This window comes from Urtica dioica, chromosome 4 (assembly GCF_054948205.1).
Source record: "Urtica dioica subsp. dioica isolate 48M chromosome 4, U.dioica_male_clone48M_v1_H2, whole genome shotgun sequence".
Lineage (NCBI taxonomy): Eukaryota > Viridiplantae > Streptophyta > Magnoliopsida > Rosales > Urticaceae > Urtica > Urtica dioica.
The window spans coordinates 25576311-25719074 of NC_142759.1; the positions used below are offsets into that span (position 1 = coordinate 25576311).

The 142764-nt window shown below is 39.0% G+C and overlaps 12 protein-coding genes and 2 pseudogenes across 18 annotated transcripts; 9 read left to right on the forward strand and 5 right to left on the reverse strand.

Annotated features, from left to right (window-relative positions):
* Positions 1 to 19479: 19479 nt before the first annotated feature.
* Positions 19480 to 23573, forward strand: SWEET2 (Nodulin MtN3 family protein). 3 transcript variants are annotated; one of them, XM_089610271.1, is made up of 7 exons: positions 19480 to 19906; positions 20754 to 20790; positions 20907 to 21123; positions 21231 to 21389; positions 21475 to 21594; positions 21683 to 21813; positions 23460 to 23557. In XM_089610271.1, the coding sequence occupies exons 1-6, from the start codon at positions 19843 to 19845 to the stop codon at positions 21800 to 21802; spliced, it is 717 nt and encodes a 238-aa protein (XP_089466397.1). In that variant the 5' UTR covers positions 19480 to 19842; the 3' UTR covers positions 21803 to 21813; positions 23460 to 23557. The 3 variants fall into 3 exon arrangements, with proteins under 3 accessions (XP_089466397.1, XP_089466396.1, XP_089466395.1); XM_089610270.1 differs by having other exon boundaries at positions 19481 to 19906; positions 23447 to 23573; XM_089610269.1 differs by lacking the exon at positions 23460 to 23557 and having other exon boundaries at positions 19482 to 19906; positions 21683 to 22065.
* LOC149401372 (uncharacterized) lies at positions 23014 to 24735 on the reverse strand. The gene is made up of 2 exons (XM_089610274.1): positions 23552 to 24735; positions 23014 to 23453 (listed from the first exon to the last, which is right to left on the reverse strand). The coding sequence occupies exons 1-2, from the start codon at positions 24062 to 24064 to the stop codon at positions 23403 to 23405; spliced, it is 564 nt and encodes a 187-aa protein (XP_089466400.1). The 5' UTR covers positions 24065 to 24735; the 3' UTR covers positions 23014 to 23402.
* Positions 24736 to 25090: 355 nt separating this feature from the next.
* On the reverse strand, positions 25091 to 27200 carry SIRB (sirohydrochlorin ferrochelatase B). Its single transcript, XM_089610272.1, has 6 exons — positions 26773 to 27200; positions 26477 to 26670; positions 26316 to 26377; positions 26111 to 26221; positions 25523 to 25615; positions 25091 to 25377 (listed from the first exon to the last, which is right to left on the reverse strand). Exons 1-6 carry the CDS (start codon positions 26817 to 26819, stop codon positions 25276 to 25278), a joined length of 609 nt encoding a protein of 202 aa, XP_089466398.1. The 5' UTR covers positions 26820 to 27200; the 3' UTR covers positions 25091 to 25275.
* A 78-nt stretch (positions 27201 to 27278) lies between these two features.
* Positions 27279 to 31513, forward strand: LOC149401374 (rRNA processing protein-like protein). Of its 4 annotated transcripts, none has more exons than XM_089610267.1 (14): positions 27279 to 27386; positions 27797 to 27900; positions 28006 to 28193; positions 28361 to 28433; positions 28559 to 28633; positions 28721 to 28831; positions 28957 to 28999; positions 29375 to 29474; positions 29872 to 29974; positions 30059 to 30154; positions 30341 to 30373; positions 30501 to 30618; positions 30824 to 30908; positions 30995 to 31513. In XM_089610267.1, the coding sequence occupies exons 2-14, from the start codon at positions 27811 to 27813 to the stop codon at positions 31125 to 31127; spliced, it is 1248 nt and encodes a 415-aa protein (XP_089466393.1). In that variant the 5' UTR covers positions 27279 to 27386; positions 27797 to 27810; the 3' UTR covers positions 31128 to 31513. The 4 variants fall into 4 exon arrangements, with proteins under 4 accessions (XP_089466393.1, XP_089466392.1, XP_089466391.1 ...); XM_089610266.1 differs by having other exon boundaries at positions 27280 to 27425; positions 27784 to 27900; XM_089610265.1 differs by having other exon boundaries at positions 27280 to 27425.
* A 4262-nt stretch (positions 31514 to 35775) lies between these two features.
* Positions 35776 to 37149, reverse strand: LOC149401375 (uncharacterized). The gene is made up of 2 exons (XM_089613376.1): positions 36072 to 37149; positions 35776 to 35902 (listed from the first exon to the last, which is right to left on the reverse strand). The coding sequence occupies exon 1, from the start codon at positions 37147 to 37149 to the stop codon at positions 36085 to 36087; it is 1065 nt and encodes a 354-aa protein (XP_089469502.1). The 3' UTR covers positions 35776 to 35902; positions 36072 to 36084.
* Positions 37150 to 38918: 1769 nt separating this feature from the next.
* Positions 38919 to 39464, reverse strand: LOC149401376 (large ribosomal subunit protein eL43 pseudogene; annotated as a pseudogene).
* A 2327-nt stretch (positions 39465 to 41791) lies between these two features.
* Positions 41792 to 47096, forward strand: LOC149401377 (structural maintenance of chromosomes domain protein). 2 transcript variants are annotated; one of them, XR_016296763.1, is made up of 7 exons: positions 41792 to 41974; positions 42200 to 42814; positions 42894 to 43063; positions 43563 to 43645; positions 43787 to 43946; positions 46217 to 46436; positions 46538 to 47096. XR_016296763.1 is itself a non-coding variant. In XM_089613480.1 (5 exons), exons 2-5 carry the CDS (start codon positions 42228 to 42230, stop codon positions 43880 to 43882), a joined length of 936 nt encoding a protein of 311 aa, XP_089469606.1. In that variant the 5' UTR covers positions 41792 to 41974; positions 42200 to 42227; the 3' UTR covers positions 43883 to 44109. The 2 variants fall into 2 exon arrangements, 1 of the variants encoding a protein (XP_089469606.1); XM_089613480.1 differs by lacking the exons at positions 46217 to 46436; positions 46538 to 47096 and having other exon boundaries at positions 43787 to 44109.
* Positions 47097 to 49741: 2645 nt separating this feature from the next.
* LOC149401378 (alkaline/neutral invertase CINV1-like) lies at positions 49742 to 52359 on the reverse strand. The gene is made up of 4 exons (XM_089611058.1): positions 52073 to 52359; positions 51146 to 51558; positions 50483 to 50775; positions 49742 to 50072 (listed from the first exon to the last, which is right to left on the reverse strand). Exons 2-3 carry the CDS (start codon positions 51530 to 51532, stop codon positions 50620 to 50622), a joined length of 543 nt encoding a protein of 180 aa, XP_089467184.1. The 5' UTR covers positions 51533 to 51558; positions 52073 to 52359; the 3' UTR covers positions 49742 to 50072; positions 50483 to 50619.
* Positions 52360 to 53668: 1309 nt separating this feature from the next.
* On the forward strand, positions 53669 to 56542 carry LOC149401379 (putative sodium/metabolite cotransporter BASS1, chloroplastic). Its single transcript, XM_089610557.1, has 7 exons — positions 53669 to 54377; positions 54736 to 54829; positions 54910 to 54943; positions 55027 to 55081; positions 55184 to 55267; positions 55360 to 55647; positions 56210 to 56542. The coding sequence occupies exons 1-7, from the start codon at positions 53886 to 53888 to the stop codon at positions 56366 to 56368; spliced, it is 1206 nt and encodes a 401-aa protein (XP_089466683.1). The 5' UTR covers positions 53669 to 53885; the 3' UTR covers positions 56369 to 56542.
* A 4072-nt stretch (positions 56543 to 60614) lies between these two features.
* LOC149401380 (RING/FYVE/PHD zinc finger superfamily protein) lies at positions 60615 to 62121 on the forward strand. The gene is made up of 2 exons (XM_089611119.1): positions 60615 to 61655; positions 61757 to 62121. Exons 1-2 carry the CDS (start codon positions 60759 to 60761, stop codon positions 61805 to 61807), a joined length of 948 nt encoding a protein of 315 aa, XP_089467245.1. The 5' UTR covers positions 60615 to 60758; the 3' UTR covers positions 61808 to 62121.
* An 8083-nt stretch (positions 62122 to 70204) lies between these two features.
* On the forward strand, positions 70205 to 70944 carry LOC149401381 (kunitz type trypsin inhibitor 111-like). The gene has a single exon (XM_089613099.1). The coding sequence runs from the start codon at positions 70252 to 70254 to the stop codon at positions 70879 to 70881; it is 630 nt and encodes a 209-aa protein (XP_089469225.1). The 5' UTR covers positions 70205 to 70251; the 3' UTR covers positions 70882 to 70944.
* Positions 70945 to 99865: 28921 nt separating this feature from the next.
* LOC149401382 (kunitz type trypsin inhibitor 104-like) lies at positions 99866 to 100668 on the forward strand. The gene has a single exon (XM_089612531.1). The coding sequence runs from the start codon at positions 99939 to 99941 to the stop codon at positions 100503 to 100505; it is 567 nt and encodes a 188-aa protein (XP_089468657.1). The 5' UTR covers positions 99866 to 99938; the 3' UTR covers positions 100506 to 100668.
* Positions 100669 to 104067: 3399 nt separating this feature from the next.
* On the forward strand, positions 104068 to 104979 carry LOC149401383 (kunitz type trypsin inhibitor 106 pseudogene; annotated as a pseudogene).
* An 18328-nt stretch (positions 104980 to 123307) lies between these two features.
* LOC149401384 (kunitz type trypsin inhibitor 106-like) lies at positions 123308 to 124296 on the forward strand. Its single transcript, XM_089612984.1, has one exon. It carries the CDS (start codon positions 123457 to 123459, stop codon positions 124018 to 124020), a length of 564 nt encoding a protein of 187 aa, XP_089469110.1. The 5' UTR covers positions 123308 to 123456; the 3' UTR covers positions 124021 to 124296.
* The last annotated feature ends 18468 nt before the right edge of the window (positions 124297 to 142764 follow it).

Consider the following 142764-nt stretch of genomic DNA (forward strand, 5'->3'; position numbering starts at 1 on the left):
AACTCAACCGATTGTTCTCGGTAATCCAGTCCCTACTTGGATTTGACATTCTTCTGAATGAGACGGGAAATTGGGAGATAAAACTGAATCGTTAGAATTCATTTTGTAAGAGTGAATTATTGACATTGAGAGGTAAAACTGAGAGTGAATATTTGAAATTCAAAGTGAATTGTTATGAAATTGAGAGTGATGAATTGTTAGGAAATTGAGAGTGACTCGTTAACATTTGAAAGATTCGAGAGCGAATTAGTGAGAGTGAAAGAGAAATTGTGAAAAATATGTATTAATTTGAAAAAATGGTTAGAATTCGTTATATTAAAAGAGTTATTATTCTACCGAAAATTCGGCAGAGTTTCCCCTAAAATATTGACTAACCAAAATCTGCAATTTAAAAAAAACACATATATAACCAACCAGGTCTATCCTATTAACATACTAAATACTAAACCGAGCCTCTGTGGCTCGGTCGCAATAAATTTTCAATAAGTTTAAATTAAATTTAACATGTTACTAATTCAACAAATTGCAATCAAATTACACTAAACATGTTACATTAAATTACACTAAACATGTTACTAATTAATTTAATATGTTAATTTTAACTTAATTAATCTAATCTAACATATTACATATTATTATAAGTAATCAACTTAATTAATCTAATCTAACATATTATATATTATTAAAAGTAATCAACTTAATTAATCTAATCTAACATATTACATATTATCAAAAGTAATCAACTTAATTAATCTAATCTAACATAGTAATCAACTTAATCAATCTAATCTAAAATATTAGATATTATTAAAATAACTAACCTTTTCCGAGGCAACGAAGAGGCAACGAGCTACGGCGGGGGGCTGCAAGTGACCAAGCTGCGGCGAGAGGGTTGATCAAGAAAATAACTAACCTTTTATTACACATATTTCATATCACAACAATAAAAGAAATATGTTAATGAAAATAACTACTTAATAAATTTAGTTAAATACCCATATCATGAAAATATTTTTTTATAACTATTTAAAAAAAAATTAGTTAAATACCCGTGTCATGAAATGTATATTTGAAATTTTTTAACCTGATTTAATGATGGGTTGATCAAGAAGGTAACATGATTTGAAAAAAAAACCCATGAGCAGTCGACATTACCTGGGCACGGCGGGAGCAGCGGGGCTGGACGCGTGGCGAGGCTGGTCACGGCGCCGGAGTGGGGGTCGCGGGCGGCGGGGCAGCGGAGCGGCGGGCTGGTCACGGCGGCGGGGCGGCACAAACTGGTCGACCATGGAGAGAGAGAGCTCATTGAGATTGAAAGAGAGATGGGGAGAGAGAGAGAGAGACGTACCTTGGAGGAGGACGGCGGGGCTGGACGCGGGCTGGTCGCGCGTGGCGGGGCTGGACGCGGGGCTGGTCACGGCGCCGGGGAATGGGGTCACGCGTGGCGGGCTGGAGGCGGGGCTGGTCGCGCGTGGCGGGGCTGGACGCGGGGCTGGTCGCGCCGGGGACGAGCGTCGGAGAGAGAGAGAGAGTTAGACAGAGAAAAGAGAGTTAGAGAGTGAGAGAGGCGGTTTGGGCGAAGAAGAAGACGCTCGGGTATTAAACATACCCTAAAACTATTAGGTGCGACACTGTCGCACCTAATAGTCATCAATGTCGCACCTAATATGACTATTAGGTGCGACACTGTCGCACCCAATGTGAAATTCCAGAACCCAAAATATTCGGGGGGAATTTCTGACCGTTTTAAATTTTTAAACCCATTAGGTGTGACACTAGTCGCATCTAATGGTATTAGGTGCGACAAATGTCGCACCCAATAGTATCAGGTGCGACAATATCATATCGGGTGCGACAAAGTCGCACCGGATATCACTAATCATCAGCGAAATTTTTAGTCGATTGGAAGACTATCTGGTGCGACATGTCGCACCTAATATGTGCTTAGGTGCGACATGTCGCACCTAATACCCTTCCACACCTAATATGTTAATTTGTAGTAGTGTGAATATTTACGCTTTTATTTGGTTTGATCATCTAGGTAAGAATATATGTATTCATCGCTTTAATAAGATTCTTAATCCGTAATTGTTATGAGTTTTAGTAAATTGAGCACATCTAAGGTTACGATTCCTGTGAGGGTTTAGGTAATTGTAGTGAAGAATAGAAATCGGAATTCATAGGATCACGCATGTTGAATCTCTATTGTTTCATTCATCTCGCTTTCAAATTATAATGTTGTTGTTAGATTTAATCTAGGGCGCGTGTTCACTAAGTTGTTCAGCAATTAAGGCTTTTTATCGGGGCAATGTCATGATTAGCCATTAGCATAAGATTGCAAAGATTATTGACTACGTGTGTCGATTTTCTGTGGATGTTGATTGCAAATTTAGACTTGAATACAATGTCAATGCTGAGATTTGAAACAATTATCATGTGCTGCGAATGATCTGTCAACTGTGCTTTTTTTCCCATTTGATATTTTTAGTTAATTATTGATTTCTCAAAACCCTCAATTCTTTGTACTATAATTATTTTTCTAAAATTATGTAGGCTTTTAATTAATCTAGGTCATTGTGGGTTCGACCCTTGCTTATCACTATTTACTAATATTTAGGAGAATTATTTTTTAGCTCGGAACGGCACGCATCAGCACTATTAGCTTGTGAAATTTCAATAGCTGGTTGTCTTACACACATTTGAACTTGAGACATGTGTTTATGATAATTAGCCTATCACTTGAACCATAAGGTTAAACTTCATGGTGATCCAACTCAAAGACTGAATCATGTTGTTTGTCACTCCCACTAATCAAGTCATCTTCTAGAAATTTTGCATTCTTTGATTCCATAATTCTAGTACTATGAGATGGACAATAGAATATATATATCCTTTGGAATTTTTAGCATATCCAATGAAATACCCATTGATTGTCCAAGGATCTAGTTTCTTTTATTGCGGATTATAAATAATGACTTTTGACAAGCATCTTCGAACGCGTATATGTCACAAATTTGGTTTCCAACCTTTAAATAACTCGAATGGCGTCTTTAAAACAGCTTTGGTTGAAACTCGGTTTAATATATATATATAACCGTCTTTAGGGCTTCAGTCCACAATTTTTTTAGAAAGTTTTTAGTTACTCATCATACTTCTCACAATGTCCATTAAAATTTGATTTCTTCTTTTTGCTACACTATTCTGGTCCACAATAACAAGCATATAGTCTTAGGCAACAATCACATGTTCTTGAAGAAACTTTGCAAATTGTTAAGGTGCTTATCTATTCTCAGTGTATCTACCATAATACTCCCCACCTCTATCTGATTTCACAATTTTAGCTCATTTACAATATTATTTTTCTACTTCAGCCTTGATATCTTTAAAGGTATCCAAAGCTTCGTCCTTGGAACGAAGTAAATATATCTATATATATATATATATATATATATATATATATGTGTGTGTGTGTGTGTGTGTGTGTGTGTGTGTGTGTGTGTGTGTGATCGTCTATAAAGGTGATAAAGTATTTTGGGCTAGTTGTGTCCATGTCAGAACAACAAATATATGTATGTATGATTTCTAACAACTTAATATTTTTCTTCGCACCTTTTTTAGACTCAGTAAAACAAAGTCAGTTAAATTAAGAGCACTAATTACTCCTTTAATCACTAATCTTTTTATTATCAAAATAGATATATGTCCCAATCTCCGATGTCACAATATAATAGAGTTTTCATTCATAACACAGTGTTTCAACCCAACGTAACATTCATGAAGTTATAAGTAGCGTTATTTTGCAATATACTTGAATAAAGACTATCAAACAATGTACCATATCCAACAACTTCATATATATATATATATATATATATATATATATATATATATAATGTAAAACCATTATCCGAAAAGTTAAAGCCAAAATCAAAGGGCACAAGTCTTGAAACTGATATTCAACTTCTAGAAAAACTAGGAACATAAAGTCTTTTTCAAATGCAAAATAAAGCCATTACTTAATGTCAAACTGCAAAAACCAATTGTTGTCAATGGTGCCTACAAGAAGAGTAGTATTCTTTATTTATGTACATTTGATGTAATAAAGTCTCACGAAAACTCTTGCTTGTAACTGCTGAATTATTAATAAAAGTTGAAACGTTCATTCATTATTCCTTGTCTTTTTTAAGCTTTATGATAAACTATAGCCATTAATCCTTAAACAAACCTAACAACAAATGAAGAGTCAAATATAGATTTGCATGAACAAACTCTTCATGGTTTGCTTAAAACAGTATATTCACAATCTAAGGATCAAAGGGCTACTGATCTCAGTATGATTGTTAGGAGAATCTATGATGTCTGGTTATGGGACATTAAGAGTTGGAGACTCTATAGTTCTTTATCGATATCTTCTAAAGGTACTGAATTAACCAGTGCACTTCTAGAGATAGAATAAGAACAAACTATTTAACCTCTTATGTCTCGAAGTCACTACGTATGAATTGCATCGTACTTACCTTAATCCCGAAATGAGACATGTCATTTCATAGCTTACGTATTCTCATTTGAGAAAGTCAGAGTTCTAGATTCACTATGTGATATAGACAAGACCTATTGGTGAAGTACTAAGTTATGAAGATGTCATGAGTAACTTTGTGAAGATCTCATAGATATGAAATTCATGTACAAGATTGCTGTAATGCAATGTATATCACATCATGCTTTGTTCCTTGGAATGTAAATAAATGAACTGGCAAGTGTCCAAATTGAGTCATGACTCTTTTGGATGAATCAATGTGACTTGTTAGCTCCTCTTCAATACATTGTTTCTAACTTATTCTCAAGCGACAAAGGAGTTGAGGAAATAATAGCTAGAAGGGTAAAATGGTAATTTTGTAAATCCCATCTAGTTGATGATATTCATGAAGGGTAAACATAGATAATATTCAATGGATCCACTCATTACAATTAAGTAGAATTCTTGAGTAGAAAATATATTCATTTGAGCCGAGAGATTTCAGTGTCAACTCTTTAGTGGAGTCAGTTGACATTAAGCTGGAACTTGGAAAATGTTTGTGAACTTTTGAGTCCAAGTATGCTAGTTCAAGCTTTGTTCATTTGGATCCATGAGGTCACCACCACAAGTCATTAGAGTAGGATTAGTTAAACTTGAAGCTAAGTAAAAAAAAAGTTCAAATGTTGAACTAGACAAGTTTTACGAAAATTGTCTAAAGGGTAATTTTATCTTTTTGGACATGGCATGGTATGAATAAAGTCCTCTCGATACACAAGTATGGGGAGGATACGAATACTTTGTTACCTTCACCGATGATTACTCAAGATACGGTTTTGTCTATTTGCTCAAACACAAATCCGAGACCTTTAACGTATTTAAGGTCTTTAGGAACGATGGACTGGCCGTAAAGTAAATCTAGGCCACATCCGAATTTGGGGCACGTGCTAAGGCAAAAGACTACCAAGTTGGCTAGTAGGTCAGAATTGTGTCTGTTCGTTGGATATCCAAAGGAAACCAAAGGTTTCACATTCTATAGTCTCGAGGACAAAAAGACTTTCGTTAGCATGAACGCTCGTTTCCGTGAGGAGGACTTTATGAAAGATGTAAAACCTAGAAGTAAAATTATGCTTGAAGAAAAGTTGGGTGAGAATGCTTCTACCTCATCTGTAAGAACTGTTCTTACCCTAACTGAAACACAACCTAACTCATCAGAACCTCGTCAAGTAGTACTTCGACGTAGTGGGAGGGCTACTCAAAAGCCTGACAGGTACATGCCTTACGGAGATACTCTCTAGCCGTCTCTGACATGGATGACCCTGCTTCCTATAGCAATGCAATGGCTGGTTCCGAATCAAACATTTGGCTTGACACCATGAAAGTTGAAATGCACTTGATATATCTCAACAAAGTCTGGAAACTTGTAGACCTTCCTGAAGGGATTAAACCCGTAGGGTGTAAGTGGATATACAAGAAGAAAAAAGGTCCGGATGGGAACGTCGAGACATTCAAAGCACGACTAGTGGCTAAGGGTTATACCCAAAAAGAAGGGATTGACTCATTTCCTTGAGGAGGACTTTATGAAAGATGTAATACCTAGACAAAATTACCATCCCATGTCCAACATTTTCATACCATCCCATGTCCAAAAAGATAAAATTACCCTTTAGACAATTTTCGTAAAACTTGTCTAGTTCAACATTTGAACTTGTTTTGACTTAGCTTCTAGTTTAACTAATCCTACTCTAATGACTTGTGGTGGTGACCTCATGGATCCAAATGAACAAAGCTTGAACTAGCATACTTGGACTCAAAAGTTCACAAACCTTTTCCAAGTTCTAGCTTACTGTCAACTGACTTCACTAAAGAGTTGATAATGAAATCTCTCGGCTCAAATGAATATTTTATACTCAAGAATTCTACTTAATTGTAATGAGTGGATCCATTGAATATTATCTATGTTTACCCTTCATGAATATCATCAACTAGATGGGATTTACAAAATTACCATTTTACCCTTCTAGCTGTTATTTCCTCAACTCCTTTGTCGCTTGTGAATAAGTTAGAAACAATGTATTAAAGAGGAGCTAACAAGTCACATTGATTCACCAAAAGAGTCATGACTCAATTTGGACACTGGCCAATTCATTTATTTACATTCCAAGGAACAAAGCATGAGGTGATAGCATTTCGGCAATCTTGTACATGAATTCCATATCTATGAGATCTTCACAAAGTTACTCATGACATCTTCATAACTTAGTACTTCACCAATAGGTCTTGTCTATATCACATAGTGAATCTAGAACTCTGACTTTCTAAAATGATAATACGTTAGCTATGAAATGACATGTCTCATTTCAGGATTGAGGTAAGCACGATGCAATTCATACGTAGTGACTTCGAGACATAAGAGGTTAAATAGTTTGTTCTTATTCTGTCTCTAGAAGTGCACTGGTCAATTCAGTATCTTCAGAAAATACCTAGGAAGAACTATAGAGTCTTCAACTCTCAATGTCTTATAATCAGACATCATAGATTCTCCTAACAATCATACTGAGATCAATAGCCCTTTGATCCTTAGATTGTGAATATGTTGTTTTAAGCAAACCATGAAGAGTTTTTTTCATGCAAATCTATATTTGACTCTTCATTTGTTGTTGGGTTTGTTTAAGGGCTAAAGGCTAAGGTTTATCATAAACCTTCAAACAAACAAGGAAGGATGAATGAAAGTTTCAACTCTTTATTAATTATTCAGCAGTTACAAGCAAGAGTCTTCGTAAGACTTTATTACGTCAAATGTATATAAGTTATGACTACTACTCTTCTTGTGGGCACCAATGCCAACATCATGTACATGATATGATCACGCACACCTCATATCGTTGTAAGCTTTATGGATGAGTCCAACATGATAAGGGTACTTGTCAAAGCCTTATCTAAAGTGACAAATTGTTCATCTATTGCTTTCAATAACAGAGGAACCTTGTCATATTGTTCAATAAAACCCCTAATACCAGTAGATACTTTGGTCTTTATGAACATATCGCAGAAGCGATTAGATTGCTCTCACTTTTCATAACGATCAACCTGAGTTGAGAATATGGCATTTATAGTTTTAGAGTTCTTAATGGCTTTTTTTGTGATGATCATCAGTCCACTTGTTATGATCCAAATCAGAAACAACACATTTCTTATCTATAGCTTTTGGAGTAGTACATCCCTTCTCAACAGCCAACCAAGCCTTATCATTAACAGCTTTGAGGAAAGAAAGCTTTTATCCTTGTCTTCCAATAGCTATAATTGTGTCCTTCCAACAATACGGATCGAAAAATACTATGTCATTCCTTCAAGTTCGTCTTAAAAACATGTTAGTAGACAAATCGGATCACACTTTGTGAATTAAGTGACCCGCTCTTATACCAATTGAAATTACTTAACGTGATTAAGAAGGTTGTTCAACTAGTGAGTGAAACAACTTGTTGAACAACTGATTGTTTTTAGTAGCTTTAATTAAAGTGATAATCAAACAAGCAATCAAACAGAAAGCAGTAAAGAACACAACAATATGGCAACCCTGTTTGGCGATAAACCACCTGCTCAGGGGGACTGATACGTCCAAGTGAAAACAATCCATTATATCAATCAGTCAAAGGAATTGGAATATTAAGTTTGAAGACTCACTCACAAACACCTCCGTCTTTGACTTCTCCAATGGATGTAAATCTGAACTCTCCTCAGATTAGAGACTCCCTGTCTCTGTTTCACTCAATCTTTTTCCGAAGATTATCAAGCACGTCAATGCAAACACACACACTTACAAACTCTGATCAAACAATAATCCATAAATAACAAGTACCAAGAACTAGTTGTCGATAATGATCTCCAAGACCAAAGAGACTAGTTCAAAGTTTAAGGTGGTGTGAATTTTCCTAAAACGAGTGATTAATCTAATTCGACCCACAATGAGTTTTATTAGGTTAACACCAAAATCTCTCACGAATCCATTATTCTCGGAAATCAAATATCCGATAATATATCACCATAAAGATGGTGATAGGAAACATAATATTTTCTATTCTGTTCGCGTGAGAGGAAAAGTTACATGATTAATCCGGGTCTTGAACAACTTTTTGCAGCTTCACTCGAACATTGGTTATCAAGTTGTAATCCAATAAATTATTTATAATAATAAATCAGAAAGTATATAAAGTATTCCTTTGTAATCTATTTACTTACCATAAAAGAGCCAATGCCTCTTTGTAAAAAAAAAAAAAAAACTTTCGTCAAAAAAAAAAAACGAAATGACATTAGCGACTTATCTTCCCTATTTTTTACTTTAAAAAAATAAATCAATTTTCCTCTTTATCCGAAACGTACCCTATCTTTCCTATAAGCGGGGCCCTACTAACTTCCATAGTCTCACTAACTCACTGTCTCTCTCCTGAAAGTGCTAACAAAGTAACAATTACAAAGGGATCTGCATTTTCAGTAAGAAGTTTTGGGTTGTGTTTGGTAGTTAACTCAGACTCTTACCTACGAATATTCTTTTAGTTATGATTTATATATCCATATTTCTATATATTTTTTATTTAATAATGTGTGAAATATTTCGTCATAAACTATTATTAGCAATAAGCCTATTAAAAATTATTAACTGTAATTTAATTGTTTTAATCTTTATCATTTATTAATTATTTCATATTGATGCTTAACAAAAAAAAAAAAATTATTGCCTCATATATTAAAATCTATAATTTTTCTTTTATTTTTCAAAATACTTATTTTATTTTATAATATTTATCATCATTATTAAAAAAAACATTTACAGATCATACCTTAAATGTGTTTCCTTTTTATATAGATAGAAAATATTCCCTTTTAAATTTTGATGTCTTGGGTACTGTGTGAACCATGATATGATTTTAGTTTATTTTTATTATTTTAAAATAATATTTCAGTTTCATGATTTTTCAAAAAAAAAATATTAAGTGTACAAGTATTGATTTATATAACATCAACAATTGATTTATATATATATATATATATATATATATATATGTATATCTATATAATATAATAAGTCACAATGAGTAGTTACTATTCATATACTATTTCTAATCGTTTTTAACCCATACCATGACAACACGTCAGCTTTAATAAACCATGTCAGTTTCAGTTACTTCTAATTTCCTTTGATACTCAATCGTCCTTCTTCTTTTAAATGCTAATTATAAGTCAGAATCTGAATTTACTGTTCACAAGATTTTTAACCAATACCACGACGACCCGTCAGTTTCAGTTTCTTCCAATTTCCTTCGATTCTCAATCGTCTTCTTCTTTTAAACTGCTATTAAGATTCGAGCAAAAAAAACTGTTATTAAGAACTTGCGTATGGGGTTTTTCTGAGTGATTGAGCCCTAGCCCCTAAAAAACTGCCACCGCGCCATCTCACTCCACCGCCACCAAGGATAAGAAGGACCGCGCCGGTGGTGGTTCATCTCCTTCTTACTCTGTCGGTTCCCCCGCCAAGAAGTCTCAGCTCGCCACGCTTGGTACTTCTTTCCATTTTTGCCGAATAATTTCTTATAGATTCTTAATTGATTTCTCGTTCCTCATTGTGGTTTGTCGTTTTCGAAAGCGAATTTCGTTTTCGTTGTGTAAAATTTCTCGTTTCATGTGACTGGTTGTGTTCTTTAGGATTTGATTCATGTAGGTAGGTTTATATAGAAGAGTAGAAGGAATACACACAGTTTCAGAAATCATGGAAAGAAGCAACTAAATTTTTTGAATTAATAACAGTAGATGAATCCAAGAAAGATTTTGAGAAGGCAAATTGTTCGGAGATTTTGGTGCAGAATGAAGAGATTCACGAGCATAAACACAAGGCTAAGAGAGTCATGAGATCAGTTGAGGCGAAGTCATGGAATGATATGAAAGTTAAAATGGGCAAAGAAGAAGATGGAGTGAAAGAATTTGGCAAGAAAAAGAAAGCATAATTTTTTAGGCATAAGGAACACAATGTAAGATCAAAAGAGGCATCTGAGATGAAGGTTCATTGAAAGAATTTACAACCAAGCCATGAAGTTCGTGACAAGGTTGAAAAGAAGGATTTTCCAACAGTCACGAAGCTTTCAGCACCTGACAAGCAAATTCCTGAAACTGATAAGTCAGTAGCCGAAAAAGAAACTATCACACAACCTATCCCAATAACTTGCAACTATGAAAGCAGTAAAGAACTTACAGAAGAGATTTGGTCTCACGAAGTCGCTGAAACTTCGAATTATGAAGTGCTTTTAGGAGCAGTTGGGATGGAAAATGAGGTGCGTGATAAAAACTTTGAAGCCTCTGCTACATTCGAGAGCCTGAGCGGAGTCATCGATGATGAAAAAATCTGAGGAAGTGGTGTCGAGCTTGCGAGAAGATGCACCGGTCAGAGTCGTCAGCACGACATCCGCATTCTTAATCACGTCGGTCACGGCCAGCTGTTGTCTTTTGCGCTCTTCTTTGGAAAGCGTCCTAAGCTCTTTCTGGATCTCCCTTCTACTATTTTTGTCTTTGTTTTTTAACAACTTCCCATTTAAAGCCTGAAAGAATGCAAGGATGCGATTACCAGCAGAGTTTGTGTCTAGATTAAGAAGATAGAACATGGCTTCTTTTAGATTTTACTCTGATGTGTGTTTTTTTTATTTTATTTTTTTAAAATTCTGGTGATAGGAGGCATTTACTTTCTCCAACATCATAGTTAGAAGTTCAGGCTTCTGAACTAACAAATCTTGAACTTGGATTCTTTTTCTTGGGTTTTATTCAGGAGGTGGGTGGTGTGGCTTCTTACACACTATTTTTTGTTCTTGGGGTCTTTGCATTAGAGAAACAAGACACAGTTATCAAGGGTGAAGCTTTGTTGTGGTAATAAATCTTCTTCAGTTGTGGTATTAATCATATTAGTGCTTTCGTTCAATGCAAATACAAGGTAAGATAGTAATTTATTTGTTTTCATAGTTTGTATACATCATCTCTAATCAAAGGTGAGAAAGGGAATCTACCGTCGTTTGTTAGTCTGGTAAGTTGTTACTTAGTTAATGTCATTGTTTGTCGATTACGGTTGAGTTGTGAATCTTTGCCGTTCTCTGTGGGGTGAATTTGGTCCATCTTCCTCAGAGCTTTGCCGCCATTGTTTCAGCGCGTCGCCACCTCCTCGCTCACCACTCATGCATTGCAGATTTGCAGTCCCTCTCCCATTTCTCGGCTTCCATTGTAGGTACTATACATGTAAATAATAGCAGCAACCTTAATATATACCAGTTGAAATATCCATGGATATATGCTAAAGTACATAAATACTATAAACCATATGTAACCAGTTTGGAAAAAAAAAGATTCATATGTATTTGTTCTCAAGCTTCAGTCTCGAACCTTGAACACATGATTAATCCCATGAAATTGTCAATCTCAATTAAGTTTTCTTCTTCAATATTTTTGAGCTCATTGACCTCAGCCAATAATTCCATGAGGATTTTTGGGAGAATAAATTAGTGTCGATAATAGTTGTCGTTTCCTTCTTCTTGAGCTTGTTTCCATGGTTCTGGTATGATTTTTGTTTTATGAGCTTGGATTGTTAGAACTTGGAATTATATCGGATTAGGATCAGAAATTCATTGTTTTCCCGTGTAAAGGCCTCATCGATAAGATTATTCGTTGGAATTCGATGCGTTACTGATTCTTTTATTTTTGTAATTATATTTTGAAAGCGTGATTCATAAAGTATTAGAGTAAAACATGTCTTCTGAAGTTACTTTTAAACTTTTTGGTTTGTTAATTTTTCATTCCTTCTATTTGTCTGTCTTTTGGCTTTTTATTTAGTTATGTCAATTTTTTTCATTGACTATATATTTCTTTGAAATGTTTGCACTTAGTATGAGAGTCTCTCAAAAATTAAACTCCCTAAGTATTATCTATGGTTGAAATATTTGATATCTTTATATTCATTTATAACCTCATGACTTGAATAAAAACTTTGTAAATTAAATCATACATATTTTAATTATTTACTGATTACAACTACAAACACCACGTGCGAAACACGTGCTTCAGACTAGTATATATATAACTAAGGATAAACAGCCGTACGTAGTGCAATCAATTGGACGACCCGGGCATCCCTTTTTTTTCAAGCCTAATAAAAGTCCGAACCTGATCCAAACTCTTTTATCGAATGGCCGCGCCAAGCTTAAAAAACAGGAACTTATGCTTAACTCATGACCAAGTCCTCGACTCTCTGGGTCGAGGGTCAGGCCTGATCTAAAAAAGGGCCTCTTCAAAACCTCAAACTAGAATAATTAAAAAAAATTAATAAAAAAATAATTATTAATCAGAAAATACACTTTTTGATCGAAATAACAAAACTTTTGGGAAAAAAATTATAACTCGAATAATAAAATTTAATTTATGTGTCAAAAATATTTTTTATATATAAAAACATCAGTTTTAAACAAAAATGAAATGTTTTTAAATATAACAATTATTGTGTCCGAACCGGGCCTAATTAGAACCAAGGATCGAAATACCGTTACCGTTACTGTTCCGAGCTTTCGAATTTACTGGTAACCCCCGGTACCGTAAAGGAATATCGGGGAAAGCAGGAAAAAAAAGGAAACCGGTACCGTTGAACTTACCGTTACCGTAGAGGAATACCGTCAAATACCGTATTGACCGAGGGGAATTCAGAAAATAAATATACAAAAAAACATACAAAATACGTAGAATAAAATTCATAAAATTAAAAATAGTGTAGAATGTTTCAACACAATACCAAATTACAAACACAACAAAAAGTAAGTTCAATAGTACAAACCAAAATGATAAAGTTCAACACAATCCACCAAATACTATAGTTCAACAAATTCAACATAGGAGGAATACAAATGACTACTCAAAGCGACCGTATGCAGCGGTCATACAGTAATCATACCAAGTCATATAATGAGCACATGCACGAAAGTACCTATCCAAGTGATAGTCGTACTCATACTGAGATGAAGCAACAAACATGGAGTGGAGGGGATAACCTGGAAATGGTCGCACCGTTTCGAGAGCGTGACTTGATGGATAGTAGTTCTGGTTGTAACTGGAAGATCCATCATCATAAGAGGACTCTGTGCATTGAGGACCAATTGATACCGATCCGAAGTTGTAGGACAAGTCATCAACGTCATTGCTAGACGTAAATGACATGGCATCATTCATACCTCCGCCCTGACCTCCGCGCCCGTATCCTGAATCAAAAAAGGCAGGGTGATGAAGACTATCAAAATCTTCTTGCGATGGTGCGTATCCAACTTGAGCACCGCCGACATCACCAAATGAAGTGCCTCCAGTAGTAAAGGAACCCCCAGCCCGATATGAACCTCCATCACCTCCCCCTGATCCACCGTCACCTTCACCTCCACCTGCTACGCTTGATCTACGGCTTGAACATCCGCCATCTGAATCCGAACTGTCTCCGGATCCGCGTTGAGCTTGGACGTCCTCGTTCAACACTCGCTCCGGATCAACTCCATGCTCTCGAGCCGCTTCAGCTACTTTCGGATCCAGGTTCTGGTTGACGTCGTCCATGTGAACTTCGTCAATCCAGCGAAGCATTTCGTCGTCTCCCTCATTGTCATTCCCCGAGCGTTCGAAAGCTTGTTCGATGATCTACGGCTTGAAAATCCGCCATCTGAATCCGAACTGTCTCCGGATCCGCGTTGAGGTTGTACATCCTCGTTCAGCACTCGCTCCGGATCAACTCCATGCTCTAGAGCCGCTTCAGCTACTGTCGGATCCGGGTTCTGGTTGACGTCGTCCGTGTAAACTTCGTCAATCCAGCGAAGCATTTCGTCATCTCCCTCATTGTCATTCCCCGAGCGTTCGAAAGCTCGTTCGATGATATCCAAAGAATCCATCGGGTTGAGGTTGTTGTCGTGAATCCGAGTTGCTTCACGGAGCTGCAACTTCATGTTGTATAAGCAGAAAACAAGCCTCTCGAGTCTGCTGTTTGCTAGACGGTTCCTTTGTTTTGTGTGGACGAGGGCAAATGTACTCCAATTCCTCTCACAAGCTGAGGCGGATGAAGTTTGTGACAAAATTTGAATGGCTAACGTCTGTAAAGTCGGGGTCCAATTTCCGTAAAGCTCCCACCACTCACCTGCAATCATGTGACATAAATCATATCATGTCATTTCTTACCATTCCATGGCATAGTTAATGCATACAATTCATCTCACAAGCTTACTTGCACAAAGGGTGCCTCGTGCCGAAACAGCACTTCTTTGTGAGAAGTCCCCTCGAGCATCTCGAAATGCGATTAACTGTAATTAAAAAATCAAATAAGACTCGTATATTCATAATGTGAAATAGCTTGTAACAATTTATAGTTTTATACCTCTCTCCCAAGAGTTGACCCATCAAGATCCGGATGCAAGAAGTCGAACACCTTTGTGACAGCGGCCATGTGAGTATTGTTCATGGTTATATCCGAGTTAAACAACAACTTTGGATTTAGGAAGAAAGTTGCAATGTGTAGTGGATGTTCCATTTGAGTAATCCATCTGTGGTTCACGATGTCGACGACCCATTTCTTCCCACTCATCGCTTCCAAATTCTTTTTCATCTCGTGGAAGACGTAGTATAGTAATCCCATCGTGGGATGCACCTCAGTGTCCACTAATCGAAGAGTGGTGTACATCGGCTCGAATATGGCACATACTTCGTCCACCGAATGCCAGAATCTGGGATTTAAACAAGTTTCGGATATGGATCTACCTGTAGGAGTTGCACTCAATTTGGAATCATCCCACCATTGACTACTGAACATCGTCCTTAACACAGCTCTCTTCTCTCGGAGACTTCTGAGAGCTAGATAGTTCGTGGCAAATCTTGTTGCGCCGGGACGGATGATTTCACCTGGGGATGTCTCCCGTAACTTGGACAACACAGTGCTGTGGTTGTAGATGAACTTAGTCGCATCCCTCGCAGCTTTGATAGTATGCTTAACACTATCTCTCTTCCCAATATCTTCAAACATCAGATCTAGACAATGTGCGGCGCAAGGTGTCCAGTACACATGGTACTTGCGTTGTAATTTCAACCTGGCACTCCTGTAGTTCGAACCGTTGTCGGTCACAACTTGGACGACATTGTGTTTTCCGATTTCTTTGACCACTGATCTCAATATTCCGTAGATGTACTCCCCTGTATTCGTATGCTTGGATGCATCAACGGACTTTACGAACACCGTTGCACCAGCACAATAAACCATAATGTTGATGATACTCAGTCTGGTCGGCCCCGTCCAACCATCAGTGAGTATGGTGCATCCGTATTTTACCCATCGCTTCTTTTGTTCTTCAATGTAGTTCTCCGCGTCTGCAAGCTCCATATCGAGGTACTTGTTATGAATTTCATACGGAGTTGGTATAGGAACGCCTGGACCTGCAATATGTCAATATACATCATGTTAACGTTTCAAGAACACATGCAATTCGACAATATGAAAATACAATTACTTATCACGAATTGAGGATTACCTAGATCTTGAGCAGACGCTATCATGCTTTTTAACTCATGCGAGGCTGTCTTACTCGCCGACACATGTTGGTGAACAAAAAATTTTGTTATGTTTCTTCTGAGCCACGTTCTCTTCTTCGGCTCCACCATCTCATCAATTTTTGTTTGCTTCGCACTCGCTGACTTATATAATGACGGAGCAGCTGGTGGAGATTTTGCCGTAGAACCACTGCCGGGCCCCGACATCATCCGAGCCTCCTATTCCGTCTAAGCCGCCTCTTGCCTTGACCTCTTCATCATTGCTCATAATTGCGCTTCGTAGTCTTCTTCGTCTGATTCTTCCACGCCAACATTTTTAGTCAATGTCTTGCGAAGCGTAGAATCCAACGACTGTTTCTTCTTCTTTTTTACGACATTGCCTTGAAGTAAAGCTTGCATCTCTGTTTTCACTTCAGGAGGGACTTTTTCACAGAATTTGACACTCTTCGTTGGGTCTACATGGGCTAGGTGGTTTTTCACTCTCGTGATGCCGCCACCTCCCATAATGTGCTCGTAAAATATACACTGGTGTGCGCTACTTTTTCCCGGAACGGGTGTACAATACCTCCAGGCTGGGTCGAGGGGCGACATTCTTGCAAGTTGTAATCTACAAATTAACAAATCACCTTAGTAAATTAAATTACAATAACAATCATGAATCGTATTCACAAACTCTAAAGGGTTCCCGGATCTAAATAAAAATTTAAAATAATTCATAACAAAGTTTAACATAACCATAATCATTACAAAAAAAATCATAAACATGAACACAAACTCTAAAATTAAAAACAATTCATAACAAATTCTTCATAAATCAATAAACAAGTTCAACATAACCTTAATCATCACTAACTAATCACAAAATTACAAAATAATTCGGATTAATTACAAAAAAAAAATAGAATCATGAACACAAACTCTAAAATTAAAATCAAGTCATAACAATTTCTTCATAAATCAATAAACAAGTTCAACATAACCTTAATTATCACTAACTAATCACAAAATTACAACATAATTCGGATTAATTACAACAAGAATTAGAATCATGAACACAAACTCTAAAATTAAAAACAAGTCATAACAATTTCTTCTTAATTCAATAAACAAGTTCAATATAACCTTAATTATCACTAACTAATAAAAAAATTACAACATAATTTGAATTAATTACAAAAAAAATAGAATCATGAACACAAACTCTAAATAAACACTATATTCATGTTCACAACTATCAATTTATACTTAATCTTCAAGAATTATCAACAAATTTCAAAAATTAAACTCAAAATCATTAAAAAAAAAATATACGGGTCGAGAAGCTCACCGGAAAGGTTTGAAACCGGGGGGATCTGGGAAGAAATCAATAGCGTCGCGTCGGGAAGTTGGAGGCACGGCGGGATCCGGAAACTTCCGGTTTTGGTGGTTCCGGTGCCGGGGACTTCAAAAAAAGGGGAACCGGACCGGTTCCCGTCCAGTTCCCCCGGAATTTAAAACCTTGATTAGGACAAGGGTTGGGCTTTTGAGGGCCCGGGCTTAACGGTCTATACCCTAGGCTCAACCCACACCCTTTAGCGGGCCTGGTTGGACCTTGCCTTTTTCAAAAACGGTCGGGTCGGCCAAAAACCTCTAATAAAGAGGGTCGAGTCGGTTAGCCCACTAACGACTCGGCCTAATTGACAACACTAGCCCTACGATTCAGGCAAGTTATTTTGACAAACTATTTGGCTTAGTATCGAATTCATAACATTTTCAAAATAGGACAAGAAGGGGAAAAAAAACAACATTTGGCAAGAACGACAACTATGCCAGAACTTTGCCAAATGACATAAGGACCAAATTACATGTCGTTTTTGGTCGCCTTCAACCTCCAGATAAGTTAAAATAACCCGGTTGAAACCCAATTAGTGACCCAGCTCGTTATCGCTCAGTATAGAATTGAATTAAGTGATTCAAAAGCCAAAGTTCGGAAACCAAAGTTCATGAGGATTCGTTCTGGATTTTTATGAAGTATTCTCATGGTTTGAGAGGAGTTTTGGAGGATGTCTATGGTTTTCGTGGATCTCGTTTTGGGGTTTTTGTTTCTTATCGGAGCAGTCAGCGGGTTTAGAGTTTTTGCGTCTCTAGGAAGTTCTTCTCAGATAGGCTCATAGGTGTTTCAGTGTTTAAGTCGAGAAATGTCCATTTGTGTCTTTTACTTTTTTGGGGTTTTTATCGGGTTTTTCCCGAACAACCACTCTTGTAATTGGCATTTGCTAGATCTTAATATAAAGATGTTCTTGTTTCAAAAAAAAAAAATACAACAGTTGCAAGCACCAAGAACTAGTGATCGATGAAGATCTCCAAGGCAGATAAACTAGTTCAAGGTTTAAGGCAGTGTGAATTTATCTAACAGAAAAGTGATTAACCTAATTCGACTCACAAGGAGCTATATTAGGTTAACATCAAATCTCTCGTAAATTTGTTTTTCTCGGATAAGAAATATCCGAGAATATCTCACCATAATATTCATAACTTGAAATATGATATTTCCAGTTATATGCGCAAGGGAGGAAAGTGACTTTGAGTAACCCAAGTCTTGAACAACTTCTTGTAGTTTGTCTTGGAACAATTTAAACAAAATTATTTTGTCAAACTAAACCATGTCACATAAAATCCAACACACTTGCGTAAATACATCAATTACATCTACTTGTTGTCATAAACCTAACATTATTTGTCGAGACGCAGATTTATACGAGTTGTTTTTGTATTTTATTTTGTTTGACCTTATTGCTCGTTTGCATCTCTGATGAAGGAATAAACATCTTGCATAATTTCATTTGAAATTCTTATTAAATATAAGTTTATGCAAATATGCCTCTTACGAGGTTTCTTCATCTTCTTGATTGACCGAATAATGTTTATATTAGTCCTTGATATTTTGTGTGCACTATTGATATTTCTTTTGTAGAATCTAACACACCTTTGAATTCGAAGAATGTTGTCGATTCATCTTGAGATCATGTGAATTTTGGTATTTTGAGATTTTTTTGAATTGGGACTTTCAAATTTATATTGATCATTGTACACCATTGAAATTTCAGAAATGCCACGTTCAAATGTACCCAATATCGCACTTTTACCAAACATCCAAATCTAATACTGAAAAAAAAAAGTGATTTCCAACTACATTTAAATCTAATACAAATAAATTAGTGGTTATTTAACCAGCAAGTTTGCCTTAAAAAAAAGTTAGCAAAAAAATAAAAGTTACCTAGAAAAATAAAATGAATTCAGCACATTGGAGTTTAGTAAGACACACTCACCACAATAAAAGAAGCAACTAACGCCACAAAACTTGATGACAATACGAATGTGATATAATTTGCCAGGTCATCTTGGCCTGACTGAAAGCTATGCTTAAGGATGTGAGAAATACATAAGCAATAGAATACAATAACAACACAGTACAATAATGTCAATTAATATATTGTTTTCATTTTTTGCATTAATATTTTTCCAGTTGCATTAGTCTTCGCTCAATCCCCGAATTCCTCTCCGTTCTTCGCAGAGCTGTCTCGAACCATTCAGAGATTTACAAGCTCCCTCAAACACATAATTACTTCTATTTCCTACTATTACTATAAAGCCCGAGTCTTTCGCTCTCTTTCATTATATCATATAAATTGGCTTTTTCTTTCAATTTTATTTATCGTTATTATTTTGGGGTTTGGTTGAATTGAAGTAACAACAGAGGCTTGATGAATCTATCAGTGATCGCCAACAGTATCTTCTCAGTTTGTAGAGATGCAGCTGGAATCGCCGGTATTTTCCTCTTTTATTTTTCAATTTTGACGATCGTAATTATGGTGATTATGAATATTCTTAGTTTCGTCATTTGAGTGATTAAAGAAACCATCTTTTTTTTTTTTTTTTTGGAATTATTGAGAATGCCCGTGATATCATCAATAATTGAGAAATGTGTTTGATTTGCTCATTGTTAAATCCTTAATTTTTGTTTTTTTTTGGGGTGGATTTGTAGCCTAGTTTTTGGGATTGACTAGTGCTTGGTGAAGAGTTTTCGAGGCTTTCTGTTAAAAGATGAATAGTATAAATGGTTTCTAATCTCTTTTCAGCTGTGGATTGATGGGAAAGTCTTTGATGATTTTTTTTTTTTTTTTTATAAAGCGTGTTTATGGTGCTTAGCATGTCAATTTTCAAAAATAGTAATCCGGTTTTGCTTTGACTAATTTTCCATCTGCGAATAGATTGTTACGTTTGTAATTCTAAATGGAAAGAAATAAAGGGTCACTCACGTATGAGGAAATTTATTGTAAGAAAGAAGGTTTCTTTGATCAATAGTCATTTTGCAGAAGCTGTTATGAATGCTAATATTGACTTGCCTTTGCTTTTTTGGATAACATAACGGAAAAGCCTTTCTATCGAAAACCTACGGAAGTTAGGCTCTTCTGAAATCAACACTAGCATGTTTTCGCGTATTTTTTTTTCCATAAAAATACCTACAAAATGGCTTACTTACATGTTAATATTCGACAATTGGTGACTCTCATCAGATCTGAGTTTCGAGATATTTGATTCAGTTATTCGATGTGCACATTCCGTGACTTGTGATTGCTTAAGATACAAATAACTTCTTGTCTTCTGGTTGCAGGGAATGTCTTTGCTTTTGGCTTGTTTGTATCGCCCGTGTAAGTTTTCATTCCCTCTTCGTCTAAAACTCATTTTACCTTCATAAACGACTTATTCCCAATCCTCGATTTGATATCCTCACACAGGTCGTGCTCTTCTTCTTGTCAATTTTCAGACCTACATTTCGGAGAATTTTTCGAAACCGTTCGACCGAGCAATTCTCGGGGCTGCCCTACATTTACACCTTATTAAACTGCTTGATCACAATGTGGTACGGAACGCCCCTCGTGTCGCCCGACAATATAATGATTATGACAGTCAATTCAATCGGCGCGGTTTTCCAATTAATATACATTGTCTTCTTCATAGTTCACGCCGAGAAGTCAACAAAGGTTAATTCCTTCATTACACGATTTACGTAACACGTTTTGAGACACCTGAAAGACAAAAACAAATAAAACAAAAAAAACCTAATTTATGTGTATTTTTTGTTACACAGATGAGGATGCTCGGATTCCTCGTCGGGGTTTTTGTGGTATGTGGACTAGTAATTTCCGGGAGTTTACAAATAGCTAACCATACAACGAGGCAACTGGTCGTCGGAATATTGAGTTGTGCTTCTCTCATATCCATGTTCGCTTCTCCGTTATTTATCATAGTGAGTTTTGTCATTACAATATCATTATTTTGATTTTCGTTTTTGTTTTTTTGTTAACATGTTTTGACTTGACATGTTTGCTCAGAATTTGGTGATCCGAACAAAGAGTGTTGAATATATGCCGTTTTATCTCTCCCTCTCTACCTTCCTGATGAGCACATCTTTTTTCCTCTATGGATTCTTCAATTTTGATCCGTTCGTTTATGTATGTTTCCTTTATAGATTTCAGAATTACATTCTGATACATGTTAATTTTTTATTTTATTTTAATAATCTCTCTGTCAAACTTTCAGGTTCCAAATGGGATCGGAACCATTCTGGGGATTGTTCAGTTGTCGCTGTTCTGGTACTTTAAAAACTCATCGAGAGAAGAGTCGAAAGAACCTTTGATAGTTTCATACGAACAAGGATAGTTTCCTACAAGGTAAATTTAATGCATATATATATATAATTTTTTTTTTCTTCGAGTTTCAATTATTTTTATGAGGTGTATCACATGCATGTTCATAGACTGAATTCAGGAGAAAGAAACTGCCTTATTTGTTCATTCTGTACTCAATCTTGTATTATTTGTGTTTTCGATGTGTAGACATAAAATCATAATTCTTATTGTCTCTTGAAGTTTGAGACTGTTGAAGGCATTGTCATTCTTTAGAAGACTCTGATTCTTTGTGTATCTCACTCAGTCCACAAATAAAATTATTGTTTAAGTTTGATTTTCTTGTATATTATATGGATTACTTGTAACAACGATAAAATTGATCTGGTTTTGTCATATTTCAGTACCCCTAACGTTCTTTGGAGCAACAAGGATTTACTTTTATTTTTAATTTTATTGGAATCCGTTCAAGAAGTTGAATAATGGTTTAGTTTAGTTAGCTCTTTTATCAAAGTGAAAGTATACAGAGTTTTCTTATTGCCCTTTATAGATATACAACGTAAGTCATCCTAAACTACCAAAATAGGAAAAGGTAGGCAGTTATATTGCCCTTGTTGGTAGGCAAGTCATATTGCACATTTTTATTTTTAAGTTTTTTCCACTCTCTATCCAAACTCACTGTTTGTGGATGGGGATATTCACTGATTCCAATCTTAATGAGTGGGAGAATAGAAGAAGGTGATTTCTCAAGAAAAGTAGCATGATCAGTGTAAAACAGCCCAACGAAAGAAAATTATATATAAGGGCTATTATTGGGTCTTTTAGCTATATAGCATATGAGTTATAGCTTTTTTAATAATTGTCAACCTTTTGTTAATTTTCTGTAAATAGTCATCTCAACTTATTTACGGCACTAAAAAAAAAAAAAAACCAAAACAGGCGAGAATGTTTTTGGGTATTTTTGTTTTTTTTAGTACCGTAAGCAAGTTGATGTGACTACTTACAAAAAATTTACAAAAAATTGGCTATCTAACAATTCGTAGACTTTCGGTGGCTTATTTGACTAATTTTTTGTAATTTAATTGAAAATAGCCATTTGACTAATTACAACAGTTTTTTTCTAATTAATCTAATATATATACACATAAATTTATAGAACGAAAGTTATATAACAATTCAGTGCTACAAATATGACAGAAAAGCTAAACTGTTTTACAGGTTTCCCTTTGATTAGTTCATCTTTTTATTACTTGCCTCCTAAAGTGCAGAGAATAGAGCATATGAATAAGCCAAGGTTCAGTTTAGTCATTCTCTGAAGGATCTAATGCGTAGTTTTATAAGACAATTATGTTAAAATCTCCGAAACAGGAAACGAGTAAGGAACCGACAAACCCGGGCTTTAATTCTGTGTTAAAAAAAAAAAAAAAAAAAAAGTGTCACTGTTATTTGTTTGTTCAAAGTATCCTGGTCCAGTTGCACCTACCTAACCACTGCATTTTCAATTTCCATCATAAATGAAACTGCAACTTCAATTTCCATCGTACAAGTACTAGGTCAAAAAAAGAAGGGAAAAAAAACACTTGGGTTGCGTTTAATGCGAGAATAAAACAAGCGAATCAAGAGTAAAAATTCCATCACAGCAAATCCCTCAGTGTCGTTCTCACGACTTTAGCTGTAGTTTTTTCCTGCAGGCAAACCAATCATATCACCCATCATTACTCTTGCTCTGAACATGATTCCCGTATCTGAGACACCACCCAAAAAAAAAAAAAAAAACACGAACCTGGTGGCTAGTTTCGGTAGGAGAGACGTCGCAGAGCAAGTGTCCGTTCTCGTCGTAGAGAATGAGGCCGCTGAATCTCGGGAGCTCGCACTTCTCTCCCATCAGTATGGGCCTCTGCCACACGGGCGAGTCTGAGCTCCGGCTCGGCCACGAAGACAGCCTCTTCTCCAGCAGAGGCAGCGGCGTCTCTCTCCTCGCCGTGGGGCCCGCCCCGGCCGCCCACTTGCTGGGCCGGCTCCACCGCACCGACCCCATCAGGGCCGTCTTTATCCCGCCCCACCCGCACGATCCCTTGCTCCTCTTCTCGTCCTCTTCTTCATCTTCTTGTTGTTGTTTGTCTTCCATCGCAATCATGGATTTGTGGGACCGAGCCCATCTGCGCACCAATGCGGTCTTCGTGGCGGCGGCGGCGATGCAGATCGCAGCGACTCCCGAGGCGGCGAAGAGGAGAAAGAACAGAGCTTGTTTGGTTGAGAGCTTCCATTTGTCTTCCAACTTCCACACTGCTTCCATGCTCTCTTGTTTTCGCTTTAGTTTTCGTTTTAGAGCTCTTTTCTCTGTCTCTCAACTCAAGTAGAGCTTTAACTGGTCTGAAACGGTTTGGAAAAAAACAAGGGAAAAAGAAAGTGAAAATTATAAATGGGTGTGGGGATTTTGGGCTTTATTGCTTCACGTGTGGGCAACCGCTAGCTGGGTTTGGGCCAATTATTCATGTTTTGTTTCTTCTTCTAGCCGTTGAGAAATTCTCTCTCACCGATTAATAAAAGCTGGTCACTCACAGGGCGTCCGCGCTGGCTATAATTCCATTCCATGCATGCATTATATATATGGCTTGATGGCTTGGAGTTTTTAATAGCATTTATATCAGTTGTTACCATGAACGTTGTGCCTGAATAAACCCTGTGCAGTGAAGCACCAGGTTATGTGCCATCAATTATATTTAATTAGAAAAGAAAAGTGGTTCAATTCAGGTTAAAATGCTTTTGATTTGGGGATCCATACAACTTGCCCTCGATGTGGGCAAGAAAACTTATAAGCAAAAAAGGAAAGAAAAAAAGAAGGGGAAAAACTTTGCCCACCAACTAAATTCTCTTTTTTTTTTTTTTTTTTTTTTTGAAAATACCAACTAAATTCTCTTGAAAAGGAAAAAATCCTTTTGATTATTTAGGTCCATAGTCCTCAAGTTGGGAAGCACAAATTCCTTGTGATTCAGATGCTTTTACCACAATAAATGATGAAAGAATTTCTACCTGGTTGCTTTGCTGGGATGTGGGTTAAATTTAGCTCAAAAAGTGGAAAATCAGAGATAAGAGTACAAAAAGTACCACCTACATACTATAAGCTATAAAATTTGAGTCTACAGAAAGTAATGAAAGCTTGGGTATTTCGTTGTATATATCAGCCACATCTTGGCCTCCTAGTATAAAGACTTCTAGCTAAAACGGCCTAGAGAGATCCCATGTCTATCATGCGTTATTTCATCTTTTTTTAGTTCAAGACACGGCTTAGAAAAGACTGCCTACAACCAAGAGGAAGATATTGAGCACAGAAAGTGAAACATATGGCCATAAACAGCGAGACTACAAGCCTCAAGAGTATTTATAACACTATCTTCCGATGAAGATGAAACTTCCGAACACAGTGTGAAATACAGAGCTCGAGTGGATTTCAGGACTGTGGGCGATAAGACTAAAACTCACTTGCTTTTGCCTCCTTTTGTAGTATCAGTACAGCTTGCACTTGCCGGTTCCAACACAAGCAGCGCATTCCTTGGCGTCCCCTTCAACACGGCTCAAGCAGTATTTAATCCTCTCATTCACTACTTCCTGAAAGCAGAAACCAGAGATTCTTTTGTCATTGTTGTTATAGACACTAGATTGTCATATCATTCAGGGCCATCGAAATCATATTACTTAGTCTACAGGGTAAACTACGGACTGAAACCAAGATGAAAAGAAACAAACACCATACCACGAGTAGCTCATGGAGACCAAGTGGCGCGGTAACAAGATATGATACGCCTGGGTGATTTTTCGCAGCTTCTGCTGTTAATGCTGGAATATCCTGTTGTAAAGAACAATTCATTATGTATACATATACATGCATACATACTATACAATTCATTATGTATACATAATTACATATACATGCATACATACTGCGTTTTAATATGCACGTTTTTCGCTGGAATTCCGGAATTTTATTTTTGATGGGAATTGACCGCAGAAATACCAAAAATTCAAAATTTCAGTAACCCTGATGAAAACCCAAAATTCGGGCCAAATCCCAAAAAAAAAAAAAATTAAAGAAACCATTCCCGTAATTTTTATTATTATAGAAAATAAGAAAATTCCCATGAATGTAAATATCGACAATGGGCACTTTAAAATCACTGTATATATATAAATGTAAATATAACCCTTCCTAAGAGATAAAAACTCGGTTAAACCACATAAGTATCATTGTATATAAAAATGTAAATATAACAATGAAAATATAACCTTTCCTAAGAGAGAAAAACTCGGTTAAACCACAAAAGTGATAAGTGTCCTAAGCTACCTGGTACCAATGTCTTCCAGGAAACAGGAAAAACGGGCTCACAATAATCCGACTCGCACCTTGTTCCACACATTTACCAAACGATGTACTAATCGACGGTTCTGCCAATTCCTGTTTGTATACACGGAATCGAATGAGAATGTCTTAAGCTACAAGCAAGTATAATTTTTTAATTTAGACAGCTGAACCAGATAAAGAGTGATACCATATGAGCAGGCTCCACTATTTGGTACTCTGTTTTCTCTCGGAACATGGTCACAAATTCATCTGAAATTCAAAGACACGACCGGATTTATAATATCTTAGTGTAAGAAAATATAACTACACAAAAGAACCCCTGAATCAATTACAATCATCAAGGCTTACTGAGCATGAGATTTGATTCCTTGCGACGAGAACCGTGGTCCACGATGACAATGCCGTCTCTGTCGCCTATCCCGTTAAAACTCAATCCGCCATTTTCAGTTTTCAAACACAAACTCCGGCTCAAATTCCTGGTTCGACGTGGATTGAGTTGAACTCTGGGGGTAGAGCTCGGCCCGGTTTCTGTAACTGAAGAACTTCATTCGCATTCAACCAGAAAAAAAAAAATCATTCAGAGTCCAATCAAATTAACCTAAAACCCAGAAGGGAATTTAGCTTGCAACATCAGAGAAACGTACGCTTTAATGGCGAATTGAGAAGAGAAATGTACTGATCCAATTGACATGTTTTTCGAACTCAGAATTTCACTGCCCTGACAGTATCTACTTCCAAAGACCAATTCGCAACAGCCTTTATGAATTTTTGTACTAAATTATAATTCTTGGCGTGCAATCAAAAGATCTCTCTCCGCAGAGTTCTAAAGTCATCCAGTTTTGGATAAAGAAAATTAACCAAACAAACGAAAACAGAGAACGAAGCGAAACCGTTGGATTGAATTCGAATCGGACGGCGTTGAAAGATGCAAGCTCGGCTAATATTTCAGGCAAACCGGTGTACTGGAGTACTCAAAAGTGACGTCGTTTCGGTTTCCTCCGCGGCGAATTTTTCTGGGAACTGTATCGGCAAAGAGCGTGAAATGAAATAAGAGAGAATGGGTAATAATCAAGTGTTTCTAGCTGTATCGCAAAAGACCATATAACCATGCCACGTGTACAAATAAATAGCTAAAATAAAAGACCTAAACTCAAGTATCTCTCTTTCTATTTGCCTCCTTACGAGTTCGTCGAGAAACGACTCTTCGCAGACGCCGACGACGACGACGAAGACGGCAACGACGGCGTGTCGTTCTCTGGTACGAGCGATTTGCTTGCCTTTCGGTCCCCGAGAAAATGTATTGAAACCTATTTCTTTATTTCATTCAATGTTCTAGGCCAGGCAGTATGTTTCCTATCAGTTAAAAAATTAAATAGTTAAGTGCTCTTCGGGTTTTATTTAATTCTGAGATTTTGAGGCCAAGAGTTCTTCTGGAGATACTTCTTATGCTTTGTGCTTCTAAAATTGTTACAAAGTTTGGGTTTTATTATTCCAACTCTTTTACTTCTATATCAATTCGTTCGTCACATCGGTACTTTTTTTTTTTTCTAGGTTTTCGTGGTTGTTATAATGTTTAGATTATCAAATTCAAAGCTTTGATGTTGGAATTTGTGTTTTACATAACTAAAGGTTGTAGCTTGAACTTTTCCTGACAGTTCGTTGTTTCAGAACCACTATTCTAAATGGGGAGGCCATTGAAGCGATCCAAGAAAGCTCGTGAGAGTGACAGTGAGTCGGACTATGATGATGATATGCTCAGTAACGGGCTAACTGTAAGACATGTTTACGTAATTGTGTTGATTTATATCTGACTTTTTTCTGTGTAGATTACGATAATAATATTTGCTGTCTTGTGGATTGGATATGATACGGTGTAGGTGGAAGAAGAAGAAGAGATAGAAGACGATGGATTTGAGAGTGAAGATGAGGATATGAGCGACGATCATGAGAACAATGATGATGAGAGCGAAGATGATGATGATGGTGGCAAGAGGAACGCTTTGCATGATGAGGCTGAGATGGATGAGCTCGAGAAGGAGTATATGAGTCTACGTGACCAACAACAGTAAGAATTCTTCAAACATCTCTGTTTATTAAGTTCTTCAATACAGTTACTTGTCGTTATAACGTGCATCAAAAGCTGGAACATATATGCGAGAGAAAGCATTCCATGTGCTTGTCGCAATTGAATTTCTTCAGTTACTAATTAGGAGTTGTTTACGTTCGACTTAGAGGCATTTTATCGAACTTGAAGCGTCACAAGGATGAGGATGTTCTCAAGGGCCAGGCAGTGAAGAATCAAAAGGTCTGTTTCTTCGTTCTATGATTTAGCTATCTGCTATTTTTCTTTTCTTTTGGGTGGTTGTCGCAAAGTTGAGAAAAACCATTCAAGTTGTTAAGTGCCGTGTGTGTTAATTTGTTTTATTAAAGGCTCTCTGGGACAAAACTCTCGAGTTCAGATTCTTGCTTCAAAAAGCATTCTCAAGTTCGAATAGATTACCACAGGTATGCCTTTTACATCAAATTCTTATCTCTAGAGTTTTCCAGCTGCTTAACCATATTAAAATGGTTACCCACGAATGTTATTTTCAGGATCCGATAAAGTCTTCATTCTGCAAGTCAGATGAGAGTGTCGACGCAGCATATTCTGAATTAATTGCGTCCTCAACGAAAACTTTAGATTCTCTATTGGAACTAGAAGAGGTATTTAGACATCATTGAATATACCCTGTTGTTTTCCTTTTGTTTGGCATACTTATAGTAACGTTGAATGATTTGTGTAATTGCTGCTATTTTGATATTGTATGTTTTGTGTTTCATCACTACAGGTTTTACTCGAAAAGAACCCATCTATAATACAACCAACAGATGGTATGTATTATCTATCTTCATATTACTTTTCTATTGTTTTAGTGCATAAACATCATTCATTTTGAGAGTCGAAGCCCTCTAGTGTTACTATATTCAAAATAGTAATCAGCAGGAAAATTCAATTAAGGTTGAAGTATCTTCAGGCATGTCATTTTTTCCCTTTGAAATAGCTCATATTTGTGCGAGGTTTTTAAAATGAATTCAGTTGATTTATTTTTCTTAAAATTTGTTGAACGAAGCAAAGTACAAAGATTGCGCTTGGCCAATCTCGGGAGAGATCGGGAAAGCTAAAGAAAGTTCTGATATTCTTTTGGTGTGCATGCACATAAACTTTTAGTTTCTGCAGAAAGTTCTGATATTCTTTTCTGTTTCAAGATAAAAAACATGGAAAACAAGCCAAGCACTCCCAATCTTCGGAGAGTTCTGATACAACGAATGACAAAGAGTGGTCTCGAATATCTGAAATGCATGGAAGGTACTCAATTACCTTTGAATCTCGCACTTAAATACTAATAAACTTAAGAGTTTCTAATTAAAGAATTTACCTTTGAATCTGTCGCATGGATGGATGGAGCTATGTTTATCTGAAGCTAAACTTGCATACAAAAAGATAGTTAAATTCCAAATGGCAGAGGGGTTGAGAAATTTACTGTCTCAACTTGGTATCCTTAAAGTTCTGGGCTTATGACCATTAATGCTCATGTGCTCTATAATGGGATCACCTTGATCAACTTGAACGCGATTCCACAAAATCCAAGTTAAACTTCAGTTTAAATATGTTGTGCTCTTTGTATGACTAATTTTTTTTTCATGCATGTGTCTCAACAAAATCGAACGGTGGCTGATTAGACTTTTTGTGTTCAATTTTGTAGAATAGCTGCTTTTAGAGACAAGTCAATAGACAAGTGGCAAAGGAAGAGCCAGGTTGCAACCGGTGCCGCTGCTATTAAGGGAAAACTTCACGCTTTTAATCAGGTATTAGCCGTGTGATTTGGCCCTGTAATAATAGCCACAAGGCTCAAATTGATCCTTTTTTTTTCTTCGTTTGTACACTTGCAGAATATCAGTGAACAAGTGTCCACTTATATGAGAGATCCAAGTAGAATGATCAAGCAGATGCAGCTAAGAAGATCGACTGTCGCCGTTTTTGGAGATGTAAGATCAAATCTCTATCTTCTATATAGATTTCTCAAAAGTTATATAAAATATTGTAGCAGTATCTTCCTAACAAGCGGTCATAGAATAACGCATCATAAGAACCTAATTAACCCAAATTTCATTTTTCATATTTTTAATTTAAGTTTATCTAACAAAAAAAAATGACGGGTATATGTATGCCAGGTTACGGATGGGGAAACTATTCCACAGACAGAGGTGACTCTACTCATTTTTTTTCAATTTATATATATGTGTGTGTGCGCATGTGTTTGTGCGTGTGTTAAAATAGCACTAGTGACAAATGATTGAGGATTGGATATATTTATTTTCCCCAACTCTGTAGGAAGAAAAAACTGATAGTGTTGCACAAGCTGATGGTGACCCTGAGCTTTTGGACGACTCCGACTTTTACCAGCAATTACTGAAGGAGTTCTTCGAGAATATTGATCCGACATCTAATGGTACCTCGTGCCTTTGAGATTTTCCTTCCACTTAGTTTCCATTTTCTTCATGGTTAATAAAAATGAAATCAGATGAACACAGTTTTGTTCGGGGGGATATTAATATAATATCTGTTATTTTCTCCCTGAAAGCTGTGCTTGATTTGAAACACTTCCTCTCACCTTTGAAACACGATTTCATTTCTCTCTGTTTAATTGCCTGCAGAGGCTGCCATGTATGCGTTGAAAAGGTATCAAACCAAGAAAAGGAAACTTGTTGATAGACGTGCCTCAAAAGGTCGCAAAATAAGGTAATAAATAGTTTGTTCTTTCAGAAAATGATAGACAACTATGTTTTATATCGATGTGTCACACAGCTTGTGTTTTTATTTTACAGATACCATGTTCATGAAAAGATTGTAAATTTCATGACCCGTCAGCCTCCTCCGAAGAACAATATGCCTTCGGCTCTTGGATCGTTTAACAACTTGTTCTTATCAAAGACACTGAACACAGCTACTGCTGAGTAAGAAGCGCTCGTCATCAATGGTGTCTGTCTTTTGGCTACTACACAGGCCTGGAAATTTTGTAATAGTACTAGATTAGTTCTGACTCTGTTTTTTCATGATCATTTTAAATTTTGGGTTTTACTATACTTATATTGTATGAGGAAGCAAATATATCTATTAGAAAAACTCACTTTATTACTGTTGCGTCCGAAGAAAGACTTGACTTTCAGGTTAAGTAGTTCAATCATCATTGTTGGAACTTGGAAATTGATTTGACCTAGTTGAGATGTACTAATTTATGTACCCTCAAAGCTAAGTGCTATTTACCAAAAGCCTTGCGTCAGACTCACAGGGTGTTGTGGTTCCAAATACCCAAAATCCTTCAATGAAAGAAAAGCCATTGATTATTGTTGAGTAATTCATGCAAATGAACTTGACTACAAAGATGGGGTGGAATGGAAAATTTTACCATCGCATTTGATTCATCTACTCAGTTTCGAAATTATAACTTAGCAAATGGTGAACACTTCTAACCACGTCAGTTTGAGAAAAAAAAATTATATATAAAATCAGAGTGATAATAATAAAGAATTATTAATTCTTATACAGACAAAATAATCAGTAAAATTTTATTTTAGAGTTGAAGATATATATATATATATATATATGTATATATATATATATATATATAGAGAAATTGACGGCAAAAATACTCAAAGGTTTCGAGTTGTTGCAATTTAATACTCAATCTTTAAAAATTACGGGAAAAATACCCAAAGACATATTTGTATCACCGTTACTACTTCTCACGTTAAAAAGGGATGGAAAACACGTGGACGCACCAAATCGTTTCAGAAGATAATTTTAAATTATTTTGTATTGGATAATCATTTAAAATTGTTATAAAACCAAAGGAATAACTTGAATTGAATACTCTTCAAACACTAATGAAATGAGAATTAGAAGAGAAGATTATGGAGAGTAAAATGAGAGAGTAAATTTGTGGGAACTTAGGGATGATCTTTCCCTTCACCATCATCATGGATTTATAGTAAAAATTTGTGTACATTAGTCAAAAGTTAGGTGTAGGGTAATTAATTATTTACCCCATATTTTTTACTTTAATTTACCCTATATTTTTGACCTATGAGCATACCAATTTATTTACAACACTCCCCATTTGGGATGCTCATTGATACATTTACATGTTCATGCTGCCTTGTTAAAAACCTTATTAGGAAAAACCCAGTGGGATAAAAACCTCAGTAAGGAAAAAAGAGTACAACTATGCAAAGCTCCCCCTGATGCAGACGTTGGTGCGGTCTTTCTACAAATCTTGCAATTTACGCATTCCAATGTCATGAACATGTTTTCTGAAAGTTGAAGTAGGGAGTGCCTTTGTGAGGAGATCAAATGAGTTATCACAAGAACGAATATACTGGATGTTGATAACATTGTTCTTCTCTAGCTCTTGGGTGAACGAAAAGAACTTCGGAGGGATGTGCTTTGTTCTGTCGCTCTTGATGAATCCTTCCTTCATTTGAGCAACACATGCAGCATTATCTTCATAAAGTGTGATTGGGTCTTCGATTGTTGGAAGGCCACTGGTGGCTCTGATATGTTGCTTCATTGATCTCAGCCATACACATTCACGACTTGCTTCATGTAGTGCTATAATCTCCGCATGATTTGATGATGTAGCAACGAGCGTTTGCTTTTGAGAACGCCAAGAAATTGCAGTCCCTCCATACGTAAACACATATCCAGTCTGAGATCTCCCTTTGTGTGGATCTGATAAGTAACCTGCATCTGCATAACCAATCAAAACTGGTTTTGTCTTGTTAGGATAAAATAATCCTAAATCAATCGTTCCTTGAAGATAACGAAGCACATGTTTGACACCATTCAAGTGTCTCTTTGTAGGAACTGAGCTGAATCTTGCTAATAGATTATCTACAAAAGCTATATCTAGTCGAGTGCAATTAGCAAGGTACATAAAGGCTCCAATCACACTGAAATATGGTACTTCAGGACCAAGAATCTGTTCAGATTCCTCACATGGACGAAATGGGTCTTTTACCACATCTAGGGATCTGACAACCATTGGAGTACTTAAAGGATTTGACTTATCCATATGGAAGCGTTTTATCACCTTTTTCGTGTAATTTGACTGATGCACAAATATTCCATTTTTCACGTGCTCAATCTGTAAGCCAAGACAATATTTTTGTCTTCCCAAGATCTTTCATTTCAAATTCTTGCTTTAAGTAAGAGATTACTTCTTTAATCTCTTCATCAGTCCCAATGATGTTTAAATCATCAACATAAACAGCGATGATCACACATCCGTATGTTGTTTTCTTAATGAATACGCATGGACAAAGAGAGTTATTGACATAACCTTTTGGTATTAAATATTCACTTAAGTGATTAAACCACATTCGTTCGGATTGCTTTAACCCATATAAAGATCTTTGTAATTTAATGGAATATTTTTCTCTAGGCTTTGAAACTAGATGCTTCAGGCATCTTGAATCCTTCAGGGATCTTCATATATATTTGAGTATCTAGCGATCCGTATAAATAAGCTGTGACAACATCCATGAGATGCATATTTAGTTTCTCATGCACTGCTAGGCTGATCAAGTATCTGAATGTAATTCCATCCATTACAAGGGAATATGTTTATTCAAAATCAATTCCGGGCCTTTGAGAAAAACCTTGGGCAACAAGTTGAGCCTTGTATCTCACAATCTCGTTTTTCTCATTTCTCTTTCGCACAAATACCCATTTGTATCCAACAGGTCTCACATCTACAGGTGTGAGTACTATAGGTCCAAAGACCTTGCGCTTGTTAAGCGAGTCAAGTTCGGCTTGAATTGCATTTTTCCATTCCCCCCCAATCGTGTCTATTTTTACATTCAGTAACAGACCTTGGTTCAGGATCTCCATCATTTTCATCCATGACATCGCATGCCAGACTATATGAGAATGCATCATCGATTTCATCATTTCGGTTCCATTGTATACCTATATTGGCATAATTAATTGAAATTTCTCGATTTTCCTCGTTTTGTATTTCTGGAATACATTCCTCCATTTTATGGTCATTTTGTCTCTCTGCTCCTTTTCTTTTCCGAGGATTTTTATCTTTGGAACCGAATGGTCTTCCACGCTTCAGGCGTGTTGTGACTTCATGCGTGACTTTATTTTCAACTTGTCCTTTTGGGATATCAATTTGCGCAGGAGCATTTGCAGCTGGAATGTATGATTTAGTCACTCTTTTAGTGTCTGTAAACGCATCAGGAAGTTGATTTGCAATACTTTGCAAATGTACAATCCTTTCCACTTCCCCTTCACAATCTTTTGTGTAAGGGTCAAGATGCAATAATGTTGGTACAGACCAAGTAATTTCCCTTTCCAGCTGGTTTCTTTCTCCCCCTAATACTGGGAAATTTTCTTCATCAAAATGGCAATCAGCAAATCGTGCTGTAAAAACATCACCAGTTTGAGGTTCTAGATACCTAACAATAGATGGACTTTCATAGCCTACATAAATTCCAAGCCTCCTTTGAGGTCCCATCTTTGTTCTTTGAGGTGGTGCTATAGGCACATAAACAGCACATCCAAAAATTCTCAGATGAGATATATTTGGTACTTGGCCAAATGTAAGTTGCAGAGGGGAATATTTATGATATGCACTCAGTCGGATGCGAATTAATGCAGTAGCGTGTAATATTGCATGACCCCATATTGAAGCAGGGAGCTTTGTTCTCATTATCAATGGTCTAGCAATAAGCTGGAGGCGCTTGATTAGTGATTCATCTAGACCATTTTGTGTATGTACATAAGCAACAGGATGCTCAATATCAATCCCAACTGACATACAATAATCATCGAATGTTTGGGATGTAAATTCACCGGCATTATCAAGCCTAATTTTCTTAATTGTATGATTAGGAAATTGAGCTCGTAATTTAATTATTTGAGCAAGTAATTTCGCAAATGCCATATTACGTGTTGATAACAGACAAACATGCGACCATTTGCTAGAGGCATCTATCAATACCATGAAGTATCGAAATGGACCAGATGGTGGGTGAATAGGCCCACATATGTCGCCTTGAATACGTTCAAGGAACGCAGGTGATTCTGTTTCAACTTTTCCCGGTGAAGGCCTTATGATAAGCTTTCCAAGAGAACAAGCTTTACATGGAAAAATATTACCTTGAGGGATCTTCTGGTCCTTCAATGGATGCACATGTGTATTTTCAATAATTCTTCGCATCATAATAGAACCAGGATGACCCAAACGATTATGCCATGTCATTAAAATTGAAGACTCAATGACTACCGAATTTGATTCTATCGCATTTATATATGTGTAGTGCAATCCAGTAGGGAGCATAGGTAGTTTTTCTAAAATTTGTTTCTTTCCGAATTTGGATGTCGTAAGATACATATATTTCATGGTACCTTCAGTTATAGACTGGGTATTAAATCCATGAGAATATATATCATTAAAACTCAACAAGTTTCGTTTGGATCTCGGTGAAAATAAAGCATTATTTATATTGAATTATGTTCCATTTGGCAGTGTGAAATTTGCCTTACCAATACCTTCAATCAGATCTACAGGACCTGATATTGTATTTACAAAAGTTTTCGTTGGCTTTATCATTGAGAAAAACTTTTTATCATTCAAAATAGTATGTGTTGTTCCACTATCCGGTATGCAAATTTCTCCAACACCAACCATTTGGTTCGCCTCACAATTTGCTTTTTCCATATGATAACTTCAAATTAAAACAAAAATAAAGTTAATGAGAAAGACGTACTTATATTATATAATACTAATGTGTTACAAACTCTTGAAAAATATTACACATATTATACATAATTATATTTAAGTAACTAGGTAAAATATTGAACTTTGCTTCATTCCCAAGCATATGAAAAACATACATGCATCATTAATCTAGAAGTCTTCTGTGAAAACAGCAGAATCAACAACAGTGTGCGCAAGATCACCATCGAAGTCGGAAGCATTAAGATGAGTGGAGTCATCTAAAGGTTCTTGGTCAATAAAGTTGACCTCTCTTTCTTTCCCCTTCAAGGATGCTTTATATAGATTGCACAAATGTTGAGGAACACGGCAAAGTCTAGACCAGTGTCCTTTTGTGCCACATTTATGACAAACATCTTCACTACCCTTGGAATTACTTGGGTATTTTCCCTTTTTGTGTGGATAATCGTGATTCTTTTCATCTTGCTGCTTCTTATGATAATCTTTCGTGGTATTGTAAGAATGGTTATGATTATAACCACTTCGACCACGTCCGTATCCACGTCCACGACCATGACCACGACCACGACCATGACCTCGACCTCGTCCTCGACCCGGAATATAGTTCCGTTGTTCAGGTTCTTCAGAGTTGACAGCGTTTACTTCAGGTAACGCTTGTGAACCTGTCGGACGGGATTGGTGATTCTTTATCAGCAATTCATTATTCTTCTCTGCGATTAGAAGACAAGTGATTAGTTCAGAATATTTCGTAAATCCTCGAACACGATATTGCTGTTGCAAGGTTACGTTCGATGCATGAAAAGTGGTGAATGTCTTTTCCAGCATGTCATGATCTATCACTTGGTCTCCACAAAATCTCCGATGAGATACTATTCGGAACATCGCAGAGTTATATTCGCTAACTTTTTTGAAATCTTGGAATCGTAAAGCGTTCCATTGATCACGATATACTGGAAGCATGATCTCCTTTTGGTGAAAATATCTATCCCTCAACTCCTTCCAGAGTAAACTTGGATCTTTGGTGGTGAGGTATTCACTTTTAAGTCCCTCGGCAAGATGTCGACGAAGGAAAATTAAAAATTTTGCCTTGTCTATATTTGACGAGGTGTTTTCTTCAGAAATTGTTTCCAGTAAACCCAAAGATTCCAGATGCATTTCAACATCCACCTTCCAAGGCATGTAGTTTTGGCATGTGATGTCTAAAGGACTGAAATCGAGCTTGACGAGATTTGCCATGATGATAACTATTATGAAATATAAAATTTCTTAGATTAATAATTAAAGACATATAAGTCTACAAGAATTGTAAGGAATAAAAATAAATACATGAATCCAAACATTACTACAACGAAATAAAATTCTTTCGGTGGAATTTTTATGGTAAAAATATAAGCATTAAACATTACAATAAATATGGCAATAAAGACTAGTAGTAAGCGAGACATTTTGAGCTTGTACCGAAAAATAGTAGGAGAAGAGAAAAATATGTATGAGGTAGAAAAATTTGAGATTTTTGTGTGGTTAAAAATGAGTTGAATAGATATGTATTTATAAGGTAAAATATAACCGTTTATAGCCGTTATATTACCGTTGGTATTTATTAATTTTTTGGTAAAAATTATTGTATTTAAGTATAACAATGTGTAATAAACAATATGTATATGTATGAGTATTGAAATGATATAGCCAATTAAAGTAAAATATTAATAAGAGCAGTTAAAATAAATTTGCAATTAATAGCATTTTTCTATAAGGTGGCAGAGCCTCCTGTATATAGAAAATTGATATTAATTACAAGTAAGATGTAGTTCACATCACTTTACTATAAGGAGGCAGAGCCTTCCATGTATATAGTATTATGATGTTATACATTAACGAAGTTAAAATATTGTAAATCACATCATATTACCATAAGGTGGCAGAGCCTCCTGTATATAGTAATCTGGTGTTATACAATAAATAATAGTTATACGATTTTTAGTGTTTAGAGTAATATACATCCGAGTTGATCTTGATGAGAGTGATCGTGCTAATAACGTGTTATAAAACCAAAGGAATAACTTGAATTGAATACTCTTCAAACACTAATGAAATGAGAATTAGAAGAGAAGATTATGGAGAGTAAAATGAGAGAGTAAATTTGTGGGAACTTAGGGATGATCTTTCCCTTCACCATCATCATGTATTTATAGTAAAAATTTGTGTACATTAGTCAAAAGTTAGGTGTAGGGTAATTAATTATTTACCCCATATTTTTTACTTTAATTTACCCTATATTTTTGACCTATGAGCATACCAATTTATTTACAACAAAAATCATTTTATTTTGTATCACCGTCATTTTCATACGCTGCTTCATCTTCTTCCTCTTCTTCTTTTTCATCTTCTTCCCCTTTGGAATTTTCTTCATAGTCCATCTCATCTGTACCTTGCCGCTTCCGCTTCTGCGCATCGGAGCCGAGTTCCTCCATACCTTCGCCTTTTTCGGCATCATCGTCCTCTTCCTCTCCACCTGTGGGTGGAACAGTTTCATCTTCGGTACTTTCGCCCTCGGGTTTTGAATCTGCGAAGTCACTTATTCCTCTCATTCTCCAACTCAACTTTTTTTAGGTTGATTTGAGAATAACCCCAAATCAACCTAAAATTGATATTAAAAAAAAACACAGATCTCACTTTTTTTTTTTGTAAAATCTCCAACTCCACCACCGACGGCAAAGAAATTGTCAGCACTTACTCGGAGCTCTCCTTGGCGAAGGAAGGCGGCACGGAGGAAGGGGATTGGCGGCGGCACGAGCCGAAGAGGCGGCGGAGGTTGTCGAGGGTGCGGAGGTCGGAGACAGTGCCGTCGGCGGAGGCGGGACAGGAGGTGGCCGAGGTCAAGGACGGTGGAGATTTTGTTGGCACCAAGGAAGTTTAAAACCCACGACTGGATTTCAATGGTTTTTTTTTTTAACAAGCAAAAGAAATGTTGGTATACTGTTTGGGGTGTACATTCTCTAAACATATGCTGAGAATCGTGGTGTACATAAAAACCAGAGCTATGTTAAGAGACGGTAACAAGAAGATGAACGAGCATTACCAATAATCAATCCAAATGCGACTTTAACAGCTAAAAATATTTGTGATCCATAGAACATTGAATATCTTCTCGAATTGAAGGAAAACAAAAAGGGTCACAACACCCTCAAAACTGTTTTCAAACTAATCTCTATGCTCGACAAAGACAGCAAAACATTAAAAACCGAAACAAGAGTGAGAATCTAACTCTCAGTCTGCTCCCTCAACCTCTTGATGGTGCTTCTGACAGTCACTGCACTGGCCGTGTTCAAGGTGTAGGCACCGCCGGCCTTCACTTTCCCACAGTCCTTGCATCCCCAAATTCCGACAGCCTTTCTCTTCACGACGTACTTTCCGCAGAACTCACAGAAATACTTGTTGTGCTGAGAGACCTCCATCTTCTTAATCTGCTTACGCAGACTGGCACCATAACGGGTACCATATTTCCCAACAATTCCGGCCTTCTTAGTTCTCTTAGTCATGGCGAAAGGCTTCAATGGTTTTAAAATGATTCAAAACTTTTTTTTTTAACAAATACAAATAAAATGATTTTAAATGATTATCCAATACAAAATAATTTAAAATTATCTTCTGAAACGATTTGGTGCGTCCACATGTTTTCCATCCTTTTTTAACGTGAGAAGTAGTAACGGTGATACAAATATGTGTCTTTGGGTATTTTTCCCGTAAGTTTTAAAGATTGAGTATTAAATTGCAACTCGAAACCTTTGAATATTTTTGCCGCCAATTTCTCATATATATATATATATATATATATATATATGTGTGTGTGTGTGTGTGTGTGTGTGTGTGTGTGTGTGTGTATGTATTGATAAACGGGGGCTCCACAAGAACATATTGATAATAGTAAAAAAAAAAAAGATGAATAGTGAATCACAAACACAATTATAATACAATAAGAATACTTACCAGTTTTTTTAGGTAACACGAATCATCGCTTGTTGCCAATTGCGTTCTATGGGACATTATCCGATTGAAATCCACACTTAAAGAAAACAAACCATTTCTCAGATCTAAGGTTTAGATCTAAAGAATGGAATTAAAATTAACTCTGATCAAAGATCTGGTAGTACAAAAGTTAGATATATGTCAATAAAAAATCTTCTATTGGAAATGCTCGGTCGATGTTGGTGTGCACGACAGAGAAGGACTCGTACTTGCGGGAATGACGACGACTCTGAACTCCAGACGACAACAGTGAAAGAGTAAAGAAACTCCATATGATGATAATCTTGATGAAAATCGAAAAAAAAACAGAGAAAAAAAACCTCCCCTCAAGACGAGAGTCTTCTGATAGTTAAGACCACCAGAGTCTCAAACCCTATGGGAGGAGGCGGTTGTCACTTAACCTCAAACCACAATGGACAGTTGAAGATATTGTTTTAATTTGTTTTATTTACCTAAATTGCATGAACAAATCCAAAATAAGAAAATAAATATATGTATATACGATTAGGGATGGCAATTTGGTCTGGACACGAAACACGAAATGGTTACGACACGATTTAAAGTGGATTTGGATCTCAATAATGAGTCGGTTCTTAATTAGGTCGAACACACTAACATGAATAAATAATGGATTAAAACAACACGATTACGGTGACGTGATTAAAATCCAATTAACACGATTATTAAATGGTCGACACGAAACACGATTACGACCTGCATGAATATGATTCAACTAAAATGATTACGAGTAATAGCACGATTACAACCCAATTTAAACACGATTAATACTATACATGTAAAATTATTGCTATACATATACAAGTGATGTAAAATGATAAATATAAAGGAAAAAGATATAAAATGATAACTATAAGCGAAACATAAAATGGGTATTAGAAAATATGATGGAATAAAAAGTGTTATTGACATTTATATTGCCGCAGAACAACTTATAATTTTCAATCAATTTAGATATGGTTGAGGTTGAAAATAAGATATATTCGTACCAATATCAATTCACGTATGATAACATATAACCAATAATATACTAGTTGATTTCACGAGATCAATAACATTTGTATTTTCATCGTATCCATCAATTCAGTTGTTTTCAATTAGTAATTTAATTAACATGTCTAGTTATGTTTCTCATAACAATAGTGTCATTGGAACATATCAAACAATCAATCATTTACTATATATAACCTTTGAATTTTTATAATTCTTATAATTTTGATGTCGAACAATAAATAAATATATATATATATATATATATATATATATGCACGAAGATATTGGATTTAAAGAGCCATAGTTAATTTTAATTATATTATATGCATCGTATTTTATTTAAGTTACATGACGAGGATGTACAATCTTAAAGTTCAAGTATTCGTCTTGGCTAAAACTAATTATATGTTTTTTTCCATTTGTTTATGTGAAAGATGATTGTATTTTGGATTCTTATTTTCATATAAGTACTATGTTTGAGATATTTTTATTTGTTAAGATTATTTTTTATTTTTTTTATGACTAGTATGATTTTGATAATTTAATCACAATGAATTGAATCTGAATGTATAAACACGATTAAATAAATTATTTAACACGACTATTAAATAATTTAATTTAAACGAATATAAATCTGTAAGAAAATAAACGATCAAATTTGATTTTATACTTAAAATATAATTAATAAATAATCAGATTTGATTATAATAGTTATTTTTTAAAACACGATTAACACACAGAACATGGTAAATAGTTTATTTTTTAACAGAAAAAAATAAATAGTTTATATAGAAAAAGATAGATTATAATCATTATATTATAAAGTATATAAACAAAAAAGAGAAGAATAAGAAGCGTAGCATTGCCAAAATTCTTCCGGGGCTGTGTCTAACGCCACGGAGAGAGAGAGAGAATCATCATCGTCATCTTCAAAGCTCCATATGCTTTACTAACCGGAAACTTCAGACCCTTTTTGATTTCTTGGTAACCTTGGAGCGAACAACCTTTTGCTCTTGCAAACAAGGTCCGTTATTCGGTTATTCCTCATATTCACTCTTCCTTGACTCCAATCCACAAATTCATGATCCGTTTCTATTACAGTGACTCGTTTTTATTTCTATTTCTCATGAAAATCCTAAAATTGAGTTTTCTTTGTGTTCGATTGACCTAGAATTAGGTACGTATGTTCAACTATCTTGTCACTAATACATTTTTTTTCCTTCATATTCCCATGCGCAAATTCATTCAGGATACAATAATAACAATTAAAATAAATAATGTCCGGAAGAAATCGCGGACCACCGCCGCCGATGAAAGGAGGTTCTCACCACAACGGAATTCCGTTGGGAAGAGGCCTGGGTATGCCACGTCACGCGTTGTTCGACGAGATGAGGGAGGCCCAATTCGGGATGGGTCAGCACCACCGAGCCCTGGCGCCGAACCCGGCCATGATCGAGGAGCGGGTCGCGGGGCAGCACCAAGAAATCCACTCCCTTCTGGCGGACAACCAGAGGCTGGCGGCGACCCACGTGGCTCTCAAGCAGGAGCTGGAAGTCTCGCAGCTGGAGTTGCAGCGCGTGGGTCGGTACGCCGACTCCGTGAGGGCCGAGAAGGACGCCCAGTTACGGGAGCTCTACGACAAGTCCCGGCGCTTGGAAGCCGATCTTCGCGGGGTCGATGCAATGAGGGCCGAGCTTCACCACGTCAGCTCGGATATCAAGGAGCTCACCGGCGTCAGGCAAGAGCTCACCGGAAAAATTCAGATGATGACTCAGGATCTGGCGAGGATCACCGCCGATCTCCAGCAGGCTCCGGCTTTACGCGCCGACATCGCTGCCATGAAGCAGGAGTTGCAACGCGCTAGGTGGTGGTGATTATTATTCCTAATCGTGTTTGGGTATCTGTTTCGTGGTTTCATTGATTGGTTTTTGGCTTCTTTACAGATCTGCCATTGAGTATGAGAAGAAGGGTTACTCGGAGAATTTCGAGCACGGTCAGGTCATGGAGAAGAAGCTGATCTCGATGGCTAGAGAGTTGGAGAAGCTTCGAGCGGAATTGGCTAATGCGGAAAAGAGAGCACGAGCTTCCGCGGCCGTTGCTGCTGCAAATCCAGGTTTCTGATTACATACTATTTTTTCTAATTTTACTTGGTAGATAGATAGATATGCGGATTGCTTATAGGGATTTAAGGTTCCACACTTCGGGTGTGTTTGAAACCTGGAAAATAGGAGGGAACGGAAAAATGGAATCCCTCCTATTTTCCTTGTGTTGTTTGGATTGAGGGAAATATGAGGCAAAGGAGAATGAGAGGGAAAATATATATCTAATGAGGATTCTATTGGAATATGAAATCCACCCAAATTTGTACGCATGGGTCCCAATGTTTGAGTCTGTCTTCTCACTATCGCTCTTCATTTTCCCTCGTATTTTTCATAACTCAAAACACCATTTACCAAACAGACCCTTTAACTCGAAATATATATTTTTTTAATCCTACATGGGCTGTGTATTATTAGCTAAGCAGATAACAGGTTTAGGGGTTGAGTTCCTCCATTTCCTCCTTGGCTTTGTTCTAGATTCTTTTCTCAAGTACCTTCATTGCAATGGTGTAGGTTATCCTGTAAACTATGGCAATCCCGATGGAACAGCAGGATATGCAGGAACCCATTATCCTCATAATTATGGCATGAATCCTGTAAGTTTTTCTATATTGATTTATTCATGAGCCCTGTAAATCAAGCTGAAAATTGTTGTTGCAATGAATTTATCACCTTTTTTGCTTTGATATTTATGATGAATGCGCCACCATTTTATTATATAATATTTTTTTTTCCAGGCTCAGAGTGGCGCTGAAATTTATCCACAATACGGAGGTGTACCTGGTTCTTGGGGTGCATATGATATGCAACGAGCTCAAGGACACATGAATTAGTTCCCCACATTATTCAAAATGTACCAGCTGGCATCCCGAGGTGCAACCGATTAGAAAAATTTAGGTTTGTATTTGAAAGTTATCTCGTTATGGATATTTTGGGACATCTATAGTTTTATTGCGAGTTTAAATTATGCACTTTTAGCTAATTTTTAATTCATAGTAGCTTGATGGTGCGGCTCCTTGGTGTTTGCGACTATAAATATATGCATCAAAATTTATAACTAGCATACTATCTTTATTCGTATTCTTTCTATTTTTCGTTTCTGAATGAACTTTACTTCTGTCCTTTTGGATTGTTCTGGTATTCTCTCATTTGTTCTTACATGCAAAATAGTTTAGGAAGCTCGGTTTAAGGATGTGGGTTAGTTGGTAAGAATTAATTCTTGTTGCTATTGGGTCTACTTTTTATCTCATGTGGCTGGGGCACGATATGTCACGAAGGACCAACCAACATGTGATTTGGTTGAATTTCCTTATAGAAACATTTGGAGAGTTCAGCGAGGAACCAATAATAGTAGAAATAAAAACAGTTGCACGTATATACAAATTTCGTTGAGAACGCCTAGCAGATGATTTTGCTAGAAAAGAATACAAGACGCAGAAAATATCACTTTTTCTTTTGTGTTATGGTCGATACAACTCTGGCTATGGAACTTCCTTAGGAATTGCTAAATGGTGGCAATACCATTTCTAAGTACAGGAAGACAAATTACAGAAGCACGTATTGGTCATGTTAAAAGCTTAGTTAGACTTGCGAATTTTAGTTTTGTAGAATCAAACACACGTGGATTAGATTCACTAAGATTTGTTGCTCATTGGGCTTCCTTGTGCTGCCAAGTGCCTGTCAATGATGGAAAGTAATGTCTCTGTTGGCCTTACTCGTTTAATTCCTTAGACGGAATAGGCAATTGTAATTTGTAAAGTGATTGGTGCGACAAGAAAGTAAAACCATTCGGTTTGGATTAAGGAGAAGCCATTGGTGAGTGAATATGTATTCGTGTAAGGAGAAGTTCTTGAGAAGAATTACAGCATACACTGAGAGGAGCTTACCATTTTGTGAGCCATGTTGTTCATTGGAAAGACTTATTCAACAGCAGGGCTGAAGGTTGAGTTTCTGGGTCAAGTAAGTTTTTTTATAATTTTAAATACTAGTTCTATACCTTTTGTATTTGCCGAATTTTGTTCTGCCATTGTTCGTTTAAGCTCTTAAAACCTTTTTATCGGTAAATTGAGATCGAAAATTAATGTAAATCCCTTAAGTCACGTTATCTGGTTGAAATCCTCGTAGTGTCTAAGAAGGTAGTACCTAGCTGTCCAGTAACTTGGCGCTTCTTTACTTCTGTGAGGCTTGAAATTCAGAAATTGTTTCATTTCGAGTTTTCCTTACCATCTTGAATCAATGTTCCGGTTAGATAATTGCTTTGTAAAAAGCAAACATCTATAGTTTGCTGTATATGATGTTTATGTGGGTGTCCATACCCGCATACACACCTGGCTTGTTTTCCTTAGGTTTTTAGTTTCTTTTTCATCCAATTTCAGACAACTCCAACAACTTTTTTGTTAACACGCAATAAGATCTTAGTGGCTGTGGGGCAATTGTAATCTTTAGCTACTAGTTAAGGAGTGGTTTAAGATAAATTGATGACATCTTAGTCTACAAATAGGTAGAGTTAGGGTGTATTAAGCCATGAAAATTATATGAGAAAATTAGAGGGAAATGAAGAGATTCCTTTTTGGTAGAAGAAGAATTACTCGTCTCTCGATTACTCAGTTATCCTAGTATTTTATATCTGTTTATCAATGAATATCAGAGGTTCTGATGAACATGTTGTGTGCTGAAGATTAAATATGGAAAGGCTGTGACATGATGATGCAACTCGGTGCAATTTTTTAGTCAAAGCCTTTGGTAGCTGTAGATTCTTAACAAAGTTCAATTCCATTAATTGTTTTAGATTGCCATTATTCTTTGGTTCTCGTAAGAGAGCCTTTACAGTTAAGGACATGTATGTCCTTCTCGGATTTTGACATTTCTAGTTCCAAATAAAGTTGATAACTTGCTTGTAACCGGATTTTGCTTCTGTTTAGATTTTTTAGAAGCCTCGACAGTACTTTGTTTCATGATCAAAGTGGTGTATTGGGATATTGAAGCTTGAGCGTTAAGTTACGCATTCTATATGTGGCTCTGTTGTCGGATCTTCTTATGATATTCTCTTGCAGGAGTGTAACATGTGTAGAATATATACATATGTGACATACAGTTATACTATTCCTTTAAGATTTCGGGTTTCTTATGCTGGTTTCTAATATTCTTCTTTGTTCTTCTATAATCAGATTCCTCCACTTTGCCCATGGAAGATGAAGCCCATTGCCATCGTCTTAATAGAATAACGTCTCGCACCATAGCTCACGAGGCATGACACGTCAAATAACAATTCATGCTTTCGGTTTATTTTTCTTCTTATTTTCTTTGTACATTTTTATGGTTTGTAAATCTCAATTGCACATCATTTGTATCAGGTGTGCTCGAAAGTATTCTCGCTTGGATTACCAGGTATATCTTCCTTCCCTCTGAACAGTTTGGATTTCTTTTGCATTTGTAATCCTTGGTACTGATCTCTGTGCTCGATTCGTTGTGCCTTGTTGTATATGCAGTTGAGCACAGGTTTGAGAAACATTGTTGTACAAGTCAACTAAGGAGAAACAGTACTGTTTCGGTAAACAGGTTTTGCTTGGGGTGGTATGTTCTTAAGGACACATACTTAAGAGGACAAGTTACGTTTTAGGAACATTTTAACTTCTAAGAATCACAATGTACAAAACACATATTCACGAGGAACCAAATAGAAGAAAGATAAGATTTTCTCAGGGACAAAAGAGAACATGTGTGAGCTAAATATGGGCTACGTATATACTGTGCTTCTGAAGGTTTGATCTAGAAAATGTTTGATAATATTATTGTGCCATAATCGACTGCTTAAATAGGGTTACAAGAATCAGGTTACAAGATAACAACTGTTCTTAACTTGATGCACATATATAGGAACTAACCGACCACTAGATAATATATAATAAAATAATAAATACATAAATAAACAACTGAGAATAGCTATTACAACTGAGAATATTCCATTAACCTAGACTATTTATTTCCTTGGATTTCCTTTTTATAGCAAAAAAGGGTAGTATTTTAGTCGATCAGAATTTTATTTTTTGGGTTGTAATAGTTAGGCCTTAACATTGCTTACTATGCTTTTACTTGAATATTTTTGCTTGAACATGGAAATATTTTTTATTTGCTGGAAACACTCTGCGTAGTGATCAAGTTTGTTTTACCATAAAATGCAAAGGCGGAGATTCTTGTTATTTTGTATGGCATCGTTTATTTGGCAAACCAAATTGTAACAGAGTTGTTCAAGCCGGCGCGTCTACAAGTTGTTCAAGTAACTTATGCAACATGCAGTCAGGGCAGTTACGTCTTTTTTCATATGCAAAAATCTTTTAATTACCACGTTGGTTAGTTAACTGATTTACTTGGAGATGTAATCTCGGATCTTCAGGGATTCATTGATATTGTTTCCGCGTCAGAATCCAGAACTTAACCATATATAAATCCACCTAGGGTTTGTATCTTTGGTAAACGAGGTTCTTCGACTGTTTAGCTATTTACGAAGTCGTAAAATCTTTGCATGTCTTCTCATTCCAGAGAACTTCATCGACAACATGCAAGGCATTGATTAACTCAGAGCTTTTGTATCGTCACACTAAGCTTGAGATCGTGTGTCGCATAGGTGTGCTATTGATCTTCGGTGCAAGATTGGGGTAAAACAGGGAGAAGAGTCTCTGGTTGAAGGCGGGCCTGAATCCATACCTACTGGAGATAACCATTAAAGGGAAGTGTTAGCAAAGAGGAGTTTTGTCTAACTTAATATTTCTATAGTCGTGGTTGATTGAGATAGTGGATTGCTTTTACCCGGACGTCACAATCCCCCTTAGTAGGTCGTTATACCGAACAGGGCTACCAATTTGCATGTGTCCTTTATTTTTTTCTATTTGATTGTTTTGTCTCCATAGCATTGCATTTAATCTGATAAAACAATCAATTTTTCCACAAGTTGCTTAACCTAAAACTTGAACAACCATCTTAACTGCATTAGTTAATTTAAGTTGCGTTCAGACGCTTTCTGCAAAACGTAAATCGAGTTAATTCGAGATCATAGAAGATAACAATTTAGTTAAAAAAAATTACCTTAAACTATTCTATATCAAACTTCTCTATTGCCTTCTCCCAATCAGCCTGACTCACGCCCTTAGGCGTTTCTTGTTTGGCGAGATCTTTTTGGCCGTAGAATTTGAGTATGAACTTCCTCGATAATTAAAAATTCGTTTGGCATCGCGACTGATAGCAGCGTCAATATCATCTTGATAGTAATCTGCTGAGTGTACCTCGCCAGTCTCAGGATCTCTGTACACAAAAGTGAACTCACTATGGATTCCGGTCAAAATAGCGTCGACAGACTAAAGCGATACGTCTGGCCAGGCAGAGATGTGCATTAGAGTCAAGTCGCTGATATAGACTCCCAGGCGTATGGAGAATACTCTGTCTGATCTTCTTATTCTTTTCCCTTGCGGTTTGATAGAACGTCTGCTGTATCGGGTCGTAGCCAACAACATTCGCACCTTCGACTCCTCTCAATGCTTTCTCAAAATTTGTACCATTCGTCGGTCCCCGTGTAGCCTTAGAACCGGCGAATCCTGGTGTCTGTGGGGGATCCTCGCCTCCACCTGCTCTAGTGGCAATCGACATCCTATAAGTTGAAAACAATATAAGTAACAAGCTCCTATATCGACATCAACATCTTCTCCCTCAAAAACGACGCGTGCCTCATCTTCTTCATCATCGTCAACATCAGTAACAAGCTCAGTTTCAGCTGTTTCGCATGGATGATTCAGAAGCTCGATGTCTGACAATTGTATTGTCAATGGAACTAAGGCCGAGGTGGTGGCGTCAACTTCAAGAATGTCTCAAATCCCCTCGATGATTTTAATCTTCAACGATTTCCCATTCGCCACCTTTGACAAAGTCTTTTATGTAAAAAATTTGCTTCGCCTGAGTTACGAGTATGTACGACTCGTTTGTAAACCACTATTTCGCGGTAGAAGCACTTGTCGTTCCACAAATCCTACGAAATTTTGGTTTAGTCGTAAAGAGAGGATTGAGAATTTAGGATTTATTTCGAGAATATGTTTTCTTGTTTTAATATGTTTATAATTGACGTTTTCATTTTAAAACAATTAAAACACCATTTATTCGGAACATAATAGAAATTCACTAGTACAAAAAAGACCTTTGGGTGCGACTTTTTTCGCACCCAAAAGTCAATTTCCGCACCCAAAGATACATTTGGGTGCGACTTTGGGTGCGACTTTTCTGCACCTGAAAGTCCGCACCTAAAGGTCTTGGGTGCGAAAAGTCGCACCCAAAAGTCATGACTTTCGGGTGCGACATTTAGGTGCGACTTTTTCGCACCTAAAGTCGCACCTAAAATGTCATAAAAATCCATTGAAAAGGCGGGTAAAAGAGCATTGGGTGCGACTTTGTCGCACCCGATAGTCAGTTTTGGGGGGAAAAAATAGTACTTTAGACGTCGCTCTATTATAAAGTGACTTTAAATCTTTGAAAAATGTAATTGTTAACTATGATTTAGTTGGCACCTGATTTAAAAGTGACTTCGATTATTAATTTATTTATAAAAATAAAAAGCTGCTGGTCCGAGCCTTGTTCAGCCCACCTAAAACCGAGCCTCACCTTCGACAACAACTCATAACAATGCAACGCTTAACGACCATATTAACGAGTCCGAACAAAGCTAAAACTATAATTTCAACATCACAACTCAAAACTAACAATTCTCAGATTATGGGTTTTATATTCACAGCCAAATCAAACTCAAAATGAATCACACAACTTCACCAAAGCCAAACAATTCACACGGCCAAGAATTCACACGGACAAGCTCAATATTCAAAACCCAGATTCAATGAAAAGTAAACAACCTCGGCGTGCTCGCGGCGGCGCTCACTCAACCTCGGCGTGCTCGAGGCGTCTTCTCCGGCCTTCTCTCCCTCGTTTCCCGGCGATCTCCTCTCAGAAAAGAGCTTGGATTTCAATAGGATAGCCGTATATGCCCTGAATGGAATCATTCCGGAAGAAACTTTGGTTAGTAAATCAATAAAATAAATTTATCAAAGGGCTAACTACTAGCGTATATGCCCTTGAGAAGTACTAGTATGAAAACAGTGATTTTTTATGTAATGTTATATAATATGCATGGAGACACATACCCATTATCAACATCACCAAAATCATGTCTAAAGCTAATACAGAAACCACAACTATTGAAATAGACACACAGTGCAGCAAAAGAAACAATTCCAAATCTGACAGACACTGAAAGTATAGATGCTCTTTAAAAGGTATTTGGTAAAAAATATAATAATAAAAAATAAAAAGTTGATGAAAAGATAGGGTAACAAGGTTGATTAAAAGATAGTAAAGATTCCGAGAAATAAAACATAACAGTTTATGGAATATCTCACCATTCTTGGTGTAAGCCCGAAGCAGGATGATCCACCAGAAACCCGAATCCACCGGAGCAACTCTTCCGATCGCACTCTCACCGAAATCCGCAGTGATGGTGTCCGTTTTCCGAGCAGGGTCGTGAAGGACTTTGAAGCTAGCCGGCATAACACCCTCCCCGAGCTTGAACCTGTCCACCTTCTTCTCCCAGCTCTGGAGCTGCAGCGTCTTCAGCAGAAAATTCTTCACTATCTCCGGCTCCCCGTTGATCAGGAACGCCAGCGCGCTCGGCACAAAATCCACTCACAAATACCTGCAAAAAATAAAAAATAAAATAAAAAAAAAATCCCAAACCAAACTCTATATTAAAAAAAAAGTCTGTGCGAAAAAGACTAGACTTAAGAGATTTTGCTCTATTGATCAGGCCGAAATGTGAGGGAAATTTCCATCATCTTTTTACCCCTCAAATTTTCCAGGTTCCAAAATTATCGTATCAAGAAAATAAACAGACTTTACAGCACTAGTCACTCGAGGCTAGTGACAAAGAAAACACCTAAGAATTGTTGGCCTATCGGTTAATTTCCAAGAGGTCCCGGGATTCTAGCCTCTCTAAGGCTGCGCTCGGAACACGGAATTTACAATGGAAAATGAAAAAAATTTGAGGGACACTAATAGAATCGGACCTGGTCATAGTTGAGGACCTCCTCGGAGGCGTGGTCGTAGGCGGCGATAGTTCCGACAGGCTGGCTCCGGAAGAAGACCATGGAGCGGCGCAGAGCCTCCCAGGCCTCGCCTATCATGGGGTGGGGCTCAAAGGAGTTCCGGGCCGATGAGGCCGGGGTGTCGAAGCCCGATCGGTAGCCGGGAGAGTTGTCGTGGCCGTCGAGCCCGGCCCGGCCCGGCCCGATCGACAGCTCGCTCAGCGACCTCTCGTCGAACGACCTCTTCCGCTCGATGTTCAGCCTCGGCCGATCCAAGAGCCGCGTCAGATCGTAGTCGTCGTTGTCCGAGATCGAGCACACCGACCCCACGTTCCTCATCCCCATCGTCGGCTCTTTAGTCCCCTCCATTTCTTCTTCTTCTTCTGATGCCAAACCTGACTCCGTTTGTTTCACAGCAAGAGGAAAGTGAACAGAGCTTGTTTAGTACATGAGAAGAGATGACAAATTTGGGACATAGCTTTGTTTTTCCCCTTTTTTTACTGAATTAACAATCTAGGAGATGAGATTTGTGAGTTTTTTTTTTTTTTTTTTTGGAAAGGTCAACTTAATTAGAGTAAGACAAGCACAGGAACGAGGTTGAAATCTAATGCTCCATTAACTCGCAATAAAGTTTTCGATTATGTAACTGTAAGATAATTCATTTTTTTCAAGTATGTAGTGATTTTCAGACAAGAAAGGGACATTATCCAAAAATAAAATAAAAGACACAAATTGTGAAAAATTTAAACTGCGAAATTAAGATTCGACAAATTAAAAAACGAGAGAATATTCCGACGTATATCGAGATCTACCATTACGAACACTCTTGCAAAACTAAAATAAAATAATCCAAAAACAATTATATTAAGAACGCAGATTCATTTGAGAAAACAGTAAAATAGGTTTTACCTTGCAGAAACAGAGTGTACGGGTGAGGATTCCGACGGCTAAGATTTCTCCGGCGACTGAGGTGATGCTCGGTCTCGGTGGCTGCTGTCGGCCGCGCGTCCTCTCCCTCGGTCGCTCTCCTTCTCAGTCTCGCTCTCTCGCTCCCCCTCAATCTCTCTTTCTCTCTCTCGGCCGCTCAGCCCCCTTCTTCTTCTTTTCTTTTCTCTTCTTCTCTTTCCTTTCCCTTCTTCTTCTAATCGCATAGAATTTGGCAAAAGAGGCAACGAAATTTTAGAAGTGAAGTAAGAGGGAACAAAATCCCGCTAAATTTTTAGACCAAATATTTTGGACTTTTGGGTGCGACTTTGTCGCACCCAAAGGTATGATGTTGGACTTTTGGGTGCGACTTAGTCGCACCCAAAGGTATAATGAGCTTTTGGGTGAGACTTTTAGGTGCGAAAAATCGCACCCGAAAGTAATTTTTGGTGCGACTTTTAGGTGCGAAAAGTCGCACCCAAAAGTCATCCGCACCGAAAAACTGTATTTGTAGTAGTGATTGCGAGTCCATGTCAATTAACATATTTAAGTTAATGATAGTTCTAAGTAATGACGTTTGGTATTTTGCCGCATAAAAAAGATGTGGTATATAAGTGTATATATTCGAAAAGTTATGGTATTTATGCCATCAATAACCCAAATTGCCTTAACTACAAACATTTGATAAATTTTTTCAATTTTCTACCAAAAGCTTAATTTGGTCAAAAATACTACTAAGCCACTTGTACAAATACAATTTTACCATTAACAGTTGATGTCAATAAACAGAGAACACAAAACTCACACATATCAACAATAGATGTCAATTGTCAATAGATGTCAATTGTTGACATCTATGTCAACAAACAGAGAACTCAAAACTCACACATGTCAACAATAGATGTCAATTATTGACATTTATGTTATCAATAGATGTCAATTGTTGACATCAACTGTTGATGGTAAAATTGTATTTGTACAAGTGGCTTACTAGTATTTTTTTTTTATCAAATTAAGTTTTTTGTGGGAAATTGAAAAAAACTTATTGAATGGTAGTTGTTGAGAATTAGAAATTTCATTATGTGGATATCAAAGTTAACAAAATATTAAGACCGCATGCTTCAAAAATATCTAAAAATTGACTTTTGTCCTTATTTCGGACAAAAATGTCCTTCTGACTATATAGTATCGTATGATATCATACGTATCGTACGCATCGTGATATTGTGTGGCATTATATGTCACGATAGTCAAAAGAGTATTTTGGTCCAAAATATATATTTTTGAAGTAAAAGGTTTAATCTTGATATTTTGTTAATTTTGAAATCTATAATATGAAATTTCACTTTTAAATGTACATCAATGCAGTTTTGAGATTGTATAGTGTACAAAAATCAAACGTCTAACATAATCGACAAAACAATTAAATAGAATTAAATTGACATTCCACTAAATACATGAACTATTTTCGAGATAAATAAAAGTAATAAATGATCACGCATGCTATTTTAATGACAAACTACCAAAATCCAATTTCCACATCTTCATTCTGAGCAGTCAAATGAAACTTCACATTCCGATCCGTGTCAAATATAAAAATCAACTGGAGCAGCTTTGGAGTTCAGATTCAAATCAAAATTAACTATTATCAAGTGGGGCTGCAAAATTAAAAAACAAAAACAAAAAACCAAAAAAAAACCAATGACTTCACACTCCAACTATCTGGGTCCAATAATACAATTCAGGTGGTAGAGAAGACTGAAGTGGAACTGCAGAAAAGAATTTCAATTAATACACAATGCAGATTTCAGTTTCTTGCTCTCGTGGAAGGAGACCCTTCAAATTCGTCGAAACCCCCAAAACCTCACCGATCACTGTCGACCCACGACCCAAAATCTCTCTCCCTCGAAGCATCAATGCCGCAACAACAAACCCATTTCCGCTCCGGCTCTCTCCGAGCCCGTGGCATCACCCGATCGCCAAAAAACAGAGCGCTGTTAGTTGCGGCATTTCGTCAAACAGTGAGAGGGCAGGCGGAGATCGGAGCGTGAGGCAGTGGATAGAGGCGATCGCCGAGGCGGTCTCGACGGCGTTCCCGGTTTGGGTGGCGCTGGGTTGCTTGTTGGGGCTGGTGAAGCCGAGCTCGTTCAATTGGGTTCAGCCCAAATGGACTGTTATGGGCATAACCGTGACTATGCTCGGAATGGGAATGACTCTCACTCTCGACGACCTTCGTGGCGCTTTGGCTATGCCCAAGGAGTTGCTAGCTGGTTTTTTCCTCCAATACTCCGTGAGTTTCTTAGTCAATATGAATTGTTTTTAAGGGTATAGTGATATCATATTCGTTCATAGTTTCGATAGTCTGAACTGTGAAGAAATAAAACTCTGCGTTCAGATCTGTCAACGAAGGCAAAGAAAATACCAAAAATTTCAGAAAGAAAGAAACTAGTCTTAAGGCGACAACATCAAATACGAAAGTTGTGTGATAGTACTTGTTGCAAATCATTGTCAAGTCTTAGGCGAAAGGTCTCTGGAAATCGCATGTCATAAAGTTCCTTGAATCCTTTCAACCCTCTAAAAAGTCATAGCTAGATAAATAGACACATTTGAATATAGCTTGTTAAGGCCGATGAGTTGCATTGTTACAGATAATGCCGATATCGGGGTTTGTTGTGAGTAAGCTTCTGAACTTGCCGCCCCATTACGCCGCTGGTTTAATACTGGTCGGCTGTTGCCCAGGAGGTATTATTATCATTTTCTCTCCTCCTTAACTTTATTTTCTTACCATGCATCCTATACTCATTCAATCGGCTTCATTACAGGAACCGCAAGTAACATCGTCACTTATATTGCTCGGTCCGTGAAATTCACCAAAAGTACTAGTAATAATGCAACTGTCATTCTACCTGAAAATCTTACTACATATTTGTCTTTTTCAGTGGAAACGTGGCGCTCTCGGTCCTAATGACCGCTGCAAGCACATTAACAGCTGTGGTTGGTACCCTAATTTAAGTTGGCACTTGAATATAAAAAATCCACTGTGTTTTTTTTTCCCCAGGAAAATATTGATGAACTATACCGGGTTCCGTGTTGCAGATCATGACCCCGTTTCTGACAGCCAAACTTGCCGGGCAGTACGTTGCAGTAGACGCGGTGGGGTTGTTACTCTCGACTCTTCAGGTGAAGTGTTTTCAGTTTGTTGACACTTGTCTCGGGTCAAATGATCGATTTCTTGCTCACGATGGTGTCTTGGGTTTGACGGTTGGAGGCAGGTGGTGCTTCTGCCGGTGGTGGGCGGGGCGTTCCTGAACCAGTACTTCGAAGGGGCGGTCAGGCTGATCTCTCCGGCGATGACTCCGATCGCAGTTGGGACTGTGGCCGTTCTCTGTGGCCACGCCATCGCACAGAGCTCCGCTGCCATTCTCCAATCCGGCCTCCAAGTCGTCCTCGCCGCCAGCATGCTTCACGCTTCCGGATTCTTCTTCGGGTACGCTCTCGCAAGGCTGATCGGGATCGACGTGGCGTCGTCGCGCACCATCTCCATCGAAGTTGGAATGCAGGTTAGTTTGGTTCTTAGAGCTTCCTTTTTTGGCAGCTTAATTGTAAAAAAAAAAAAAAAAATGTTTAAAATTGTTGAAACGGGGTTTGCCTGAGCTCTTAGGTAAAATATGAGCCTATTTGACAAGGGATGACAATTGGCTGGGTTAACCTTGGCTATACATATTATGATACTTGGACACAGAGGTAGACCTAAAGGTGTCAAAAGAGGGTCGGGTTGAGCTGAGCCTGGGGAATGATATCTTAGCTGAGCCTGAGACTATTGGTTCATTCTCTTAAGTTATATTATCAACAAGAGGCTGTACTTTATTTGTGACAAAAAAAACTTTAAAAAAAACTTACTTTTTTTTTTAAATCATTTACCTGTTTACCCACTTGAAATTTTTTATATTATGCATAAACAAATGGTAAATAAATAAATAATTTCTTATCTTACATGTAAGTATAATGTGTCTACTGATTTATACGGTAATATCTTGAATCGTTTATAACATCTATACCTAGCTTTCGAGTTGTAATGAAGATGTTTTTTTGGGGTGATATTAAATTGTGTGGGTGTGGCAGAATTCGGTTCTGGGAGTAGTTCTGGCGACGCAACACTTTGGGAACCCATTAACGGCAGTGCCGTGTGCGGTTTCGAGCGTTTGCCATTCCATCTTTGGCAGCGTATTGGCCGGCATTTGGAGACGATCCGTTCCGAACCCGACGTCCAAACAAGACTGATGTGATTTATTTTTTAATGTCATTCACTCAAAAGATTGTGTCTGAATAAGAATGGTCATCCATATGGTATCTGATCATGGTGTTGTAATCCAGTTATTTTCTTTATCTAGCTACCCTTGTTAATGTCTTACAATATTAGAGAATAGAGAGGGTTTTTTTGTTCAATTTTTCTAACGCACGCTTTTATTGTGTATTGCTTTCCCAAGCAAAAGAATGTACCTCTTATGTTCATGTAACTAAAAGGAAGTCCATATCAGTACATCATTATGGATTGACATTAAAATGAATAAATATGTTCACTTAGAAATGAATCAAATACTAATTAAAATATTCAGCAAACGTATCATCATCTAATATAGAGTGATTTGCACCAAAGTCACTTCTTACGAATAAAATTGCATCTATGTCACCACAAAAAAACGTGTTGCAAATAAGTCACTTTTATTTATTATTAGACCAAAATACCCTTAAAGTAGAATCATAGTTAAATATTTACAAAACAAAAGTAGATTAGAAGAAGAAAATAGAACCACAGTTAAATATTTACAAAAACAAAAGTAAACTAGAAGAAGAAAGTAGAACCACAGTTAAATATTTACAAAACAAAAGTAGACTAGAAGGCTGAATCTGTGATTCCGACGAGAGCTCCGGCGAGGGTTACGGCGGCGGTGGCCTCGTCGAAGCGGCGATCGGCGCAGTAGTCGGAGCTTATGCTAGAGAGATTAGGGTTTGTGAGAGAATTTGATGAGAGATTAGGGTTTGTGTGTGGATATGAATTCTTGTTGGGTATAAAATAAAAGGGTAATTAAGACATTGTATAGGTGACAAATATGCAAAAAAAAAAAAAAGAGAAAAATTTAGACTCATTTGTGATACAAATGAAATAATGTGCTGTTGTTGTGACTTCAACAACAAATTTCACAATATATAATCATATAAAAAGAGAAAAATTATGTCAGTAGCCCAATAGGTCACTTTCCTAAAAAAATGGCTAAAATTTTATTTTATTAAGAAAATAGCCCACAAAATCAAGGTTTCAAATGCCGACGATTTTCTCCGACAATCGTTAATGATGTCATTTTCGGACAGCAAACGGTCGACGAGTCTCTGTAAGTCATTTTTCGTTTTGATGTCATTGGAAATTCGGCGACAACGACTTGTCGTTTACATGAAAAATGACCGCTTGTTTTCGTATGTTATAAAGAGTAAAACCAAAGGAATTTCGGCCATTTTTAGAGAAATTCGGACGAAACGAAGGTCGGTGGAGATTTTCAGATTCTGTGTAGAAGACGACCCTATTTCAGCGACTTTCGGATAAGCTTAGGCTGATTTCCACAAAATTTCGGCGGCGATTGGAAATTTTCGGCGAGTTTCTAACCGATTTTTTTTAAACCCAGATTAAGTATTTCCTGATTTTGGTCTATAATATGATTTTTTTTAAATATAATGCCGTTCATTAAAGTTGTTTGTATTGCGATGATCTATGATATCTATTTTTTCATATTTTTCTGAGACTTCCAGCGAACCATCGAGATTTTCGGCGAGCCACCACATTTTATGGCGAACCACCACTTTTGTCTGGCAATATTTTATCTGTTTTTCTGTTGTTCAAGTAAGTTTATGATTCAAAAATATATAGAAATCTCGGAATTGTGATTGTGTGAATTTTTCAAATATGTTTTTCCGACGAAGGTGTTCGTAAACGAAATGAAATTAATTGAAATGAATGATGGAAATGAAATTGTTTGAAATATTGGAATGTAATTTTTTTAATTGAACGTGATTGAAATGAAATTGTTTGAAATATTGTAAAGAAATTGTTGTAATTGAAAGTAATGAAATGAAATTGTTGGACTTGAAAGTTATTTGAATGAAATTTATTGAAATACTGAATTGAAATTGAAAGTAATTGAAATAAAATTATTAGAGTTTGAATTGAAATTTTTAGATTTTGAATTGAAATGAAATTGTCATTTATGCTAGAAATGAAATTCGTAGAGTTTGAATTGAAATTGTTAGATTTTGAATTGAAATGAAATTTATTGAAATATTGAAACGAAATTGTTGGATCGAAGTAGTAATATTTCATAATTAAATATTTACGGAGTTCGATCATTTTTGTAGGAGAATGGTGGGCCATATTCGGAATCAACCGAGTTTTATCCAACTAGGACGTCCATCGGGATTCTATTGATACATTTCATTTTCTATTGTAACTATATACATTTCATTTTGTAGGAGAATGGTGGGCCATGTGCGGAATCAACTGAGTTTATCCAACTAGGACGTCCATCGGGATTCTATTGATACATTTCATTTTTCTATTGTAACTATATGTATGATTTGAAGTGTTTTAAATTTGGACTATATTTACACACACACACACACACACACACACACACATACATATATATATATATATATATATATATATATATAAGTATTTTTTATTTTGCAAGATTATTTCCGTTCGGTTTTCAATCTGCACGTCGGTTTTCCATCGAAAACGGAATTTGAAAATGGCATTTCATTTACCATTTTCCACATTTTTTCCGTTCGGTTTTTCATCGGCATGCCGGTTTTCCGTATATCGGGAGGCTCGAAACGGCAACGAAAACGGCATCTAAATCCTTGCACCAAACTCGCATTAAATTCATTAATTAATTAAAAAAGTAAATTAAACTTACTATTTAGTTAAATGATTTAATATAGGCCTGGTGGACTTTGGTTAGATTCTAAAAACGAGTTAGAAAAATGGGCAGTTGCAACAAATTCTTTTAAAAAAGAGAATATCTATTGAAAAAATAATTAAATTCAAAGCATTAATATATATATATATATATATATATATATATATATATATATATATATATATATATATATATGTGTGTGTGTGTGTGCTCGCGCGCGCACGCGTGTATGTGTGTGTGTAAAAGAAACTCATATAAAAAAGTATGATTTTCTGTGTGCATCTTATAAACAAATCATAAACCAATGAATAATGAAGTCATAAAATTATCGCAAATATAAATAAGAGTTTTATTATACTTGTTAGGGTTCTATAGTTATACGATATAGATACCTTAAATTTGTATAATAACAAACGTTTGGTTAATTATAGTTAATTAACCATCGATTCTATTAACAACAAATAATTGACAATTTTGCCTAAATAATTCATACCCGTTATGGGCCATGACCAATGTATATTGCTAAGAATCTCGTTGGGTGGCCAAGATTAGATGGCTGAGCACTCATTTGGAGGGCGTTAGAGGGTTAGCGGCAATAAGGTTGGCGTTATGGCTTGGTGGTCTCATGGTCCGGACCGAGCGTCGTCGAAGGGTCGGATAAATGGCTGGCCAAAATGTGGCCGGTCAAGGACCTTAATGGTTGACCAAGAGCTCATTAAGCAGGAAATTGTCGGCACATGAGGTCGACGAAAAAGCATGGTCAAGGAGTTGAGACCCAGAGACTTTGGAGAGCAGTGGCCGATGATATTTGAGGCATACCATGGTCAAGTAAGGTCAGTTGGCGGTAAGCATTGGCAAGACATGGACTTGGCATCACACGGAGACACAAAGCTATAGCATGCCTCAGGCGTGTCGTTTGATATGGCGTGACATCAAGGTGTAAAGATTTGAGATATGGCGTACCATTAAGAAAAGTAAAGTTAAAATATCCAACGTTACAATTTGCAATTGTTTTTGGCCATTGGATTTGCAACGCTCACAAATCCAACGGCTCAGCTTAAAATCGAAACTCATCTGATAGTGTTGCCAGTGGAACACATGGAAGGAAGGAATCTATGCTCTACCGATTGTTCAACGGTAAGAAATCATTCCATATACGTGTCCCCACAGAAGGAATCTTTTTGCACAATTTTCAAGAGCTGATGGTTGACATTTCCATTTGTCTTTCATGTCGAAAGCCCGAGACTATTATGTTTATATTTTAATTTTTAAGTTGAAATTTTAAACCCATATATTTTAAACCCAGGGTCCCATCTAAATTTTTTGTAAGATAAACAATTTAACAGAATGCAAATTCCCCGCCCGCGTATTTTTCCCTTTCAATTTAGCCCCAAACCCCATCTAAAGCCCGCGTATTTCTTTCTTAAATTTAGCCCACGAAAGTCCAAACCCGAATTACAAACACACCCTTCCTTTTTTTTAAAAATTTTAAAATTTCCCGCACAAAAGCCGTGACATTTCAGGTTTTAATTTTGAAATTCCCGTAATTTAATTAAACTCAATCACCCGCTTCTCTTCTCTTCCCTCCAAACCCCCCAAAAAAACCACACAACAAAAAACTCCCAATCAATCTCTAAATCTAACAAACTCCGTTTCTCAAGTCACTCTCCCAATCTCCCACAAACTCTCTCAACACGAAAATGGAATCTCTGCCTCCAAACAAACGATACAAACTCGCCCAAATCCACAAACACCAGAAACCCACCCTTCCCGCGAAAAAGCGAAAGCCCTCTTCGCCGGAGAAGCCACCATCACCGCCGTCCTCGTATTCCTTACCCGCCAAGAAGCGAGTCTGGGCTCTCCCTCCTCTCTTCGACCTCAACACAATCTACGAAGACAGCGACGAAGCCGATATCTCTCTCGCAAAACCTCCCATCATCGACGATGACGTGGCAAAACCTCCGATCGAGGATATCCCCGCCGAAAAACGTCCTACCATAGACGATGACGTGGAAAAATCCCCTATCGATGAAAAGGACGTGGCAAATCCTCAGACCGCCGACGAAGACGATGACGGAATCGTTTGCGCGATCTGCCAGAGCACCGACGGAGATCCGACGGACCCGATCGTTCTATGCGACGGCTGCGACGTCATGGTCCACGTCACCTGCTACGGCTCTCCGCTGATCCACGAAATCCCGTCCGGCGACTGGTTCTGCGCGCGCTGCTCCAACGGCGACTCGCCGTCGTGCAGTCTCTGCCCCAACCACGGCAGCGCGTTGAAGCCAACCACGGAGCCCGGGAAGTGGGCCCATGTGGTGTGCGCGTTGCTGGTTCCGGAGGTGTACTTCGAGGACTCTGAGGCGCGTGAGGGGATCAACCTGACGCGCGTGCCTCAGGCGCGTTGGGAGAGGCAGTGCTACGTGTGCGGCGGAGACGGTGGGTGCGTTGTGGAGTGTTCGGAGTTGAAGTGCGGGTTGGCTTTCCACGTCACTTGTGGGATTGATCAAGATTTTTGCTTTGAGTATATGAAAGGGAAGAGGACATCCGATGTGGTTGCTGGGTTTTGCAAGGCTCACTCTGATCTCTGGAAAAAGGTTTGACCTTAATTCTTTTTTGGATTTGTTTTTCTAAATTACTTTTGTTTGTTTTTTTTTGTGTGAAAAATGTGTTCTTGATTGTTTGTTTTGTTTGGCAGCAAGAAGCGAGTGGGAAGTACAAGATTGTTCCAAGGGAAGAAAAAGATTAGAACATGGATGCTTTTTTTTTTTTTCTTGGTTCTGAAATAATTTTATTTTAATTTATTAGTTTGCTTAGTATTTTCTTATTTTTGGTTCTTACTTTTTTGTTTTTTTGCATCAATATTATTGGTTCGCACTTGATTAACTGGTGATTGTACTCTTTACTTGAAGCTAATGGGAATAAACATTCAAATTTTTAAGAGATGTGCCTTCTGATATAGAAATTGCGATAGTTTTAACCCATCTGTTTCCGTAGAAATTGGTTATTGTATTACATCAGAACAATGTGGACGGAATGGAAATCTAGTACTGCCATTGTTTATGGAACCCAAATTTTCTGTTCCAAATGAATTTCTGATTTTGATTTTGCTATTGGAATGAAAAAGGATTCTGGTTCACCTACATTCCAACCCAGTAGTCCACGTTTAGCTGGGCCAGTCTAATTTGAGCCTGCCTTGTTTAATGATCCATCTCTCACATAAAGAAGAAATTAGATCAAGCAGTCTGATAAATTATAAACAGTGATACAGTACTGGGGGTTCGAATTATTCTTCTACCCTCTCTCTAAGCCGACAAACCACCACACCAAAATTGAGCATTGTAGATAACCTTGCTCACCGGAGAGTAGTGTGGGGAGATGTTTGGTTGGACAGATGGATTGTTGACATTCAGCTCATTAATCATGTCAAATTAATCTACTATACCAACATAGACGATAAGTAATATAAACGTTAATAAAATTCGAGTTTGCACGGGGTGAACAATATTTATGAGGTTTCTAGTTCAGGAGCTCACAGTAATCATACTACAACATGTTTTAAAAATATGTGTAAATGAATTTGAATGCAGTAGTTGTACCAATTTCTAAGAATCGTAAGTAGAAAAGCATAATTCGTCAAAATTCGAATCGGAAAATTGGATCAACACAATCAGAAATAACTAGCTTGCACGTGAAGTTCTCTGTGAAATGAGCGCCGAGAATAGAACAGGTGCAAAAATGGAGAATAGACATGATTTATCCCAGTCCAGATTCAATATGACTCCTAATCCAGCAAGGCCTGAAGAGAGTCCTATTTTGATGATCCGCTGTCTTCAAATGTGAGTACAAGTAAAAGGATCGATCAAACCCTTTGATCTCGGCTTCAAGCTTCAATTCAAAATCCCAAACCTCACAAACAGTTCTTCTCTCTCTGTTTCCCTCAGATCAAAACCCTCATTCCGATCTCTCTCTCTCTCTCTCTCTCTCTCTCTCTCTCAGGTTACAAGGTAACTAAATATGATTAGTACTTAACTAAGCTGAACTGTGTTTATATACGCACACGAACTCGGTTACAAAATCGTATCAACTTGCAAACTAACTTCAACTAACTATAACCACCTAAATGCAGTTGTTGATGACAAGACACAACTTTCACATAAATGAATAAAATCTTGATACATGCAACAAATATACAAGAGTTTGGTATTTAAGCTCTTGGAATTTGGTACTCAATTATAGTTACAGGTTAATTATGATCTCTCGCTAAATATAAATGGTTGAAATAAGAAGGTTAATACATTCTAGTACTTAGTAAGTCTCGGCGTGTTGGTTTTTGAAGCCCAACAACTCTTTTGCCGAAGCCCATTAGCTGAGGCCCACTGGGATGAAGATCAAGAGGCTTCAGCTCCTAGGTGTTGTGCTCTGTTGTTTAACCTAAACGACATCGTAGCGCATAAAGGAACAGAAGTCGTTGATCTCACCTGATCTGACGGTCACAAGCATTTCTTCGGGATCGCCTATCTCTTATAATGAGCTCGAGACCTTTTGTTCGAGTCATTACGTCCTGTTCGAATACTGTGTTAGGGTTTTCTCTATTCTTCTTCTCTCTCTGAGTGGTTTGTTCTTGAGCGATCGGCTTGATCGTGTTTCTTGTGTGAAACTGGTAAAAAGAATTGCCTGTGATTGAGAGTGTGAGATTGTATTCGTGAGTTTGAGAGATTGGTGATCTTGAGGGTGTAATCGAGACGAAGCTAGTACAGACCGAGTTTCTCCCACGAAGCTCAACGTGCACGTAGATCTTTTTGGATCGAAGCACGGGAAAAACCTGGTTGTGTCTTTTTCTTTTTCAGTACTTTACTTTCTTGCACAAATCGAGTAGTTATTTTTAGGTCATCTTTGTTGCATAGATTAGGGCTAAATACAACAGTGGTATCAGAGCCTTCTTTTTTCTCTCGTAGACCCGTGTTCTTCGAGCGATCCTTGCCCTAACCCTAGTTTCGCTGGATCCTAGGGTTTTCTTTGTTTCTTTGGTTGATCTATTTTTATATCTACTGTTCTTGTGTGTTAAGTACTCGCTCAGTTCTTGTTGGATTGCTTCTGTGTTTGTTTCTTTGAATCCCAGGCTCTAGAGAATGGGGATTGGACGATTGGAAATCTCTGCTTATGACGGAAAGACTGACTTTGGAGTCTGGAGCACCAAGATTCGAGCCCTGCTCTCTCACCACAAGGTGGTGATCGCCCTCGAGCCCAAAGAAGAGCTCTGGTCTGAAGATTGCAGAAAGAGGAAGGCGGAGATCGATGAAGAAGCCTACAATCTCCTCATTCTCAACCTCTCAGATGGCGTTATCAGAAAGGTATATGGAAGTAAGACCCCTCTTGCTCTTTGGGGTAAACTTCAGACCCTGTTCTCTAATCAGTCTGCTCCAAATCTGGCTTATTTGAAAGCATCTTTATTTTATTATAAGATGGATTCATCAAAGTCTGTCGATGACCACTTGGATGAGTTCCTTAAGCGCACCCTTGTGCTTAAAGGGACTGATCACGAGTTAGATGACACCAGCACTGTTATGATTTTGATGAACTCAATACCTGATAGTTATCAAGTTGTCAAGGATGCTTTTCAATACTCTGGTACTGTTCCTAGTTATGATCTGTTATGTTATGCTCTTAAGACTAGGGAGATGGAATTGAAGACTCAAAAGTCTAAGTCTGGTACAAATCTGTTTGTTAAGAATAAGTCTGGTAATGGAAATAACAAGAACAAGAAAGCCAAAGAAAAATCTTCCAAGAACCAGTCAGAAACCAGAAAATGTTATCACTGTGGTAAGGCTGGTCACTTGAGAAAAGATTGTTTCAAATGGCTAGAAAAGAACAAGAATAATACTAATCCTGAAACCAATGTTGCCTCCTCTTCTAACCCTGTGATTGAATCATCTGAAGTGTTGAATGTGTCTGAGAATACTGGTTTTGATAATTGGGTGTTAGATACAGGTTGTACTTTCCATATGTGTCCTCATAGTGATTGGTTTGTTGACTTGTCTCCTGTGTCTAACCAATATGTGTATATGGGAAATAACAACATGTGTGGTGTGGTTGGTGTTGGTTCTGTCAATTTGATGTTGAACAATGGAAAAAAGATAACCTTGACTGAGGTTAGGTTCATTCCTGACCTTAAAAGGAATCTCATTTCCTTGGGAGTGCTTGATAAGTTAGGTTTCTCCTATGGTGCTCAAAATGGTGTTCTTACTGTTTGCAAAAATAATAAGCCTGTTCTGTCTGCTACCCTTACCAATGGTCTATATGTTCTTGATGGTAAATATTACAATCTTGCTGTACATAGTTCGTTGTCTGTTGATACTAACAATGCAGAGACCCAACTTTGGCATCTGAGGCTGGGGCATATGAGTCAAAAGGGCTTGGCTGTCTTGCATAAGCAAGGTATGTTGGGTAAGAACTCTCTATCTGACTTGACTTTCTGTGAACCATGTGTCATGTCAAAACAGCATAGACTTAGATTCACGGCTGGCACTCATCTCTCATGTGCCAACCTGGACTATGTCCATGCTGATTTGTGGGGTCCATAAAGTCATGAAACTCATGGTGGAAACAAGTATTTTCTGAGTATTGTTGATGATTACTCAAGGAGAGCGTGGACTTTCCTTCTTAAAACTAAGGATGAAGCCTTCCTTAGATTTAAAGAATGGAAACTCCTTGAGGAAAATCAAACCAACAAGACTCTGAAAACACTTAGAACTGACAATGGTTTGGAATTTTGCAACACTGAATTTGACAATTTCTGTAAAGAACATGGCATCCTTAGGCATAGAACTGTTAGGAGTACCCCTCAGCAAAATGGGGTTGCTGAGAGAATGAATAGGACCCTGCTAGAAAAAGTTAGGGGCCTTCTGTTTACCTCTGGTCTGCCTAAAGCTTTTTGGGGTGAAGCCTTATACACTGCTACTTATCTCATCAATAGGAGCCCAAACAGAACCCTAGAGTTTAAGACCCCAATAGAAGTTTGGACCAATAGGAAGCCAGATCTGAGTCACCTTAGGATCTTTGGCTGTGCTGCGTATGCTCACCACATAGAAGGTAAGTTAGACCCGAGATCCATCAGATGTGTCCTGGTAGGATACCAACAGCAACAGGGAACCAAAGGTTATAGGTTATGGGATAGAGACTGTAAGGGTATTAAGATCATCATTAGCAGGGATGTAGTGTTTGATGAGAAAAACTTTCCTCTTAAGTTACCTTCTGAACTTATTGACACCCCCCTTAATGAGTCTGCCCCTGAAATTGAGAGTCCAACCATTGAGGTGGAGCCTAGTGTCCTTGCCCCTGTGCCTTATAGGGAACCTCAACCTGATGTTGATCACAATGATGATCAGGTCACTGATCAGGAGCCACCTGTCAGGTTAGAGCACACTGATCAGACTGAACATCATGATGTTTCAGCTCAGGAAGAGCTAGAAAACTATCAGTTGACTAGAGATAGAACTAGGAGGGACATTAGACCACCTGCTAGGTTCTCCTATGCTGACCTAGTTTACACTGCCCCTGCCCAAGACTTGAAAACCTTTGAGCCTGATTCTTATGTGGATGCCATGGGTTCTGAACACAGAGAAAAATGGCTTGAGGCCATGAAAGATGAGATGAAGTCTTTGGCGATTAATAAGACTTGGATTTTGGTTGAAAAGCCAAAGGCACAAAAATTGGTGGAGTGCAGGTGGCTTTACAAAATCAAAGAGGGTCTATTTGATCAGGACCCTCCTAGATTTAAAGCTAGATTGGTTGCAAAAGGCTACACCCAGAGAGAGGGAATTGACTTCACGGAGATTTTCTCTCCTGTAGTCAAATTCAAAACAATTAGAATCATCCTCTCTCTGGTTGCTTGCTTTGATCTTGAACTGGAACAGTTAGATGTCAAGACTGCCTTTCTCCATGGTGACTTGGAAGAAAAAATTTACATGAGACAACCCGAGGGATTTGTTGACAAAGCAAATGCAGAACAGGTTTGCCTCCTCATGAAATCTCTGTATGGCTTGAAACAAAGCCCCAGACAATGGTATAAGAAATTTGATTCTTTTGTCCTTGGTATTGGTTTTACTCGAAGTGAATATGACAGTTGCTTTTATTTCTCTTCTCTGAATGATATGCCTGTTTATCTTTTACTTTATGTTGATGATATGCTTATAGCTAGCAAGTCTGTTGTTAAGATTAACAAGCTTAAGAGGGATCTTAATTCTGCTTTTGATATGAAAGATCTAGGCCCTGCTAGAAAAATTCTTGGCATGATTATTGATAGAGATAGAAAAAATTGCATGCTTCGTGTTCATCAAAAGCCTTATCTTGAAAAGGTTGTTTCTAAGTTTGGTAGTTTGAATTGCAAAACTGTTCTGATGCCTCTTGCTCCTCATTTTGTTCTTGATAAGACATAGTGCCCTCAATCCAGGTCTGAAATCCTGAAAATGGAATCTGTGCCTTATGCAAATGCTATAGGTTCTTTGATGTATGCCATGATTAGCACTAGGCCTGATTTATCTTATGCTATATCTGTTCTAAGTAGGTTTATGTCTAATCCTGGATATGTGCATTGGAATGCTTTGAAATGTGTTATTGCCTATGTGAGCAGCACTATTGATATTGGTTTGTGCTATGGCAAGCGTAGCTCTTTGTTTGATCTGATTGGCTATGTTGATGCTGATTATGGTGGTGATAGGGACAATAGAAAGTCTACTACTTCTTTCTGTTTCACTCTTGGGAGCAATTGTATTTCTTGGAAGTCTAACTTGCAGTCTGTTATTGCCTTGTCTACCACTGAATCTGAATACATTGCTGTTTGTGATTGTTTTAAGGAAGTTGTTTGGCTTCAAGGCTTATTGAAAGAAGCTCATCTTATCAGCAACACTGTGGTTGTTTATTCAGACAGTCAAAGCGCTATACATTTAAGTAAAAATCCTGTGTATCATGAAAGAACGAAACATGTGGATGTAAGGTTTCATTACATCAGGGATTTGATCGCCTCTGATGTAGTAAAGCTCCAGAAAATTGATACTGAAAGTAATCCAGCTGATATGGGTACTAAAGTGGTTACTAACACTAAGTTCAAGCACTGCTTAGACTTGTTGTTTGTTGAGTGATGTTTTTTTAGGTACTGAGCAATGATGTGGTTGAAGAAGCCGGTCTGTATTGGTGATGTCTCGATTAAGGTGGAGCTTGCTGAGCTTCAGGTGGAGATTGTTGGTTTTGGAAGCCCAGCAACTCTTTTGCCGAAGCCCATTAGCTGAGGCCCACTGGGATGAAGATCAAGAGGCTTCAGCTCCTAGGTGTTGTGCTCTGTTGTTTAACCTAAACGACATCGTAGCGCATAAAGGAACAGAAGTCGTTGATCTCACCTGATCTGACGGTCACAAGCATTTCTTCGGGATCGCCTATCTCTTATAATGAGCTCGAGACCTTTTGTTCGAGTCATTACGTCCTGTTCGAATACTGTGTTAGGGTTTTCTCTATTCTTCTTCTCTCTCTGAGTGGTTTGTTCTTGAGCGATCGGCTTGATCGTGTTTCTTGTGTGAAACTGGTAAAAAGAATTGCCTGTGATTGAGAGTGTGAGATTGTATTCGTGAGTTTGAGAGATTGGTGATCTTGAGGGTGTAATCGAGACGAAGCTAGTACAGACCGAGTTTCTCCCACGAAGCTCAACGTGCATGTAGATCTTTTTGGATCGAAGCACGGGAAAAACCTGGTTGTGTCTTTTTCTTTTTCAGTACTTTATTTTCTTGCACAAATCGAGTAGTTATTTTTTAGGTCATCTTTGTTGCATAGATTAGGGCTAAATACAACACGGCGTTATGTTCCGATGGAACCGAAATTTGAGAGTGAGTGTAATAGAATGTTTAGTTACAATACAACCCAAAATTTTGGCTAAATCATAACGGAATACTCCGTTCCAATTTATTTCGGGATGTCATGCAATATACGATTTTCAAACATAAAAGACACTCTTATATAATTTAAAAAAAAAAACAAAAAACAAATTAGGTAAACAATATCAAAGAGTATAAAACATTAAGAAATAAAAAAGTTGAAAAAATTCAAATGGGTTGGATTATCAGATTAACGGGCTGAAATGTTATGAGTATTCCACGTTAATCCATTTCGAAAGAGTATTATCCAACCCATTTAGACCGGGTGAATGTGTATCAAGGTAATGAGACATTCTTATGTTCGACGCTATTTTAACCGGATATAAGGCCACATAGTGGTTAGAGCCTCCCTGAATTTAATTAAAAATATAATTATAAGCATTTTTTTTTCCAGTAATAAAACCATTATTTTGACAAAAAATTTCTATATTTTAAAAGTCAAACTCATCCAACATATATCTTCTTCTCCTTCAAAATTTTATTAACAATTTAAAAATATTACTAATTTTGTGGATTAAAAAAAACTATTGCTTTTATTATTATCATAAATCACTTGAATTTTGTTTTCATCGTATCCCCTAAAATCAATTATAGATTCGTCCCTGTTTGTAATACAGTTTGTATCAGCATATATTAATATACTGTATTATTAAATGTTACGCGTATATTTATGGTAGCAAGTGAATGGAAGAGTTAAATAATTGGAATTTTGTTAATTGAACAAATTATACAAATTCAAAATAACCACAATTGAAGTAATGTTGAATGAATACTGGAACGTTTAGCCACTGTTAAATCACAAGTTGATGCGGTCAAGCATTATTGTCTCGTCGTTGGCAATAAAATAGCATAATCCCACTAAAATAGTTATTTTTTAATTTTATTTTATTTAAATTTATCACTATTAAGAAGATTGTTCACCATTCAATAAATTATATTGGACAAAAGTCACAAAACACAACATTACTAAAAACGGATGACGTTCCAAACAAAATTTAGCCGGTTCCCCAAAATCCGGATATAGAGGGTTGTAGTTGTACAAATAAATCTCCATACCCACGTGTCACGCCACAACCACGCGACAAGCGAGACCGCTCTTCCACAAAATACCCAAATTCCTCACACAAAATGGATTTTGTTCTTTTCTTGTTTTTAGTGTTATTCTTAGCAAAGATATAGAAAACAAAACAAACTAGCTATATCATCGATTGCCAAACTATTTTTCTAAAAGATCTTCATCTCTTCCGCATCTCTTACGACCAAAAAGAAAATGAAAGAGAGAAGCTTTATCCTAGCCCTAATAATCATCACATCTTCTATCCTAATAATAACATCTAGGGCACAACAAAGCCACCCAAACCCGGCGGTTTTAGACAGCTCAGGAAATCCTCTACGGCGTAACCAAAAATACTTTATCAAGACCAAGATAACCGAAACCAATAAAAACCCAATGGTCACACTTCTCAACCGAACCGCCATGTCATCATCAACGATGTCCGTGGGGCTCGAAGACGACGTGTCGGTGTTCTCTTCGGGTCTCCCTCTCGTCCTCTCTCCGTTTATCGCGGGAGAGAAGACGGTGAGAGAGATGAAGAACTTCAAGGTCGGGTTTTCAAACTCAGAGAGAGGCGAGTCCGTGATCGTGTGGAGGGTCGGGCTAAGAGAGGCGAGGAATCAGAGGCGGTTTCTCATCACCGGAGATAATGTCGGGTATTCAAACTACTTCCACCTCAGCAAATTAGGGCACGGGAATTCGTACGGTCTTAGGTGGTGTCCAACGGAGATTTGCGGTGCTTGTAAGTTTGTTTGCGGAGATGTTGGCGTTTTTGTTGAGAATGGGAAGAGGTTTTTGGCTTTGGATGGTGATTCGGTTCTTCCAATTGTGTTTGTTAAAGCTTGAATTATAATACGGTTATAGAGAGAACAAGGAATAAGAGTTTAGACATGCATGTACGTGAATATATATATATATATATATATATATATATATTATATATACACATATGATTGCAATTTATTCGTGCGCTAATTTTATATGTAAATTTGTAATTAGCTAGTTTTGCATATATCTTCTTAGACAATTTGTTGGTTTGTCATGATCAATATTTCAAATACCGATATAATACCGAAGTTTTGAATTTAATGATATATCGATTACTGATTGATATATCAATGGTATCTTATAATATTTACAATACCGATTATATATATTAAAAAAATTAATTTTTAAAAAATCTAATATATATATATATATATATATATACACACACACAATAGGACGGCGGGCCGGGGGCTATTTGGGCGGCAGCGGGTGGGCCTAGGGCGGGCCGAGGGCTGTTTGGGTGGCAGCGGGTACGAGGGGAGGACCGGGCTGAGTCGAGGGATGGTCACAGGCGGCGGGGGACGACCGGGCTGAGTCGAGGTGGTCACGGGTGGCGGGGGACGACCTGCAGGTCGGAGAAAGACAGAAGTAAGAGAGAGAGAGAGAGAGAGAGAGAGAGAGAGAGAGAGAGAGAGAGAGAGAGAGAGAGAGAGAGAGAGAGAGAGAGACGTACGTCACGGTGCCGGGGAGGTCACGGCGGCAGAGAGGCGCACGGGCGGCGGAGAGGTCACGGGCGGCGGGGGACGACCGGGCTGAGCCGAGGTGGTCACGGGCGGCGGGGGACGACCTGCAAGTCGGAGAGACAGAATAAGAGAGAGAGAGAGAGATAGATAGATAGAGAGAGAGACGTACCTTGGAGGAGGACGACGAAGGGGTCACGGTGGCAGGGAGGTCACGGCGGCGGGGGAGGTCATGGCGGAGGAAGAAGAACGAGCGTCGGAGAGAGAGAGTGTTAGATAGAGATAGAGGCGCACGGTTTGGGCGAGAGGAAGAAGACGCTCGGCATTTAAAATACCCTAAACTATTAGGTGCGATATTGTCGCACCTAATAGTCATATTGGGTGCGACAATGTCGCACCTAATGTGAAATTCCAGAACAAAAAATATTCGGGGAGAATTTTTGACCGTTTTAAATTTTTTAAACTCATTAGGTGCGACAAATGTCGCATCTAAAGGTATTAGGTGCGACAAATGTCGCACCCAATAGTATCAGGTGCGACAGTGTCATATTAGGTGCGACAAAGTCGCACCGGATAGCACTAATCATCAGCGAAATTTTTAGTCGCTTGGAGGACTATCTGGTGCGACATGTCGCACCTAATGTTAGCTTAGGTGCGACTATTAGGTGCGACATGTCGCGCTTAGGTGCGACTATTAGGTGCGACATGTCGCACCTAATACCATTCCGCACCCAATATGTTAATTTGTAGTAGTGACACGTCATCGATTCCAAATTATAAAAGTACAATTCAAGTACTACATCGTTTATCACCCTTAATTTTGTTGCATTGGTTTAAAAAATGAAGTGGCTCGCTCTTGCTTTTACATTATATCAATAGTACTTGATATCTTCGATTATTAATTATTATACTCTTAAAATTGTTCTACATTTTATTTCAAAAAAATGATTTTTAATTTAAATTAAAATGACACAATGAATAAAAAAATAGTACAAAATGTAAAGGAAACAAAAATATAAAATTGACGAAATTGCGCGACCATCGCACGCAAGTACTATTTAAATATTCATACTTCAATATCTAGTATTATCCACAAGTTAATTAACACCCAACATTTGACTTTGAATTAAATCGGCCTGAAAATACATATAAAACATTATCTTCTCCATTCCACCTAACCAGCAGACATTATTTTAACCCGGATAATCTAAGAGACTTGGATCTGTACCCATTAATACAATTTGAAGCATAAAAAACTTTTACGTATATCTCGAACTCTTTATTTATTTGATTTGGGAACTTTGGAACCACATGAACAATGTTTGCGCTGGGAAAAAGTTGTGGAATCCGGGAGACCTCGTGGAGTGGACGGAGAGATTCGTTCAAGACTTTCGGGAAGCTACATTTGGTCTCGCGGAACCGGTTCTTCTTGCGTGGAGAGGAAGTGGAGGCCTCCACCGGAGGGCATAATCGCGATTTCTGTTGATGCAGCTGTGCGCCCTCATGATAGAAGATCCGGGATTGGGTGTATCGCGCGAGATGCTTTGGGGATGGTTCTCGGATCCGAGATTTCCGTCCGGCATCAAGGTCTCTCGCCTCAACTGTCGGAAGCCTCGGCGATCCTTCAAGGTATGATCTTTGCAGTAGAGCTAGGCTGGAAGAACGTGGTAATCCAATCCGATTGCCTTGAGGTGGTGTCTACTATTCGTCAGGGTACTTCCCCTATTTCGGAACTTGGTACTTTCATTGATGATATTTTGATGCTTAGGCCTAATTTTGATAATATAGACTTTGGGTTTCATTCTCGGGATTGTAATAAGGTTGCCCATAACCTTGCTAGTTTTGCTCTTAATTTTGAGACGGGCGCCCGGTGGTTGGGCTCGGTTCCTCCTTGTGCTGTTTTAGAGGTCGAGCACAATCGCCGTGGTATTAGCCCTTGATGTGTAACCACGGTTTTCCTCCGCCATACGTGAGGGTTTTAATGATATTCTACCCGTGGTGCTGCCCACGGTTTATTTAATAAAATAAAATAAAAACTTTTACGTATCTAGTTAAACTCAAGCTTCAAACCATCGACGATATATCATGATATATCGCCGATATTATATCATTTCGTTTTATAAATAAACGTTATTATATCGAAATATTTCGACAATACCATCAAAATACCGCGATATTTTGACAGTTAAAAAAGCTAAAATATTGATTAATATAAAAAAATTCGTCCGAATTAGCTAAAATATCGACCAAATATTTCGTCACTTTTGTCTTTATCAACTCTTTTTTTTTAAATTTTTTTATATTTTTAATAAGACTTTATCAACTCTTTAATCAAGACTTTCTTTTATTTTTTTGGCCAACATTAAATTATCTCAATTCAAGGAATGTGATCGTCCTAACTCCCAATTGCGCCCCTATAAATATACCTCTTAACACACACAAGCACATTTCAACATAAACATACCAAAAAGAGAACACAATAAACAAAACCCTAATTTAAAATAAAGAAGTAATTGTCTTTTTTTTTTTTTTTTTTTTTTTTTTTTATGTTTGATAATGAATATTGATTGTTGAAGGCAAGTTACAAGTATTTGTTGTTAAACAGGAGAGCTAACGCTATGTACCACGAAACCGAAGAATAATTACGACCACCTTTCGATTTCCGTGTAGAGGTCATTGCATTTAAGACTTGGTTCTACAAGATTTGACACTAGTCAAGTGGTCACTGATTATGTAAATTTAAAATTTGATAATGAATATTGATTTTTGAAGACATGTTTTTGTAATATTTGTTGTTAAACAACAAATGAACTAGTTACATACTAGTCACTAAATAAGGTGAATTACTTACTTAATAGTCAACAAATAAGATGAATTAGTGATGTACTAGTCACTATATAAGGTGAATTAGTTACTTAATAGTCACTAAATAAGGTGAATTAGTTACTACTCACTAAATAAGGTGAATTAGTTAGTTAATAGTCACTAAATAATGTGAATTAATTACATATTAGTCACTAAATAAGGTAAATTAGTTATTTAATAGTCACTAAATAAAATGAATTAGCTACGTACTAATCATTAACTTGTAACTATTTCCTGATAATTATTTATAAAACTGTAACTAAATACTAAAACTCTTATTGAAATGAGTCTTAAATACAAGGTGATATTTCTATTGAAGAATTAATATTGGTGATGATAAGTTATGATTTGAAAATTGCATAACTTGTTGTCAACAAATTTAGTAGATAATGCATCGTTTTCACCTCTTTGACAAATGATTCGCATTTCGGATGTTTACTACTATTATAAAAAATGGACTTCAATGTAAACAATGCTAATGAGTCTATATCAGTCTCTTTTTTCACGTATTTGCTTTATCATACAATTAATTAGTGATTAACTTGTATCTAATTCTTTGGGAATTTGTGACGAACTTATAACATTTTCTTTTAAATTAATGACAAATTTGTCACTAAATCTTCAAACAGAAGAATCATGATTTTTTTTTTAAATTGAATTTCGTATTTCAGATTTCAAGTTTTAAAACAAGATTTATATATGTATTTTTCAAATAATGCATATATACAAAAGTAGAAGAGAAAAAAATAGTAAAAATAAAAACTGCTAGAAAGGAAAAAAAGTATATAGAAAAAAAAAGTAAATAGGAATAGAGAAAAAGATGGAGGAAGTGAGAAAAAGAATGATGAAGTAGAGAATTGGCGTGAAAAAGAGTGAAAATGAGATAGAAAAGTGTTAAGAAGAAGAGAGAGAAAGAAATGATGTTTTGTGGTATTGAAGAGAGAGAGAGAGAGAGAGAGAGAGAGAGAGAGAGAGAGAGAGAGAAATTACTTTTGTTTTGTTTTGATTGGTTGAGATTTTTTAGGTATTTGAAACTAGGTGGTATGACTTAGTAAATAAACATAAATAACAAGGTTATAGTTAGTAAGTTTTATTTATCTCTCTCTCTTGATTGCATTTATCTCTCTAATTTACTTCTAGATATGCCATTAAAAAAAAAAGTAATGTGTCCACACCACACTCTCTAATTTACTCATAGTGAAGTCTTAATTTTTGTGCCTAAATAAATACATGAGACTACGCATTTTAGTGATCTAAATTAAAACTATATTAATGATGCAATCTCATGGAATCACACAAATTTTTTTTAATCATGTTAGTTGAAAAGGGATTTTAAATAATGACTTTATTAGTATCATGTGTTTAAATCCAAATGCACGATTTATCCCATCCGTTTTAAAAATATTAGACGTCTTCCTTCATATGAATATAAATGACATATAGCTCACCTAAAAATATGTTATATCGCTAATACCATATTCTTCGTTTATTTTTTATCAATTTTTTTTGAACTCCCTAAAATTCCCTCAATAGAATAACTCTTTATTTTCTACTATATGTATAATTAAATATAAATTTTTCTTTATAAAAAATAAATGATTTTTTTTTATAAAGAGATGTTTTAATTTTTTTTTTTATAAAATAGTAAATAAATATTTATTTTAGCAAGGGTATTTTAAGGAGTTCAATAATTGGTTTTGATAAAAATTAATTGAAAATGGTGATATTTGCGATATAACACATATCTAGCGGATGTATGTGTCATTTATATTAAATTGAAGAGAGATGTCTGATATTTTTGAAAATTTAAGGAATAAAGCGGTATTTCAATTAAACGCAGATGATATTGTTGATATTTTCCTTTTTAAATATAATTATTCATCTGCGAAAGTGGAGAGCAATATACAAAGATTAAAGAAAAATTAGAGTACAAATAGTGGTGAGAAATTAAAGAAAGATAAAAGTGAGTTATTAAAGGTAAATGTATATTCTCCTTAAAGAAAAAGAAAAGTATAATTTTGAAATATGCAATTATAGAGTTTATATTTGATTGAGTGATGTAGCTAAATAGCTAATTTAAAGTTATGAATTTGTAAAATAGCCAAAGTTTGTCTTAATTTAGTGAAATAATCAAAATGTGCATCGATATGGTTTCAATTTTTTTTATCCCAATATCAATTTATTTGAAAGTGATAAATTGTTTAAAATAATCGTAAAAAAATTTAATCTTGGCTGTCAAATTTTTTTTGAAAACGTAAATTTGACTATTTTGTTGAAAAGTTGAAACTTTGGTTATTTTGCTCATCAATAAATTTAAAATGACTATTTTGTACAATATTTTTGTTAGTAGGGTTCATTAAGAAAATAGCCAACTTAAACGTTTGATATTGCTAAATAACCAACGTTTGGTAAATCTTAGGTAAATAGCCATTTTCATGTATTTACAGATGTAGATCTTAGATAATAACCACTTCCATATATTAGGCACGTCATTATTTGCGGTTATTTACCTAAGATTTACCAAACATTGACTATCTAGCAATGTCAAATGTTTAAATTGACTATTTTTCTAATTTTCTGTTGTTAGTACTATACATAATGAAGGCAAAATAATGGTTTTTTTTAGGAAATGGTGGCAATAATACCCAATGTTTTATCAAACCATGACTTATATACTCAATCTTTTAATTCTTTGGCAAAAATACCTAACGTTACTATTTTGTCATCCGTTACTACTAAGTCCCTTACATGTTATTTGAACGGTCAAGATTGAACAATTAATAATAATTATTATTATTATTATTATTATTATTATTATTAATAACTATTATTAAGTAAAATGAATACACTAAAAAAAGATTGAAAAAACAAAAACAAACGATGCCTAAAACCCCAGCCTCTATCGACGAACACTAAAACCCTAATCGACCCTAATCGACGACAGATTTCGACGAACCAGCCTCTGTCGACGATATCTGATCATGGTGATGGCGAGGAAGACAGATTTCGACTTTTGGAAATTGAGTTTAATCATTCCGACGCGGAGGAGGGTCATAACCCAGAAGGCAGAGAATGGCGTGAGGTGTTGAATGAAATCTGCAACGTCGAAGAGGCTGACGATGAAGAATCTGATGGAGTGGGATCAGAGAGTTGTCTCGATAGTCTCTGCAGCGATGACGAGGATGGTGAGCAGGTGTTGAAGAAGAGTAGGAGAGAGTTCAACCCTCGATTAAGTCTTGACAATTTTCAGTTCAAATTAGGTATAAAATTTCCTTCTATGGTTCATCCGAGGCATGTTTTGAAGGAAGTGTTCATTATGAATAATCGGGAGTACAAGATTGTGGTGAATGACGCAACACGGTTAAGGGCTAAGTGCAATGCCGAGGGTTGCAAATGGCTCTTGTATGCATGGCTGCAGGGATAGAGGCGCACGAAAGGAAAGGGAGGTAAGGAAGGAAGAGAAGGAGTAAAGTTTTCCCGCGTGGGTGGAAAAATTCCATCGTCGTAAGGGGGCTCATGTATATTACTGTTCTATTAACTCTTTGCATTCTTATCCAAGAAATTAGGTCTGACCTTGAATGCAAGGTATCGAAATGACGAAGTGTCGGAGAAGAAGTCGGTAAGAGTAAATACTCTGAATGATAACCATGAGTGCGGAATAATCTTCAACAATAAGCATGTCACGAGTCCTTGGCTAGTTGATCGCTTCCTAGAGCATTTTAGATTGAATCCTAACTTGGATTACAAGTGCTTCAAGGAAATGAGTGCTGCGTCCAATTTTTGTCACGTCTCGAGTCCGGTGTTCTACTCGGCGAGGAGATTCGCTCTTCAGAAATTAGAGGGCACGATAAAGGAACAATATGCAATTCTCGATGGCTATTGCAAACAGCTCCAATCTACAAACCCAGGTACCACAACTATTCTTGAGACTAATCTAGTTGAAGGAAAAAGAGTATTTGAAAGGGCTAACATTTGTTTAACGACTTGTAAGGACGGGTTCAACAAAGGTTGTAGACCGATCATAGGGTTTGACGGCTGTTTTCTTAAGGGTTTTAGCAAACGAATGATACTTGCTGCTATTGGTCTTGACGCCAATAACTCTCAATTTCCAATAGCCTTTGCCGTTGTTGTCGCTGTTTTTCGGACAACTATTTAGGAGCCAGAGACGGTTAGACCCAAGGCCGGACCAAGTGGTCTCGTCTCGGCTCGAGCGTGTCGGACTTGGTATCCCAAGTCGTCCCTTAGCTGTGGATGTCCCTTGAGTTCGTCAGAGTACCTGAAAAGGAGTAGAGAACACGTGAACTACAAAGGGGAAACAGGGGGGGTGCCCCTGTTTACCTCTCCGACGCTCAACATTAGTGGGATTGAGGTGGAGTATAGAGGTTTTAGGGGTGTTTAGGGGCCAAAGCTTGAGAGAAACGAGCGAGGTACGAGTTCGGCAGCGTTTCAGTACTCAAGAATGGATTACCTGGGTCAAGGGAGAGACCCTTGCATTTATAGGCGACCAAGGGGCATTTTGGGCATCCCCTTGGCTGAGAGGCCGGCTCTGACTCGGCCTTGGAGCTTGGAGGCCGGCTCTGACTCGGTCTTGGAGGAAGGCCGGCTCTGACTCGGCCTTGGAGCTGGGAGGCCGGCTCTAACCCGGCCTTGGAGCTGGGAGGCCGGCTCTGACTCGGCCTTGGAGCTGGGAGGCCGGCTCTAACCCGGCCTTGGAGCTGGGAGGCCGGCTCTGACTCGGCCATGGAGGAAGGCCGGCTCTGGGCAAGGCCGGCACTGGAGGAAGGCCGGCTCTGGGCAAGGCCGGCACTGGAGGAAGACCGGCGCTGGAGGAAGGCCGGCTCTAGGCAAGGCCGGCTCTGGAGCAAGGTCGGCGCTGGAGGAAGGCCGGCTCTGGAGCAAGGCCGGCGCTGGAGGAAGGCCGGCCATGTTGGAATCGATCTAGGGTTTGAGAAAATAATTAACGCTTCGGTAAGCGGCGGAATTTTAAAAATTTTCTTTTACAAGTAAAACAGTTTTTACTAACCTAGACAAGTGCAAGTACATGTAATTAAAAACCAATATGAGCTAGAAGTTTACTAACCTTTCTTGAAGCTTGAACTTTGAAGAAGCTTGTGGAAAGTTTGCAATGCTCTTCTCCCCTCGCAGCACGTCTCTCTTTCTTTCCTCGGCACCTCGAGCAACCACGAAAGTTTCTATCACTAAATCACTCGAAAAGAAGGAATCAGTGAGTGGGCACTTTTAAACACTACGACTTAAGAACGAGTCTTGAAGTCGCAGAGCTAAACTCTAGGTCAAATGAGGACCTAGGTGCCAAAACAAAATCGAAATTGAATAGAGAGAGAGAGGAGAGGGGCGGCCAAGCTAGAGAGAGAAGCTCTCAATCTCTAAAACTTGGAATGAATGAATTGTGAGAAAAAGGGGCTCCTATTTATAGGAGAGGTCTTACCTTCTATAAGGTAGTTTCTTCTTCTATAGAATATCACATATTCATGAGCCAATTACCTCTTTTCCCACTTGAGATGCTCGGCCAAGGATGCCTTCTAGAAGGCTTGGATTTGTTTCCATTTTTGTTCCTTGCCTTGCCTTGTTCTCTCTTGGCCGATTACCCTAAAGCATCCTCATGCAAATTTGTTTCCTCTTTTTCTTTTGGCAAGTATCTTCATACATTAATGCACAAAAGGAACTCTCTTTCTCTTTGGGTAGTGGGCGCCTATTATGCTTTAGAAAGGCCTTCTAGAAGCTTTTCCATTTGTTCATGACAACATGAAAAAGGCCCATTAAGAATTTTCAATAAAATTCTTATGAAATGAAATTAATTCACAAGGCCCAATGATCAAGTCATGGCCGAGTGAAACATGTCATAAAATGACCTTGTCAAAAATTTATTGACATTCATTTCATCCTTTGTCTCAAAAGACAAAAATACCCTTTTAACTATTTTCGTTCTTGTTTTGACTTAGCTTCCAGTTTAACAATTCCTATCGATGTGATTCGTGACAGTGACCTCATGGACCCAAATGAACAAAGCTTGAGCTAAACACTTGGACTCAAAAGTTCACAAACCTTTTCCAAGTTTAGCTTAATGCCAACTGACTCCACTAAAGAGCTGACACTGAAAATCTCTCGGTTCAAATGAATTTATTTTCTACTCAAGAATTCGACCTAATTATGATGAGCGGATCCACTGAATATTATCTATGTTTACCCTTCATGAATGTCATCAGCTAGTCGGGATTTACTAAATTACCATTTTACCCTTCTAGCTGTTATTTCCTCAACTCCTTTGTCGCTTGTGAATAAGTTAGAAACAATGTATTGACGAGGAGCTAACAAGTCACATTGTTTCATCCAAAAGAGTCAGGACTCAATTTGGACACTGGCCAGTTCATTTATTCACACTCCAAGGAACAAAGCATGAGGTGACATACATTGCATTTCAGCAATCTTGTACATGAATTCCATATCTATGAGAACTTCACAAAGTTACTCATGACAGACTCACAACTTAGTACTTCACCAATAGGCCTTGTTCGGAATCACATAGTGAGTCCGAACTTTGACTTTCTCAAATGAGAATACTAAGGTGTGAAATGGCATGTCTCATTTCAGGATTAAGGTAAGCATGATGCAATTCATACATAGTGACTTCGAGACATAAGAGGTTAAATGGTTTGTTCTTATATTGTCTCTAGAAGTGCACTGGTCAATTCAGTACCTTCGGAAGATACCTAGAAGAACTATAGAGTCCCCAACTCTCAATGCCTCATAACCAGACATCATAGATTCTTCTAACAATCATACTGAGGTCAATAGTCCTTTGACCCTAAGATTGCGAATATATCGTTTTAAGCAAACTACGAAGAGTTTGTTCATGCAAATCTACATTTGTCTCTTCGTAAGTTGTTAAGTTTGTTTATGGACTAAAAGACTAAGGTTTTATCATAAAGCTTCAAACAAAGAAGATTGAATGAACGTTTCAACTTTTTATTAATGAATAAGCAATTACAAGCAAGAGTCTTCGTAAGACTATATGACATCAAATGTACATAAATAGACACTACTACTCTTCTTGTGGGCACCATTGACAACAAACTCCCACTTGACTCAAAGAAGATGTGAGTAGTCCTACATGCCTAATCCCTCTCGAAGTTGGTCGAAGACCATGTTCACTAGGGCCTTGGTGAATGGATCTTCCAGAGATCTACTTCACCTCCACGTCTCCGCGTTGCGCGATCTCTCGAATCAAATGGTATTTCCTCTCAATATGTTTAGAGCGCTTATGGCTTCTAGGTTCCTTTGAGTTAGCGACAGCCCCACTATTATCACAATAAAGAGTTATGGGCTCGTCGACGTTTGGAACAACTTCCAAATACTTAAGGAATTTTCTAAGCCATACAGCCTCTTTGGATGCTTCACAAGCAGCCACATATTCTGCTTCCATTGTGGAGTCAGCAATGCAAGATTGCTTAATACTTCTCCACACAACAGCTCCACCATTAAGGATGAACACAGATCCCGAAGTGGATTTCCTGGAATCCTTATCCGCTTGAAAATCGGAGTCGGTATATCCCGTCATAGTCAGGTCAGTACCTGAGTATGTAAGCATCAAGTTCCTAGTTCTTCGAAGATACTTAAGAACATGCTTAACAGCAATCCAGTGCTCGGGTCCAGGGTTGGATTGGAAACGGCTAACTACGCCAACGGCGAAACATATATCAGGTCTAGTGCAAAGCATAGCATACATGAGGCTTCCTACGGCAGAGGCGTAAGGAATCTTCCTCATGTCTTCAATCTCTTGTGCAGTCTTGGGAGACTGGTCCTTAGAGAGTGAAACTTCATGCCTAAAGGGTGTTTGACCCCTCTTGCAGTCTTGCATCGAGAAGCGATCCATCACCTTATCAATATAAGATGCTTGAGAGAGCGACAGGGTCCGGTTTTTCCTATCTCGAAAGATTTGGATTCCCAGAATGTATGCGGCTTCTCCTAGATCCTTCATATCGAATTGCTTTGCTAGCCAGACCTTAACCTCAGATAACTTACCCACGTCATTACCAATGAGTAGTATATCATCGACATATAGTACCAGAAACACAACTTTGCCTTCGTGTATTAACTTGTAAACACAAGGCTCATCTATTGACTGTTCAAAGCCGAAGCTCTTTACAGTTTCATCGAATCTAATATTCCATGACCTAGATGCTTGCTTTAGTCCATAAATGGATTTAAGCAACTCACAAACCTTGGTCTCTTGACCTTTATCCACGAAACCGTCTGGTTGAGCCATGTAAATGCGCTCGTCAAGATTGCCATTCAGAAAGGCTGTCTTGACATCCATTTGCCAGATCTCATAGTCGAGAGCTGCAGCTATGGATAGGAGTATGCGGATGGATTTAAGCATTGCGACTGGCGAGAAGGTTTCTTCATAGTCAAGCCCTTCTTGTTGGGTATAACCCTTTGCCACAAGTCGTGCTTTGAACGTCTCGACGTTCCCATCAGGACCCCTTTTCTTCTTGTATATCCACTTACACCCTACGGGTTTAATCCCTTCAGGAAGGTCTACAAGTTTCCAGACTTTGTTGACATACATCGAGTGCATTTCAACTTTCATGGCATCAAGCCAAAGGTTTGATTCAGAACAAGCCATCGCTTGGCTATAGGAAACAGGGTCATCCATGTCGGAGACGGCTACAAGAGAGTCTCCATAAGACATGTACCTGTCAGGCTTTTGAGTAGCCCTCCCACTACGTCTAAGTACTACTTGATGAGATTCTGATGAGTTAGGTTGTGTTTCAGTTGGGGTAAGAACAGTTCTCACAGATGAGGTAGAAGCTTCCTCACCCAACTTTTCTTCAAGCACAATTTTGCTTCTAGGTTTCGCATCCTTCATGAAGTCCTCCTCAAGGAAACGAGCATTCGTGCTAACGAAATTCTTATCGTCCTCGGGACTATAGAAAATGAAACCTTTGGTTTCCTTTGGATATCCCACAAACAGGCACAATTCTGACCTACTAGCCAACTTGCTAGTCTTTTGCCTTAGCACATGCGCAGGGCAACCCCAAATTCGGATGTGGCCCAAACCAGTCCATCTTTCATAAGGAGTACCAGGAACCGTCTTGGACGGAACTTGGTTCAGAATATAAGCGGCTGTTTCGAGGGCATATCCCCAAAAGGAAGGAGGGAGTGATGACTAACTCATCATTGATCTAACCATCTCCATTAGAGTTCGGTTCCTTCTCTCTGACACTCCGTTTTGTTGAGGTGTGCCAGGTGCGGTAAGCTGAGAAGCGATACCTTCTTCTTTAAGAAAATCATCAAACTCTCCAGACATATACTCACCACCTCGATCGGATCGAAGGGTTTTGATCACTTTGCCAGTTTGCTTTTCCACTAAAGCCCTAAAGACCTTAAATACGTTAAAGGTCTCGGATTTGTGTTTGAGCAAATAGACAAACCCATATCGTGAGTAATCATCGGTGAAGGTAACGAAGTATTCGTATCCCCCACGTGCCTGTTGGCTGAGCGGACCACATACATCAGAATGTATCAGTTCCAGCAACTCAGTGGCTCTTCGACCCTTATCGGAGAAAGGTCGCTTGGTCATTTTTCCTTCTATGCAGGATTCACAAGTAGGTAGTGAACCTATTGCAGAGGCTTGGAGTGGACCGTTCCTCACAAGTCTCTTAATCCTATCTAGACTGATATGACCAAGTCTCAAGTGCCAGAGGTATGTTAATTTTGTTAGATCGGAGGATTCAGAAAGTTTGATCCTTTTTGGCTCCCTAATTAGATCATTATCTATTTCGGTGTCTAAAAGAGAAGGTTGAGTGGGATAGATGTAGAAAAGAGCATTCTTCATACATGCATCAGTGACAAAAGAATTATCAGGAAACGAAATACGAATTCCATTCTTAATGAACTTTAAACAATAATCTTGCTCACGAAGACGAGCAACGGATATTAAGTTCTTCCCAAAGGTGGGAACAAAATAAACATTATTCAAGTTTAAAGTGCGGTCTTCAAAAGACAGCGTCACGGATCCCACAGCCTTCGCAGACACCAGGCTCCCATCACCCCATTTGAAACAGAACTCGCCTTCCTCTAAGCTGTTGGTTTTCTTGAAACCATTCAAGGAACAACAAATATGGTTAGTAGCAGCGGAGTCAAGAATCCACGTTGATACATTATCAGCTACTAAGCATGCTTCGGTAACTAGTACAGTACTATGTTCCTTTGCTTTGAGATAGGCAGGGCAGTTCTTTTTATCGGCCTTGTAAGGTCCCTTCTCAGTTCTAGAGGCGGAGGCTTTGTGCTCAGTAGCATGTGCCTCTCCTTGATTCCTCTTTCTCTTAGTGAGACTTACAGCAGTGTGAAGTTCCTCCATAAGCTTGGTAACAATGTACTCTAGCTTGTTAATGGAGTAGTTCATCTTAGAGGTATCAAGAGATGCGGGGAGAGTTTCTAAGATCATATCTATGCCATTCTTCCCATCATTCTTAGATCCTAGGATTTCCATTTTATTTAGAAAACTAATGATCAGTATCATAAAGTCTCTAACAGGAGTCCTAGCCTTCATATGATAGTTCATAAACTGTCGGACTGCTTGTTGCCTTGCTTGACGCCTTTGCCCTCCAAACATCTCAAGGAGATTATAGAGCATGTCAGCGGCAGTCTCGATGTCACGATGTTGCTCTTTCAGCATATTGTTCATAGATGCCAAGATATAGCACCTCACAATCTCATCGGATCGAAGCCAGGCCGCTAAGGCGTCATTGTCCTCTTGAATTGAATCATCATTCGTCAGAGGAGGACACGGGGTGGTGAGTACCCATTTGTGCTTGTTAACGGTAGGTATTATGTCGAGGTTACGTTTCGAATCTACGTAGTTTTCGTTTTCGAGTTTGATCGAGGAAAGAAAGATTGAGAGATGGTTGAGAGACATATTGCCTATATAAGTTGAAACAAGTTTATGATTAGTCTTTGGTTTAGGATTTAAGTTTTATTAAGACTTTTGTAAAATCCAAAGGTGTTATAAACCAAACGATAATTTACTCCCTCAAGAGAAGGCCGCAAAAAATCTCCATTTATAAGTAAATGACACATCATTAATGCTAAGCCAAGATGTCAATACATCTATTTTGACTAGCCACCTTGTAAATTGGTTTGATCACTCACATCCTTTCGCAGAGCCTCAAGGGAGGATACTAGGGATTGAGCCTAAGCGTGCAACCAACCACTTAGTCCAAAAGATCAGCTTTGAAAAATAATCCCCCAAGGGGAGGCCTTGCCATCATTGCATCACTCTCGGACGTAGCTCATTGAGCAATGATCGAAGCAATAACGCCTTGGAGTACTCACATTTAAGTGAGGGTCGCAAGAGCGGCTCTTAGTCCCACGTTATTGCATCTTTCACTAGTGTTGGGGATCGCGGGTTACAAACAACGAATATAACCCTCCCACTTAGTTTTTGGAGTTGGTTCATCGACTCTTATAAGTTCGGAAACAAATTTCCTAGTTAGAGAGCGACAGAGCGGACAACTAGAAGAGAATCCTAGATCGACATGTTCAGAGCAGTATTAGTGCATAAAGGCACAAGGTACATACTCGATCTTTTCCTATTTTCTATTTCGGGAAAGTGCGTGAGGGAAGTGTGAACTTCAACTCACTCGAACACTTGAAAGTTTGAGATTACACATCTTTTTATTTTTCGGCTTGTCTACAAGGAGACCTCCCACTCAAATTTTCAAGAGCATATAGATTTTGAACATATGTGATATAGATATAGTTTTGAAAACATTTTGAAAATTTATTTGATTTAAATGACAAAATATTTTCAAGTTTGAAAGTGAAAACGGTTTTTCAAAAATCAAACTAGTTTTGTAAAAATTCAATTTCAATTAAACTTTCAAAAATCAAAACATTTTAATCTTACACATCATGTTTATAATCATATGAAAAACATTTTTGCTCAAGAAAATTTTCTCATTAGAGTTCTATAACTCATGGTAGTGGGGTTTGAAAATCCGGATTTCTAAAAAAACTGGAGTTTCAGACAGCCGCGCACCTCGGAGTAAAATTGCCATATCTGGTGGCATTGGACAGAGGACAGACAGAGCTTTAATTTGGTTCAAGAATCATTAAATTTAGATTTCTGAGCAGAGAGTTATGCCACTTTTAATGCGGGTTTACTCCAGCTCGAAGAAAAAGAAATAAATTAAAGCTTGGTCCTTTTTAAGTGCGAAAAAGAATCGAGTGTAACGGAACGTTTTAAGATGTTGTTTAAAGCTTTTATTTGTGTTTTATTAGCAGGGTAATAACATAGAATAAAAGAAATAACAACAAGCATAAAACGAATACGGTAAATAAAAGAAACTAGAAAGACAAAGTAACTAGTCACAAAATTTACCGAAATTTCTCAAACCTTTAAAACACGTTTTTCAATATAAAAAATTAAAAACTTTTAGAACTGATTCTAATGTGTTTTAAAACCATCCCAAACTCATAGAAAATCAACATGCTTTTTAATTTAAAGACAAGAGCATTAAATTAAAAAAAAAACTAAGATTACAATTCTAACTTGTCACAAAATTAGTAAACTTTCGAAAACGATTTTCAAGCTCATAATTTTAAAAACATGTACATGCATATCTTTGACCATAGCTCTGATACCATTTGTTGGAATCGATCTAGGGTTTGAGAAAATAATTAACGCTTCGGTAAGCGGCGGAATTTTAAAAATTTTCTTTTACAAGTAAAACAGTTTTTACTAACCTAGACAAGTGCAAGTACATGTAATTAAAAACCAATATGAGCTAGAAGTTTACTAACCTTTCTTGAAGCTTGAACTTTGAAGAAGCTTGTGGAAAGTTTGCAATGCTCTTCTCCCCTCGCAGCACGTCTCTCTTTCTTTCCTCGGCACCTCGAGCAACCACGAAAGTTTCTATCACTAAATCACTCGAAAAGAAGGAATCAGTGAGTGGGCACTTTTAAACACTACGACTTAAGAACGAGTCTTGAAGTCGCAGAGCTAAACTCTAGGTCAAATGAGGACCTAGGTGCCAAAACAAAATCGAAATTGAATAGAGAGAGAGAGGAGAGGGGCGGCCAAGCTAGAGAGAGAAGCTCTCAATCTCTAAAACTTGGAATGAATGAATTGTGAGAAAAAGGGGCTCCTATTTATAGGAGAGGTCTTACCTTCTATAAGGTAGTTTCTTCTTCTATAGAATATCACATATTCATGAGCCAATTACCTCTTTTCCCACTTGAGATGCTCGGCCAAGGATGCCTTCTAGAAGGCTTGGATTTGTTTCCATTTTTGTTCCTTGCCTTGCCTTGTTCTCTCTTGGCCGATTACCCTAAAGCATCCTCATGCAAATTTGTTTCCTCTTTTTCTTTTGGCAAGTATCTTCATACATTAATGCACAAAAGGAACTCTCTTTCTCTTTGGGTAGTGGGCGCCTATTATGCTTTAGAAAGGCCTTCTAGAAGCTTTTCCATTTGTTCATGACAACATGAAAAAGGCCCATTAAGAATTTTCAATAAAATTCTTATGAAATGAAATTAATTCACAAGGCCCAATGATCAAGTCATGGCCGAGTGAAACATGTCATAAAATGACCTTGTCAAAAATTTATTGACATTCATTTCATCCTTTGTCTCAAAAGACAAAAATACCCTTTTAACTATTTTCGTTCTTGTTTTGACTTAGCTTCCAGTTTAACAATTCCTATCGATGTGATTCGTGACAGTGACCTCATGGACCCAAATGAACAAAGCTTGAGCTAAACACTTGGACTCAAAAGTTCACAAACCTTTTCCAAGTTTAGCTTAATGCCAACTGACTCCACTAAAGAGCTGACACTGAAAATCTCTCGGTTCAAATGAATTTATTTTCTACTCAAGAATTCGACCTAATTATGATGAGCGGATCCACTGAATATTATCTATGTTTACCCTTCATGAATGTCATCAGCTAGTCGGGATTTACTAAATTACCATTTTACCCTTCTAGCTGTTATTTCCTCAACTCCTTTGTCGCTTGTGAATAAGTTAGAAACAATGTATTGACGAGGAGCTAACAAGTCACATTGTTTCATCCAAAAGAGTCAGGACTCAATTTGGACACTGGCCAGTTCATTTATTCACACTCCAAGGAACAAAGCATGAGGTGACATACATTGCATTTCAGCAATCTTGTACATGAATTCCATATCTATGAGAACTTCACAAAGTTACTCATGACAGACTCACAACTTAGTACTTCACCAATAGGCCTTGTTCGGAATCACATAGTGAGTCCGAACTTTGACTTTCTCAAATGAGAATACTAAGGTGTGAAATGGCATGTCTCATTTCAGGATTAAGGTAAGCATGATGCAATTCATACATAGTGACTTCGAGACATAAGAGGTTAAATGGTTTGTTCTTATATTGTCTCTAGAAGTGCACTGGTCAATTCAGTACCTTCGGAAGATACCTAGAAGAACTATAGAGTCCCCAACTCTCAATGCCTCATAACCAGACATCATAGATTCTTCTAACAATCATACTGAGGTCAATAGTCCTTTGACCCTAAGATTGCGAATATATCGTTTTAAGCAAACTACGAAGAGTTTGTTCATGCAAATCTACATTTGTCTCTTCGTAAGTTGTTAAGTTTGTTTATGGACTAAAAGACTAAGGTTTTATCATAAAGCTTCAAACAAAGAAGATTGAATGAACGTTTCAACTTTTTATTAATGAATAAGCAATTACAAGCAAGAGTCTTCGTAAGACTATATGACATCAAATGTACATAAATAGACACTACTACTCTTCTTGTGGGCACCATTGACAACAGGCCAATGGCCGAGGCAAGACTCTAGAGCCGGCCAATGGCCGAGGCAAGGCTCTAGAGCCGGCCATTGGCCGAGGCAAGGCTCTAGAGCCGGCCAATGGCCAAGTACGGGGTCAAGGCCTCGCCGTTCAAGACCCCGTACCGGCCACGAGGGTCGAGGAAGTGCCTTTGTCCTCGTTGGCCCTAGACGGGCCGACAACATTAGCCCCCCGAGTTTCCGATCGAGCGTAGATCGAGTGGAAACTCAAAATCTATGCTTTTATACGGATGCGGGACGAACGCTCTCGGGTTTGCGTCATGAGGAATGGCCTTCGCGCGTCGCGAGGGACGGCCTATGGTTTCGGGTTGATCGTGCGCGGCTTATTTTCTCGATCTACCAATGAGGGCGTGATCGATTAGCACGGCTTTATTGTGCGTGGCCTATTTTCTCGACTTGCCAACGAAGGCGTGATCGATTTGCACGTCTTTGTTGTGTTGTGCGCGTCTTGTTTTTCTCGACTTGCCAACGAAGGCATAATCGATTTGCACGTCTTTGTTGTATTGTGCGCGTCTTATGTTCTCGATTTGCCAACGAAGGCATAATCGATTTGCACGTCTTTGTTGTATGGACCCATTTGTAACTCGTTGCCTATCGGCCCACGAGCTGGGCGGCGAGCGCGATGCCACATTTGTGTGGCGAGGTTTCCCGCGGACGCTGGCTAGACCAGATACGCCCTGCGGACGCAGACCTTGAACCCATTTGTAACTCGTTGCCTATCGGCCGACGAGCTGGGCGGCGAGCGCGATGCCACATTTGTGTGGCGAGGTTTCCCGTGGACGCTGGCTAGACCAGATACGCCCTGCGGACGCAGACCTTGAACCCATTTGTAACTCGTTGCCCGTGGGCCGACGAGCCGGGCGGCGAGCGCGATGCCACATTGGTGTGGCGAGGTTTCCCGTGGACGCTGGCTAGACCAGATACGCCCCGCGGACGCAGACCTTGAACCCATTTGTAACTCGTTGCCTATAGGCCGACGAGCTGGGCGGCGAGCGTGATGCCACATTTGTGTGGCGAGGTTTCCCGTGGACGCTGGCTAGACCAGATACGCCCCGCGGATACAGACCTTGAACCCATTTGTAACTCGTTGCCTATAGGCCGACGAGCTGGGCGGCGAGCGCGATGCCACATTTGTGTGGCGAGGTTTCCCGTGGACGCTGGCTAGACCAGATACGCCCTGCAGACGCAGACCTTGAACCCATTTGTAACTCGTTGCCTATAGGCCGACGAGCTGGGCGGCGAGCGCGATGCCACATTTGTGTGGCGAGGTTTCCCGTGGACGCTGGCTAGACCAGATACGCCCTGCGGACGCAGACCTTGAACCCATTTGTAACTCGTTGCCCGTGGGCCGACGAGCTGGGCGGCGAGCGCGATGCCACATTGGTGTGGCGAGGTTTCCCGTGGACGCTGGCTAGACCAGATACGCCCTGCGAACGCAGACCTTGAACCCATTTGTAACTCGTTGCCTATAGGCCGACGAGCTGGGCGGCGAGCGCGATGCCACATTGGTGTGGCGAGGTTTCCCGTGGACGCTGGCTAGACCAGATACGCCCTGCGGACGCAGACCTTGAACCCATTTGTAACTCGTTGCCTATAGGCCGACGAGCTGGGCGGCGAGCGCGAACTTGAGACTCAGCTCGAGGACTCATGTAGAGCCTACACGAGGAGTAGTTAGTTGATTTGTTGACTTGGGACTCAACTCGAGGGCTCTCGTAGAGCCTGCACGAGGAGCGGTTAGTTGGCTTGTGGACTCGGGACTCAACTCGAGGGCTCTCGTAGAGCCTACACGAGGAGTTTCGTGAAGAGTCGGTGCGAGGAGTATCGGTCGACTCGCGGACTCGTAACTCGACTCGAGGAATGAATTTATCTCGAGGAGACATATGAAGAGTCGGCACTAGGAGTATCAGTCGACTCGTGGACTCGTAGCTCGACTCGAGGAATGAATTCATCTCGAGGAGACATGTGAAAAGTCGGCACGAGGAGTATCAGTCGACTCGCGGACTCGTAGCTCGACTCGAGGAATGAATTCATCTCGAGGAGACATGTGAAGAGTCGGCACGAGGAGTATCAGTCGGCTCGTGGACTCGAACTCGACTCGGGGGCTCACGTAGAGCCTGCACGAGGAGTTTCGTGGAGAGTCAGCGTGAGGAGTATCGGTCGACTCGCGGACTCGGAGCTCGACTCGAGGAACGAATTCATCTCGAGGAGACATGTGGAGAGTCGGCACGAGGAGTATCAGTCGACTCGTGGATTCGAACTCGACTCGAGGGCTCACGTAGAGCCTGCACGAGGAGTTGCGCGAAGGGTCGGCACGAGGAGTATCAGTCGACTCGTGGGCTTGAACTCGACTCGAGGAATAAACGCATCTCGAGGAGACATGTGAAGAGTCGGCACGAGGAGTATTGATCGACTCGTGGACTTGAGCTCGACTCGAGGAATAAACGCATCTCGAGGCGTTACGGGGGGGAGTCTCCCTTCGGGACCTTCGGCCGAATCCAAAGACGTTTGGACGAAGTGACGAAGTCGCTCCAGATCGACTAGACGAAGTGGCGAGCTCGATAGATGAGGCGAGAGCTCGACCAGGCAAACTTGACCAGGCAAGGTGGCGAGTTCGACCGGGCGACGTGGCGAGCTGATGAGCTCGGCCGGGCGACGCGAGCTGATGAGCTCGGCCGGGCGAGGCGAGCTGATGAGCTTGGCCGGGCGGGGTGAGCTGACGAGCTCGGCCAGGCGAGGCGAGCTGACGATCTCGGCCAGGCGAGGCGAGCTGACGAACTCGGCCAGACGAGGCGAGCTGACGAGCTCGGCCAAGCGAGGCGAGCTGACGAGCTCGGCCAGGCGAGGTGAGCTGACGAGCCCGGCTAGGCGAGGCGAACTGACGAGCTCGGCCAGGCAAGGCGACCTGGTGAGCTCGGCCAGGCGAGGCGAGCTTATGAGCTCGGCCAGGGCGAGACGAACTGACGAGCTCGGCCAGGCAAGGCGACCTGATGAGCTCGGCCAGGCGAGGCGAGCTTATGAGCTCGGCCAGGGCGAGACGAACTGACGAGCTCGGCCAGGCAAGGCGACCTGGTGAGCTCGGCCAGGCGAGGCGAGCTTATGAGCTCGGCCAGGGCGAGGCGAGTTGACGAGCTCGGCCAGGGCGAGGCGACGAGCTGGCGAGCTCGGCCAGGCGAGGCGAGCTGATGAGCTCGGCCAGGCGAGGCGACCTGATGAGCTTGGCCGGGCGAGGCGACCTGATGAGCTCGAAATCCTGAAAATTCGTAAGGATCGGCACGAGGAGTATCAGTCGACTCGTGGACTCGGGCTCAACTCGAGGACTTATGTAGAGCCTGCACGAGGAGTTACGTGATGAACCGGCACGAGGAGTTATCGGCCGACTCGTGGATTCGAACTCGACTCGAGGAATGAACTCATCTCGAGGGGACATGTGAAGAGTCGGCACGAGGAGTATTGGTCAACTCGTGGACTCGAACTCGACTCGAGGAATGGACGCATCTCGAGGATTTACGTGGAGAGTCGACACGAGGAGTATTGGTCAACTCGTGGACTCGAACTCGACTCGAGGAATGGACGCATCTCGAGGGGACATGTGAAGAGTCGGCACGACGAGTATTGGTCGACTCGTGGACTCGTAGCTCGACTCGAGGGCTCACGTAGAGCCTGCACGAGGAGTTGCGTGAGGAGTCGGCATGAGGAGCATTAGTCGACTCGTGGACTCGAACTCGACTCGAGGAATGAACGCATCTCGAGGAGACATGTGGAGCCTGCACGAGGAGTATCAATCGACTCGTGGACTCGAACTCGACTCGAGGACTCACGTAGAGCCTGCACGAGGAGTTTCGTAAAGAGTCGTCGCGAGGAGTATCGATCGACTCGCGGACTCGAAGCTCGACTCGAGGAATGAACTCATCTCGAGGAGTCATGTGAAGAGTTGGCACGAGGAGTATCAGTCGACTCGTGGACTCGAACTCGACTCGAGGACTCACGTAGAGCCTGCAAGAGGAGTTTCGTGAAGAGTCGGCGCGAGGAGCATCGGTCGACTCGCGGACTCGTAGCTCGACTTGAGTAATGAATTCATCTCGAGGAGTTACGTGAGAAGTCTTTCTTTGGGACCTCCGGCCTAACCATCGGCCCCTCGAGACTTTATTATTATATATATATATATTTTTTTTTTGAGTTGTTGTTGAGTTGTTTTTATTGATCATTGATCCCTGTTAGCCCCTCGAGTTTCTTGCGTTTGTGAGACGAAGGCCAAGAAACTCTTGCGTTAGAGGTATACAATAGTATGCGCTACATTTTTTCATGTGTGAAATAACTCTTTATTGCAATAAGGGGGTCGTTACAGTTCGTCATGGCACTTGGCCTTCTTTGAAAAAAGGAAATTACATTTTCGAAATGAAAGTGACCACGAAGCCGATCGAGTTCGGGCGTGAATTTAAGGGTCGAAGCAACGATACTCATGGCTTGCTAGTAGACGCGACGAATTCCTTGAAATCCCCACCTCGAATTAGGGAATCAATTCGCTTCTTAAGCTGCTTGCATTCGATCGTCACGTGCCCGTGATCTTTGTGGTATTCGCAGAACCGACTTCGATCTCGCTTCGCGGGGTCCTTTGTGAGTGGAGCGGGGCTTCCCAGCTCATCGCGGCGTAAGCGCAGGATCCGGTCGGGCGTTGTGTTGAGCGGGACGAAGGATCGCTTCGGGGCTGGAGAAGGGTGGTCGTTAGGGACTTGACCCTTCCGGCGCCTTTTCCTTCGTGACTCGGGACCAACGGCCGGCATCACAAGCGTGGCTGTGCGCTTTTGGTTGGGTGCTTGATCAGTGTTGGGTGGTTGCTGCCCCAAGACGATCGCGGTCTCACGTTGAGCGTCGAGTTTTTCTCTCAAGTCGAACTCGTGACTCTCCCTTTGAGAGTTGAGGCGGTCTCTCAAGTCTCCGGAGGCCGTCCCTATCACCCTTGTTAAGGGCGCGTCATTCAGGCGATGCCTTTGGCGGGGGCCGAGACCATCGACGTTGTCACCTTCACAAGGGTTTTGGACGCGGACGTTGAGCTTGGAGTGTCCCTTTCGGGACCTCGAGACCGAGCGTCCTCGGGTACTGTGCGACCTTCGACGCCTTGACGTGGTTGCCCGAGGGTGTCCCCTCGAGGGCGCGTGCGCGTGCTCATCGGAAAGTTGGCGTCTTGACGCGGTCTCCCGAGGGTGTCCCCTTGGAAGCGCGCGCGCGTCCACTTTCGTGAACAGCGTGGTCGAGGTTGGGCTCGTGGTTGATGTCACCGACGTTGTTGGAGTCGAGGAGGTCGGCGATGAGCGCGCCGGTGACGCCGGGGCGGTCTAGGAGTTCGGCGAGCCTTCGAGCCGTGTCCTCTCGGACTGCGGCCTCGGGGTCATTCGCTGGGTCTCGGGGCTGGCTCTCATTATCATGAGGTTGCCCTTCGAGACGGTGCGCGGAGCTTTGGAGGTCGCGCCTCGAGCTAGTCGCTCGGGCGCCCACGGAGGTGGCGGGGCTACGACTCATCTCTCGAGAGTCGTAGAAGTGAGAAGAAGACTGGTAGAGGGGATGTGTTGCCAAGGTCGAGAGATCCCCTCCTTCTAGCGCCAAAATGTTGTCGCTGTTTTTCGGACAACTATTTAGGAGCCAGAGACGGTTAGACCCAAGGCTGGACCAAGTGGTCTCGTCTCGGCTCGAGCGTGTCGGACTTGGTATCCCAAGTCGTCCCTTGAGTTCGTCTGAGTACCTGAAAAGGAGTAGAGAACACGTGAACTATAAAGGGGAAACAGGGGGGGTGCCCCTGTTTACCTCTCCGACGCTCAACATTAGTGGGATTGAGGTGGAGTATAGAGGTTTTAGGGGTGTTTAGGGGCCAAAGCTTGAGAGAAACGAGCGAGGTACGAGTTCGGCAGCGTTTCAGTACTCAAGAATGGATTACCTGGGTCAAGGGAGAGACCCTTGCATTTATAGGCGACCAAGGGGCATTTTGGGCATCCCCTTGGCTGGGAGGCCGGCTCTGACTCGGTCTTGGAGCTTGGAGGCCGGCTCTGACTCGGCCTTGGAGGAAGGCCGGCTCTGACTCGGCCTTGGAGCTGGGAGGCCGGCTCTAACCCGGCCTTGGAGCTGGGAGGCCGGCTCTGACTCGGCCATGGAGGGAGGCCGACTCTGACTCGGCCTTGGAGCTGGGAGGCCGGCTCTAACCCGGCCTTGGAGCTGGGAGGCCGGCTCTGACTCGGCCATGGAGGGAGGCCGGCTCTGGGCAAGGCCGGCACTGGAGGAAGGCCGGCTCTGGGCAAGGCCGGCACTGGAGGAAGGCCGGCGCTGGAGGAAGGCCGGCTCTAGGCAAGGCCGGCTCTGGAGCAAGGCCGGCGCTGGAGGAAGGCCGGCTCTAGGCAAGGCCGGCTCTGGAGCAAGGCCGGCTCTGGAGCAAGGCCGGCGCTGGAGGAAGGCCGGCCAATTGCCGAGGCAAGACTCTAGAGCCGGCCAATGGCCGAGGCAAGGCTCTAGAGCCGGCCATTGGCCGAGGCAAGGCTTTAGAGCCGGCCAATGGCCGAGGCAAGGCTCTTGAGCCGGCCATTGGCCGAGGCAAGGCTCTAGAGCCGGCCAATGGCCGAGGCAAGGCTCTAGAGCCGGCCAATGGCCGAGGCAAGGCTCTAGAGCCGGCCAATGGCCGAGGCAAGGCTCTAGAGCCGGCCAATGGCCGAGGCAAGGCTCTAGAGCCGGCCATTGGCCGAGGCAAGCCTTGGGCCGGCCATTGGCCGAGGCAAGCCTTAGGGCCGGCCAATGGCCGAAGCAAGCCTTGAGCCGGCCAATGGCCGAGGCAAGCCTTGGGCCGGCCATTGGCCGAGGCAAGCCTTGGGCCGGCCAATGGCCGAGGCAAACCTTGGGCCGGCTGCATGGGCCTTTGACTTGGCTCTTGGTTTGGGCCGGGCCCTGGCTCGGTCAAGGCCTCGCCGTTCAAGACCCCGTACCGGCCACGAGGGTCGAGGAAGTGCCTTTGTCCTCGTTGGCCCTAGACGGGCCGACAACAGCCGTGGTCGAGAAGGAAAACACATCATCGTGGACTTGTTTATGTACCTGTTGAGGGAGGACTTGCAAGTCGATAATCCAAGCCGATTCACTATGATGAGTGATAGACAAAAATGATTGGAGAAGGCTTTAGGAGAAGTGTTTCCCGGGGCTGAAATTCGTTTTTGTGTGAGACCCTTGCACTCAAATTCGTAACACAACTGTAGAACAGGTTAAATTCAATGCTAAACTCATTTACTCTATATTTTATATGCTGCATAATATGATTCAATGTCTTTTTTTTTTTAATTTGCAGACTCAACAAGTTAAGAAAAGGGGTCGACCTGTCAAGGCCAATCCAAGCCCGGCGACTATTAAGCGAGCCGAAAGACGGAAAAGGCAGCAACAAGCCGAACAAGCCAAGTCCCAACCCTCTCAATCTTGTAATTAGAAGGAAAATGTATTTACAGGTCTTTTGGTATGTTTACAGGTCTTTTGGGTTAAAAGTGAGGTATTTAGGATCTGAAAATGATGTAATTAGATCCTGTTTGGTATGTTTACAAGTCTTTTTTTTGGGTTAAAACCTGTTTCTTTTGGTATTATGTAAAATCCTGAAAATGTAAACTGTTTACATAACCACACAGACTTGCATTGCCTTCTAATGTAAACTATAATTGCCTGAAAATGGACATAACCACACAGACTTGCATTGCCTTCTAATGTAAACTGTAATTGCCTGAAAATGGACATAACCACACAGATTTTCCATTGCCCGAAAAATGTAAACTGTTTACAGGTCTGATTTAAACCATTACAGGTCTGAAAATGTACATAACCACACAGACTTGCATTGCCTTCTAATTTTAACCATTACAAAAATTACAAGCTAATACAACCATTACACCAAAACACTCTAAAATATATATAGACCATAACCATAACCTAGTACCAATACATCAAAATACAGACCACAACCATAACCAAAAACACTCTGAAACATCCGAAATTCCTCTGATTCTCTGAGTTCCGAGTATCCTTGTTAAAGTCTCCGAGTTCATTCACTTCTTGGTTAATTCCTCTGATTCTCACATTCTCAATTCGTAAACTCTCGTTCTCATTTCGTAATCTCTCGTTCTCATTTCGTTCTTCACTGATTCTTCTGATGAGTCTTGGGATCACTTCCTTTGATCTCCTGCACATTTCAGGGTCAATCCACACAAAAAAACTGCAACCTCCATTTCTCTGCAAAAATAAATCAATTGTCAACAGAAAAAGTGAACTCCGTCCACGCTGGGTTTAACAAAAAAAGCAAGCTCCATTTCAGGGCAATTTCGAACACCTTACCTTGTAGCAATTTTGAAACCTCCTCCTTGGGTTTAACTCCGTCCACGCTGTCCTTTGGACCCATGGAATGTCACAGTGGCAATTTCGTTCAGAAATCCCAACCGAAGCTGAGTTCGTCTGCACCGAGCCTTCGCGATAACTCCGACCACTTCTCCGGGTCGAACTCGACGACTCGTCTTCCATCGTTGAAAGTTTCTATCTCAGAAATCAGAAGAAGAAGAAGAAGAAGTCACGACGAATAGACAAGAAGGTCACGCGATTTTGGAAATTTTTTGGTGGTTTAGTATTAGAGTTTTTGATTTAGGCATATCGGCGTTCGTTTAGGGTTGATGTTTTGATTTTGGGAATTTCGAATGAACCCTTCTCTATTATATTTAGGGTTTTAAATTTATTTTATCTCATTTAATTGAAACAAAATAGTTTATATACTTATTAACAGACTTAGTATATAAGATAATGACACGTGTATCTCCGTTTATATACTAACAGACTTAGTAGTAACGGATGGCAAAATAGTAACGTTAGGTATTTTTGCCGAAGAATTAAAAGATTGAGTATATAAGTCATGGTTTGATAAAACATTGGATATTATTCCCACATTTTCCTCTTTTTTTTTTCTTATCACCATGTTCTTTTGTGCTAAATGTATTACCAGCAGGCTTTAAAGAGGTATATTTTTTAATAATTGTGTACTTGTTTCAACTTTGTATTTCATACTTGATCTATAGCTTCATACTTTCTTTTGTTTGATTTTATAATAGAAAGATAATAAAATATGATCAGTAACACCCTTTGATTTTTGTTTAAAAGGTGTAAAAAGCTTAAACAAATTAATGTATCTATTTGGACCAAAACATTATTAAAAAAAAAATACCATGGCAAACAGTGGTCCTATCCTATGCAACGTATGCGGTAAGCCGACATGTTATATAATTATGGAAAAATGGTATGAACTAGCCAATCTCAAACTATTGCTTTTGCAAAATAGCCATAGTTTCATTTGTTTGGTAAAATAGCCATCTCTCAAATAGCCATCTTTCTGGACCACGCTGCGTTGCTCGCCAGAGCCCCCACGCCACCACTCTCATCGGAAAGCGGACTCTCGCCGAGTTCCAGTCTCACCAGGCCTACGGCGGAGGACTCGGAATCCCTAACCAGGCGAACTACCTCCGCTCCGTGAAGCCCAGGCTGTACCAGCACTCCTCTCCGCGATCTCGCCGCCCTCGCCGTCTCCGTCATCGCCGCCTCCGGTGACGCCGTCTCCGTCGAGTCTTCTCCCGCAGCGATCCGGTTTCGCCGCCGCCGTCGGAGCGATCGGGAACATCGCGAGCGTCGAGGACGCAAGAATCGCGTCGCCGAAGAAGGAGATGTTTCGGTTCTGCTTCAGATCCGTTGGATTTCCAGATTGTCATTAAATTTAATCCTGCCTCGATTAATTTTAATCCAGCCATCATAAACCTTACATTCTGTCTTTATAGTTCGTTGGGATTAAATTTAATTCAACCTATATTAAGTTGGCTAGTTTGCTTATAGTTGACAAACTATGGCTATTTTGCAAAAGCTTAAGTTCTATTTGGCTATATAGCCGCTTCACCCTATAATTAAAGCTTTCTTAATTAGTTTGGTATTTGAGAACATATTTATCTTAATTATCATATTTTTTTCAAATATTAACATTTTTGTGAGAAAAATTAAATTTAGTTTGTTATTATACATATTAAATTTTTTTCTCTGAAGGATCTGCATAAGAATATTTTGTTGTTGTTGTATATTTACTTGTAATTTTAAATAAATTGTTCAAGTACTGTGAAATGAAGGTTTTTTTTTTTTTTTTTTTATAAATTTTTTTATATATGACACGTGGAATAGAAGGTTAAAGATAAAGATAATGCGATTAGTGAGAAAACAAATAGTCCGCTTCAACGATTCACGCTAAGTTTTTGATATCCAAATTTCAATCAATAGTTATCCGTAACTTGACAATCAGAATTTGACTCAAGGTATTATTGACCTGCTGTTTTAAAATACACAATACATTATCAATCCCATTTCTCCAACAAAACCAGAAACAGTTCTGTTCTAGCCCAGAAACATTGGGTAAGAAGATATAGTTTGTAGTATGCAACACCCTCACGTTATGTATCATTATGGACCTTTTCAACTATTTGATCAAGACCTTTCTTTTATCTTTTTTTTTTTTTAATCCTTACAAATATGTCTGTCACAAAATCCTATAAATACCAATCGTCAGAGCCATTTCAATAGGAAAACAAACCAAAATAGAAACGAAAAAAAAACCCCCTAAACAATCAAAAGCATGATAAAGCTAATCTTCTCACTCCTAGCCCTAGCCATCGTGGCATCGGCTCAGAAGGCGGTGTTGGACACCTCAGGCGAGCCACTCCGCCGTGGAATCCAATACTACATAAAGCCGGCCATAACCGACAATGGCGGTCCGTTCACCCTCGTCAACCGAAACGGGCCGTGCCCACTCTACGTGGGCCAAGAGCCCGCCTCCCTCGGACCGGGTCTGCCCGTGAAGTTTGACCCGTTTTTTGAGGACAACGATACCGTCATAGAGGACGTCGACTTCAAGGTCACTTTTGTGGCATCCACGGTGTGCTTGACCGAGACGACGTGGAAGCTCGACGGCGAGCTCATCTCCGTCGGCTCGAACATAGTAAGTGACGCCAATTACTTCCACATCAGCGCCGGCTCGGTAGACAAGACCTACTTCATCGGGTGGTGTCCAGACGAGTCTTGCCCCGGCTGTACTTGGCTCCGATGTGGGGCTCTCGGCATTGTCGAAGAAGATGGGAAAAGGCTGCTGGCTTGGGATGGTCGTCCTTCACTTCCCGTTGTCTTTGAGAGAGCTTCAAGTTAAGGATCAAATTATTATTGACTTTTAGCTATGTCATCTTAAAAGTCAATGGTGTTACATTTAAATAAATGGCGCTACTACCTGTGGTAGCTTATGATTCTTATGTTGGACCTTATTTCGTATTTTATTACCTGGGCTAATCTATGCGTGGGATCTAAATGATAAATATGCTTGGCGTATATATCCGTAATCGCAATAAACTCAGTTTAGGAGACTCAATAATAATAAAAAATAAAAAAATTAGACTCTAAAATAAGTGTCTTGAAATTTTTGATAAAAAATTAGAGTTTAAGTTTCTTATAAAAAAAAATGTCAGTGCAATTCATTGTTAATTTGTTACAAAAATAAAAAATATTAAGAGTTATAGATTAAAGCAATAAATATAAAACAAATAGTTAGCAAACTAAGTCACCAAAATTAGATGAATTTCTAATTAATCAATGTTTTGTAAATTTTAAGTTAATAACTAACTCGATGACGTGACATCTTGTAGATGATTTGAGCTTTCCAATATTGCGTTTTTTATTTTTTGTTTTTTCACGTTTCTTTGAATTAATCTGGGCAATTTCAAATTTGAATTTTGAATAGCCATTAAAATTGATTATTAATATCCTATATTTTCAGATCTGTTATTAAAATATCGACAATATCAAGTAAAACGTTTGCTAGTACTATGTATATTAGGAGGCAATTACGAAATCATAGTTTGTTTATCACCATTGAATTTTTTTTTTTCTTGCGTAGTACCTTCTTTTGTTTGTTTAATATTATAATAGAAATATGATAATAACATGATCATTGACACACTACATTCGATTTTTATTAATATGATTATTTTTTAATCATTTACAGTACATGTCTTCGAGAGAGCTTGAAGTCAAGGATGGAATCTTTTTGACATGCTATATGATCTCAAAACTCCATGATCTTACTTTATAACAGGAAAAATTATACTAACTAGGTCATGTATCAAACGTTTAAATAGTAATTTAGCTAACATTTGAATATATATATTTTTTTAAATAGCCAAAAACTGTATACATGGCACTTGTAACAAATATACTTAATTTGTCCATAATAATCTTTTCAATTCACGTGTTTAAAATTCTACAGCGGCCAGCTCTGAATCTAAAAAAAAAAAAAAAATACAACTCTTGTCACATATATGGTTAATAACGGTCTTTTATAATTTTAACTCCCTTAAATTTAAATTTAGTATGTATTAAAAAAAAAAACTATTTAGTAAGTACTGTTATCTATTATACGAGTTAGATGATCCGCGCGTTACTGTAAGAAACAGATTTTTATTTTATTTGACTCTTTATATAGATATGAACCAATTTATTTATTTATAGACTCATGTAATTTGTCAAAATTAATATAATTTATGCACATGTTTTTAGTTAAATTAAAGTTTATGATTTTTAGTGTGTATATATTATGTGTGTTCCCACGTTCATTGACTTTGACCTCTATATAAGACTTGGTAAATTATTAAATATATATTTTTTTATTGTGAACATATTCTTTTTTTTTTGAGACATTGTTAATATATTTTATTATGTGACCAAGTTATTGTTGATATTTTAATGATTATAGATGAACTTATTATATGCTAGTATAACGGCGCTTAATATTTTTTAAAATTAATAATATCTTAAATTTTTATTTAACATCATAATTGAAATTTTTTTTGTTTTTCTCCTAGTAAATTTTGACACCTAGAAATATTATTAGTATTTTTAGAGTAATTTTAATATTAATGTGTAAATATTATATTTTCACATAATTAATTTTGTTTTTAATTTGTAAATTGTGTAGAAAAATAAATAAATTACATCACTAAAAATTACATCACTAACCATATGAAATTATATGCACATATAGAATTTTATATTTTACATACTTTAGTAACTCTATTAATAGTTAAATTTTATATGTAAGTACGCATAATACATCTTTAACAATTGGTTTATATATACAATATATTATATATTATAAACTTATATGTAATATAACACGTACATATAAGTTAACATATATATATATATAATATATATATATATATATATATATATATATACAACGGGGCGGAGAGTCATCGAAGGGAGAAGGGAATAATATACGTGGAGATCAATATTTATTTATTTAATTTTCTAAAAATAATAAGAAATTGAAAGTGTATCAACATCCAATTTTTAACCAAAGAGGTTATAACGGAGAGACAAATTCTCGACTTCGAGTATTTTTTCACAACATTTAAAGTTTCATTCTAATTTATGTACTTAAGTATTATAACCTCTAAATATTGAATTTTTTTGCCGTCATTTTCTCTTTTCATTGCCGCAGTTGAATCATTAATAATAATTAAATAACCATAAATGTCTATTTCCAACAAAGTTCCCCACCTTATATTCCTTCGTTGTTACGTTTAATAAGATATGCCAAGACTTTTCTTTTAAATAGTATTAGAGCAACTTTAATGCAAAAGTTTATACATCATAAAAAATTAATATTTTTATTCATCCACATAATCAATTGTAAATTTTTGTATAAAAACTACTCCAATGATGATAGCACCCAAAAGTAGTTGAAGTGGATATCTCTCTATCTAAAAGTAATGGTGTGTTTATTATTTTATTAAAAAAAGTTATAAAAAAATAATAGGTATTGATGCTAAAAAGTGACAGTATTGTCATAATCATTACTACTCACGATGCTAAAATATTTAAAAAAAAGTGATGACATTGTCATATAAATAATAAAATAATTGTAACAGTTGATTTTATGAATCTCATATGAGAAATGACGACTGACATGACATTTTAAATGTAAGTTGTTTACACGTGCGCACACCCACGCACACGTATTTTTTTAGTTTAGATTAGAATTCCAGTTCAGTCTCAATTTCTTCAAAAATTTGAGACAATATTACACCTCGCACTGATCTGATATTAAATAATATGTTTTTAATGCAATTAAAATATTTTGGACCACTATTTGTTTATCACCCTTAATTTTGTTGCATTTGTTTAACATATGGAATGGCTCTACTTTAACATATGCAAGCTTGCCTTTACCTTATATCAATAGTACTTGATGTCTTTGATTTTTTTTAATTATTATAGTCTTAAAATTGTTCTACTTTTTATTTAAAAACAAATTCTTAATTTCAAATTCAAATGTGACACAATAATTGAAAAAAATAGTACAAAATGTCAAGGAAACAAAAAATAAAATTGACGAAATTGCACGACCATCGCACGCAATACTATGTTCAATATCTATTATTATCCACAAGTTAATTAAGCCCCATCATTTGACTTTGAATTAAATCGGCCTGAAAAATACATATAAAACATTATCTTCTCCATTCCACCTAACCACCAGACATTATTTTAACCCGGATAATCTAAGAGACTTTCTGCACACATTGATACGATTTGCAGCATAAAACATTATCAACTCTTTAATCAAGACTTTCTTTTATTTTTTAGCCAACACTAAATTATCTTAATTCAAGGAATGTGGCCGTCCTAACTCCTAAGCACCCCTATAAAAGACCTCTTCACACAGACAAGCACATTTCAACATAAACATACCAAAAAGAGAACACAAGAAACAAAACCCTAAATAACTACACAAACAACCAAAACATGACCAAGCTGTTGTTCCTCCTATTCCTAGCCCTAGTCTCGGCCGCAGCGGCTCAGAAGGCGGTGCTCGACACCGCCGGAAAGCCGCTCAGGCGAGGGAACCAATACTACATCAAACCGGCCATCACCGACCACGGAGGCCGATTCAAACTCGTGAACCGCAACGGATCGTGCCCGCTCTACGCGGGCCAAGAGCCCACTTCCCTCGGATCGGGCCTGCCCGTGAAGTTCGACCCGTTCTACAAGGACAACGACACTGTCACGGAGGGCGTTGACTTCAAGGTCTCCTTTGCGGCGGCCACGATCTGCGTGACTTCCACGACGTGGAAGCTCGACGGCGAGTTCATCTCCGTCGGTTTGGACACGGAAGGGTATTCCAATTACTTCCACGTCAGCGCCGGAGAGGTGAAGAAGACCTACTTCATCGGTTGGTGTCCCGACGAGGCTTGTCCAGGCTGTCGGTGGTTCCGATGTGGACGTGTTGGCTCTGTGGTTGAAGATGGGAAAAGGCTCTTGGTTTGGGATGGTCGCCCTTCTATTCCCGTCGTCTTTGAGAGAGCTCGTTACTAAAAATATAAATAATATAAAATAAAATGTCAACCGATTTCTTACACTGTAATAAGTGGAGCTATATCGTCTCTCTCTAGAGCTGGTTGCCAGCTCATTAAGTTAGATATCTTTAGTTCTTATTTTGAGTCTTCGACCGTAATGTAATCCCCTTTGATATATCCGTAGAAATTTCAACTACTGCAGCGTATTGTAATGTGTAATCTATGTTTAAAAATAGGAAAAATGGTATATGAACTAGCCAATTCAAAGTATGATTTTTGCAAAATAGTCATAGTTTCATTAGGTATAATAAAATAGTCAATTGAGAGTATATGTTGTCATTAAATTTAATCTTGTCTCGATTAATTTTAATTCAGCTTTCATAAAGCTTACGTTCTGTCTTTATAGTTCGTTGGGATTAAATTTAATCCAGCTTAAATTAATCTTACTTGGACTAGTTTGTTTATAGTTGACAAACTATAATTATTTTACAAAAACTTAAATTTTATTGGGCTATATAACTGCTGGACCCTTAAAAATACTATTTGGCCAAATTTACCCGAAAATCATCCTTCGGCATTCATATTTTCGGTTCTTAGAAAATTTAGAAAAAAATCCGTCGACATTTATAATATTTTGCTGACATATTTAAAAAATAATTCTGAAATTTTATCGTAATTCTGGTTGAAAAAAATTATATAGTCCAGATTAAATAAAACTTATGTCAATAACGATAACCGAATTTCCGCAAAGTAAATCGTCACCAATATTTGATCTTAAACATTAATTTTAAAACTATTTTTATACATGAATAAAGTGTTGGAGGTTATATGATTATAATAGCTGAGATGATGGGGATGTCCTATTTATAATAAAATGTAGCTATCATCGCAATATTTTATGATGTACATGGTATATTCTTGAAATACTACTCCTTATTCCTCTTTTTGTTTTTATTAAATTCCATGGTTTGTGTTAATGCGTTTTTTTTTTATCAACATTCTTGAGACATGTGTCCAGGTGCGATTTGCGATGTGTATCAATCTTGGGTTGCGAGCATCGAATCTCCTACGGCTCCGAATGGATCGTAACTTGTTAGAAATATCTCGTGGTATTACGACCGTGTTGGAGACACTACTACAAACTGTGGATTATAGAACATATTTTTCACAACACTTAAATTAAGTTTTGTGAAAAGTCGACATTTTACCATGGTTATTTTCTACTGCTTTGAAATATGAGTGCTTTTACAACAATTATTATGTCCCTTGTAAAAATATAGATAGTTTGGACCTTGTACAACGTTACAGTGTAATGTTGTACAATCTCGTCGTGACCATGAGGACTTCTCGCCACGGCGAGATAAAGTCATGATCTTGTACAGCGGTACAGTGTACCATTGTACAATCTCGTTGCGGAGATGAGTACTTCTTGCCGCGGCGAGATAAATACATGACCTCGTACAATGGTACATTGCACCATTGTACAATCTCTCCGCGGCGATGAGTACTTCTCGATACGGCGAGATAGTTACAAGAAAAAAATTATTAATCTCGCTGTGGCGTGAAGTATACCTCGCCATGGCGAGAATCTTCGGGAATTCGACGTGGGTGATGTGGTTCGCCATGTTCTTCCTTTTCCTTAGCTGAAATGGAAGATACAAATGGTGATATACAATGGAATGTTCCTCTTACTAAGTACTTAAAAAGATGAGAATTGGATTTCTCAAGCTCTTGGACACCTTTTTAGAGAGAATGTAATGTGGCATAATTTCAGTATTTGTCTGTGAAAAGAAATATGAGAGAGAGAATAATTCTTCTTCAATTCTAGAGAGAAAGGAAGTAGATCAATCATCTTTTGTGTTTTTCTAAATCAAATGTGAGAGATGTCAAGTAACTCTAGCATTATTTTGCGAGTAGGTGTTAAGTGAATTTTTATAGAGAGAAAGAGTGAGAGAGAGAGAGAGAGAGAGAAAGTTATCATATTTTGCTTCTCTTAGAATGGTTGTTCCTTTTCTTCAAAAATATATGGGGTATTTATAGGAAGTTTGATTCTTGAGCTCAAAGTTTCTTGGGCTTAGCCTTGAGAGCCATTTTGGGCTTAGCCTTCAGAGTGGCTCAGCCCTCAGAGCCGTTGTGTGGCTCAGCCTTCAGATCCATTTTGTGACTCAGCCTTCAGAGCCTGGTTGTGGCTCAGCCTTCAGAGCCGTTTGTGGCTCACCCTTCAGAGCCGTTTTGTGCCTCAGGCTTTAGTGCCATTTTTGGCTTAGGCTTTAGAGCCATTTGGGGTTCAACCTTCAGAGCCCTTGTTGTGGCTCAGCCTTAAGAGTCGTTTCCTTGTCGTTATTTTTATTAGGAGTGTCACTTTTCACTTGTGAAAAGTAGCGTCATAACATTAGTCTCCTAGCTTCACGTGTGACTTGTCGTGCGAGAGACTTTATAGTCTTGGAGATTGTTTTCTTTATCTTTTTCATAGATGGCCTTTGTGTATGCTCGTCCGGACCACGATGGGTCTGACTTTTACTTTATGGCTTGCTCATCTAGATTGCGGGGGATTCGATCTTCTTCAAGTTTAGGTGAAATTTACTCAAAATAGCGCAAGTCCTCCTCAAGGAAACGAGCATTCGTACTAACGAAAGTCTTATCGTCTTCGGGAATATAGAAAGTAAAACATTTTGTTTCCTTTGGATATCCAACGAACAGACACAATTCTGACCTACTAGCCAACTTGCTAGTCTTTTGTCTCAGCACGTGTGCAGGGCAACCCCAAATTTTGATGCGGACAAGATTTACTTTACGGCCAGTCCATCGTTCACAAGGAGTACCAGGAACCGTTTTGGACGGAACTTGGTTCAGAATATAAGCGGCTGTTTCGAGGGCATATCCCCAAAAGGAAAGAGGGAGTGATGAGTAACTCATCATTGATCTAACTATCTCCATAAGAGTTCGGTTTCTTCTCTCTGACACTCGTTTTGTTGAGGTGTGCCAGGTGCAGTAAGCTGAGAAGCGATACCTTCTTCTTTAAAAAAGTCATCGAACTCTGACATATACTCACCACCTCGATCGGATCGAAGGGTTTTGATCACTTTGCCAGTTTGCTTTCCACTAAAGCCCTAAAGACCTTAAATACGTTAAAGGTCTCAGATTTGTGTATGAGCAAATAGACAAAACCATATCTTGAGTAATCATCGGTGAAGGTAACGAAGTACGTATCCACCACGTGCCTGTTGACTGAGCGGACCATATACATCAGAATGTACTAGTTCCAGCAACTCAGTGGCTCTTCGACCCTTATCGGAGAAAGGTCGCTTAGTCATTTTTCCTTCGATGCAGGATTCACAAGTAGGTAGTGAACCTATTGCAGAGGCTTGGAGTGGACCGTCCCTCATAAGTCTCTTAATCCTATCCAGACTGATATGACCAAGTCTTAAGTGCCATAGGTATGTTGATTTTGTTAGATCGGAGGATTCAGAAATGTTGATCCTCTTTGGCTCCCTAATTAGATCGTTATCTATTTCGGTGTCTAAAAGAGAAGGTTGAGTGGGATAAATGTAAAAAAGACCATTCTTCATACATGCATCAGTGACAAAAGAATTTGAAAAGGAAATACGAATTCCATTCTTCATAAACTTTAAATCATAATCTTGCTCGAAAAGTTGAGCAACGGATATTAGGTTTTTCCCAAAGGAAGGAACATAATAAACATTATTCAAATTTAAAGTGCGATCTTCAAAAGACAGCGTCACGGATCCCACAGCCTTCGCAGACACCACGCTCTCATCACCCCACTTGAAGCAGAAGTCGCCATCCTCTAAGCTTTTGCTTTTCCTAAAACCAGTTAAGGAGCAGCAAATATGGTTGATAGCAGCGGAGTCAATAATCCACGATGATACATTATCAGCTACTAAACAAGCTTCGGTTATAAGTACAATACCTTTTTCCTTAGTCTTGAGGTAGGCAGGTCATAGATGCCAAAATATAGCACCTCGCAATCTCATCGGATCGAAGCCAGGCCCATGTCTTTTTCCTCTTGCATCGAATCTTCATTCGTTTGAGGACAGGGGGTGGTGAGAACCCATTTGTGCTTGTCGACAGTAAGGACTATGTCGAGGTTACGTTTCCAGTCGACGTAATTGTCGCCTTCGAGTTTATTCGAGGAAAGAATGGTTGAGAGATGGTTGAGAGACATTTTTCCTATAAAAGTTGAAACAAGTTTATGATTAGTCTTTGGTTTAGGATTTAAGTTTTTAAACATTTGATAAAATCCAAAGGTGTTATAAACCAAACGATAATTTACTCACTCAAGAGAAGGCCGCAAAAAATCTCCATTTATAAGTAAATGACACATCATTAATGCTTAGCCAAGATGTCAATACACCAATTTTGACTAGCCACCTTTTAAATTGGTTTGATCACTCACATCCTTTCGCAGAGCCTCAAGGGAGGATTACTAGGGATTGAGCCTAAGTGTGCAACCAACCACTTAGTCCAAAAGATTAACTTTGAAAAAACAATCCCCCAAGAGGAGGCCTTGTCTTCATCGTCTCACTCTCGGACGCAGCTCATTAAGCAATGATCGAAGTAAAAACGCCATAGGGTACTCTCATTTAAGAGAGGGTCACAAGAGTGACTCTTAGTCTCACGTTAATTACTTCTTTCATTAGTGTTGGGGATCGTGGGTTACAAACAATGAGTATAACCCTCCCACTTAGTTTTCGGAGTTGGTACATCGACTCTTATAATATCGGAAACAGATTTTTTAGTTACAGAGTGACAGAGCGGACAACTAGAAAAGAATCCTAGATCTTCATGTTCAGAGCAGTGTTAGTGCATAAAGGCATAAGGTACATATTCGGATCTTTTCCTATTTTCTATTCGGGGAAAGTGCATGAGGGAAGTGTGAAATTCAACTCACTCGAACACTTGAAAGTTTGAGATTACACATCTTTTTATTTTTCGGCTTGTCTAAGAAGAGACCTCCCACTCAAATTTTCAAGAGCATATAGATTTTGAACATATGTGATATAGATATAGTTTTGAAAACATTTTGAAAACTTATTTTATTTGGATGACAAAATATTTTCAATTTTGAAAATGAAAACAGTTTTTCAAAATTCAAACTAGTTTTGTAAAAATTCAATTTCAATTAAACTTTCAAAAATAAAAACATTTTAATCTTTCACATTATGTTTATAATCTTATAAAAAAAAATTTCCTCAAGAAAATTTTCTCATTAGAGTTCTATAACTCATGGTAGTGGGGCTGAAAAATCCGGATTTCTAAAAAAGTGGACTTTCGGAACAACCGCGCACCTCGGAGTAATATCGCCATAACTGGCGGCTCCAACGTCCTTTTGACCTAAAACTGGTGGCATTGGAAAGAGGACATACAGACCTTATTAAATTTCGAATTCTGAGCAGAGAGTTATGCCACTTTTACTGCGGGTTTTACTCCAGCTCGAAGAAAACAGAAATAATTAAAGTTCGGTCTTTGAGTGCGTAAAAAGAATCGAGTGTAACAGAACGTTTTAGGAAGTTGTTAAGGCTTTTATTTGTGTTTTATTAACATGGTAATAACATGGTATAAAAGAAATAACAACAAGCATAAAACGATTCAAGCAAATAAAAGAAACTAGTAAGACAAGAAAACTAGTCACAAAATTTACTCGAAATTTTCTCAAACTTAAAAACACGTTTTTCAATATAAAAAATTAAAAACTTTTAGAACTGATTTTAATGTGTTTTAATAACATCCCAAACTCATAGAAAATCAATATGATTTTTAATTTAAAGGCAAGAGCAATAAATTAAAAAAATCTAAGAAAACAATTCTAACTTGTCACAAAATTAGTAAACTTTCGAAAAGGTTTTTCAAGCTCATAATTTTAATTACATGTACATGTATATCTTTGACCATAGCTCTGATACCATTTGTTGGAATTGATATAGGGTTTAAGAAAAAGTTTAACGCTTCGGGTAAGCGGCAGAATTTTAAAAGTTTTCTTTTGACAAGTAAAATAATTTTATTAACCTAGACAAAGAGCAAGTACACGTAAATAAAAACTATTATGAGCATTATAAATTTACTAACCTTTTTAGAAGCTTGAACGTTGAGAAGCTTTTAGATAGTTGCAACGTTCGTCTCCCCTTACAGCACGTCTCTCTTTTCCTTCCTCGGCCATACGAGCAACCACGACAGTTTCTATCACAAGAATCACTCGAGAGAAAAGGAATTAGTGAGTGGGCACTTTTAAACACGACGACACGAGAACAAGTCTAAAAGTCGAAGAGCAAAAACACTAGGTCAAATGTGAACCTAGGTGCCAAAACAAAAATTAAAAGAACTTAGAGAGAGAGAGAGAGAGAGAGAGAGAGAGAGAGAGAGAGAGAGAGAGAGAGAGGAAGAGGCGGCCACAATGTCTAAAGAGAGAAGCTCTCAATCTCTAACTTATGTGGAATGAGAAACAATGAGAATGAGGTGGGGTATTTATAGGAGGATGATTACCTTCAAAAGGTAGTTTCCTCTTTTCTATAGAATATCACATATTCATGAGAAAGTGTTATTTCCTCTTTTCCCATCATGTTGCACGTCCAAGATGTTCACATGACACCTTGGATTTGTTTCCTCATTTACTTGTTCCTTAGTTGGCCGAAATACTACTTGCTTCTAGAAGCAAATTTGTTTCCTCTTTTTCTTTTTGCAAGTATCTTCATACCTTAATGCACAAAATAAACTCTCTTTCACACTAGGGCTGCATGAAACTTTATCTCCCATTCCATTGGGATGGACGGCCAAAAGGCTTCTAGAAAGCCTTTCTAGATTTTTCTTTACTTGTTCATGACAACATAAGAAAAGCCCATTAAGAATTTTCAAGTAAAATTCTATGAAATGAAATTAATTCACAAGGCCCAATGAACACATCATGGCCGAGTGATTTAAGTAATCATATGACCATGTCAAAAAATTTATTGACATTCATTTCATGCCATGTCCAAAAAGACAAAATTACCCTTTCGACAATTTTCGTAAAACTTCTCTCGTTCTTGTTTTGACTTAGCTTCTAGTTTAACTATTCCTACTCAATGTGATTTGTGATAGTGACCTCATGGATCCAAATGAACAAAGCTTGAGCTAAATACTTGGACTCAAAAGTTCACAAACCTTTTCCAAGTTTAGCCTAATGTCAACTGACTCCACTAAAGAGTTGACACTGAAAATCTCTCGGTTCAAATGAATTTATTTTCTACTCAAAAATTCAACCTAATTGTAATGAGTGGATCAATTGAATATTATCTATGTTTACCCTTCATGAATATCATCATCTAGTCGGGATTTACAAAATTACCATTTTACCCTTCTAGCTGTTATTTCCTCAACTCCTTTGTCGCTTGTGAATAAGTTAGAAACAATATATTGACGAGGAGCTAACAAGTCACATTGTTTCATCCAAAAGAGTCAAGACTCAATTTGGACACTGGCCAGTTCATTTATTCACATTCCAAGGAACAAAACATGAGGTGATACATTGCATTTCAGCAATCTTGTACATGAATTCCATATCTATGAGAACTTCACAAAGTTACTCATGACATCTTCACAACTTAGTACTTCACCAATAGGTCCTGTTCAGAATCATATAGTGAGTCCGAACTCTGACTTTCTCAAATGAGAATACGTAAGCTGTGAAATTGCATGTCTCATTTCAGGATTAAGGTAAGCACGATGCAATTCATACGTAGTGACTTCGAGACATAAGAGGTTAAATGGTTTGTTCTTATCTTTTCTCTATAAGTGCACTGGTCAATTCAGTACCTTCGGAAGATACCTAGAAGAACTATAGAGTCTCCAATTCTCAATGTCCCATAACCAGACATCATAGATTCTCCTAACAATCGTACTGAGGTCAATAGTCCTTTGACCCTTAGATTGCGAATATATCGTTTTAAGCAAACTACGAAGAGTTTGTTCATGCAAATCTACATTTGTCTCTTCGTAAGTTGTTAAGTTTGTTTATGGACTAAAGATTAATGTTTTATCATAAAGCTTCAAACAGACAAGGAAGAATATATGAACGTTTCAACTTTTTATTAATGAATAAGCAATTATAAGCAAGAGTCTTTGTGAGACTTTATTACATCAAATGTACAAAATAAAGACTACAACTCTTCTTGTGGGCACCATTGACATTCACCACCCTGGCTCCAATGAAGAAAGATCCCGCAACTCGCGACCGATCTAGATATTGCGAGTTCCATCAGAAATACGGTCACCTGACTTGCGAATGTTACAATATCAAAAGACAAATCGAGGCTATGATCCAATGGGGTGAGCTGAAAGAGTTCGTATTGCGCATGATCAGCACTGCGGGCCCCACCTCAAGCAGACCACAATCTAGAAAATGAGGAGGAACATCCGCTTCTGCCGACCGAGCCACAGCTACTGCTGCCGCCAATCCGCAGCTCCACGTTGTAATTACCATACTGGGAGGTCCACAAGGTGGAGATTTAGCCCGACAACGGAAGAAATTCCTAAGGGCCGTATCCCAAGAGGACGCCGCTATGCACGTCAATCTTACCTACAAGGAACCTCCGTCCGTGTCTCACGAGATGATGTACTTCATCAACGAAGAGGCGAAGCGAGTTGTGCATCCGCACGAGGCCATCTCACACGATGCACCCAATGGGACAAATTTGTCCCAATCCAAAGAAGCAACACATTCGCTCGGGAACATGGACGCAAATCATATAGCGGTTCGCGTGTCTGAGGCCAGATCTTGCTAAGGCAGAAGACTTGCCAAAACTATTGGCAAGAGATGCGTATCTACTGAAACATGTCGTAGCTAATTGAAGTAAGAACACTTGATCAAAATGAGCAGACATGTTCATAGTAGGAAAAAAAACCACGATCCACAAAAAGAGGGCCACCTCCCCAAAATATCCTAGAAAACAAGCGCTGGGACCAGTTCGCTGAAAGGAAACTCCTAAAGAAAGCAGTGCACTAAACACTTGTGCGGAAAGAAAAATTATTATTACTCGAACACAACGTGTTCATCACCAAGAGGCTGCACCCCGTCGAGCGGTGGGAACAGAGAGTCAAAGAAGTGGAAGGTGATCCCTCGAGAGACGTTCTCGGTCGCGGTAGCTTCCCGACACTCCACCGCTGCAGCATGCCTCGCGTCCTCAATCCCGACATCGAAGTCGTCTTGCAAGTCAGACACAAGTTGTTCCGCTGCCGCCTTCTCCGGTAAAGACTCACGCTCGCGCTCCATCCCGACACTCCACTGCCGAGTTACTTCCTCCGCCAAAGAGTCATGCTCGCGCTCCGCCCGGACACGGGTAGCCTCGCTCGACGAAAGCTGACTCTGTAGGATGCTCGCCTCCTCCGTACGTGTATCCAACTAGCGTCGATGATCCCGCACCTCGCTCCGGAAAACTTTCGTCGATCGAGTCGCCACCTCTAGAGCTTGACGCTCCATAGTCACCTCTACAACCACTGCTGACTAGGCGCGATCACATTTACCTTGGGTGACTCCCAATTCCACGCGAGTCTCTTGAAGCTGTTCGTGGAGACTCGTGAACTCCGCCTTTGAGTGAGAACCTCGCTCGGCCCGAGCTAGTTGAGACTTCGCTTGAGAAAGCTCCTCCTAAGCGAGTCCCATACGCCGAATAAGATCGTGTAGAATCTTCTCGCCTCGAGTCGCACTAGCCAGCACCTGAGGTGGTTGGAAGAGCAAGTCAGCAAAAACAAGATTTTCGCGAAACGAAGCGAAAAGATAAGCAAAGGGAAACTTACTTTCTGCGCGTCAGAGACGCCATTACGGAAGAACTCCATATCGCAGCTTGTCACGATGCCCTTCCACATCTTCAACGGGGACTGCGCGAGCCCCTGAGAACACTCACCTCTGACTTCTATAACCTCCGCTTTGATCATCAAATTTGCGCGCTTCGAATCCGAAGACGCATCCGGAGGAGCCAAGGAAGAGGGTCGCTTCAAAGAAGCGCGAGGATCGCCCTCCGCCGAGTAACCGGTGTCAGACTTCTCCTTTCCATTCCGTGCTGCGATCCGAGACCGAATGGCCGCCAATGACTTCGATTCTTGTGAAGATCTAGCCAAGCGCGCGAGCCCTCGCCCTAGCCGAGGATGATGCAAAAGCAACAAAGATCAGAACTCTGACTATAAGAGACTGAAGCTAAAAAGACCAACGCCAAAGTACCTGGAAAGCTGGTGCTCGAGGGAGACGACACGGTGCTAGGGACTCATTTCGCTTGCTGAACGTCTTCCCAACTAGGAGGGAAAGGCATAAACCACCCAGTGGACGCCATCAGCTCGGTGGAGCGAAACCGCTCCCCAGCTTTTTGAGCCTCCGACATGCCTCGAATCTCCTTCACAAACTCGAGGTCGTCGGCCCCCGCATCGGCAGAGAAGTCGGCCAAGGGACCGAACCAGAGCGGTGCATTTCCAAAGGCCTCGGCCGAGACCCACACCCACGCCCTCCTGTTTTGCATCTCGGAGTTCATGATCAGCTTGGTGTTCGGACGATCGCGGGCCATGTTGAAGCTGGGTTGTCCGGGAGCTGGAAAGACCGCAACAAGATTGCGACAGTCGCCCACGACCATCGCCCACCCAGTTTGGCAGTGTCAATCCATATGTCACATTGCCACCATGCGATAAAACGCCGAGCTCATCTGACACGTATGCACCCCTAATCATGTGAGGAGCTGCTGGACAATGGGCTGGAACGAGAGTCGCAACCCGCAGTGAAGACTTGCTACCGATACTGCGGCAAACCCACGACATGGGTAAAAGGGGCGATCATCCACCAAAGAACGGATTAGCGCCACGGACTTTGGAGTGACGTATGCCTCCCTGAGACCGACAAATGTTCAGTAGATGAGCAAGCTCGAAGCATCGATCCCCGAACAGTCGAAGCCCTTGGGAGCAGCAAAGCCTTCCACGGGATACCACTATGTCCTCGTCAGAGACTTCGCCGATACGACCGATTCCGCATCCGAGACCTCAAACATGGAGCCTCTTGGCCCCGGGGGAGAGCCTCAATCCTTCAAAACGGCAATGGAAGTCGCCGTTGCCCCCCGGGACGCTCCGCCAAAGAGCCCTCGCCTCCCGGACAAGTTTCTGAGTCACCTCCGGGATCATCTGCTCCGTCCCGAAGTCATCCACGCAGTCGATCTCGTCGAGAACCGACTCTAGCAAGGTCAACACAACCACACTAACACCTTCTCCCGACGCGCCTTGAACGTCCAAGTCGGACTTTGGCGCACCAGGCTGGGGCACATCGTGCGTCTCTTCGCCAACTAAGTTGATCACGATGCGAGGCGCAGCGCCTCCAGATGCATGCCGACCAGCATCCTCATCCTCGCCACGCCCAGTTAGTGTGCGCTCCTCCTCCCACTCCCGAGGCTGAGATATGGGCGCAGTCGTACCCACCTCGCCCTTTTCGAACCAGTGCTCCACTCCACTTGGATCCTCCTCCACGTGCAAGGGAACCTCCCCTAATCCCAAGAAGAGATCATTCTCCGCGTGCTCAGAGTCCTGAAGCAAGAGAGAGAAATCTATCTCGGGATCCTCAGTTGAGAAGGGGAAGGGAATATCCATCTTACAAAAGTGTAGAGAGAGAGAGAAAAAGTGGAGAGACTCTTCGAGTAGAATATCGTCCGCAGTCGATTTTTTGATCCTCGTGTCGACCTTGATTCATCGAGTAGAGACTCTTATGTTTCACGTGACATGCATGGAATATCGAGTCCCGAAGGCCCAACGGACCGGGTCGTCGAAAGTCTCTAAGGCCCACAAACGGCCGACGAGATGTGTTGCACGCGCACGCTCATTAAAAATGTCGCATGCGAGCAAACCACGCGCCACAAAGGGAAGGCCTGCACCATGCACCCCTTGGGGTAAGCGCACACGCGTCGTCCGGAAAGAGCGCCCCGCGCGCCGCGTGGCGTAACTCGCGTGGCGCAACCCGCGCTGCCCCTCCTTTCAAGGAGAGCGCGCTCTCCAGTCCCACATGGACAAAATATAAGCCTCTTAAGGCCCTCCAACTGCTATAAATACCCCTCTCATTGAGGGGAAGCCCATTCGATTCAATCCCATTCTCGGGATGCCATCCTTGGCCTGAAGCGGATTCTCCTCGATTTCTCGTTCTCAGAGATTCTGGAGCGCTCCCGGGAACTCCCGAGCGTCGCCTCTCTCGATCGAACGACTAATCCCGAGCCCACGAGTGCTCCAGCAGTTTTCGACTGAAAATCCCCTACGCGTCCTGCACGCCCACTACGACAAGGAACTTTCGACCGAGAGTCTCCCACACCTCAAAAGGAGAGAAAACACACATTCTCTCTCGGGGCCTCCTATGTCGAGCATACCTCCAGGCTCTGCGCCTCATACTGCGTTACATACGCCCTGAACTACGTTCTGACCTGATCCCTATACACAAGTGTACGTAGGCAGCCTACATAAAAAGGCATGGTCACTCTCCCTATTCACCCTTTCTCGCCTCTGAGAAACCCTCTGACTGGAGGAAACCCAACTCGAGGCTTTCGAGTTCACACCTTTGGCTCAGGTGCGGCCACTTGGTCCGACCTGCGCGCTCCTCTTCAAGGAGAGCGCGCTCTCCAGTCCCACATGGACAAAATATAAGCCTCTTAAGGCCCTTCAACTACTATAAATACCCCCTCTCATTGAGGGGAAACCAATTCGATTCAATCTCATTCATTCTCTTGAATACTCACTCTTCTTTCTGCTTCTCGGGATGCCATCCTTGGCCTGAAGCGGATTCGCCTCGATTTCTTGTTCTCATAGATTCAGGAGCGCTCCTGGGAACTCCCGAGCGTCACCTCTCTCGATCGAACGACTACTCCCGAGCCCACGAGTGCTCCAACGGTTTTCGGCTGAAAATCGTCTACGCGTCCTGCACACCCACAACGACATGGAAATTTCAACCGAGAGTCTCCCACACCTCAAAATGAGAGAAAGCACACATTCTCTCTCGGGTCACTCGATCCCAGAGTTCAGAGACGTCGCCGAGGACTCCTCCGCGCTCCGCGTCCTCTATCCAGCACAACCTCCAGGCTCTACGCCTCACACTGCATTACATACGCCCTGAACTACGTTCTGACCTAATCCCTATACACAAGGGTACGTAGGCAGCCTACACAAAAAGGCAGTCACTCCCCTTATTCACCCTTTCTCTCCTCTGACAAATCCTCCGACTGGAGGAAACGCAACTCGAGGCTTTCGAGTTCACACCTTTGGCTCGGGTGCGACCACTTGGTCCGACCTTGGATCGAACCGCCTGAAACTTTTAATAGTTGTTCATTTTCGTGCGACAACACTATTAATATCCATTTTGTACAACTACATTGTTAACCTTATTATTGTTCAGTTTTTTTATAACTTGCATCGAATCAAGTGAAACCGTGTTTAATTAAAAAAAAAACCAAACAAACCCTCTCTCTCTTTCTCTTCTAGGATTTTTCTTCTACATACCTCCACATCAACTCATCTACGTCTCAGAAAATTGCTTAGCGTCAGAGCGTTGGCTCACTTTTTTATCTCTTAGAAAAATCTCTTGAGATCGGTGACTCGCTGGAGTTCGGAAGAGGGCCTTTGCAAAGAGTTCGGCGACCGGTGATTCGCTGGAGTTCGTGAGATCTTCATAGTAAACTGCCGCATGATGAATGAGTGCCTCGCGAGGAAGATCCTCGGTCTTCCGTCGTGGCTCAAACGTTTCAATAAATTTTAGAGGTTGGTTTGGGGTTTCAGTCCGGGAAGAAGAGAAAGCGCCGTGCTCCGCTGGATCTCCCAGCCACCACCACCACGAACCCTATCTCTTTCTCTATTTCAGCTTTCATTGTGTTTCGCTCGTAGACAAGTGCTTTAAATTTATATTTTAAATATGCATTTATTTGCTTAGAACTGTGATTGATTTAGTTTGAATTTTATTTGTTTTGGTTGTGTTGTTTTTAGACAAATCTTCTGGTCTGAATTAGTGATACATTTTGGAGAATTTTTTTTATGGTTCATGAATCATTTGTGAATATATCTGCTCGTTATAGCTTTAGCATCTCAGCTTGGTGTAACAACAAATTGCGGTCATGTAGATTGGGTTAATTTTGGTAATGTAGCTCATGACATATTCTTTAGTGTCATTCATTTCATCTTTATGAATGTTTGTTTCTTTTTTCTTTTTTTGTTCATCTCATCTTCAGGTTTAGTTCCAGAAGCTTTTGGACTGTTAGCATCTTCACAAATGCCTTGATTATGGGCAATTTTTTTCAGAGTCCTTGATTTTGGATTGTTATGGAATTGTATGTATACACATTTTAATAAAACTATGTGATATATTGGTATGTATTTTGTTATTTGTTGAGTATGACTTGAGAGCTTCATTATTGGGTGCCAATAAATCTAATGATTTATTCATATTGGTCAATAAATCCACTAGTGATTTATTAATATATTTATCAATAAATACTGTGATTTACTGTGATTTATTAATATGTTTGTCAATAAATCAATGATTAAAATTTTGGAAAAAATCGGTCGGTTCCTGTCCGAAAACCGAAAAATGGAAGAGTCTTGGTACGGTTCGTACCAAAATCGGAGTTTTTCTTGAGAACCAGGGTAAATCAGACGGAAAACAATCAGGGAACAACTTAACCGGCGCGATTCAGCGTTATTTTTCCTAAAACTCGTGGTATTTAAATGAATACTAGAGTCATTTTCACGTTCACACCGAAAAAATAGCTTCGCTTCCCATTGCCTAGCTAAAGATTTCTCACGCTTTACCGCCGATTCCCACCGATAACTGTAAGTTCCCGGCGTTCGTGCGTTCTAATCCTCCAAAAAATCGGCGAATCTCGCGTGGTGAGAAATAATAGAGAAGAAATTGTAAAAAAAATTGTTGACTGATTTTGTTTCTTGAACTAGGGTTAGGGAAGAAGAGGAAGCTTATCGGAGGAGAGAGAGATAGAGGGTGTGAGGAAATGAAAAAGCTTACAACTTATGCATGTGTGTAGATATAATATATAATATATCATGATGTAGCTTTTTCAATAAAAGAAATGACAAGGCTTCCAACTTATGCGTGTGTGTGGATATAAATTATAATATATGATGTAGCTTTTTAGAAAAGCAACAGAGTACAAAGTACAGATCAAAACTAATACAATATATAATATCCTTTCACTAGTACAAAATATAGCATCAGGTGCGATTTTTTTCGCACCTGAATTTGCAAAAGTCGCACCTGAAAGTACTTTTAGGTGCGACTTTAAATGCGACAAAGTCGCACTCGAAAGTCCGCACCTGATAATCCTCTTGATTATCAGGTGCGACAATTCGCACCTGAAAATCTTGATTATCAGGTGCGACTAGTCGCACCTGAAAGTCTTGATTATCAGGTGCGAAAAGTCGCATCTGATGCTCTTTATCTTTTTTGAAAAAAATTAATATGCTGATTATATATTAATTTTAACCTAAACTTAATTTTAACCTAAACTAATCACATTATTATAACCTAAACTTAATTTTAACCTAAACTAATTTTAACCTAAACTTAATTTTAACCTAAACTAATAATTATATAAATAATTTAATAGAAACACTAACCTAAACATATTACTAAACATTAACATGTTATCAAATTAATTACAATTACAATTACAATTAACATAAACTAATCAAAATTAAATTAAACAAACTAATCAAAATTAAATTAATAACTATCTAATTAACATTTACAATTATTAACATATATTAACTTACATATTTCACATTAATTAACTAACCTAACATATTAACTAACATATTATATATACACTAACCTAACTAACTAATATATACACTAATATATATTTATACACTAATATATATTTATCAACCTAACTAACCTAGCTAACTAACTAATATATGATTATAAAAAAAAACTAATATATACACTAACCTAGGACGGCCGGTCGAGGACTCAGGGACAGCGGCTCGGAGGCTGGGACTCGGGGACAATGGCTCGGTGGCTGGGACTCGGAGGCAGCGGGGCCGGGGCTGAGCGCACGGCGAGGTCCGGAGGCACGGGACGACGAGGCTGTGAGTTTAAACACTGAGAGAGAGAGAGAGAGAGAGAGAGAGAGAGAGAGAGAGAGAGCGAGGCAGAGAGGCAGAGAGGGAGTGAGAGAAATATCGGTTGAGAGGCGGAGAAGACGGCGGAGCGCGGCGGAGCTACCGCGGCGGAGGCTGCTGGCCGATCCTCTCTGTTTTTTTCCGCTTTTCCTGGTGGCAGAGAGAGAGAGAGAGAGAGAGAGAGAGAGAGAGAGAGAGAGAGAAGCGGCGGAGCACGGACGAGGATGTGGAGTGCGGCGGAGGTGGTGGATAGGCCGAGCGCAGTTGCAGAACTGGAGAAAGGGTTTTTTTTGAAATCGGCGGAGTGAAATGAGAAGATGAAGTGTAGACGATTTTATTTTATAGTAAACCTAAATTTCAGGTGCGACATTGTCGCACCCGAAAGCTCCATTCGATGCGACTAGTCGCACTCAATAACTTATCAGTTGCGACTAGTCGCATCAGATAATATCTAAAAAAAAATTAACCCAGAATGCCACGTCAATGCTGAATGAAAAAATGAGGGGGAGAATTGGCCCGCTTAAAATTTTAAACTATCAGGTTCGACTTTGTCGCACCGGATAGTTTTTTTTACTATCAGATGCGACTAGTCGCACCTGATACTCAAAAGAAAAAACAATTTTTAGCGAAATTTTTTATACTTCGGGTTGACAATCTTGTGCGACTAGTCGCACCTGAAAGTCATTTAGATGCGACTTTTAGTCGCACCTGATAGTCATGCGCATCAGAAAACCAAATTTGTAGTAGTCTTTGTATTATATATCATATCATTAATATACTATATATTATGGCAATCTTTTACTTTTACTTAGGCTCTACAGTCCACATATTAACATATATATATATATATATATATATATATATATTTTGCTTAGTAATATTATATTATCAACATTTAGCACTAACACTATTAATGAATGATAAATTCAATTAGGATAAGTATTATTAATTTTAATTTGTATATATTAACGTGTTCGTATTTATTTTATCTATGGATACTCCTTCGGTAAGTCCGGTATTTACCGGTAAACCACATCGGTAACGGTAAGTTTATTGGTATAGTTTACCGTTATCCGCACTGGATACCCTGGTAAACCAAGGGTATCTCCAGGTAACACAACTAAATCTGAGTTATGATATGACATCCGGAACGGTATTCGAATCCTTGCAATAAATCACAAATTATGTGATTTATTGGCATGATTGTCAATAAATCCTATTATTTATTTATATGTTTGTCTGAAAATTTATTGGTAAAGATCTCAATAAATCTTCAAAAAAACCAAATTTCAAAATCGATGAAGATTTATTGAAATCCAAAAAAATTATTGACAAAGATGTCAATAAATCTTCACACGAATTTCCAACTTTTTTGAAGATTTATTCCCGGATTCGTGAAGATTTATTGACATTTAGAAAATTTATCGACAAAGATATTAATAAATTTTCCACTAGGACAAAAAGCAATTTTGGATGCCACATTTGTCGCATCCAAAATCCATAAAGTCGCATCCAATGGTCAAAATGGATACGACATTGAATGCGACAAAGTCGCATCAAAAGTAAGCCGACGCTAATAATTGAAATGATCCTAGTGTTGAAATGAAAAAAAAATTCTAGTTAAATGTGTTGGTAAAAATATTAAATTTTAACATGAATAAAAATAAAGGACGGAAAAAATAGTTAAATGTGTTGGTAAAAATATTAAATATTTTTTTTATTAAAATATTAATTGAAAATTAAATGAAATTATTAAAATAAATGAAAATAAAATAAAATAATCAATGATGAATGGTATTTTGGTGCGAAAACACGTTTCTTTCGTATGGATGAAATTAGATTTAATAGATTTTGGTCCTAAAGTATTGAGGAAATCATAGTTCAAGAATATCACATTAAAAAAAGTATCCTATCAGGTTCGCAGTAAATTAATTAATTAATGAGTAGATTAAATTTACTTTTTAATTATTTAATTGACTGATTTTCTTAATTAATTTATTATATGTCAGATGGGCTATTTTTTTTTAACTAATATGAAATACTTTTTTAAAATAATTAAAATGAGGGTGAACTATTAGACTAACCACATACTAACCTAATTCCCTATAAATGAAGTACTATGAAATGAAGTTTTTATTTTTATTTTTATTTTTATGAAATGTGGAATAGAAGGTTAAAGATAAAGATAAGGCAAATAGAGAGAAAACAAATGTGATCTGCTTCATCATTGATCACGCTAGGTTTTTGATGTCCAAATATGAATAAATTGTTATCCGTAACTTGACCATCAGAATTTGATTCTGAATGAATAATCGGCCTGCTTTAATACACAACACATTATCAATCCCATTTCTCCAATAAAACAAGAAACAGTTCTCTTCTAACCCTGAAACATTGGGTAAAAATATATAGTTTGTAGTATGCAAAACCCTCACGTTATGTATCAATATGGACCTTTTCAACTATTTGATCAAGACCTTTCTTTTTATTTTATCTTTTATTTTTATCCTTACAAAGATGACCGTCACAAAATCCTATAAATACCTCTCCACAGAGCCATTTCAATAGGAAAACAAACCAAAATAGAAACAGCAAGAAAAACCCTAAACAATCGAAAGCATGATAAAGCTAATCTTCTTACTCCTAACCCTAGCCATCGCCGCCTTGGCTCAGAAGGCGGTGCTGGACACCTCAGGCGAGCCTCTCCGCCGTGGAGTGCAATATTACATAAAGCCGGCCATAACCGACAACGGCGGTCGGTTCACCCTCGTCAACAGAACTGGGCCGTGCCCGCTCTCGGTGGGCCAAGAGCCCACCTCTCTCGGATCGGGCCTTCCCGTGAAGTTCGACCCGTTCTTCGAGGACAGCGACACCGTCATCGAAGACGTTGACTTCAAGGTCTCTTTCGTGGCTGCCAACGCGTGCTTGACCTCAACGACATGGAATCTCGACGGTGACTTCATCTCCGTTGGTTCGGACATAGTAAGTGACTCCAGTTACTTCTACATCACAACCGCCGGCTCAGTCGACAACAACTACGTCATTAATTGGTGTCCGAACGAGGCTTGTCCTGGATGTAATTGGTTCCGATGTGGGTCTGTCGGAGTTGTTGAAGAAGATGGGAAAAGGCTCTTGGCTTGGGACGGTCCTCCTTCTCTCTCCGTTGTCTTTGAGAGAGCTTGAAGTCAAGGATCGAATCTTATTGACTTTTAGCTATGTGATCTCAAAACTTTATATGTGATCTTATATCATAATAAATGGACTAGTACCAACTTGCTATATACCTGTTGTAGCTTATTACACTCTTAGGCTGGATTGTTTTATTACAAACATAAATCATTAATAAGGAGATTATTAATATGATTTGTTCGGGCACTATAGCTATCCTGCCAAACTAAAATATAGGTTGTACATAATAACTATAAATAGCCATAAATTATTATAATTGAGTTTGAGAAACAAAAAGTTGGCCACATAAGCCTTACAAAAGCTTGTAATTGCGTTTTAGCCAACATTTGGTTAATTATTTGTAAATAGCCATGAAGCTTACGTGGCATGACATTAACTGATTTTTTTTTTACTTATTTGCCCTTATTAATTTCGGCCTTCATTATATAAGAGGCAATTTAGTTTTAAATTTTGAAATAAACCGAAATGGAAATTAGTTATAGTATTTTTGTTTTTGAAATATTAGACGTGTGTTTGGCCCTTATTAATTTCGGCCTTTAATGTTAAAATACGCTGTTTTTTTTAATATTTTTAAATAAACTGATTTGGAAAGTAGTTATTGTATTCTCCTGAAAGATTGGACGTGTGTTCTTGAAAGATTAGCGGTTGCTTTTAGAAAATCTGTTTCTATATTTGTGGCAAAATATTATATACACAGTATCTCAATATATTAAGCATTTATAGACTTTATTCTGATTCATTATAACGATAATCTAGATTTCATTTGGCCACCAATTTCATTTCAAAATTTACTATACTATGATGTTTTAAAAATTGACTATTGAATGTCCAGTTTTTCTTTATTTTCATAACTTCACGATACAACATGGAGGAGTGTTCTTCATTTTCGCTCATGCAGTCTGGTAATTTTTTTTGTTACAATTCGAAGCTCTCTCTTTATTGTCGCTCTAACAATCCTTTTTATGCTGATCATATATTTCTTATTTCCAGTTAAATTATTTGAGCAACAATGCCATCATTCAAAGACAGAATTGTTGGCTAATTGTAGTGAAGAACTGACGGCTCTAGAAATTGTTATGTATGATGAACCTGATTTGAGGAATTTTCCAATCAATTTTGAAATTAATGTTAATAATGTATTTAGACGCAAAGATGTTCTTCAAACGGCTATTGGAATGACCGCTGTTCGCAATAATTTTGAATTCAAGGTGTTTAGATCAACTAAAACTCGTTATTACATTGGTTGTTCGAATGTTCAGTGTTCTTGGAAGATGAATGTGTCGGTTTGCAAGAAATCTGGATTGTGGGTTATAAGGTCATATGTTAAAGAACATACGTGCTATGGACAGACAATTGTACACAAGAATAAACATGCTTCGTCTGTTCTTATTAGCAAATGTGTCAAAGATGATTTTAGGGGTCCATTGGCAAATCAAATTACCCAATCCGGTGTTGCTGAAATAATGAGGTCAAGATTTAATGTGGAGGTTACATATTATAGAGCATGGAAGGGACGCAAAGAGTCTTTGAGTGATCTTGGCGGTGATTTTGAAGAGTCATACAGTCAGTTACTAGTTGTTGGAGAAATGATCAGAGAGAAAAACCCAGGTTTCTATTTTTTTTTAGCTCTTGTTAATTAATTTGTCTTGTTATTTACATTGGTTCATAAATTGTAAATGTGTTACTATTTTACAGTACATTAACCATGATACATTAACAACTGCACATTTGTGATGTCTTATTTACTGTTATAAATGCTTATTTTCTAAAATGCTTCAAATTGATATTTCAGGTTCATATACGGTGACTGAGACCGAACCCGATGGTGCTTTTAGGTATTTTTCCCTTGCATTTGGTGCTTCGGTTCATGGGTTTCAATATTGCCGTCATGTAATATCGGTGGATGGCACTTTTTTGAAAGGAAAATCTCATGGTACCTTACTATTGGCTACGGCTCAAGATGGTGACAATCATTTGTTTCCGTTAACTTTTAGTATTGTGGATTCTGAAATGACAAATCTTGGTCTTTGTTTTTGAATCATATTAGAGTTGTGTATGGTGTTAGAAAAGAGATGGTGTTTGTTTCGGATAGGCACAAGTCAATTCAGAAGGCGGTTAACACGGTGTGTTCGGAAACCAATTTTGCTATATGCATGCAACATCTTTGGGGTAATGTGAAGACAAATTTTGGTAAAACCTATATCCAGCCTCTTTTTTTATAGATGTGCTAAAGCTTATTCTGTAAGAGAGTTTGAATATTCGCTCAATATACTCTCTAACAACAAAATAAAAATAAAAAAGTATCTTCTCAAAGCTAATCCAGAGTTATGGGCTCGGAGTAAATTCCCTGTAAAGAGATTTAATGTCATGACCACAAACATTTCTGAGTGTTTGAATGTTGTTTTAAGAGAAGCTAGAGGTAGGCCGGTTGCATGTCTTGTCTTGAGTTATAAAAATTTAATTCAGAATTGGATTAACAAGAAGAGGGAGTTAATTCCAAAGATGCAATCAGATCTAACTGGAACTGGTTTTAAGAGATGCTTTATGAATTGCAGGAAGCTGCAATATCTATGAATGTAAGTTTAGTCACATTTCTATGCTCTGTTAATTACAGGTTTATTAACAACCAATATACATAACATGTTTCAGGTTAACGCCATTAATGACAATGAGTTTGAAGTTGCTGATGGTGCTATTCGTCGAGTTGTTAATGTTTATCTGAGGATCTGCACATGTTGTTATTGGAAACTTGAAGATTTTCCATGTTCTCATGCGTGTGCGGCTTTATATCGTAAAAATTTACGCCCTATTGATTTCGTCCCATGTTATTATACCCAAGAATATTTTTCAGCCATGTATGAGAAAGATGTCATCCCAATTTCTCATGAATGTGACTGGGAGCTTGCTGTTGATGCTCCAGTTATTAAGCCTCCTATTAAAAGACGTCAAGCCGGGCGACCGAAAGAGAAGAGGTACCGATCGAAGCAGGAAAGACTTCACCCGTATAATCATCGTTGTGGCAAATGTGGTCAAATTGGTCATAGCAAAATGGGTTGCCAAATTTAGCTGTATTTTGTTGTTTTTTTGTTTTTTGGATTATGTTCCTATGTGAATGTTGTGCAAGTTTCAAGACTTGCCTAGATATTATGTTTTTTAATGGATGATATTAACTCAAAATATTCAATTCAGTTATTGTTTTTGTTGTTCATTTTGAACCTTTGTTAATTAAAAATCAATTTATTGTTTTATTCAGATCCTGATTACATGTTAATTGTCAAAAAATTATATCCTTCTGATGTAAATTGTTTATCATTTAATGTATAGGCTTTGTAAATTGATAAACAAATTAATTAGTAGATATAAATTAACATGAGCATCAAAATTATATCCTTCTGATGTAAATTGCTTATCAATTAATGTATAGGCTTTGTAAATTGATAAAAAAAAAATAAGTAGTAGATATAACAATTAACATGAGCATCAACAATTTACAGAGTCAATTTCCAATTCCCACACAGCATTTAACCTTAACATTTTTCAAAAGTGCTACTGTAATGAAGTGATCATATGGTAACTTGGCATTAACAATAAATAGAAATGCTAGTCATTAACCACTTAGCATTTTCAAGTCTTCTAAAAAGTGCTAAGGCACTCAAAATATATTCCCAAAATACTGTAAGTACTAGAGTTTATGACAGTAAAACAGTAAATAAGCTAAATTCCCAAGTCAAAAGATGGTTGACTTAGTGGTTCGTCATTGATATTAACTGCATTGTGACCTTCATTATCTCCAAGAGGATTCTCGTCTTCGTTCCTTTTCTTTTTGGTTTCAATGACGTACTGAGATGTTGTAAAGACGGATTTCCTACATGTTCGTTTTGGTCTTGGAGGTACTGGCTGTGGTATTGGGACCTTTGGTGAAGACTTTTTTGGTTGTGGCTGAGCAATGTCTTCCTGTGAAATGACTTCTATTAACATTGATATAGATATTCAATTTACAAAATGGCATATTTATCATATAATCATCATCATTCAACAATTAATATTTTAGATTAATACCTGAGGTTTTCCTACGCCTACATCACTGGTTTGGGGAATGTCTTGCACTATAGTTGGCTGTTTGGGAATTGTTTGGCTTGGCAGTGCACTCTTCATTGTAGGCTTGGGCACTGGTTGGCCGTTTTTCCTCAAGCGTTTGTAGACGCGACCAGGTACATCTTTAGGCTCAGGCTCCTTCTCTTGAACAACCTGTGGACGTTGTTTAAATTCATAGTTGTTAGGTAAGCTACTCAGCACATCATTTACGGTAAAAACCCAATCACCTTGAAGTTTCCGCATGTCGTCATGTGACAAGTTATGGTCAGTTTACAAGACTATCATTTGTTTTATTCCATTTACATATACTTACTGGATTGTAATGAGCTGCCTTTTCTCCTAGCAGTGGTGAAATATCCTGAGAAGAAGTTATGTGAAAATTTTGCTACTACCTATTGTTAGTAAATTTTTGTACTGTACCATGGAAATTGACTCTGAGGCTGTTGTCTCCACATTCACTTTCCTTTTCCTAAGCATCTGTAAATAAGAATACAATATTATTAGTGACAGGTTATTACTTAAATTTGATGTTAATTAAATCAAACCATATTTTTTAATGTTACTTGGGTGGGCTGTGGCCTTGCGACCTTTTTTTCGACCTAAACCTATAAATGGATCTTGATGTAACGACATTCAAATTCACTTTTTAAATTCAGTTATATTAGAATACCTTTTTCTTTTTTTGGACTTGGACTTGGGTTGTCTCTTGAACATGGGTTGTATCCTCAAATGGTGTTGTCTCATGAATCGGGGTTCTTTCCTATAATTCATGTGTGCAGAGTTTAATTATCCAATTTAGAGATTGATAATTGTATTTTCAAGTTGCCAAGTCTTACATGAATGGTTTCATTTGAGTGATGTGGTTCTTCGCTTTTGTCAGCTTGTGTTGATGTTCCTGATACCTGTAAATTGCTTGTTAGGTGATTAACTATATTCATTCTATTAACAAACCTTACCTTGTTTCCTCGATCCGGCATTGGTGTTGCTTCGTCATAATCTTTTTGGATGTATGCTTGAAATAATTCCATTATAGTGTCGTATTTATTATGAGATTCATCCACACGTTGCTTTAGGACTTCTATTGTTTGGAGAGCTTGATCTAATTTCAGCTGCATGTCCTCCGTTGAATGAATAGGCATTTCAGTGTCCGAGCGTGTTGAACTGCTAGCAACGCCTTTGTCCTTGTCAACCGGATCGGTGATTGGATATGGACTGGCAGGGTCTACGCGCTCTATGTATCCTTATGCTATTTCTTCCTCCGTAGCGTTCAGTGGCTGAATACGAAGCTAATACAAAAAGAGTAATTTACAACAATCCACTTGCATATTTACACTAATACTCAAGACAATTGTTTGCCGTATCGTTGTTAAATATATGTTGTTGGAGTTCTTCGTATTCTGGGCTGAAGTTGAAATTCCATTTTAGTAGTCGGGGTATGCATAACCCGGTGGTTTTGGATGTTTATCCATGGTACTCGAAATCTGGGATGACTTCATACGTCCATGCAATTAATGGATGTAGGAACCCATCAATGTTGAATCCGATTCTTTCGGCAGCGTAGTTCTTTGCTTTTTTTTAAGGATTTGCATAACGCCTTGTAGCTAACTGTACCCCATGGATAACTTTTTAACAAGTTTGTGTCGATGGTCATTTTTAAATGGTCATCATGAATTTTTGCTTGCCGCTCGCGAGGCAGAATCATGGTCTCCAAAATAGCCAAATTGATTAGTGCTACTTTTTCTCCGTCGTTTCCACCAAATTTGCTGTGTAGAATCCCAAGCAGGTATGGTGCTCGCTGAGTTCCGTCCACTTTGAAGTATTCATCTTTTAAATGATTGTCCGAACGAAGATGATCTTGTATACGCGGTACACTATCACAGTTTAACCCTGTAAATACAATTGCATTTAATATGTAAATAAATTGAATACTAATAACAATTTAATTTGATAAACAATCTTAGAAAATTTATTGAAACGAACTTGAAATTATTTCAAAGTCGTAGATATTGAATACCAATATGTTACCCCCAATGTTAAAATGGAGCTCTTCGTTATTCCCGGACTCCACCTGACTAAGCACTAGTAAATGTGCTAGTTTCTTTGGGTTCACTTTTCCTTTAAGATGTTGCAGATGAGCGAATGGCCCCTGATTGAATAACTCCAATTGTTGTTCAGTATCAATGAGTGACATCAGGTTATTAATGACATTGAAGGACGAATGTACTATTATTCGTTGTTTCAAGTCCCAATTTTCTCGTTTAACAATCAGTTCACCAATCTACAATGCAGGGTATACTTGTCAGTAATCAATTAGTTGCATATTAACAACAGATGTTCAAATTTATTAGACCTCTTGGCACTATTAACAGATTCTTTTTATTAATATATTATCAACTTATTTACATACACTTATTTACATCTATTTACATACAATTTACAGCTACTCAATTTACAATGCAAAACATGTACACCCGGATTGTATGAACACATGTAATTGACTTAACATATTAACAACCTATTTACAAGTACTTATTTACATCTATTTAGATTCAATTTACAGAAATTCAATCTACACTGCAACACATGTAAACTTGGACTGTATGAACACATGTAAATATAATATAATCTATTTACAGTATTAAGGCAGTAGTAATAAGACATCTAACATTTTAAACAATACCACATTTGAAACATACATTTGGTTCTTTTATTTTCCGACGAGATGACTTGATCTCATTTTCTTGTTTGTCATCGGCGTTTACCTTTTTCTTTACAGGAGATTTCTTTGCCATTTATTCAAATCTGTTAATAACACATGTTTAAACATCAAACACATATATTTGTTTGGAGAAATCATAACTTTCATACATCGCACAATATTTTCTGATTTAAAACCTTAATTAACAGTTTTGAAAAAAAAAACATTTAACATCCATACAATATTTTTGGGGAAGTAGACAGAAAATATAACATGCAAACCTTAATTAATAATGTACTCATCTAAGATTACTAATATCCAAACCGAAATAATCACAGTTAGTTGGAATATGATTTATAACTCGATTTAACTTTTATTGACTGAAAATACTATTAAAATCTCTTTCTCTTTAAATATTTACAGTTTTTTGCATTTCATTTTGTTAGATCAAGCATCAACGTTAGACAAGTGTAGAATAACCATGTTTGAAATTTTTTTTTGTAAACTCTCTGGCTATTACCTTTCTTCGCCGTCGGGTTTTATGTTATGCTCATCTTTTATGTTAATGTAGCCGAAAATTATCAGTTGCCGAAAATATTGTAGATTCTTCGCCGATGTTACCAGAGCGCGATTAATTTTTTTGGGGTTTCAAATTTGGGGCTTTTGTGTTTTTCATTTCTGTTCGTGTGAGAGAGGAGATTGCGTGTATCGGTGGTATTAATTAATGATCTTAATGATGCTCCTCGATAACCGCGAGTAGTTATTATCCGTATATTTTGTTTTAAATGTTTTTATTTTCGGTATGTTAATGGGCGGGAACAGTTGAGGTCATTTTGGTATTTTGTTATTATGTAAATAAATGGGTGTGGCTATTAACCGAAAATTAACCAAATGATGGCCAAATCCAAAATCGTCTTAGCTGGGTGGCTATATAGCTATATAACCGTTTGAGAAAACTAAAATATCTTTCATAAATCTAAATCATAGTTTAAAAAAGAAATGATTGAAAAAAAAATATTCTTAAAATAAGCAACCACACGTGTCTTTTTTATTCTAAAATTCAAAAATAAATTGAGAAAAAATGGGTCCGGTAGATATAAATAGTAATATTTACATGTATGATTTGCTATTTAGTCTATCTTTAGTAAATATTTGATAAATAGTCAACGTTTGTGTAATCAGTTGTAAATAGTTGTGAATAATAATTGTAAATATCAGTATAAATAGTTATAACCGGTGAATCCAAGTATGCTAGCTCAAGCTTTGTTCATTTGGATCCATGAGGTCACTACCACAATTCATTAGAGTAGGATTAGTTAAACTATAAGCTAAGTCAAAACAAGTTCAAATGTTGAACTAGACAAGTTTTACGAAATTTGTCTAAATGGTAATTTTGTCCATTAGGACATAAGATGGTATGAATGTCAATAAATAAGTTTTTTGATATTGTCATATGATGACAATGAAATAAGTCACACGGCCAACTTTGGTGTATTGGGCATTGAGGATTGAATTTCATTTCATGGAATTTTATGTGAAAATTTTGCATGGGTTTTTCTTATATTGTCATGAACAAATAAAGAAACATCTAGAAGCATGTTCTAGAAGCATGGAATTTTGTGCATTGATGTATGAAGATACTTGCCAAAAGACAAAAAAAGGAAACAAATATTCTTCATGAAGCAATATGTTGGACGGCCAAGCTATGAGGAAAAGAGTAAACTACTTCCAACCTTGGTATTTTGATAGGAATGGAAAATAAAGATTATGCTCATGAATGTTTGATATTCAATAGAAAAGAGGGAACTACCTCTTCAAGGTAATCCCTCCTCCTATAAATACCCACCTCATTCAGAATATGCAACACACAAGTTTTTGAGATTGAGAGCTTCTCTCTCTAGACTTGGCCGCCCCTCTTTCTCTCTCTCCCTTCTTGTTCTTTTGTTTTGGCACCTAGGTCATTAGACCTAGTGTTTTTGTTTAGCTCTTTGGCTCCAAGACAAGTTCTTGAGTCATAGTGTTTAAAATTGCCCACACACCAAATCCTAACCATACTCGAAAGACACTAGTGGTAGAAACGTTCGTGGTTGCTCACAGGTTCAAGAAGACTCGAGGGAGGCAAGCTTAGTAGGGAGACGAGCGATTCAACCTTTCCAAAGGCTTCTCAATGCTCAAGCTTCTAACGAGGTTGGTACCGAGTGAAAACTCAAAGTAGTTTTTAAATTTTAAATTATACGCTCATGCACTTTTTCTAGGTAGTAAAATCGTTTTACGTGTTTTTAAAGAAATTTTTATATTCCGCCGCTTGCTAGAAGCGATAAAATTTTCTTAAATCCTAGATCTATTCCAACAAGTACCGCGTACAGTTTTGTGGTACTTCCTAGTGAAAGATCGGCTTAAGCGGTTCTACGGATCGTCTCTCAAAATGCAGTTACATGAGAAGGAACGAGTGATTGAGTAAGGCGTTCTACAACATCCTGCTGATGGGAAGACGTGGAAGAACATAGACGAGATGTATCTGAAATCTTCTGTGGAGCCGAGGAACGCTCGACTTGGACTTGCTGTCGATGGTTTCAACCCTTTTGGGGAAATGAGTTTCACGTATAGCATGTGGCCGGAGGTGTTGGCCGCGTATAATTTTCCACCACGGCTTTACATGAAGTCCAAGTACTTGATGTTGATGATTCGAATTTTGGGCCTGAAGTCGTCTAGAAAAGACATTGATGTGTTAATGCAACCACTCGTTGAGGATTTGAAAGAGTTGTGGACAATAGACGTCCAATTTGAAGATGGGGTCGAGAACAATGATGTGGGTATCGGTCCATATGTCCCGAAGCAAATTCAAGTGATCATCACAGAGTTGGGTAACTTTTATAGCTCATGTGTTCCAGAACCTTACGAGTAGAAGATCTCGAGAAATTTTAAGATGAGATAGTTGAGATCTTGTGTAAGCTGAAAATCATATTTTTGCTTGCATTTTTCACGATCATTGTTCATGTGACGATACATTTATGCGATGAAGCTCTTGAAGGTGGTCCGATGCATATGAGATAGATGTACCCATTCCAGAAATACCTGAGAACATTAAAGCACTTCATGAGAAATAGAGTTAAACCGGAAGGCTCTATCGATGAGGCTTATATTGTGGAAGAAACTTTGTCGTTTGTTGCAAGGTATTTTGAAGATGCCTCAAATCCGCGTGTTCTCTGTTTTTTTGTTGAAATCGAGCTCGTCAGCTCGCCCTTCCGCGTCGAGCTCGCCAGCTCGCCCTTCCGCGTCGAGGTTGCCTCGGAAGTCCTCTCCTTGGAACTCATTCCACATGGGAAATTGTCGCATTTATTTCTCATGTTATTTCCTATGTCTTGCTCTCTGTGTATATTTATTATTCTCTTTTTCCTAGAAGTAGTTATTACAAATGTATTTATTACACTCTCTCTTGTACCCACCATATGTATAAATAGGTGATACAAATTAATATCAAATATAAGAAATATTCAAAGTCTCGGAACACTCTCTCTCTTCTCCGATTCTCTCTTTCTTTATCTTCTCTCCAGATTCGACTCTCTCTCTCCAAACTTCAACATGGTATCAGAGCAGGGAAAATCAACCACCATGAACACCACTCAGACCATGCCCACTCAGTCGCAATCTGAATCCTTCTCCCAACATATCACGAGCCACAAACTCAATGGCCAAAACTTCCTACAGTGGTCCCAATCTGTGCTCATGTTCATATCGGGACGAGGTAAAGATGACTACCTCACAGGCGTGGCCACATCTCCTGTGATCGAAGATCCGACGTTCAAGAGTTGGAAGGCCGAAAACAGCATGGTGATGTCCTGGCTCATAAACTCTATGATCCCCGAAATCGGAGAAACCTTCCTCCTTTACCGAACGGCAGCAGAAATATGGCAAGAAGCTAGAGAAATCTTCTCCAACTCAGAAGATATGTCCGAGCTGTTTGAAACTGAGAACACTCTCCACGACCTACGTCAAGGAGAGATGTCTGTTACTCAGTTCTTCAGCTCGCTCACACATCTATGGCAGAAGATCGACCTCTACGAACAGCACCAGTGGACCATCTTCGAAGACTCAAAAATCTACCGCGGGATAGTGGAGACCAAACGTGTGTTTAAACTACTATCCGGCCTCAACCAAGACCTTGATGAGGTCAGAGGTCAGATACTAGTACAAAACCACTACCATCTCTCCGTGAAGCCTTCTCCGTGGTCAGACACGAGGAAAGCAGGAGGAAACTCATCACTACTACAAATACAGTTTTCCGGTGCGGTTGACTTTTGGGTGCGACTATTCGCACCTAAAAGTCGCACCAAAAAGACTTTCAGGTGCGAATAGTCGGACCCAAAAATCAATTAAGCGCTGGAAAATTTTCGGGAAATTTTTTGAATTTGGGTGCGACTAGTCGCACCCAATAGTGTGGTACTACTATTGGGTGCGACTTAGTCGCACCCAATACTGTCTCCAAAGTTATAGGTGCGACTAAGTCGCACCTAAATGTCCAAAAAAATTTCGGCGGCCAAAACTTCCCCTTTTTTTTACAAAATGTCATTGGGTGCGACTTAGTCGCACCCAAAGGTGTCATTGGGTGCGACAAAGTCGCACCCAAATTCAAAACTCTTTATAAACCAGCAGCTCGACGGGTTTTCATTTAAACACCCAAAAAAACCTAAATCCTCTGCGATTTCTCTCTGTCTCCCAGTCTCTCCTACTCTCCCACCTCGTCGCCGCCACCACTCCGACCGCCACCGCTACTACTCTCCCTCAGCCCCTCCGACCGCCACCACTACGGTCCTCCGACCGCCGCCACGACCCTCTTTCTCTCAGCCTCCGTCACGAGGACCGCCGCGCGCCACTACCCTCTCTCTCTCCCACCCCGTCGCAGCCACCACTCCAACCGCCACCACTACCACTCTCTCTCAGCTTCCAACCGCCACCACTCCGACCGCCACCGCCACCACTCTCTCTCAGCCTCCGACCGCCACCACTACGCTCCTCCGACCGCCGCCACGACCCTCTCTCTCTCCCACCCCGTCGCAGCCACCACTCCGACCGCCACCACTACCACAAGGTGAGAATCTCTTATGTAATAGTTTTTTAGGTCTTTGTTTTTCATTGCTTGCAATGGTTTTTATATGATTTAGGTTTTGGCTATTGATTTCCACTGATATGATTAATGAATAATTGCATAGTGATATGAAATATGAATAAATCTGTCATCTCGTAGATTTGTTCCATTTGTTATAATAATTAACGAATAATTGCTCAGGGATATGAAATATGAATAAACCTGCAATTTGTTTGCAGTTCTTTATTTCCATTGTTAGATTATTTAGGGATATGAATGAACTAAATTTTCGGGGGTAATTTTGTGTACTGAATAGAAGGAGCTATTAAAGAGGCTGTGAAGACAGAGAAAGCTCCGGCTGCATTGGGACCATATTCTCAGGCTATCAAAGTCAACAACGTTCTTTATCTTTCTGGTGTTCTTGGTCTTATTCCTGAGGTATTCTTACTTTTAATCAATTTTATCTTACTTTACTTTTTTTCTTACTGATGATAAAGACTGCATTATATGAAAGTTAATATTTTTGTTTTGGCTTAAATTTAGACCGGGAAGTTTGTATCGGACGATGTAATTGAAATTAATTAGTTAGTTAGTTTGATTAGTAGTTTAGGTTATAATTAGTTAGTTAGTTTGTAATTGATTTGTAATGAATTAGTTAATTAGTTTGTAATTAATTTATTAAATGAAATTTGTTCTAATTAATTTTAGGTTTTTTAGTTTAATACTTACATGTTTAGGTTGTTTAGTTTTGATTAGTTTAGCTTAATTAAAATTGTCAAATTGAAATTGTAATTAGTTTAATAATATGTTTAACTTGTTTAGTTTTAATTTGTTTAGGTTAATTGAAATTGTCAAATTGAAATTGTAATTAGTTTAATAATATGTTTAACTTGTTTAGTTTTAATTTGTTTAGGTTAATTGAAATTTTCAAATTGAAATTGTAATTAGTTTAATAATATGTTTAGGTTGTTTAGTTTTGATTAGTTTAGGTTAATTAATTGAAATTGTAATTAGTTTAATAATATGTTTAAGTTGTTTAGTTTTAATTTGTTTAGGTTAATTGAAATTTTCAAATTGAAATTGTAATTAGTTTAATAATATGTTTAAGTTGTTTAGTTTTAATTTGTTTAGGTTAGTTGAAATTTTCAAATTGAAATTATAATTAGTTTAATAATATGTTTAACTTGTTTAGTTTTAATTTGTTTAGGTTAATTGAAATTTTCAAATTGAAATTGTAATTAGTTTAATAATATGTTTAGGTTCTGTTTAGGGTTTAGTTGAATATGTTTTTAAATGAGTTTGCAGGTTTTTTGGTTTGTTAGTATTATAGGGGAAACTCTGCCGAAATTTAGATTGAGTTTATAGCGTATTATTCTCAAAATCCTAATTTTTTCAATTCGACTTCGAATAGCATAAAATTCATAATCTCATCTTCATTCATTGATCTTCGTCCCGTAGCAATAAGTAATCGACTTCATTCGTCTTCGTCACTTAGCAACAACTCTTAATATATAATCGACTTCATTCGTCTTCGTCACTTAGCAATAGGATGTCGACCGCTTCGGGTTCTGGTGGAGATTCGCCACAGAGACCGGATTCTCAAGGTCCACCACAGGAACCTGATTCCCAAGGTCCTAAGAAATCAAGGGGACCAACAACCGGCTCGACGTCGGCGCGAGCAACACAGGGTGTACCGGGTGAGAAGGTGGTCAAGTGGGACCCAATAAACCAAACATTCTATCAAGAGGTAAGAAAAGAAAATAAAAAGGTTGGACTATTTAACAACCGCCTCGGTGCTTTGGTGAAAGCACATATCCCGCCTACGACTCGTGATTGGAGTGAAGTGACGCCCCAGATGTTGGCTGCTATTTTGAGCGCACTTCATTCCGAGTTCAGATTTGTGTACACGGATCTTGACACCTGCGAGGATCTGCCTGCGGATTGCTATCAGAATACGATTGATCAGACTATCATTCGGAATGCCAAGGTCAGGCGACGCAACCAGAAGTCCAAGCTATCAGAGAAGTTCAGGTTGGAGTTTTGTGGGAGCACAGAAAACGCTAAGGCGGAAACACCACCAGGATATAAGAAAGAGGATTGGGAGGCGGTGGTAGACGAGTTCACAACTGACGATTGGAAGGTACGTAATGTATGATTGTAATAAATCACAATATCTTTATCAGATTGAATAATGACAAAATTAATTATTTGCAGAAAAAATCTACTCGCAACAAGGAGAATTCGAAGAAGAAGAAGACGAGGTCGACTCAAGGATCTCTTTCTTTCTTGGCTCATCGTCATTTGAACGTAAGTTATTCTAATTTTGAAATACTTAATTTGAAATAAATTCAGTACTTATATTTTCGTAACAATTGCAGAGTAAGGATGATGGGACTTTGGGCTCCGCTTTAACGACGTGGGAGCAAAAACACCATAATAGAAAAGGTGAATGGACGATAGATTGGGCGAGACGAGCACATGTAAGTTATATGTGATAATTAAGTGTACGTTACTTACATAATAATTAATTTTTAATAATTTTTTTATGTGTAAAGGCGCGGATAATTACTCTACTGGCGGATCTTCAGCGACAAGCAGCAGAGCAAGGCATAGTCTTTGACCAGGACGCCGCAGAGGAGCACGCGATGCTAGAGATTCTCGGGAACCGTCAAGATTGGTACGTTGGAATAGGTCCAACGGTCCCGAGAACATCTTGGGCTATTGCTCAGGCTCAGGACGAAAGCTCGTCGTCAGGCTCAGGCTCGTCGCGGCGCCGCGTTCCAGATCCAGTGGTTGGCGAGCTCCAAGCTCAGGTGGCGGCACAACAACTCGCTATGGCGGCACAACAACAGCAGATGGAGGAGATGCAGCGACAAATGTTCGCGTTCACGCAGCAGTTTTCGCCATTGCCTCAGATGTCGTCCGGCACGATGCCACAGATGCCTCAGATGTCGCCCGGCATGATGCCTCAGATGTCGCCCGGCATGATGCCTCAGATGTCGCCCGGCATGATGCCACAGATGCCTCAGACGACGCCGTCGCCTCAGATGCACCCTATGCATCAGACAACGCCGCCATCAGTTTCAATGGCAGATGCTCAGACGACGCCGCCAGCTTCAGCAGAATTCCAGCGAGAGCGTACGAGCGGCAGTGAGCGTACGAGCGGCAGTGGACGAGGAGGTAGCAGCAGTTCTGGAGCAAGATTTGGCGGAAGAGGGAGTAAAATGTTCAAGGAGTGGTTTACAAACCGAGGAAAAGGAAAGGGAAAAGAATGAACATTTATTTTAATTATTTGTTGTACATTATAATAATTATTGTAATCGAACAACAAATGGTTAGTTTTTATTATGATTATAAATATTAATTAATGAATTTTCTAATTAATAAACTATTTAGTTATTTGATTACAATTATAGAATTCGTAATTAATGAATTTCTAATTAATAAATATTAAATAATAAATAAATAAAAAACTTAAAAACAACTATCGGGTGCGACTAGTCGCACCCATAAATTTGGCGGGTAGGCCAACGGGTGCGACTAGTCGCACCCAATGGCCTTCCCGCGGACTCTTTCGCACATTTTTTCTGACTTATGGGTGCGAATATGGGTGCGAATATCCGCACCTAAAAGTCGCACCTAAAAATCATGACCATCGGGTGCGACTAGTCGCACCCATGACCTTTAGGTGCGAACTTTCGGGTGCGACGTTGTCGCACCTAAAGGTATCAATGGGTGCGACTTTCGACCTTTAGGTGCGAAAAAAGTCGCACCCAATGCTGTTTTTTGTACTAGTGCATGCTGGGAGTTATCAAATCGAGCTCACTTCCGGGCTCATCCTTAGACTCGTCCGCCCTCACCACACATGGAGACGAAGTTCTTGCAGCCCGCGTCTCAACAGAGAAACCTCGCAAACCTCGCCCCTACTGCGATCATTGCAGACGACCTGGACACCTCCGAGAAACCTGCTGGAAACTGCATGGGAAACCACCGAGCTCGAAGTCTACCCAAGATACTAAGGATCCTAACTCAGTCGGAAACTTAGTATCCACCTCGTCCGCTGCCTCGACCTCGACCTCAGACTCCTCTCCCTTCAGCAACGACCAGCTCGCTATTCTCCATAAGCTTCTTCAACAAGTCCAACTCAGTGGAGAACACTCGGGCATTGGCCCTCTAGGTAACTCTCCTAGAGCCCTCAATGTAAGCTCAGAGAATCCCACAGCATGGATTGTCAACTCCGGTGCCACTGATCACATGACTGGTAATCGAAATCTATTCACAACTTACTCCGCTTGTAATAAAAGCATATCAGTCACCATCGCCAACAGAGCCAAAACTCAAGTCACTGGTATTGGCACCGTTGTCTTGACGAAGTCCATGAGGCTAGACTCGGTATTCTTTGTGCCTCAACTACAATGCAATCTCTTATCTGTGCATAAGATCAACCAAGACTCTAAGTGCCGAACTGTTTTTGATGGAAGTTCATGTGTGTTTCAGGAACAGGCCACGGGGAGACAGATTGGTAATGCCGAGCTGAGTACCGGACTCTATGTCATCAACCCAGATCAGCCCGCCATGTGTCAGCTCGCCCAACATTCACCCCAGTACAAAGAAATCATGCTCAATCACCTTAGACTAGGGCATCCAAATTTCATGTATCTCAAAAGAATGTTTCCTTCTTTGTTTATCGATAAAAATATCAATTCCATTCAGTGTGACATGTGTGAGTTCGCCAAACATTCTCGAAGCTCGTATCACCCCACCTCGTACAAACCATCTCGTCCTTTTGCCACAATTCACAGTGATATATGGGGGCCCTCAAAGTTCCCAATATCACTGGAGTTCGATGGTTCCTTCTCTTTGTTGACGACCACACTAGACTCAGTTGGATATACATGATGAAACAAAAATCTGAAACATCCAATCTATTCAAAACCTTTCAAAAAATGATCCAAACACAGTTCAACACATCCATTCAAATTGTCCACACTGACAACGCTCGAGATTACTTTAATTCTGAGCTCGGCGATTTCTTCAAAACACATGGCATAATTCACTCCAACTCGTGCGTTCATACCCCGCAACAAAATGGGGTAGCCGAGCGGAAAAATCGACACATTCTCGAAGTCGCCCGAGCCATCATGTTCTCCTCAAACGTCCCATCTCATTTTTTGGGAGAAGCTGTCCTCACAACCACCTACCTCATAAACAGAATGCCATCTCGTGTCCTTGGCTATAAAATCCCATCTCCAGTCCTTCTAGAGACATACCCTCACTGTCGACTCATCTCAACCCTACCTGCGAAAGTGTTCGGCTGTTCAGTCTTCCATTCTTATGGCCAAGGTAAACTTGAACCAAAATCGCTCAAATGCATCTTCCTTGGCTATTCAGCAACCCAGAAAGGCTACAAATGCTATGAACCCCGATCACGAAAATTCATAGTCTGAATGGATGCATCTTTTCATGAGTTCAGTCCTTACTTCGCCAATTCAGCTCGTCAGGGGGAGAATGACGAAAATGACTTCCCAAATTGGCTCATCATAAACCCAGAATTCAGCTCGCCTCAAAATCCGACCTCACCTGTTCCAGAAATTCCCAGCTCACCCAGCTCGCCTCAAAATCCGACCTGACCAGTTCCAGAAATTCCCAGCTCGCCGACCTCACCTGGTCAAGAAATTCCCAGCTCGCAAGCCTCTGAACCCTCTCCATGCAAACTGAATATCACCCAGAGTCCGGTACAAGCTCGCGACCAAGATGTCTCTCCGAACTTGAACCACGACACTATTGAACAAGGTAACATCGAATCTCCAGACTTACCCATTGCATTGAGAAAATCTCCTCGGTCGTGTGCTCAATACAGGATGGCGGATTACATGTACTATGGGAATTTATCTACGAGCTACCAAGCCTATGTGGCAAAGTTAGATGAAGGAAAAATGCCGAACTCCATCGAGGAAGCCCTTCAAAGTTCCGAGTGGCGAGACGCAAGTCATGCTGAGATCCAAGCCCTCGAAAAGAATGATACGTGGGATATCGTCGAGCTACCACCAGGCAAGCGAACTGTTGGATGTAGATGGCTCTTCACCATCAAACACAATCCAGATGGGACAGTGGAGAGATACAAAGCCCGACTTGTCGCAAAAAGGTACACGCAGGCGTATGGCATTGACTATCAAGAAACATTCGCTCCAGTTGCAAAGTTCAATACCATCAGAATCCTCCTTTCACTAGCAGCCAACTTAGATTGGCCTCTCATCCAGCTCGATGTAAAGAATGCTTTTCTAAACGGCGAACTGGAAGAGGAAGTCTACATGCAACTCCCACCAGGATTTGACAAAGATCAAGGAGCCAATAAAGTTTGCAAACTCAAGAAGTCACTATATGGACTAAAACAGTCCCCTCGAGCATGGTTCGGAAAATTCACCAACGTGCTCAAACGTTGTGACTACGAGCAGAGTCAAGCAGATCCAACACTCTTCTCAAAAATCTCCACACAAGGCAAGCACACCATTCATAGTGTGTATGTGGACGATATAGTCATCACCGGAGACGACCTGGAAGAGATCAGGAGGCTGAAGCAAACTTTGTCATCTGAGTTCGAAGTCAAGGACCTCGGCAGCCTACGATACTTCCTCGGCATGGAGGTAGCTCGATCAGAAAAGGGCATCTCTGTTTCCCAGCGCAAGTACACGTTGGATCTCCTCAAATAAACTGGCACGCTTGGCTGCAAACCAGTTGACACTCCGATGGATGCCAATGTGAAACTTCTAGCTCGCACCAACGAGGCCGCCACCGACAAAGAAAGATTTCAGCAGCTCGTAGGAAAACTCATCTACCTAACTCACACGAGACCAGATAT

Bases quoted from the DNA above. Each gene is read 5' to 3' on its own strand.
- LOC149401380 (XM_089611119.1), top strand. From the start codon at position 60,759: ATGGAATCTCTGCCTCCAAACAAACGATACAAACTCGCCCAAATCCAC. The intron at 61,656-61,756 runs GTTTGACCTTAA...TTTGTTTGGCAG, and splicing joins ACTCTGATCTCTGGAAAAAG to CAAGAAGCGAGTGGGAAGTA.
- SWEET2 (XM_089610271.1), top strand. From the start codon at position 19,843: ATGAATCTATCAGTGATCGCCAACAGTATCTTCTCAGTTTGTAGAGAT. The intron at 21,124-21,230 runs GTTAATTCCTTC...TTTGTTACACAG, and splicing joins ACGCCGAGAAGTCAACAAAG to ATGAGGATGCTCGGATTCCT. The intron at 21,390-21,474 runs GTGAGTTTTGTC...ATGTTTGCTCAG, and splicing joins CTTCTCCGTTATTTATCATA to AATTTGGTGATCCGAACAAA.
- SIRB (XM_089610272.1), bottom strand. From the start codon at position 26,819: ATGTCAATTGGATCAGTACATTTCTCTTCTCAATTCGCCATTAAAGC. The intron at 26,378-26,476 runs GTAAGCCTTGAT...TTTGAATTTCAG, and splicing joins GGAATCAAATCTCATGCTCA to ATGAATTTGTGACCATGTTC. The intron at 26,222-26,315 runs GTATCACTCTTT...GTATACAAACAG, and splicing joins TAGTGGAGCCTGCTCATATG to GAATTGGCAGAACCGTCGAT.
- LOC149401379 (XM_089610557.1), top strand. From the start codon at position 53,886: ATGCAGATTTCAGTTTCTTGCTCTCGTGGAAGGAGACCCTTCAAATTC. The intron at 55,082-55,183 runs GTTGGTACCCTA...TCCGTGTTGCAG, and splicing joins CAAGCACATTAACAGCTGTG to ATCATGACCCCGTTTCTGAC. The intron at 55,648-56,209 runs GTTAGTTTGGTT...TGGGTGTGGCAG, and splicing joins CCATCGAAGTTGGAATGCAG to AATTCGGTTCTGGGAGTAGT.
- LOC149401374 (XM_089610267.1), top strand. From the start codon at position 27,811: ATGGGGAGGCCATTGAAGCGATCCAAGAAAGCTCGTGAGAGTGACAGT. The intron at 28,832-28,956 runs GTATTTAGACAT...TCATCACTACAG, and splicing joins CTCTATTGGAACTAGAAGAG to GTTTTACTCGAAAAGAACCC. The intron at 30,374-30,500 runs GTGACTCTACTC...CCAACTCTGTAG, and splicing joins AAACTATTCCACAGACAGAG to GAAGAAAAAACTGATAGTGT.
- LOC149401382 (XM_089612531.1), top strand. From the start codon at position 99,939: ATGATAAAGCTAATCTTCTCACTCCTAGCCCTAGCCATCGTGGCATCG.
- LOC149401384 (XM_089612984.1), top strand. From the start codon at position 123,457: ATGATAAAGCTAATCTTCTTACTCCTAACCCTAGCCATCGCCGCCTTG.
- LOC149401372 (XM_089610274.1), bottom strand. From the start codon at position 24,064: ATGGAAGCAGTGTGGAAGTTGGAAGACAAATGGAAGCTCTCAACCAAA. The intron at 23,454-23,551 runs GTTCGTGTTTTT...GTTTGCCTGCAG, and splicing joins CTACCGAAACTAGCCACCAG to GAAAAAACTACAGCTAAAGT.
- LOC149401377 (XM_089613480.1), top strand. From the start codon at position 42,228: ATGTCCGGAAGAAATCGCGGACCACCGCCGCCGATGAAAGGAGGTTCT. The intron at 43,064-43,562 runs GTTTCTGATTAC...GCAATGGTGTAG, and splicing joins CGTTGCTGCTGCAAATCCAG to GTTATCCTGTAAACTATGGC. The intron at 43,646-43,786 runs GTAAGTTTTTCT...TTTTTTTTCCAG, and splicing joins ATAATTATGGCATGAATCCT to GCTCAGAGTGGCGCTGAAAT.
- LOC149401381 (XM_089613099.1), top strand. From the start codon at position 70,252: ATGAAAGAGAGAAGCTTTATCCTAGCCCTAATAATCATCACATCTTCT.
- LOC149401375 (XM_089613376.1), bottom strand. From the start codon at position 37,149: ATGGCAAATCTCGTCAAGCTCGATTTCAGTCCTTTAGACATCACATGC.
- LOC149401378 (XM_089611058.1), bottom strand. From the start codon at position 51,532: ATGGAGGGGACTAAAGAGCCGACGATGGGGATGAGGAACGTGGGGTCG. The intron at 50,776-51,145 runs GTCCGATTCTAT...TATTTTTTGCAG, and splicing joins AGGTCCTCAACTATGACCAG to GTATTTGTGAGTGGATTTTG.